The sequence below is a fragment of the Nerophis lumbriciformis genome, linkage group LG26, assembly GCF_033978685.3.
Source record: "Nerophis lumbriciformis linkage group LG26, RoL_Nlum_v2.1, whole genome shotgun sequence".
NCBI classification, from domain to species: Eukaryota; Metazoa; Chordata; class Actinopteri; order Syngnathiformes; family Syngnathidae; genus Nerophis; species Nerophis lumbriciformis.
In genome coordinates, this window is record NC_084573.2 from 11,610,066 (window position 1) to 11,740,000 (window position 129,935).

The window sequence follows — 129,935 nt, forward strand, 5'->3', positions numbered from 1 at the left end:
CAAGTACCTCGGAGTCTTGTTCATGAGTGAGGGAAGAGTGGATCGTGAGATCGACAGGCGGATCGGTGCGGCGTCTTCAGTAATGCGGACGCTGTATCGATCCGTTGTGGTGAAGAAGGAGCTGAGCCGGAAGGCAAAGCTCTCGATTTACCGGTCGATCTACGTTCCCATCCTCACCTATGGTCATGAGCTTTGGGTTATGACTGAAAGGACAAGATCACGGGTACAAGCGGCCAAAATGAGTTTCCTCCGCCGGGTGGCGGGGCTCTCCCTTAGAGATAGGGTGAGAAGCTCTGCCATCCGGGAGGAGCTCAAAGTAAATACGCTGCTCCTCCACATCGAGAGGAGCCAGATGAGGTGGTTCGGGCATCTGGTCAGGATGCCACCCGAACGCCTCCCTAGGGAGGTTTTTAGGGCACGTCCGACCGGTAGGAGGCCGCGGCGAAGACCCAGGACACGTTGGGAAGACTATGTCTCCCGGCTGGCCTGGGAACGCCTCGGGGTCCCACAGGAAGAGCTGGACGAAGTGGCTGGGGAGAGGGAAGTCTGGGCTTCCCTGCTTAGGCTGCTGCCCCCGCGACCCGACCTCGGATAAGCGGAAGAAGATGGATGGATGGATGGTTATTTGTGGATTTTTCTTTGCATCTCGAGCAATTTTCCTGGCAGTTGTGGCTGAAATCTTTGCTGGTCTACCTGAATCCCTCATTTTCCACTTCTTAATCAGCGTTTGAACACTGCTGATTGGCATTCTCAATTCCTTGGTTATCTTTTTATACCCCTTTCCTGTTATATGCAGTTCAATTATCTTTTCTCGCAAATCCTTTGACAATTCTTTTGCCTTCCCCATGACTCAGAATCCAGAAACATCTGTGCAACACTGAATAAAATATGCAATGGTCTGTCAGAAGCCCAGAAACTCATTGACCTTTTATACACACACATTAATTACAAACAAACATGTCACAGGTGAGGATTGGAACCTTGATTAGCCATTCAAACCTGTTTGTGTCAACTTTTGTGCATGTTATCAGGTCAAAGTCACTGGGGTATGTAAACTTTTGATCAGGGTCATTTGGGTACTTTCTTTTGTCATTTTGATTTGAAAAGAATAAACACAGTTGTTTGCCAATAAATAGCTTCACACAACCATTAAGCATGAGTGGAAGAAAGGTTTTTGTGTTATTAGTCATATTCTCTGAAGAACGGCCAAGAAATCATAAATTCTCCCAGGGTATGTAAACTTATGAGCACGACTGTACATCAGGTTCCGGTCTGCAGCACTATAAGCTTTTTAGGTAATGTAGTAGATAAACATTAAGCAACACAGTGGCATCCTCACTTCCTAGTTTTCATGTATTTTATATACAGTACAGCCCAAAAGTTTGGACAGACCCTCTCATTCAATGAGTTTTCTTTATTTTATTGTCTATTTACATTGTAGATTGTCACTGAAGGCATCACAACTATGAATGAACACATGTGGAGTTATGTGCTTAACAAAAAAAGGTGAAATAACTGAAAACGTGTTTTATATTCTAGTTTCTTCAAAATAGCCACCCTTTGCTCTGATTACTGCTTTGCACACTCTTGGCATTCTCTCGATGAGCTTCAAGAGGTAGTCACCTGAAATGGTTTTCACTTCACAGGTGTCATAGTTTTGATGCCTTCAGTAACAATCTGCAATGTAAATAGTCATGGAAATAAAGAAAACGCATTGAAATGAGAAGGTGTGTCCAAACTTTTGGCCTGTACTGTATATTTTATCTACCGTATTTTCCGCACTATAAGGCGCACCTAAAAACCACAAATTTTCTCAAAAGCTAACAGTGCGCCTTATAACCCGGTGCGCTTTATTACGATTAATTTTCATAAAGTTTCGATCTCGCAACTTCGGTAAACAGCCGCCATCTTTTTTCCCGGTAGAACAGGAAGCGCTTCTTCTTCTACGCAAGCAACCGCCAAGGAAAGCACCCGCCCCCATAGAACAGGAAGCGCTTCACCCGCCCCCGGAAGAAGAAGAAAAAACGCGCGGATATCACCGTACGTTTCATTTCCTGTTTACATCTGTAAAGACCACAAAATGGCTCCTACAAAGGACAAGGATCCGGTTCATAAAAAGACGCAATCTCTCCATCCGCACACGGATTACTACCGTATTTCACAGCAACTGATATTCCTGTGAACGCACTGTGGATACAACGGGAGCACGTACGGTGAATATTCGCACCACAGGGAATGAGAAGTCATCCTTCACTGTGGTTCTAGCTTGCCATGCTAACTTCCACCCATTGTGATATTCAAAAGGAAGACCTTGCCAAAAGAGACCTTTCCAGCCGGCGTCATCATAAAAGCTAACTCGAAGGGATGGATGGATGGATGAAGAAAAGATGAGCGAGTGGTTAAGGGAAGTTTACGCGAAGAGGCCGGGTGGCTTTTTTCACACAGCTCCGAAGGCGAACACACCTTCACTAAGACGGGCAGATAGCGCCGGTCGACATACGCCAACATCTGCCAGTGGATCGTAAATGCCTGGGCAGATAGTTTCGGTCACAACTGTGGTCCGAGCTTTCCGGAAGGCAGGATTCACAGAACTGCTGCACAACAACAGCGACACTGAATCCGATGACTTCGACGAGGCGGAGCCGGCCATTTTTGGATCCCACGCTTGCGCAACTTTTCAATTCGGACACCGAAGACGAAGAATTCGAAGGATTTACGAATGAAGAATAACTTCAGAAGGTGAGCGCTATGTTTATTTTGTGTGTTGTGACATTAACGTTCGAGCAACATTATGTTGCTATTTATTGCTCTACACCATTTTGAATTTTACTATGTTTGTGATTGCACATTTGCGTACATTTTGGGACAGAGTTGTTAGAACGCTGGTTTTCAATATATTATTAAAGTTTGACTGAACTATCTGACTGTTTTTTTGACATTCACTTTAGCGCAGCGTTTTTTTGACATTCACTTTAGCGCAGCGTAGGCGCGGCTTATAGTCCGGGGCGGCTTATTGGTGGACAAAATTATGAAATATGTAATTCATAGAAGGTGCGGCTAATAATCCGGTGCGCCTTATAGTGCGGAAAATACGGTATTTATCCAGGGTAAGGCAATTAACATATTTTCATTTGCAACGCTGACCTATCAAAGAGGCAATATTTACATGATAGAGATGTTGATTGTCTCTCATTTATCAAAAAAAATACAAAATACAGGTCGGTCTCAACAATTTACAAATGCGCATAACGTGCGGGGGGAAATAAATCAATGTTTAAGATGTTATAAGGCATTTTAAGCGTAAAACATACACGGAGAATGTCTGCAACTTGTGGACAACAGAGCAGACAATAAGGAAGCCTTTGGGGGTGTCTTTCTCTAATCGCAAATAATTATTAATATCATTAGTTAGAATTTGTTAAAACGGCACAATAATTTGACAATAAACTCAAGAGCATGTGCTTTTACTGCCATGTAGTGTCTACTTTTAAGTCTGTGAGGTATAAAATACCGTATTTTTCGGGGTATAAGTCGCACCTGCCGAAAATGCATAATAAAGAAGGAAAAGAAGATATATAAATCGCACTGGAGCCCGGCCAAACTATGAAAAAAAACTGCGACTAATAGTCCGAAAAATACGGGAAGTAAAACATTAATACAGTATTTTTTTCCCTAATTTTTGTTTAAATCCTGTGCTTTTTGAGGTTGAATATACAGGGAACACTTAACATTTAATGTCTATGAATGTCCAGGTAATTGTCATCTCAGGGCTAAACGTCTTAAGACAAACCAAACAGTCCAGCTGTGATCGATTGAATGCCCTGAGATAAGCAAATTTTATGTTGTCGGAAAAAAATAAGCCTCAAAATATTGCAACTTTATGAAAAAGCTGCCGCAAATTCGGGTACTTTAGGACGCAACAATCTCAAAAAACCCCGCAAACTCCTGGAGGCACTGATTTGTGGCCTGCAGCCCTTTTTTATTGGCCAATAATTGGGGCACCCCTGCATGTGGTGACTGTCAAGTCAGACTTTTCCAAGTGTTGTATCTAAAAATGTCATATTATCGGCCAATAAATGGTTTAAAATGTAATATCGAAAATTATTGTTATCTGTTTCAACCTCCCGATTTCTCCGGGAGACTCCCGAATTTCAGTGCCCGTCCCGAAAATCTCCCGGGGCAACCATTCTACCGAATTTCTCCCGATTTCCACCCGTACAACATTATTGGGGGCGTGCCTTAAAGGCACTGCCTTTAGCGTCCTCTACAACCTGTCGTCACGTCCGCTTTTCCTCCATACAAACAGCGTTCCGGCCCAGTCACATAATATCTACGGCTTTTCACACACAGAAGTGAATGCAATGCATACTTGATTAACAGCCATACAGGTCACACTGAGGGTGGCTGTATGAACAACTTTAACACTGTTACAAATATGCGCCACACTGTGAACCCACACCAAACAAGAATGACAAACACATTTCGGGAGAACAGCCGCACCGTAACACAACATAAACAACAGAACAAATACCCAGAACCCCTTGCAGCACTAACTCTTCCGGGACGCTACAATATACACCCCCCGCTACCACCAAACCCCGCCCACCTAAACGTGGGCGGGGTTGGTGGTACCTCAAAGTATAGTATTTCCCATAGTTGTAAGTGGGTATCAGGATTATCTCAGGGAGAGCATGTCCCAAATTCCAAGCTGCTGTTTTGAGGCATGTTAAAAAAAAAAAGCACTTTGTGACTTCAATAATAAATATGGCAGGGATGTCCGATAATGGCTTTTTGCCGATATCCAATATTCCGATATTGTCCAACTCTTTAATTACCGATACCGATATCAACCGAAACCGATATCAACCGATATATACAGTCGTGGAATTAACACATTATTATGCCTAATTTGGACAACCAGGTATGGTGAAGATAAGGTACTTTTTTTTTTTAATTAATAAAATAAGATAAATAAATTAAAAACATTTTCTTGAATTAAAAAGAAAGTAAAACAATATAAAAACAGTTACTTAGAGACTAGTAATTAATGAAAATTAGTCAAATTAACTGTTAAAGGTTAGTACTATTAGTGGACCAGCAGCACGCACAATCATGTGTGCTTACGGACTGTATCCCTTCACTGTATTGATATATATTGATATATAATGTAGGAACCAGAATATTAATAACAGAAAGAAACAACCCTTTTGTGTGAATGAGTGTAAATGGGGGAGGGAGGTTTTTTGGGTTGGTGCACTAATTGTAAGTGTATCTTGTGTTTTTTATGTTGATTTAATGATAAAAATACCGATAATTTCCGATATTACATTTTAGCGCATTTATCGGCATCTCTAATTTTTTTCCATAACTGGAGTGAAAGTTGTTCTCTTATTTTGGAAAACCGTGTTTTTGATTGATTGATTGAAACTTGTATTAGTAGATTGCACAGTGAAGTACATATTCCGTACAATTGACCACTAAATGGTAACACCCCAATAAGTTCTTCAACTTGTTTAAGTCGGGATCCACGTTAATCAATTCATAGTAAAGTTACATTGTTTAATGCATCCAGCGGGGCATCACAACAAAATTAGGCATAATAATGTGTTAATTCCACGACTGTATATATATTAGGGATGTCCCGATCCGATATTTGGATCGGATCGGCCGCCAATATTTGCCAAAAAATGCGTATCGGCAAGGCATGGGAAAATGCCGATCCAGATCCAGTTTTAAAAAAAACTCCGGTTCGTGTTTTCCAACGCACCTATCTAAATAATACATGCCACTTTTCTGCTGCTCCCTATTTCCGTTCCGCATTTTCCAGCACACCTTCAACACATCCACAGGTCTGTGGATTCTCACGCAGTTGCTTTGAGCTGCTGGCATTACACGACAGGCTCTTCTCACTCTTTCCTGTGTCTCCCTCTCACAGACAGCAAGCGCACCTTCTTACACACGTCACAAACTGTCACGACATACGTCACATACGTATACGCCCTCCCCGAGCAGAGAGGTAGCAGCATGGCTAACGTTAGCTGTGATGCTAGCGCAGCCGTGCTAGCAACGCTCCCTCTAAGGTGCGCGCCTGTGCAATTGCGCACGGCAAATCTATGCCACGCACAAAATCAAATAAAAAAAATAAGCGCATAACAATTTTCGACACACGGACACGACAGAGAAAACAGTTTTCGTCATCATTGTTCAAATATTGTAACGTCTGTCGAGACGCTTATCTCCATTCGGTGCCACACGCCCACACCATCAAAATGCTGAGGCAAACATTTCCACATCAACACCGTATGAAAAAATTAGTGATTTTTTTAGTTGTGATTTCCTTCTCTGCATGAAAGTTTAAAAGTAGCATATATTAATGCAGTATGAATAAGAATGTTTTAATGTAGACACATAGAATCATCATACTGCTGTGATTATATGCATCAAGTGTTCATTCAAGGCTAAGGCAAAATATCCACACATATATGGTGTATCGTGACATGGACTAAACATATCCACATATATATGGTGTATCGTGACATGGCCTTAAAATATCGCAATATTTAAAAAAGGCCAGTTCAATGATGCCATTTCTGTTTGTCATGTATAAATTTGTCTATTTAGTGTTTATCCTTGAATAAACAGGTCAGTTTCTTGTTACCAACCATTGTGTATTATTCAAACTCCCCTAATTCAGCTGGCTAGTTGTTATCAAGAGTACTAAAACCCTTTTCAACATGATTCTGACAACTAAGTAGACTAAATAACTTTAAACTTTAATACATGCTCAGATAGGCCAGTATCGGTACCGGTCAGTATCGGTATCGGATCGGAAGTGCAAAAACAATATCGGTATCAGATTGGAAGTGCAAAAACCTGGATCGGGACATTCCTAATAAATATATATATATATATATATATATATATATATATATATATATATATCGGTTGATATCGGAATCGGTAATTAAGAGTTGGACAATATCGGCAAAAAAAGCCATTATCGGCCATCTCTAGTTGTATCAATTCCCTCACCTTGGAAATGCATCTTTGCTCTTCTGCGTGTTGGTTTTCATCTCTTTGTGTGTCTGCTTTGACTTCTGATTCAATTTAGGCCCGGACAAAGCGGGAGACTTTGGGATGACCTTTCTCACACCGACCTCTCCTGTTGCTTTGTGGGCGATCCGAACCTTGCCTCTACTGCTCCCGTTGGACTCGACTGTGGACGCGGAGCCAAGCGACCGGCTTGTCTCCTTGCTGACTGAGGGGCCAGGGTCGCATACTTGTTTCCCACCAGCAGGGTTGACGGCGTTTCCTTGAGGTGTTTTGACGTTCTTGTTGAAGTTTGACGAGCAATCCTCTGACGGCCGAGCTCCCGACACTGCGGCGCTCTGTTTTCGGGCTTCCCGATCCGCCCTGCACGGCTCCCTTACACCAAGCGCCCGTCTAATTTCCTTTAGCATGCTGTTGACGTCCATGTCCTCTATAGAAACCGGATGGGGCGTGCACTTGGGCGTCACAGAAGCACTTTGCTGCGGTTGAGAAGATCCGCTATGCTCATCTTGGTCGAAGATAAGGCTTCCTACCTCAGGGAGCTGATCACTAGTGAAATCGATGTTGTGCTCAAGCTGGTACACATGATCGTAATATTGGACCATCTGTGGCCCTGGGACCTCGGCGCCCCCGAACTGCCTGCCGTTTTTAAAGTGGTTGCTTCTATCGGCAAAGTGTTCATGCAGTTTATTCTCCTTGTTTTGGACGACAGCAGTATGGTTCCCTTGTTTGAATCGATTAGGACCAGGACCTGCGTGCACCGCGTTGTTTTGTCGACTGGCTTCTTGCAGTGTTTTCGCCCGTTTCTGCCCAGCAATTTGTTTCTGTTTCTTTTTAGTCTTTCGCACTTCTTTTTTCCTGTTGGTGGAACAAGAAATGTTAATTCTTAGTTCTATAAACAAACTGAATAAAAAGGTCTAAATCTTACCCATATTTCGATAGGTTCTTGTTCCTCTCCTTGATCATCTTGATGGTCTCTGGGCTGAGAGTTTTGTTAAGTGAATTGGCCTTGACGTTATGTTTGTATAGCTTGTTCAAATTGGTTTGATGTTGAACGGTGCGCATGTGTATGGCGTATTGACTGATATTCATGGAGGACATATTGCATGCCTGGCAGTCATGACAGTAGACACTGTTTAGGGAAAAGAGCAGAAATGACACAGACCGCCTTCTGTGTAAACTTGTGTGGACTTAACTTACTTGCCCAGCGCTGATTCCAGCTCTCTGTGGTGTTTCATACAATGTATATGCTGCAGTGATTCCTGCAATGTGACACATGCAGCTTTAGGTCAGTGTATGTTTTAGTCCTTTAATAGTTTTTTTCATGAATGGAAATTAAAAACAACAAAACAATTTTATTTGAATTGCATTTTAAAATACAAAAAAAACGACAATACCTTTTTTTTTCTTCCAAATAGCGAGACACCAGAACCAGAAGTTATTTCTAGGCAAAATTGCAGACTGTCTAAACCCGGCCTGCCAGCGTCCAAAATCCGGCCCGCGGGAAGTCTCAAGTTAAAAAAAAGATATCAATTTTTTTTAATTATTATTTTTAAAAATCTGTACTTTCTAATACATTTTCTACCGCTTGTTACTAGGAATGTCGATAAATGCGTTAAAATGTAATATCGGAAATTATCGGTATTGTTTTTTTTTTTTTAATTAAATCAACATAAAAAACCTCCCTCCCCCATTTACACTCATTCACACAAAAGAGTTGTTTCTTTCTGTTATTAATATTCTGGTTCCTACATTATATATCAATAAATATCAATACAGTCTGCAAGGGATACAGTCCATAAGCACACATGATTGTGTATGCTGCTGGTCCACTAATAGTACTAACCTTTAACAGTTCATTTTACTCATTTTCATTAATTACTAGTTTCTATGTAACTGTTTTACTTTCTTTTTTATTCAAGAAAATGTTTTTAATTTATTTATCTTATTTTATAAAAATTTTTTAAAAAGTACCTTATCTTCACCATACCTGGTTGTCCAAATTAGGCATAATAATGTGTTAATTCCACGACTGCATATATTGGTTGATATCAGTATCAGTTGATATCGGTATCGGTAATTAAAGAGTTGGACAATATCGGAATATCGGATATCGGCAAAAAGCCATTATCGGACATCCCTACTTGTTACTCTTGGTGTCTCATAGCCGCTCAGGCAAATCGTATTGTCTAAAAATGCATTTTTTCATCGATAACGTGGTATCATCAGCTGCAAGTGCGCGCTCTTTCAGTCAATTAGTGCACGAGGAATATATATATATATATATATATATATATTAGGGCTGCAACTAACGATTAATTTGATAATCGATTAATCTGTCGATTATTACTTCGATTAATAATCGGATAAAAGAGACAAACTACATTTCTATCCTTTCCAGTATTTTATTGAAAAAAAACAGCATACTGGCGCCATGTTCTTTCAACTTGCCAAATAAAACAAGGAAAATGTTACAAAAATGCACACTTTTGACACACCTGCTATAGATAATAAAAAATTAAATCTGATAAATGTATTGATAAAAAGCAGAGCCTGACGACGCATGCGCGTTTATCATAACTCTCTCGCTCTCTCTGTCTGTCTCACCTTCTCCCTCACCAATGCTGCTGCGCGCACAATTTGTTTTGTTTTTAACCTTCTTAACCCTGAACGTATATTGAAAATACACGCAATCCTAACTCAAAATGCCGGACACTTGAGGCATTTAAGAAACAGCTAGCAGCGACCGGGCTACGATAGACTGACCATACGTCCTCTTTTCACCGGACATGTCCTCTTTTGCGGAGCTGTCGGGTGGTGTTTCATTCTGATTCTGATAAATGCCTCAAATGTCCGGCATTTTGAGTATTGTTTATACAACGTGCAGTACGCTACTTAATATGTCCGTGTGGAAACTCGTTTGGTACACTTCCGCACCGAAACGAAACCCCCGTACCGAAACGGTTCGATACAAATACATTTTGATTATTGTTTCTCAGCTGTCAACTGTTTGTAAATGTTGCAGTTTATAAATAAAAGTTTAAAAAAAACAACAACAAAAACAGTAGCCTCTGTGCATGCGCATAGCATAGATTCAACGAATCAATGACTAAATTAATCGCCAACTATTTTTATAATCGATTTTAATCGATTAGTTGTTGCAGCCCTAATATATACATATATATATATATATCAGTGTTTCCCACACATTCATTTATTTGTGGTGGCCCGCCACGAAAGAATTACGTCCGCCACAAATGGATTTTTCGGCTTTTGACTCGCTCGACCGCTCATAAAAGCAATGGGACTCTGTCTGTGAATGTTGTTTGTAGTTACAACTCCGGTGCAGTAGGTGGCGGTAGCCTACTATGCATTGTAACTCCGCCAATGGCACTTAATTCACCTGGTGGGCCAGAAGAAGAAGAAGAAGAAGAAGACGACGACGAAGTAAAAAAAAAACGGACCGACCGGATCAAAATACGAGGGTAAGACGTCTTGGCAAACAAGTTCAAAAGTGGTCTGAAACTGTGCGCAGTGTGCAGCACCGACTCGGATTTTCTTAATTTTTATTTTCGGGATTTGAATGCATTTATTTTGAAAGGACAGCTGGAGAGAGACGGGAGAGGGGGGATTGACGCGGAGAAAAGCGAATCGAACTGGGTCGCCGCAGCGGGTGCTCTACCAGGTGAGATAGGTTATAGCTGCATCGCTCGCGGCTCGTCATATATTTAATGTTAATCCATGATTTCACCGAGCGTTTCACTGACGGTGAGCAGCCTGACGCTGCTTCATTAACACCGCCGCTGTTTGACTCGGGGGCCGGGGCAGACGCACGCAGTAACAGTCACCTGTTACCATACCGACGAGCTAACGTGTCCAGGTTATAACCCTGTTGTCAATAAACACACGTGGAGACGGTGCTTCAGATACTGCATTAATACTGAAGCTAAATTGTCCACTGTCCACTGCAGCATGTGAATGCAATGAAAAGAATCAAATCTGAGCCAACCAGCTGTTGAAATGTTGTCCAGGTTAATGTTTTGGCCATTAAAGGCCCTTCATTTCAAGATTTCAACTGTGATCGGGCTTTAAACAGGTGGCTGACCTGTTCAGATGGGTGTAACTGCTACTGGTCAAATAATGTGAAATAGCATTTAATTTTACATGTATGCAATGCCATTTAAATGTAATTATAGATAATAATAATAATAATAATAATAAATACTGTGTAGTGTTGTAAATAGTCAACGGGAAGAATTTTAGTAAGATATAAGCCATGAGCACTACACAGCCAGAAAAAAACCTAGGCAGGACAAGTAAAAATATTGGGGCAAGTAGATTTGAGAAGTCAGACAAGTAGAAAAAAACCTTAACATTGAACCCTGCATGTGTTGAGCTGCTGCCGCTTAAGGTTAGACGGCACTGTACATAGAGCGGTTCTGCTCGTTAGTAATAAATTCTAATGTTGGATGTTCACTCCTTCACACAGATGATGTATGCACTAATTAAAGGGGCAGAGCTTTAAGAGACACTTTAGCTTTTATATTTTATAAGATATACGTTTTGTAAGAACCACAATTAATAAATATATTTCAGTGAATAACTAATTGTTCAAATCTGTATATAAATATGTACATATAGTGTTGTAATTATATTCCAACTCTGTGTTCTTCTTGGTCGTTGACGCTGCCGCCGCCACCCCCCATCCCCCGACCACACCACCACAAATAGATGCCTGTCCTGTGGGAAACACTGATGGACCCCCTGCTGTTTTTTGGGGGAATTAATTCATTCTTCCTTCATTCGAATTACCACTCGCACAGCTGCGCTAGCATCACAGCTAACGTTAGCCATGCTGCTACCTCTCTGCTCGGGGAGGGCGTATACGTATGTGACGTATGTCGTGACAGTATGTGACGTGTGTAAAAAGGTGCGCTTGCTGTCTGTGAGAAGGAGAGACAGGAAAGAGGGAGAAGAGCCTGTAGTGTAATGACCGCAGCTAAAAGCAACTGTGTGAGAACGTATACTCGAATATCACCATATAGTCATTTTCTATATCGCACAGAGACAGCTGACATTTTTACGGTAACTTTTAATTCACATGGCCGTCTTAAAGGGGAACATTATCACCAGACCTATGTAAGCGTCAATATATACCTTGATGTTGCAGAAAAAAGACCATATATTTTTTTAACCGATCTCCGAACACTAAATGGGTGAATTTTGGCGGTGTGTTGTCGGAGGGTGTAACAACACGAACAGGGACGGATTCAAGTTGCACCAGTGGCCCAAAGATGCGAAAGTGGCAAGAAATTGGACGAAATGTGTTCAAAATACGAGGGTGTGGGGAAAGCCGACGAAAATGATCAGTCGTTTGTTCCGCACACTTTACCGACGAAAGCTATGCTACGACAGAGATGGCAAGAATGTGTGGATATCCTGCGACACTCAAAGCAGATGCATTTCCAACGATAAAGTCAAAGAAATCTGCCGCCAGACCCCCCCCCATTGAATCTGCCGGAGTGTGTGAGCAATTCAGGGACAAAGGACCTCGGTAGCACGGCAAGCAATGGCGGCAGTTTGTTCCCGCTTCTACCGTCCCTTATGCCACCGAAGATGATCAAGAGAATATCGACCCTAGCTTCCCTGGCCTGCTGACATCAACTCCAAAACTGGACAGATCAGCTTTCAGGAAAAGAGAGCGGATGAGGGTATGTCTACAGAATATATTAATTGATGAAAACTTTATTCATTACTCGCGGTTTTATGTAAATTATTATACATAAACTGTGTTTACCAATAATTTATCTTAAAAACATTACAACACTTAAAAACAAACACATACCAATCGTTGGTTAGAAGGCGATCGCCGAATTCGTCCTCGCTTTCTCCCGTGTCGCTGGCTGTCGTGTCGTTTTCGTCGGTTTCGCTTGCATACGGTTCAAACCGATATGGCTCAATAGCTTCAGTTTCTTCTTCAATTTCGCTTAAGCCACTGAAATCAGAGTCTGAATCCGAGCTAATGTCGCTATACCTTGCTGTTCTATCCGCCATGTTTGTTTGTGTTGGCATCACTGTGTGACGTCACAGGAAAATGGACGGGTGTATATAACGATGGTTAAAATCAGGCACTTTGAAGCTTTTTTTTTTAGGGGTATTGCGTGATGGGTAAAATTTAAAAAAAAACTTCGAAACATAAAATAAGCCACTGGGAACTGATTTTTAAAGGGGAACATTATCACAATTTCAGAATGGTTAAAACCATTAAAAATCAGTTCCCAGTGGCTTATTATATTTTTCGAAGTTTTTTTCAAAATTTTGCCCATCACGCAATATCCCTAAAAAAAGCTTCAAAGTGCCTGATTTTAACCATCGTTATAAACACCCGTCCATTTTCCTGTGACGTCACATAGTGAAGCCAACACAAACAAACATGGCGGAAAGAACAGCAAGCTATAGCGACATTAGCTCGGATTCAGACTCGGATTTCAGCGGCTTAAGCGATTCAACAGATTACGCATGTATTGAAACGGATGGTTGTAGTGAGGAGGCAGGTAGCGAAAACGAAATTGAAGAAGAAACTGAAGCTATTGAGCCATATCGGTTTGAACCGTATGCAAGCGAAACCGACGAAAACGACACGACAGCCAGCGACACGGGAGAAAGCGAGGACGAATTCGGCGATCGCCTTCTAACCAACGATTGGTATGTGTTTGTTTGGCATTAAAGGAAACTAACAACTATGAACTAGGTTTACAGCATATGAAATACATTTGGCAACAACATGCACTTTGAGAGTGCAAACAGCCCAATTTTCATCAATTAATATATTCTGGAGACATACCCTCATCCGCGCTCTTTTCCTGAAAGCTGATCTGTCCAGTTTTGGAGTTGATGTCAGCAGGCCAGGGAAGCTAGGGTCGATAGCTCGCTCGTCTGCGGGAACAAACTGCCGCCATTGCTTGCCGTGCTACCGAGGTCCTTTGTCCCTGAATTGCTCACACACTCCGGCAGATTCAATGGGGGTCTGGCGGCAGATTTCTTTGACTTTATCGTTGGAAATGCATCTGCTTTGAGTGTCGCAGGATATCCACACATTCTTGCCATCTCTGTCGTAGCATAGCTTTCGTCGGTAAAGTGTGCAGAACAAACGTCCAATTTCTTGCCACTTTTGCATCTTTGGGCCACTGGTGCAACTTGAATCCGTCCCTGTTCGTGTTGTTACACCCTCCGACAACACACCGACGAGGCATGATGTCTCCAAGGTACGGAAAACAGTCGAAAAAACGGAAAATAACAGAGCTGATTTGACTCGGTGTTCGAGAAAATGGCGGATTGCTTCCCGATGTGACGTCACAACGTGACGTCATCGCTCCGAGAGCGAATATTAGAAAGGCGTTTAATTCGCCAAAATTCACCCATTTAGAGTTCGGAGATCGGTTAAAAAAATATATGGTCTTTTTTCTGCAACATCAAGGTATATATTGACGCTTACATAGGTCTGGTGATAATGTTCCCCTTTAATGGTTTTAACCCCTCTGAAATTGTGATAATGTTCCCCTTTAACGGTTAGGACACAGACCTGTGGATGTGTTGAAGGTGTGCTGAAAAATGCGGAACGGAAATTAGAGAGCAGCAGAAAAGTGGAATGTATTATTTAAATCAGTGCGTTGGAAAACACGGACCAGAATTTTTATAAAAACTTATTCTGGATCTGCATTTTCCCAAGCCTTGCCGGTACGCATTTTTTGGCAAATATCGGCGGCCGATCCGATCCAAATATCGGATCGGGACAACCCTAGTTGTGACATGTTATTATGCTGTTTGTTACTTATGTATGTTATGTTGCAGCTTTTTTTTTTTTTCGTCCTGGTCGTGGAACTGTGGACCAGCTCTATACTCTCGGCAGGGTCGTTGAGGGTGCATGGGAGTTTGCCCAACCAGTCTACATGTGCTTTGTGGACTTGGAGAAGGCATTCGACCGTGTCCCTCGGGAAGTCCTGTGGGGAGTGCTCAGAGAGTATGGGGTATCGGACTGTCTGATTTTGGCAGTCCGCTCCCTGTATGATCAGTGCCAGAGCTTGGTCCGCATTGCCGGCAGTAAGTCGGACACGTTTCCAGCGAGGGTTGGACTCCGCCAAGGCTGCCCTTTGTCACCGATTCTGTTCATAACTTTTATGGACAGAATTTCTAGGCGCAGTCAAGGCGTTGAGGGGATCCGGTTTGGTGGCTGCAGGATTAGGTCTCTGCTTTTTGCAGATGATGTGGTCCTGATGGCTTCATCTGGCCAGGATCTTCAGCTCTCGCTGGATCGGTTCGCATCCGAGTGTGAAGCAACTGGGATGAGAATCAGCACCTCCAAGTCCGAGTCCATGGTACTCGCCCGGAAAAGGGTGGAGTGCCATCTCCAGGTTGGGGAGGAGACCCTGCCCCAAGTGGAGGAGTTCAAGTACCTCGGAGTCTTGTTCACGAGTGAGGGAAGAGTGGATCGTGAGATCGACAGGCGGATCGGTGCGGCATCTTCAGTAATGCGGACGCTGTATCGATCCGTTGTGGTGAAGGAGGAGCTGAGCCGGAAGGCAAAGCTCTCAATTTACCGGTCGATCTACGTTCCCATCCTCACCTATGGTCATGAGCTTTGGGTTATGACCGAAAGGACAAGATCACGGGTACAAGCGGCCGAAATGAGTTTCCTCCGCTGGGTGGCGGGGCTCTCCCTTAGAGGTAGGGTGAGAAGCTCTGTCATCCGGGGGGAGCTCAAAGTAAAGCCGCTGCTCCTCCACATGGAGAGGAGACAGATGAGGTGGTTCGGGCATCTGGTCAGGATGCCACCCGATCGCCTCCCTCGGGAGGTGTTTAGGGCACGTCCGACCGGTAGGAGGCCACAGGGAAGACCCAGGACACGTTGGGAAGACTATGTCTCCCGGCTGGCCTGGGAACGCCTCGGGATCCCCCGGGAAGAGCTGGACGAAGTGGCTGGGGAGAGGGAAGTCTGGGCTTGCCTGCTTAGGCTGCTGCCCCCGCGACCCGACCTCGGATAAGCGGAAGAAGATGGATGGATGGATGGATGGATGGATGGATGTTGCAGCTATTTAAAATAGTTTTGTCAATTTGTTCTGGTCCAAAATAAATTGGCCCCTTGAAACATATATTTGTCTTTGTGTGTTGTATGTAAACCACATTGCTTTCTAAGTTCAGTGATGCAAATGCATGTCAAGTTGATCAACAGATTGTATTATTCTCCAGTGCAATAACAGTACTGAAATGAAGGCTAAAAGGGCATTAATGGGAGCCTTAAAAAAAATGTTTTAAGCTTTTCAGAGTAACGCATTACTTTTTGGTGTAAGTAACTGAGTTACTTTTGAAATAAAGTAACTAGTAACTGTAACTAGTTACTGGTTTTCATTGACTAACCCAACACTGAAAGGGAGAAGTCCGGAGCTAAATACAGTCGCCCTGCCTTGAACCATAATGAGGATAAGCAGTGTAGAAAGATGATGAAAATGAACTTACAGTTTTGGCATGATAAAAACGACACACCAAGCAAAAAACACGTTTGACCCTCGGAGGGTCGAAACCCTTTATATGCTCCTTTTTTTTCCATCGATGAGATAAAACCGCTGCCATGTCTGGAATGAAGGAAGAATTTGGTAATTATTTCGATCGTCAGAGAAATGTGAAGCATCACATTTGGTGTGAATATTTCTGCAAAAATGACAATAAGCTATCCAAGAATTAGCACTCCCAGCATGCTCGTGTAAACACCAGGCGGTTACTTACTGTAATACGCCCGTTGTGGACCAAACACTCGATGAAACGCGCATGTATCCCAGCTCAAACTAAACGAATATGAATGCGTACATTCTAAATATGTGCTGGTACCAAAGTTACGAACAGAAGAAGGAAACTCTTCAAAGTTCACATGGTGATAAGATTGAACTGCTGCAACGCCGCCATGTTTATTGACGTCATGTTCCCGCCCCCGGAAAGAAGCATCTTTTTTTTTGTTTAGTTAATTTGTATTTATTTTTTTAAAGTGTCGCATTAAAACACTAAATATAGAGTAATTAAATAATCTCATTTGTATTTCAGAGATTATGATAATTTATTTTTTACAAAGACTAGCATGTCCGAGGGCGGAAGTTCGATGGCGGCCATTATTATTATTATTTTTTTTAAATTACATTTTTATTAATTATTTTCCAAAAATAACACCAGCCAAAACATATAACAAACAGAGGAAAAAAAAAACACACAAGACAAAGCAAATAAAACCAAAAAATATATATATATTTTTTTAAAACACCCCACTCACACACACATTCACACATCCATTGAGAGAAGCTTAACTGAACTACAAAAAATCCAAAATGAAAATAATTAAAATAATAACAAAATAATAATAATAATAACAATAATTCATACATTAACCATCTGACCAAACCAGTCTATTGACTTTTGCAGGCAAGATATTTCATCACAGGGCCCGAGGAGTCCTCCCATTTTCTTTGAGTGGATTTTTAGTTCAGTTTAGTATTTTTTTATATTAAAAAATAATGTGTCGCATTAAAACACTGAATATAGAGAAATTAAATCATCTCATTTGTAATTCAGACACGATAGTTTATTTTTTTATAAAGACTACCACGTCCGAGGGCGGACTTTTTTTTTTTAAATATATATTTTTTAATTATTTTCCCAAAATAACACCAGCCAAAACATATAACAAACAAAAATACACAAGACAAAGCAAATAAAACCAAAAAAAAAAAAAAAAAAAAAACCCCCACCCCACTCACACACACATTCACACATCCATTGAGAGAAGTTTAACTGAACTACAAAAAATCCAAAATGAAAATAATTAAAATAATAACACAAAAATAAGAATAATAACAATAATTAATATATTAACCATCTGACCAAACCAGTCTATTGACTTTTGCAGTCAAGATACTTCATCACAGGGCCCCAGGAGTCCTCACATTTTCTTTGTGTGGATTTTTAGTTCAGTTTAGTATTTTTTATATTAAAAAATAATGCGTCGCATTAAAACACTGAATATAGAGAAATTAAATCATCTCATTTGTAATTCAGACACGATCATTTATTTTTTTATAAAGACTACCATGTGCGAGGGCGGACTTTTTTTTAATTTTTATATATTTTTATTAATTATTTTCCAAAAAATAACACCAGCCAAAACATATAACAAACAGAGGAAAAACAAAACACACAAGACAAAGCACCTACTCAGTGGCCTAGTGGTTAGAGTGTCCGTCCTGAGATCGGTAGGTTGGGAGTTCAAATCCCGGCTGAGTCATACCAAAGACTATAAAAATGGGACCCATTACCTCCCTGCTTGGCACTCAGCATCAAGGGTTGGAATTGGGGGTTAAATCACCAAAATGATTCCCGGGCGCAGCCACCGCTGCTGCCCACTGCTCCCCTCACCTCCCAGGGGGTGATCAAGGGTGATGGGTCAAATGCAGAGAATAATTTCGCCACACCTAGTGTGTGTGTGACAATCATTGGTACTTTAACTTTAACTTTAACTTTAACTTTAAATAAATAAAAAAAATAAAAATAAAAATAAACCACCCCACTCACACACACATTCACACATCTATTGAGAGAAACTTACCTGAAGTACAAAAAATCCAAAATGAAAATAATTAAAATAACAACAACAAAATAATAATAATAATTACAATAATTCATATATTAACCATCTGACCAAACCAGTCTATTGACTTTTGCAGTCAAGATATCTCATCACAGGGCCCGAGGAGTCCTCCCATTTTCTTTGAGTGGATTTTTAGTTCAGTTTAGTATTTTTTATATTAAAAAATAATGCGTCGCATTAAAACACTGAATATAGAGGAATTAAATCATCTCATTTGTAATTCAGACATGATAATTTATTTTTTTATAAAGACTACCATGTCCGAGGGCGGACTTTTTTTTAAAAATATATATTTTTTAATTATTTTCCCAAAATAACACCAGCCAAAACATATACAAAACAGAGGAAAAACAAAACACACAAGAAAAAGCAAATAAAATATAACAAAACAAAACACACACACACACACACACATTCACATATCCATTGAGAGAAGCTTACATACCATACCATCACAGATGCTGGCTTTTCAACTTTGCGCCTATAACAATCCGGATTGTTCTTTTCCTCTTTGGTCCGGAGGACACGACGTCCACGGTTTCCAAAAACAATTTGAAATGTGGACTCGTCAGACCACAGAACACTTTTCCACTTTGTATCAGTCCATCTTAGATGAGCTCAGGCCCAGCGAAGCCGACGGCGTTTCTGGGTGTTGTTGATAAACGGTTTTCGCCTTGCATAGGAGAGTTTTAACTTGCACTTACAGATGTAGCGACCAACTGTAGTTACCGACAGTGGGTTTCTGAAGTGTTCCTGAGCCCATGTGGTGATATCCTTTACACGCTGATGTCGCTTGTTGATGCAGTACAGCCTGAGGGATCAAAGGTCACGGGCTTAGCTGCTTACGTGCAGTGATTCCTCCAGATCCTCTGAACCCTTTGATGATATTACGGACCGTAGATGGTGAAATCCCTGAATTCCTTGCAATAGCTGGTTGAGAAAGGTTTTTCTTAAACTGTTCAACAATTTGCTCACGCATTTGTTGACAAAGTGGTGACCCTCGCCCCATCCTTGTTTGTGAATGACTGAGCATTTCATGGAATCTACTTTTATACCCAATCATGGCACCCACCTGTTCCCAATTTGCCTGTTCACCTGTGGGATGTTCCAAATAAGTGTTTGATGAGCATTCCTCAACTTTATCAGTATTTATTGCCACCTTTCCCAACTTCTTTGTCATGTGTTGCTGGCATCAAATTTGCACAAAAAAAATGTTTATCAGTTGAACATCAAATATGTTGTCTTTGTAGCATATTCAACTGGATATGGGTTGAAAATGATTTGCAAATCATTGTATTCCGTTTATATTTACATCTAACACAATTTCCCAACTCATATGGAAACGGGGTTTGTAGTTCCTTACTAAAATCAAGAGTGTCAAAACGGTTATAAAACATTTAAGAGCATTAGCAAAGTTAGAGTCTGAATATAAATGACTTAAAGTGACATGTGCACTAGTGCTTCTGTTAGAATAATTGTATCTAAGTTATCACAAAACTTTGTGTTACATTGAGGACAAAAGCTGTCTTTAATCCTTGTAAAACTCCACTGTGTAGGATGGGAAGCAACATGAAGCTGTTCTGTTTCTTTCATGTATTGTAATCAACAGAAAGATATTGTCGTGACCCAAGAACTACAAAGCGGAGAGGAAGCAGGACCTGACTCCCCTCAAGGCGACCTTTTCTGTGAACTGTTGTAAACAAAGGCGATGGCTGTTTACGACCCTCGTCCCTTGGAAACATCTGTTGCCATGTAATCAGGGAAAGTCCAAATAAAAGAGGTGGCGTACAATCTTTCGCCAGAGCGTGCTGGAGCCAGCCCAGACGTTTCTCCTCGAAATTGAGCCAAATTTAATTCTGTCTCTGTTGAATTCCTTGCTTCTTGTCTCGTTTAAAAAATGTCATCAGTGTTTGAACCTGACAGTTTCGTTCTGGTTTTCTTACAGGACCTTGATGACCCAAGGTTGTTGGCAGCTGAAGTGAATTAACTAACGCATGCTATGTTTTGCATATGGTGAATTTTTATATTTAACTAAAAGAAAGTTTGGGCACTTTACTACTGACATTTGTGTGTGGTTTGGATTAGTTCTCGCGGAAGAAAAGGCAATAAAATTGGACCTTGGTATGCAAAGGTGATGCCCCTATCCGTGAGAAATCAATGAACACTGCTAAACACCGACATTTATTTAATAATACCACCTTAACATTTGACAACCAAACAATTACACAAAGCGAATCAGTAAAGAATCTGGGTATTATCTTCGACCCAACTCTCTCCTTTGAATCACACATTAAGAGTGTTACTAAAACGGCCTTCTTTCATCTCCGTAATATCGCTAAAATCCGTTCTATTTTATCCACTAGCGACGCTGAGATCATTATTCATGCGTTCGTTACGTCTCGTCTCGACTACTGTAACGTATTATTTTCGGGTCTCCCTATGTCTAGCATTAAAAAATTACAGTTGGTACAAAATGCGGCTGCTAGACTTTTGACAAGAACAAGAAAGTTTGATCATATTACGCCTATACTGGCTCACCTGCACTGGCTTCCTGTGCACTTAAGATGTGACTTTAAGGTTTTACTACTTACAGATAAAATACTACACGGTCTAGCTCCGTCCTATCTTGTCGATTGCATTGTACCATATGTCCCGGCAAGAAATCTGCGTTCAAAGAACTCCGGCTTATTAGTGATTCCCAGAGCCCAAAAAAAGTCTGCGGGCTATAGAGCGTTTTCTATTCGGGCTTCAGTACTATGGAATGCCCTCCCGGTAACAATTAGAGATGCTACCTCAGTAGAAGCATTTAAGTCCCATCTTAAAACTCATTTGTATACTCTAGCCTTTAAATAGCCCCCCTGTTAGACCAGTTGATCTGCCGTTTCTTTTCTTTTCTCCTCTGCTCCCCTTTTCCTTGAGGGGGGGGGGGGGGGGGGCACAGGTCCGGTGGCCATGGATGAAGTGCTGGCTGTCCAGAGTCGTGACCCGGGGTGGACCGCTCGCCTGTGCATCGGCTGGGAACATCTCTGCGCTGCTGACCCGTCTCCGCTCGGGATGGTGTCCTGCTGGCCCCACTATGGACTGGACTCTTACTATTATGTTGGATCCACTATGGACTGGACTCTCACAATATTATGTCAGACCCACTCGACATCCATTGCTTTCGGTCTCCCCTAGAGGGGGGGGGTTACCCACATATGCGGTCCTCTCCAAGGTTTCTCATGGTCATTCACATCGACGTCCCACTGGGGTGAGTTTTCCTTGCCCTTATGTGGGCTTTGTACCGAGGATGTCGTTGTGGCTTGTGCAGCCCTTTGAGACACTTGTGATTTAGGGCTATATAAATAAAGATTGATGATGATGATGAATGACAGCATAAGATACCACCTGCATTCGGATTCTGATCGGTTGTCTTTCCAGACACTTACACACAAACATCTCCTTTTATGGTCAGGGTGTGCTGTCCTGACTTAGCACACACCCAGACACAGGAAGGAGGAATATAAAACTGATGGTTTGGCTTCTCCAAATTAGGAGTCCTTCATTTTTGACCTGGCCTCCTCCAGGGACTGCAGTTTTATTTTTTTAAAATTTTTTTTTATAAACCTTTATTTATACATTTCAACATTTACAAAACAGTTGAAAAAAATAATCAAAGTAAATACAAAAACAGTACAAAGCATCGCCAGGGGGTTGTAAATTCAAAGTAACTAAAATAGAATACAATATATATATATATATATATATATATATATATATATATATATATATATACATATACATATATATATATATATATATATATATATATATATATATATATATATATATATATATATAATAAACAAAGTGCAAAGCCATAGGCTTACTCAATTTCAGTAAATAACTTAAATTTGGAACACAGCATCGTCGTTTTCACAGCTTTTTGGTTGTTAGAGGTAGAAAGTGTTTTAATGTTGACGGAGGCAGATAATTACATACATCCATATTTGTGTGTTACTTCTTTATTTTCATAGTCATATTACAAAACAGCCAGTGTTCTTTATTTGTTATCTTTTGGTTGTCTGCAAGTACTGTGTGCCAACTTTTAAGAATGTGAAGGGGGAGATCTTCTCTGCTCCTCGTCTAAAACCGACTTTAGATAATAAACAAAAGGGACCTGGAGTGAGCTGAGAGAGAGGGGGAGTAGCAATAAATCCTTTTTCTTATCTTCTCCTGTGCCCAGCTGCGGAGGAAGGGACAAGGAGGATGGGGGGAAGAGAGATGATATAGAGGAGAAGTTTTCCGTATGTGAGGTTAGACCATTTTAGCTGTGCGAGTGAGCGCTTCTGTACGGGATTTGGTCTCAAGTTTATTTCCAAAGGCTTTGTAGATAAAATTACAAAATACCTATTCTGTCTCTGGTGGTTCTTCTACTCAGCTTTATGTGTCATCAAAAGAGCTTGGGAGTGACCAGTAACTTGAATTCCCTGGGAGGAACAACTGGTCCAAACGCAACAATGTAGAGTTCTAAACATTTTTCGAACAGATGCTGAATCAGTACAAATCAACAACTTATCCTTCTTAGTTAGCTCCACCCACTTCAATGCCACCATTTCCAGCGTGCACACCCCTAGATTGTTCACCCCCATTCCTTACGTTGCCACCGCTACCCCAAACTCCGTCTCTGGTTGCTTTGCTCCATCTGTATATAAACATTTTTTTTATTTTCAATTGGGTTCTGTGTCAGATATTCCGTTGGCTTCCAAGGAGCTGAACATTTAAATTCTGAACGAAAAACAGAGCTAAAAGGTGAGGTGTAATTCTGGTCTTGTCGCCCTCTCCCGGGCAAAAGGACAACACGGCAGTGCGGCGGGATCAAAAGAGACGTTGGAGACGCTTTAGTGAACCAAAAGTTGCTTTTGTCAGAATAATTGTATCTAAGTTATCACAAAACTTTGTGTTTCAATGAGTTCCCGGCGAGCAGACAAAAGCTGGCTTTGATCTTACCAAGCAAAAGGCTTGTAAAACGCCACTGTGTAGGATGGGAAGCGACATAAAGGTGTCGGTTTCTTTGATGTATTGTAAGCCACAGGAAGATTTTGTCTTGACCCGAGAAGAAGCAGGACCTGACTCCCCTCCAGGCACCTTTTCTTTGAACTGTTTTGTAACCAAAGGCAGCGGCTGTTGGCGACCCCCTTCCCTTAGAAGCAGCTGTTGCCATGTAATCAGGGAAAGTTCAAATAAAAGAGGAGGCGTACAATCTTTCGTCAGAGCGTGGTACAAGGGTACAGGTGTACGCGCTCTCCTCATTGAGCCAAATTTAATTCTGTCTGTTTAATTCCTTGCTTCTTTGTCTGTTTAATACAGCGTTTCTCAAAGTGTGGGGCACACCCCACTGGTGGGGAATAGAGACATGACAGGTGGGGCGCGAGGAACGGGAGGAAATTTCACTTTACATTTTTTCTTTTTTTTATTATATTCTTAAATATTTTTTTTTACTCTGCTTTCATTTTCTATACACACTGTAAATCACTTTGTGATTCTGTCTGTGAAATCTGCTATATAAATAAATGTAAATTACTTATTTTTCCTGTAGGCTTTACATTTCTAGGTAGGAGCGAACGTTTGACAGACATAGCAACAGTAACTAATGGGGGCGGGGCTAAGCGGAACAAAGTTTCGCGCGGATGGGTAGCAGGCTAATGTATGGACCACAATTACACAAAATGGATACATTTGTGACTCGCACCTCAAAGGTCGTCGAGCCAGAGCCAGCGCCTGCAGAGAAACAAAAATCTGACGGGCCTAATCAACCAAAAAGCCAACCGAAAAGAAAATATGATGAAGGGTATCTGATTGATTGATTGAGACTTTTATTAGTAGATTGCACAGTGAAGTACATATTCCGTACAATTGACCACTAAATGGTAACACCCCAATACGTTTTTCAACGTGTTTAAGTCGGGGTCCACCATTCATGATACAGATATATACATACTTGCCAACCCTCCCGGATTTTCCGGGAGACTCCCGAAATTCAGCGCCTCTCCCGAAAACCACCCGGGACAAATTTTCTCCCGAAAATCTCCCGAAATTCAGGCGGACTCAGGTCCATGTGTATGGAGAATGATCGAAGGCGAGTTCTTGGTTTCTTATGTGGGTTTATTGTTAGGCAGTTTCTTTAACGTCCTCCCAGCGCGGTAACAACACACAACAACAGCAGTCACGTTTTCGTCTACCGTAAAGAAGTTCGTCTGCCGTAAACAGCAATGTTGTGACACTCTTAAACAGGGCAATACTGCCATCTTCTGTACATGCATATGTGACAATAACATCTACGGCTTTTAAAAAGTGCAGTGCACAACTGCGCACACAACAAGGAGACAAATCAGAATGCATCATCAGAGAGGGTGTTCAGCATGGTTCGAAAAATAGTGACAGAGAATAGAACAAGGATGGACAATTCAACCCTTAACTCAACAATGAGTAGATGAGTGTTATGTGTGTGTATATGAGTAAAGAGAGAGAGAGAGAGAAGAGAGAGATCAGAAAGCATAAGAAAAAGTATCTACAGGAGGGTGTTAGTTTAGGGTTGAAGTTACCTGTAGGTGTACTTTTAGTGCGGTTTTGAAGGAGGATAGAGATGCCCTTTCTTTTACACCTGTTGGGAGCGCATTCCATATTGATGTAGCATAGAAAGAGAATGGGTTAAGACCTTTGTTAGATCGGAATCTGGGTTTAACGTGGTTAGTGGAGCTCCTCCTGGTGTTGTGGTTATGGCGGTTCAGGAAGTAGTTTGACATGTACTTCGGTATCAGGGAGGTGTAGCGGATTTTATAGACTAGGCTCAGTGCAAGTTGTGTTACTCTGTCCTCCACCCTGAGCCAGCCTACTTTGGAGAAGTGGGTAGGAGTGAGGTGGGATCTGGGGTGAAGGTCTAGAAGTAGTCTGACTAGCTTGTTCTGGAATGTTTGGAGTTTAGATTTGAGGGTTTTGAAGGTGCTAGGGTACCAGGAGGTGCATGCGTAATCGAAAAAGGGTTGAACGAGAGTTCCCGCCAGAATCTTCATGGTGCTTTTGTTGACCAGAGAGGAGATTCTATAGAGAAATCTCGTTCGTTGGTTGACCTTTTTATCACAGGAAAGATTAGCCTCTAGAATTGAACCTAGGTAGGAGACCTCATCCTTCCTGGTGATAACAATGTCACCCACTTTTATCAATCAATCAATCAATCAATCAATGTTTATTTATATAGCCCTAAATCACAAGTGTCTCAAAGGGCTGCACAAGCCACAACGACATCCTCGGTATAGCCCACATAAGGGCAAGGAAAAACTCACCCCAGTGGGACGTCGATGTGAATGACTATGAGAAACCTTGGAGAGGACCGCATATGTGGGTAACCCCCCCCCTCTAGGGAGACCGAATGCAATGGATGTCGAGTGGGTCTAACATAATATTGTGAGAGTCCAGTCCATAGTGGATCCAGCATAACAGTAAGAGTCCAGTCCACAGTGGGGTCAGCAGGAAACCATCCCGAGCGGAGACGGGTCAGCAGCGCAGAGATGTTCCCAACCAATATACAGGCGAGCGGTCCACCCCGGGTCCCGACCCCGGACAGCCAGCACCCCATCCATGGCCACCGGATCTGTGTGTCTTCCCCTCCACAAGGGATAGGGGGCAGCAGAGGAGAAAAGAAAAGAAACGGCAGATCAACTGGTCTAAAAAAAGGGGGGCTATTCAAAGGCTAGAGTATACAAATGAGTTTTAAGATGGGACTTAAATGTTTCTACTGAGGTAGCATCTCTAATTGTTACCGGGAGGGCATTCCATAGTGCTGGAGCCCGAATAGAAAACGCTCTACAGCCCGCAGACTTTTTTTGGGCTCTGGGAATCACTAATAAGCCGGAGTTCTTTGAACGCAGATTTCTTGCCGGGACATATGGTACAATACAATCGGTAAGATAGGCTGGAGCTAGACCGTGTAGTATTTTATACGTAAGTAGTAAAACCTTAAAGTCGCATCTTAAGTGCACAGGAAGCCAGTGCAGGTGAGCCAGTATAGGCGTAATATGATCAAACTTTCTTGTTCTTGTCAAAAGTCTAGCAGCCGCATTTTGTACCAACTGTAATTTTTTAATGCTAGACATAGGGAGACCCGAAAATAATACGTTACAGTAATCGAGACGAGACGTAACGAACGCATGAATAATGATCTCAGCGTCGCTAGTGGACAAAATGGAACGAATTTTAGCGATATTACGGAGATGAAAGAAGGCCGTTTTAGTAACACTCTTAATGTGTGACTCAAAGGAGAGAGTTGGGTCGAAGATAATACCCAGATTCTTTACTGAGTCGCTTTGTGTAATTGTTTGGTTGTCAAATGTTTTATAGTGAATTCACTGACTTTCTTAAGGTTGATGTGGGACCCAAATAGGATGGATTCCGTTTTACCCAAGTGTATGGATAGCTTGTTGTCAGCGAGCCAGGTGCAAGTTCTACAGAGTTCAGCACTGAGGATTTTCTCCACCTGTGACTTGTCCTTGTCTGATACCAGCAGGGCCGAGTCATCCGCAAACAAGAACAATTCGATGACATGTCGTTTATGTACATTAGGAACAGTAAAGGCCCCAATACACTGCCTTGGGGGACTCCACAGCTCACCGGGAGGGGGGGGGACACGGTGCCGTTCACCTCTACCACCTGTTCCCTCCCCTCCAAGTAAGATTGCATCCAGCTCGATGAGGTTTTGTCAAATCCGATTGCTCTGAGCTTATCCAACAGTATAGTGTGGTCAACGGTGTCAAAGGCCTTCTGAAGGTCCAGCATGACCACACCGCCGTATTTTCCCGCGTCCACCTCATGTTTGATGTGGTCGGTCAGATAGAGAAGGCCTGTGTCAGTGGAGTGGTTAGTTCTGAAGCCGGATTGGAATTTGTACATGAGTTTATTGGTGGCAAGGTAACTATCGACCTGTTCATAAACTATTTTCTCCATTACTTTCGAAATGGAACTGAGAATAGAAACAGGTCGGTAGTTGCCGGGTTCCAATTTGCTTCCTTTTTTAAAAAGGGGGGTTACTCTTGCTATCTTGAAATCTTTTGATACTTGGCCTTGTGAAATTGAGAGGTTTAATATGTGCGTGATGATCGGGGCAATGATGGAGGCAGAGTCCCTGGGGAATCTGGAGGGGATATTGTCAAGGCCGGTGGCCTTGTTTGGGTGGAGCGCGCTCAATTTTTTAAGCACCTCATCAGCTGTGACCATTTCTAATTTGAAATCATTGTTGGATACTCCTAGCTTTCTGTAGAAGGCTTTAATGTGTTCTACACCAAAGCGACCAGAGTGGTGGGACAGCTTGTTGACAAGAGTTGCGGCTATGCTGGTGAAAAAGGCGTTAAGTCTGCTTGCTACCTCCATTTTGTCTGTAATGAGGGAGTCACCCTCCTTGATGCTGATGTTGGTGAGCATACTTGCCAACCTTGAGACCTCCGATTTGGTGGTCGGGACGGGGGCGTGGTTGGGGGCGTGGCTAGGAGGGGAGGAGTATATTTACAGCTAGAATTCACCAAGTCAAGTATTTCATATATATATATATATATATATATATATATATATATATATATATATATATATATATATATATATAATTCACCCCGAAGGGAATAAGCGGTAGAAAATGGATGGATGGATGGATATATATATATATATATATATATATATATATATATATATATATATATATATATATATATATATACATACAGTATAGCAGTTGTGCACTGCACTTTCTAAAAGCCTTAGATGTTATTGTCACATATGCATGTACAGTAGATGGCAGTATTGTCCTGTTTAAGAGTGTCACAACATTGCTGTTTATGGCAGACGAACTGCTTTACGGTAGACGAAAACGGGACTGCTGTTGTTGTGTGTTGTTACCGGCTGTGAGGACGTTAATTAAACTGCCTAACAATAAACCCACATAAGAAACCAAGAACTCGCCCTCCATCATTCCATAGTTATAACGTGATTGGGCAGGCACGCTGTTTATATTGTGGGAAAGCGGACGTGAGAACAGGCTGGCCGCTGTACAGTCACTCAGGTCCGCATGGAGCTGGAGGGGGCGTGGCCTCCAGCTCCGCCTGAATTTCGGGTGAGACGCTGAATTTCGGGAGTCTCCCGGAAAATCCGGGAGGGTTGGCAAGTATGTTGGTGAGTCTGGTTTTAAGTTTTTGGCTGCAACCAGGAAGCTGGTTGTAGAGGATTTTCCAGAGCTCACGTGGCTTATTTGTGTTTTCCTCTATTTTGTCAATGTAATTTTTTTTAAGGATTTAGTCAGGTTAGTTTACTTATTTCTTAATTTATTGCATTGCTTTTTAAGAGTTGAAAGGAGTGATTTGAGGTTGTTATTATTGGGTTGTTTATCTACTTCTGTTTTACACTTTTGGTATTCGGAGTATTTTCCGTCTCTGTCTTTTCATGGAAAGGAAAAAAAAGGAAAAAAGAAAAAAAATAAATTAAATTGTTATATGTATTTAGTGATTATACTATAAAGTTATTTTCCATTTAACTTCACCAGTTTTAGATTATTTTCATTCAAAATCGCTGAATTTTCACATTTGCCGTTCAAATACTGAGAAGAGACGGTGCGGTGAACAGCAGCCAGTTGAGGCACGTCACTCAGTTGAGCCTCAACATGGATTGCGCAATGACTCGGCTAACTGCTGGTCTGCTGTGCAGTGAGACCGTATTGCTATATGAATTATATTGTACATTTCCATAGTTTAGTTAGCTGAGGTATATAATGTACAGTGTATTTTGTCAACTACTGTATGTGTGTAAGGTATTTCTTGTGCTGAGCAATCATAAAACTGCTGCGAAGACGCACTGTGTGAGGCTCGCAGTAATCCCGCCTCCTGGTGCCGGTTAATGCACCCCCGCCGCAGAATGCACCCCCCTACGGGAGCGCCACATCAACCAAAACCCTCCACGTGGAAGACCGAATCCACACAAAAAAAGTCACTTAAGAAGCCAAAAACTGCAAAAACAATGCTTGCGCCGGAGGAGCCGTGAACGACTGCAGGGACACAACACTAGGTACACCTGCAGACTGCAGCACGGATTTCATATTTTCAAGTAAAGGCAAGACCATAATAACGTTTTTTTAATTAAATGTGCTTTTTTGTGTGCTACAGTTTGTATGTGTAAAGTTAAAGTTAAGTTAAAGTAGCAATGATTGTCACACACACACTAGGTGTGGTGAAATTTGTCCTCTGCATTTGACCCATCACCCTTGATCACCCCCTGGGAGGTGAGGGGAGCAGTGGGCAGCAGTGGCGCCGCGCCCGGGAATCATTTTTGGTTATTTAACCCCCAATTCCAACCCTTGATGCTGAGTGCCAAGCAGGGAAGAATGCTGGTATGAGCTTTTAAACATAACCCGTTAACTGCTGCCAATCAAATGGTGAATAAGATACTCTTTAGGGTTCATATGTTTGTAAATCTGACTGTGATGAAGTCAGTGCCTCACCAGCCATCAACCTCACCGCACGTCACTGTGTTAGATCCACTATGGACTGGACTCTCACTATTATGTTAGATCCACTACGGACTGGACTCTCACTATTATGTTAGATCCACTATGGACTGGACTCTTACTATTATGTTAGATCCACTATGGACTGGACTCTCACTATCATGTTAGATCCACTATGGACTGGACTCTCACTATTATGTTAGATCCACTATGGACTGGACTCTCACTATTATGTTGGATCCACTACGGACTGGACTCTCACTATTATGTTAGATCCACTATGGACTGGACTCTCACTATTATGTTAGATCCACTATGGACTGGACTCTCACTATTATGTTAGATCCACTATGGACTGGACTCTCACTATTATGTTACATCCACTATGGACTGGACTCTCACTATTATGTTAGATCCACTATGGACTGGACTCTCACTATTATGTTAGATCCACTATGGACTGGACTCTCACACTATTATGTTAGATCCACTATGGACTGGACTCTCTCACTATTATGTTAGATCCACTATGGACTGGACTCTCACTATTATGTTAGATCCACTATGGACTGGACTCTCACTATTATGTTAGATCCACTATGGACTGGACTCTCACTATTATGTTAGATCCACTACGGACTGGACTCTCACTATTATGTTAGATCCACTACGGACTGGACTCTCACACTATTATGTTAGATCCACTATGGACTGGACTCGCACACTATTATGTTAGATCCACTATGGACTGGACTCTTACTATTATGTTAGATCCACTATGGACTGGACTCTCACTATCATGTTAGATCCACTATGGACTGGACTCTCACTATTATGTTAGATCCACTATGGACTGGACTCTCACTATTATGTTGGATCCACTACGGACTGGACTCTCACTATTATGTTAGATCCACTATGGACTGGACTCTCACTATTATGTTAGATCCACTATGGACTGGACTCTCACTATTATGTTAGATCCACTATGGACTGGACTCTCACTATTATGTTACATCCACTATGGACTGGACTCTCACTATTATGTTAGATCCACTATGGACTGGACTCTCACTATTATGTTAGATCCACTATGGACTGGACTCTCACACTATTATGTTAGATCCACTATGGACTGGACTCTCTCACTATTATGTTAGATCCACTATGGACTGGACTCTCACTATTATGTTAGATCCACTATGGACTGGACTCTCACTATTATGTTAGATCCACTATGGACTGGACTCTCACTATTATGTTAGATCCACTACGGACTGGACTCTCACTATTATGTTAGATCCACTACGGACTGGACTCTCACACTATTATGTTAGATCCACTATGGACTGGACTCGCACACTATTATGTTAGATCCACTATGGACTGGACTCTTACTATTATGTTAGATCCACTATGGACTGGACTCTCACTATCATGTTAGATCCACTATGGACTGGACTCTCACTATTATGTTAGATCCACTACGGACTGGACTCTCACTATTATGTTAGATCCACTATGGACTGGACTCTTACTATTATGTTAGATCCACTATGGACTGGACTCTCACTATCATGTTAGATCCACTATGGACTGGACTCTCACTATTATGTTAGATCCACTATGGACTGGACTCTCACTATTATGTTGGATCCACTACGGACTGGACTCTCACTATTATGTTAGATCCACTATGGACTGGACTCTCACTATTATGTTAGATCCACTATGGACTGGACTCTCACTATTATGTTAGATCCACTATGGACTGGACTCTCACTATTATGTTACATCCACTATGGACTGGACTCTCACTATTATGTTACATCCACTATGGACTGGACTCTCACTATTATGTTAGATCCACTATGGACTGGACTCTCACACTATTATGTTAGATCCACTATGGACTGGACTCTCTTACTATTATGTTAGATCCACTATGGACTGGACTCTCACTATTATGTTAGATCCACTATGGACTGGACTCTCACTATTATGTTAGATCCACTATGGACTGGACTCTCACTATTATGTTAGATCCACTACGGACTGGACTCTCACTATTATGTTAGATCCACTACGGACTGGACTCGCACACTATTATGTTAGATCCACTATGGACTGGACTCGCACACTATTATGTTAGATCCACTATGGACTGGACTCTTACTATTATGTTAGATCCACTATGGACTGGACTCTCACTATCATGTTAGATCCACTATGGACTGGACTCTCACTATTATGTTAGATCCACTATGGACTGGACTCTCACTATTATGTTGGATCCACTACGGACTGGACTCTCACTATTATGTTAGATCCACTATGGACTGGACTCTCACTATTATGTTAGATCCACTATGGACTGGACTCTCACTATTATGTTAGATCCACTATGGACTGGACTCTCACTATTATGTTACATCCACTATGGACTGGACTCTCACTATTATGTTAGATCCACTATGGACTGGACTCTCACTATTATGTTAGATCCACTATGGACTGGACTCTCACACTATTATGTTAGATCCACTATGGACTGGACTCTCTCACTATTATGTTAGATCCACTATGGACTGGACTCTCACTATTATGTTAGATCCACTATGGACTGGACTCTCACTATTATGTTAGATCCACAATGGACTGGACTCTCACTATTATGTTAGATCCACTACGGACTGGACTCTCACTATTATGTTAGATCCACTACGGACTGGACTCTCACACTATTATGTTAGATCCACTATGGACTGGACTCGCACACTATTATGTTAGATCCACTATGGACTGGACTCTTACTATTATGTTAGATCCACTATGGACTGGACTCTCACTATCATGTTAGATCCACTATGGACTGGACTCTCACTATTATGTTAGATCCACTATGGACTGGACTCTCACTATTATGTTGGATCCACTACGGACTGGACTCTCACTATTATGTTAGATCCACTATGGACTGGACTCTCACTATTATGTTAGATCCACTATGGACTGGACTCTCACTATTATGTTAGATCCACTATGGACTGGACTCTCACTATTATGTTACATCCACTATGGACTGGACTCTCACTATTATGTTAGATCCACTATGGACTGGACTCTCACTATTATGTTAGATCCACTATGGACTGGACTCTCACACTATTATGTTAGATCCACTATGGACTGGACTCTCTCACTATTATGTTAGATCCACTATGGACTGGACTCTCACTATTATGTTAGATCCACTATGGACTGGACTCTCACTATTATGTTAGATCCACTACGGACTGGACTCTCACTATTATGTTAGATCCACTATGGACTGGACTCTTACTATTATGTTAGATCCACTATGGACTGGACTCTACATATCATGTTAGATCCATATGGACTGGACTCTCACTATTATGTTAGATCCACTATGGACTGGACTCTCACTATTATGTTGGATCCACTACGGACTGGACTCTCACTATTATGTTAGATCCACTATGGACTGGACTCTCACTATTATGTTAGATCCACTATGGACTGGACTCTCACTATTATGTTAGATCCACTATGGACTGGACTCTCACTATTATGTTACATCCACTATGGACTGGACTCTCACTATTATGTTAGATCCACTATGGACTGGACTCTCACTATTATGTTAGATCCACTATGGACTGGACTCTCACACTATTATGTTAGATCCACTATGGACTGGACTCTCTCACTATTATGTTAGATCCACTATGGACTGGACTCTCACTATTATGTTAGATCCACTATGGACTGGACTCTCACTATTATGTTAGATCCACTATGGACTGGACTCTCACTATTATGTTAGATCCACTACGGACTGGACTCTCACTATTATGTTAGATCCACTACGGACTGGACTCTCACACTATTATGTTAGATCCACTATGGACTGGACTCTCACACTATTATGTTAGATCCACTATGGACTGGACTCTCACTATTATGTTAGATCCACTATGGACTGGACTCTCACTATTATGTTAGATCCACTATGGACTGGACTCTCACTATTATGTTAGATCCACTATGGACTGGACTTTCACAATATTATGTTAGATCCACTATGGACTGGACTCTCACTATTATGTTAGATCCACTATGGACTGGACTCTCACTATTATGTTAGATCCACTATGGACTGGACTCTCACTATTATGTTAGATCCACTATGGACTGGACTCTCACTATTATGTTACATCCACTATGGACTGGACTCTCACTATTATGTTAGATCCACTATGGACTGGACTCTCACTATTATGTTAGATCCACTATGGACTGGACTCTCACTATTATGTTAGATCCACTATGGACTGGACTCTCACTATTATGTTGGATCCACTATAGACTGGACTCTCACTATTATGTTAGATCCACTATGGACTGGACTCTCACTATTATGTTAGATCCACTATGGACTGGACTCTCACTATTATGTTACATCCACTATGGACTGGACTCTCACTATTATGTTAGATCCACTATGGACTGGACTCTCACTATTATGTTACATCCACTATGGACTGGACTCTCACTATTATGTTACATCCACTATGGACTGGACTCTCACTATTATGTTAGATCCACTATGGACTGGACTCTCACTATTATGTTGGATCCACTATAGACTGGACTCTCACTATTATGTTAGATCCACTATGGACTGGACTCTCACTATTATGTTAGATCCACTATGGACTGGACTCTCACTATTATGTTACATCCACTATGGACTGGACTCTCACTATTATGTTAGATCCACTATGGACTGGACTCTCACTATTATGTTACATCCACTATGGACTGGACTCTCACTATTATGTTACATCCACTATGGACTGGACTCTCACTATTATGTTAGATCCACTATGGACTGGACTCTCACTATTATGTTAGATCCACTATAGACTGGACTCTCACTATTATGTTAGATCCACTATGGACTGGACTCTCACTATTATGTTAGATCCACTATGGACTGGACTCTCACTATTATGTTACATCCACTATGGACTGGACTCTCACTATTATGTTAGATCCACTATGGACTGGACTCTCACTATTATGTTAGATCCACTATGGACTGGACTCTCACTATTATGTTAGATCCACTATGGACTGGACTCTCACTATTATGTTGGATCCACTATAGACTGGACTCTCACTATTATGTTAGATCCACTATGGACTGGACTCTCACTATTATGTTAGATCCACTATGGACTGGACTCTCACTATTATGTTACATCCACTATGGACTGGACTCTCACTATTATGTTACATCCACTATGGACTGGACTCTCACTATTATGTTAGATCCACTATGGACTGGACTCTCACTATTATGTTACATCCACTATGGACTGGACTCTCACTATTATGTGACATCCACTATGGACTGGACTCTCACTATTATGTTAGATCCACTATGGACTGGACTCTCACTATTATGTTGGATCCACTATAGACTGGACTCTCACTATTATGTTAGATCCACTATGGACTGGACTCTCACTATTATGTTAGATCCACTACGGACTGGACTCTCACTATTATGTTAGATCCACTATGGACTGGACTCTTACTATTATGTTAGATCCACTATGGACTGGACTCTCACTATCATGTTAGATCCACTATGGACTGGACTCTCACTATTATGTTAGATCCACTATGGACTGGACTCTCACTATTATGTTGGATCCACTACGGACTGGACTCTCACTATTATGTTAGATCCACTATGGACTGGACTCTCACTATTATGTTAGATCCACTATGGACTGGACTCTCACTATTATGTTAGATCCACTATGGACTGGACTCTCACTATTATGTTACATCCACTATGGACTGGACTCTCACTATTATGTTAGATCCACTATGGACTGGACTCTCACTATTATGTTAGATCCACTATGGACTGGACTCTCACACTATTATGTTAGATCCACTATGGACTGGACTCTCTCACTATTATGTTAGATCCACTATGGACTGGACTCTCACTATTATGTTAGATCCACTATGGACTGGACTCTCACTATTATGTTAGATCCACTATGGACTGGACTCTCACTATTATGTTAGATCCACTACGGACTGGACTCTCACTATTATGTTAGATCCACTACGGACTGGACTCTCACACTATTATGTTAGATCCACTATGGACTGGACTCGCACACTATTATGTTAGATCCACTATGGACTGGACTCTTACTATTATGTTAGATCCACTATGGACTGGACTCTCACTATCATGTTAGATCCACTATGGACTGGACTCTCACTATTATGTTAGATCCACTATGGACTGGACTCTCACTATTATGTTGGATCCACTACGGACTGGACTCTCACTATTATGTTAGATCCACTATGGACTGGACTCTCACTATTATGTTAGATCCACTATGGACTGGACTCTCACTATTATGTTAGATCCACTATGGACTGGACTCTCACTATTATGTTACATCCACTATGGACTGGACTCTCACTATTATGTTAGATCCACTATGGACTGGACTCTCACTATTATGTTAGATCCACTATGGACTGGACTCTCACACTATTATGTTAGATCCACTATGGACTGGACTCTCTCACTATTATGTTAGATCCACTATGGACTGGACTCTCACTATTATGTTAGATCCACTATGGACTGGACTCTCACTATTATGTTAGATCCACTACGGACTGGACTCTCACTATTATGTTAGATCCACTATGGACTGGACTCTTACTATTATGTTAGATCCACTATGGACTGGACTCTCACTATCATGTTAGATCCATATGGACTGGACTCTCACTATTATGTTAGATCCACTATGGACTGGACTCTCACTATTATGTTGGATCCACTACGGACTGGACTCTCACTATTATGTTAGATCCACTATGGACTGGACTCTCACTATTATGTTAGATCCACTATGGACTGGACTCTCACTATTATGTTAGATCCACTATGGACTGGACTCTCACTATTATGTTACATCCACTATGGACTGGACTCTCACTATTATGTTAGATCCACTATGGACTGGACTCTCACTATTATGTTAGATCCACTATGGACTGGACTCTCACACTATTATGTTAGATCCACTATGGACTGGACTCTCTCACTATTATGTTAGATCCACTATGGACTGGACTCTCACTATTATGTTAGATCCACTATGGACTGGACTCTCACTATTATGTTAGATCCACTATGGACTGGACTCTCACTATTATGTTAGATCCACTACGGACTGGACTCTCACTATTATGTTAGATCCACTACGGACTGGACTCTCACACTATTATGTTAGATCCACTATGGACTGGACTCTCACACTATTATGTTAGATCCACTATGGACTGGACTCTCACTATTATGTTAGATCCACTATGGACTGGACTCTCACTATTATGTTAGATCCACTATGGACTGGACTCTCACTATTATGTTAGATCCACTATGGACTGGACTTTCACAATATTATGTTAGATCCACTATGGACTGGACTCTCACTATTATGTTAGATCCACTATGGACTGGACTCTCACTATTATGTTAGATCCACTATGGACTGGACTCTCACTATTATGTTAGATCCACTATGGACTGGACTCTCACTATTATGTTACATCCACTATGGACTGGACTCTCACTATTATGTTAGATCCACTATGGACTGGACTCTCACTATTATGTTAGATCCACTATGGACTGGACTCTCACTATTATGTTAGATCCACTATGGACTGGACTCTCACTATTATGTTGGATCCACTATAGACTGGACTCTCACTATTATGTTAGATCCACTATGGACTGGACTCTCACTATTATGTTAGATCCACTATGGACTGGACTCTCACTATTATGTTACATCCACTATGGACTGGACTCTCACTATTATGTTAGATCCACTATGGACTGGACTCTCACTATTATGTTACATCCACTATGGACTGGACTCTCACTATTATGTTACATCCACTATGGACTGGACTCTCACTATTATGTTAGATCCACTATGGACTGGACTCTCACTATTATGTTGGATCCACTATAGACTGGACTCTCACTATTATGTTAGATCCACTATGGACTGGACTCTCACTATTATGTTAGATCCACTATGGACTGGACTCTCACTATTATGTTACATCCACTATGGACTGGACTCTCACTATTATGTTAGATCCACTATGGACTGGACTCTCACTATTATGTTACATCCACTATGGACTGGACTCTCACTATTATGTTACATCCACTATGGACTGGACTCTCACTATTATGTTAGATCCACTATGGACTGGACTCTCACTATTATGTTAGATCCACTATAGACTGGACTCTCACTATTATGTTAGATCCACTATGGACTGGACTCTCACTATTATGTTAGATCCACTATGGACTGGACTCTCACTATTATGTTACATCCACTATGGACTGGACTCTCACTATTATGTTAGATCCACTATGGACTGGACTCTCACTATTATGTTAGATCCACTATGGACTGGACTCTCACTATTATGTTAGATCCACTATGGACTGGACTCTCACTATTATGTTGGATCCACTATAGACTGGACTCTCACTATTATGTTAGATCCACTATGGACTGGACTCTCACTATTATGTTAGATCCACTATGGACTGGACTCTCACTATTATGTTACATCCACTATGGACTGGACTCTCACTATTATGTTACATCCACTATGGACTGGACTCTCACTATTATGTTAGATCCACTATGGACTGGACTCTCACTATTATGTTACATCCACTATGGACTGGACTCTCACTATTATGTGACATCCACTATGGACTGGACTCTCACTATTATGTTAGATCCACTATGGACTGGACTCTCACTATTATGTTGGATCCACTATAGACTGGACTCTCACTATTATGTTAGATCCACTATGGACTGGACTCTCACTATTATGTTAGATCCACTATGGACTGGACTCTCACTATTATGTTACATCCACTATGGACTGGACTCTCACTATTATGTTAGATCCACTATGGACTGGACTCTCACTATTATGTTACATCCACTATGGACTGGACTCTCACTATTATGTTACATCCACTATGGACTGGACTCTCACTATTATGTTAGATCCACTATGGACTGGACTCTCACTATTATGTTAGATCCACTATAGTCTGGACTCTCACTATTATGTTAGATCCACTATGGACTGGACTCTCACTATTATGTTAGATCCACTATGGACTGGACTCTCACTATTATGTTACATCCACTATGGACTGGACTCTCACTATTATGTTAGATCCACTATGGACTGGACTCTCACTATTATGTTAGATCCACTATGGACTGGACTCTCACTATTATGTTAGATCCACTATGGACTGGACTCTCACTATTATGTTGGATCCACTATAGACTGGACTCTCACTATTATGTTAGATCCACTATGGACTGGACTCTCACTATTATGTTAGATCCACTATGGACTGGACTCTCACTATTATGTTACATCCACTATGGACTGGACTCTCACTATTATGTTAGATCCACTATGGACTGGACTCTCACTATTATGTTACATCCACTATGGACTGGACTCTCACTATTATGTTACATCCACTATGGACTGGACTCTCACTATTATGTTAGATCCACTATGGACTGGACTCTCACTATTATGTTAGATCCACTATGGACTGGACTCTCACTATTATGTTACATCCACTATGGACTGGACTCTCACTATTATGTTAGATCCACTATGGACTGGACTCTCACTATTATGTTACATCCACTATGGACTGGACTCTCACTATTATGTTAGATCCACTATGGACTGGACTCTCACTATTATGTTAGATCCACTATGGACTGGACTCTCACTATTATGTTAGATCCACTATGGACTGGACTCTCACTATAATGTTGGATCCACTATAGACTGGACTCTCACTATTATGTTACATCCACTATGGACTGGATTCTCACTATTATGTTACATCCACTATGGACTGGACTCTCACTATTATGTTAGATCCACTATGGACTGGACTCTCACCATTATGTTACATCCACTATGGACTGGACTCTCACTATTATGTTAGATCCACTATGGACTGGACTCTCACTATTATGTTAGATCCACTATGGACTGGACTCTCACTATTATGTTAGATCCACTATGGACTGGACTCTCACTATTATGTTAGATCCACTATGGACTGGACTCTCACTATTATGTTAGATCCACTATGGACTGGACTCTCACTATTATGTTACATCCACTATGGACTGGACTCTCACTATTATGTTAGATCCACTATGGACTGGACTCTCACTATTATGTTAGATCCACTATGGACTGGACTCTCACTATTATGTTAGATCCACTATGGACTGGACTCTCACTATTATGTTGGATCCACTATAGACTGGACTCTCACTATTATGTTAGATCCACTATGGACTGGACTCTCACTATTATGTTACACCCACTATGGACTGGATTCTCACTATTATGTTACATCCACTATGGACTGGACTCTCACTATTATGTTAGATCCACTATGGACTGGACTCTCACCATTATGTTACATCCACTATGGACTGGACTCTCACTATTATGTTACATCCACTATGGACTGGACTCTCACTATTATGTTAGATCCACTATGGACTGGACTCTCACTATTATGTTAGATCCACTATGGACTGGACTCTCACTATTATGTTAGATCCACTATGGACTGGACTCTCACTATTATGTTACATCCACTATGGACTGGACTCTCACTATTATGTTAGATCCACTATGGACTGGACTCTCACTATTATGTTAGATCCACTATGGACTGGACTCTCACTATTATGTTAGATCCACTATGGACTGGACTCTCACTATTATGTTAGATCCACTATGGACTGGACTCTCACTATTATGTTGGATCCACTATAGACTGGACTCTCACTATTATGTTAGATCCACTATGGACTGGACTCTCACTATTATGTTAGATCCACTATGGACTGGACTCTCACTATTATGTTACATCCACTATGGACTGGACTCTCACTATTATGTTAGATCCACTATGGACTGGACTCTCACTATTATGTTACATCCACTATGGACTGGACTCTCACTATTATGTTACATCCACTATGGACTGGACTCTCACTATTATGTTAGATCCACTATGGACTGGACTCTCACTATTATGTTGGATCCACTATAGACTGGACTCTCACTATTATGTTAGATCCACTATGGACTGGACTCTCACTATTATGTTACATCCACTATGGACTGGACTCTCACTATTATGTTAGATCCACTATGGACTGGACTCTCACTATTATGTTAGATCCACTATGGACTGGACTCTCACTATTATGTTAGATCCACTATGGACTTGACTCTCACTATTATGTTAGATCCACTATGGACTGGACTCTCACTATTATGTTAGATCCACTATGGACTGGACTCTCACGTTACATCCACTATGGACTGGACTCTCACTATTATGTTAGATCCACTATGGACTGGACTCTCACTATTATGTTACATCCACTATGGACTGGACTCTCACTATTATGTTACATCCACTATGGACTGGACTCTCACTATTATGTTAGATCCACTATGGACTGGACTCTCACTATTATGTTGGATCCACTATAGACTGGACTCTCACTATTATGTTAGATCCACTATGGACTGGACTCTCACTATTATGTTACATCCACTATGGACTGGACTCTCACTATTATGTTAGATCCACTATGGACTGGACTCTCACTATTATGTTACATCCACTATGGACTGGACTCTCACTATTATGTTACATCCACTACGGACTGGACTCTCACACTATTATGTTAGATCCACTATGGACTGGACTCTCACACTATTATGTTAGATCCACTATGGACTGGACTCTCACTATTATGTTAGATCCACTACGGACTGGACTCTCACTATTATGTTAGATCCACTATGGACTGGACTTTTACTATTATGTTAGATCCACTATGGACTGGACTCTCACTATCATGTTACATCCACTATGGACTGGACTCTCACTATTATGTTAGATCCACTATGGACTGGACTCTCACCATTATGTTACATCAACTATGGACTGGACTCTCACTATTATGTTACATCCACTATGGACTGGACTCTCACTATTATGTTAGATCCACTATGGACTGGACTCTCACTATTATGTTACATCCACTATGGACTGGACTCTCACTATTATGTTAGATCCACTATGGACTGGACTCTCACTATTATGTTACATCCACTATGGACTGGACTCTCACTATTATGTTAGATCCACTATGGACTGGACTCTCACTATTATGTTAGATCCACTATGGACTGGACTCTCACTATTATGTTAGATCCACTATGGACTGGACTCTCACTATTATGTTGGATCCACTATAGACTGGACTCTCACTATTATGTTAGATCCACTATGGACTGGACTCTCACTATTATGTTAGATCCACTATGGACTGGACTCTCACTATTATGTTACATCCACTATGGACTGGACTCTCACTATTATGTTAGATCCACTATGGACTGGACTCTCACTATTATGTTACATCCACTATGGACTGGACTCTCACTATTATGTTACATCCACTATGGACTGGACTCTCACTATTATGTTAGATCCACTATGGACTGGACTCTCACTATTATGTTGGATCCACTATAGACTGGACTCTCACTATTATGTTAGATCCACTATGGACTGGACTCTCACTATTATGTTACATCCACTATGGACTGGACTCTCACTATTATGTTACATCCACTATGGACTGGACTCTCACTATTATGTTAGATCCACTATGGACTGGACTCTCACCATTATGTTACATCCACTATGGACTGGACTCTCACTATTATGTTACATCCACTATGGACTGGACTCTCACTATTATGTTAGATCCACTATGGACTGGACTCTCACTATTATGTTGGATCCACTATAGACTGGACTCTCACTATTATGTTAGATCCACTATGGACTGGATTCTCACTATTATGTTAGATCCACTATGGACTGGACTCTCACTATTATGTTACATCCACTATGGACTGGACTCTCACTATTATGTTAGATCCACTATGGACTGGACTCTCACTATTATGTTAGATCCACTATGGACTGGACTCTCACTATTATGTTAGATCCACTATGGACTGGACTCTCACTATTATGTTGGATCCACTATAGACTGGACTCTCACTATTATGTTAGATCCACTATGGACTGGACTCTCACTATTATGTTAGATCCACTATGGACTGGACTCTCACTATTATGTTACATCCACTATGGACTGGACTCTCACTATTATGTTAGATCCACTATGGACTGGACTCTCACTATTATGTTACATCCACTATGGACTGGACTCTCACTATTATGTTACATCCACTATGGACTGGACTCTCACTATTATGTTAGATCCACTATGGACTGGACTCTCACTATTATGTTGGATCCACTATAGACTGGACTCTAACTATTATGTTAGATCCACTATGGACTGGACTCTCACTATTATGTTAGATCCACTATGGACTGGACTCTCACTATTATGTTGGATCCACTATAGACTGGACTCTCACTATTATGTTAGATCCACTATGGACTGGACTCTCACTATTATGTTAGATCCACTATGGACTGGACTCTCACTATTATGTTAGATCCACTATGGACTGGACTCTCACTATTATGTTAGATCCACTATGGACTGGACTCTCACTATTATGTTAGATCCACTATGGACTGGACTCTCACTATTATGTTAGATCCACTATGGACTGGACTCTCACTATTATGTTGGATCCACTATAGACTGGACTCTCACTATTATGTTAGATCCACTATGGACTGGACTCTCACTATTATGTTAGATCCACTATGGACTGGACTCTCACTATTATGTTAGATCCACTATGGACTGGACTCTCACTATTATGTTACATCCACTATGGACTGGACTCTCACTATTATGTTACATCCACTATGGACTGGACTCTCACTATTATGTTAGATCCACTATGGACTGGACTCTCACTATTATGTTGGATCCACTATAGACTGGACTCTCACTATTATGTTAGATCCACTATGGACTGGACTCTCACTATTATGTTGGATCCACTATAGACTGGACTCTCACTATTATGTTAGATCCACTATGGACTGGACTCTCACTATTATGTTAGATCCACTATGGACTGGACTCTCACGTTACATCCACTATGGACTGGACTCTCACTATTATGTTAGATCCACTATGGACTGGACTCTCACTATTATGTTACATCCACTATGGACTGGACTCTCACTATTATGTTACATCCACTATGGACTGGACTCTCACTATTATGTTAGATCCACTATGGACTGGACTCTCACTATTATGTTACATCCACTATGGACTGGACTCTCACTATTATGTTACATCCACTATGGACTGGACTCTCACTATTATGTTAGATCCACTATGGACTGGACTCTCACTATTATGTTAGATCCACTATAGTCTGGACTCTCACTATTATGTTAGATCCACTATGGACTGGACTCTCACTATTATGTTAGATCCACTATGGACTGGACTCTCACTATTATGTTACATCCACTATGGACTGGACTCTCACTATTATGTTAGATCCACTATGGACTGGACTCTCACTATTATGTTAGATCCACTATGGACTGGACTCTCACTATTATGTTAGATCCACTATGGACTGGACTCTCACTATTATGTTGGATCCACTATAGACTGGACTCTCACTATTATGTTAGATCCACTATGGACTGGACTCTCACTATTATGTTAGATCCACTATGGACTGGACTCTCACTATTATGTTACATCCACTATGGACTGGACTCTCACTATTATGTTAGATCCACTATGGACTGGACTCTCACTATTATGTTACATCCACTATGGACTGGACTCTCACTATTATGTTACATCCACTATGGACTGGACTCTCACTATTATGTTAGATCCACTATGGACTGGACTCTCACTATTATGTTAGATCCACTATGGACTGGACTCTCACTATTATGTTACATCCACTATGGACTGGACTCTCACTATTATGTTAGATCCACTATGGACTGGACTCTCACTATTATGTTACATCCACTATGGACTGGACTCTCACTATTATGTTAGATCCACTATGGACTGGACTCTCACTATTATGTTAGATCCACTATGGACTGGACTCTCACTATTATGTTAGATCCACTATGGACTGGACTCTCACTATAATGTTGGATCCACTATAGACTGGACTCTCACTATTATGTTACATCCACTATGGACTGGATTCTCACTATTATGTTACATCCACTATGGACTGGACTCTCACTATTATGTTAGATCCACTATGGACTGGACTCTCACCATTATGTTACATCCACTATGGACTGGACTCTCACTATTATGTTAGATCCACTATGGACTGGACTCTCACTATTATGTTAGATCCACTATGGACTGGACTCTCACTATTATGTTAGATCCACTATGGACTGGACTCTCACTATTATGTTAGATCCACTATGGACTGGACTCTCACTATTATGTTAGATCCACTATGGACTGGACTCTCACTATTATGTTACATCCACTATGGACTGGACTCTCACTATTATGTTAGATCCACTATGGACTGGACTCTCACTATTATGTTAGATCCACTATGGACTGGACTCTCACTATTATGTTAGATCCACTATGGACTGGACTCTCACTATTATGTTGGATCCACTATAGACTGGACTCTCACTATTATGTTAGATCCACTATGGACTGGACTCTCACTATTATGTTACACCCACTATGGACTGGATTCTCACTATTATGTTACATCCACTATGGACTGGACTCTCACTATTATGTTAGATCCACTATGGACTGGACTCTCACCATTATGTTACATCCACTATGGACTGGACTCTCACTATTATGTTACATCCACTATGGACTGGACTCTCACTATTATGTTAGATCCACTATGGACTGGACTCTCACTATTATGTTAGATCCACTATGGACTGGACTCTCACTATTATGTTAGATCCACTATGGACTGGACTCTCACTATTATGTTACATCCACTATGGACTGGACTCTCACTATTATGTTAGATCCACTATGGACTGGACTCTCACTATTATGTTAGATCCACTATGGACTGGACTCTCACTATTATGTTAGATCCACTATGGACTGGACTCTCACTATTATGTTAGATCCACTATGGACTGGACTCTCACTATTATGTTGGATCCACTATAGACTGGACTCTCACTATTATGTTAGATCCACTATGGACTGGACTCTCACTATTATGTTAGATCCACTATGGACTGGACTCTCACTATTATGTTACATCCACTATGGACTGGACTCTCACTATTATGTTAGATCCACTATGGACTGGACTCTCACTATTATGTTACATCCACTATGGACTGGACTCTCACTATTATGTTACATCCACTATGGACTGGACTCTCACTATTATGTTAGATCCACTATGGACTGGACTCTCACTATTATGTTGGATCCACTATAGACTGGACTCTCACTATTATGTTGGATCCACTATGGACTGGACTCTCACTATTATGTTAGATCCACTATGGACTGGACTCTCACTATTATGTTAGATCCACTATGGACTGGACTCTCACTATTATGTTAGATCCACTATGGACTGGACTCTCACTATTATGTTAGATCCACTATGGACTGGACTCTCACTATTATGTTAGATCCACTATGGACTGGACTCTCACTATTATGTTAGATCCACTATGGACTGGACTCTCACGTTACATCCACTATGGACTGGACTCTCACTATTATGTTAGATCCACTATGGACTGGACTCTCACTATTATGTTACATCCACTATGGACTGGACTCTCACTATTATGTTACATCCACTATGGACTGGACTCTCACTATTATGTTAGATCCACTATGGACTGGACTCTCACTATTATGTTGGATCCACTATAGACTGGACTCTCACTATTATGTTAGATCCACTATGGACTGGACTCTCACTATTATGTTAGATCCACTATGGACTGGACTCTCACTATTATGTTACATCCACTATGGACTGGACTCTCACTATTATGTTAGATCCACTATGGACTGGACTCTCACTATTATGTTACATCCACTATGGACTGGACTCTCACTATTATGTTACATCCACTACGGACTGGACTCTCACACTATTATGTTAGATCCACTATGGACTGGACTCTCACACTATTATGTTAGATCCACTATGGACTGGACTCTCACTATTATGTTAGATCCACTACGGACTGGACTCTCACTATTATGTTAGATCCACTATGGACTGGACTTTTACTATTATGTTAGATCCACTATGGACTGGACTCTCACTATCATGTTACATCCACTATGGACTGGACTCTCACTATTATGTTAGATCCACTATGGACTGGACTCTCACCATTATGTTACATCAACTATGGACTGGACTCTCACTATTATGTTACATCCACTATGGACTGGACTCTCACTATTATGTTAGATCCACTATGGACTGGACTCTCACTATTATGTTACATCCACTATGGACTGGACTCTCACTATTATGTTAGATCCACTATGGACTGGACTCTCACTATTATGTTACATCCACTATGGACTGGACTCTCACTATTATGTTAGATCCACTATGGACTGGACTCTCACTATTATGTTAGATCCACTATGGACTGGACTCTCACTATTATGTTAGATCCACTATGGACTGGACTCTCACTATTATGTTGGATCCACTATAGACTGGACTCTCACTATTATGTTAGATCCACTATGGACTGGACTCTCACTATTATGTTAGATCCACTATGGACTGGACTCTCACTATTATGTTACATCCACTATGGACTGGACTCTCACTATTATGTTAGATCCACTATGGACTGGACTCTCACTATTATGTTACATCCACTATGGACTGGACTCTCACTATTATGTTACATCCACTATGGACTGGACTCTCACTATTATGTTAGATCCACTATGGACTGGACTCTCACTATTATGTTGGATCCACTATAGACTGGACTCTCACTATTATGTTAGATCCACTATGGACTGGACTCTCACTATTATGTTACATCCACTATGGACTGGACTCTCACTATTATGTTACATCCACTATGGACTGGACTCTCACTATTATGTTAGATCCACTATGGACTGGACTCTCACCATTATGTTACATCCACTATGGACTGGACTCTCACTATTATGTTACATCCACTATGGACTGGACTCTCACTATTATGTTAGATCCACTATGGACTGGACTCTCACTATTATGTTGGATCCACTATAGACTGGACTCTCACTATTATGTTAGATCCACTATGGACTGGATTCTCACTATTATGTTAGATCCACTATGGACTGGACTCTCACTATTATGTTACATCCACTATGGACTGGACTCTCACTATTATGTTAGATCCACTATGGACTGGACTCTCACTATTATGTTAGATCCACTATGGACTGGACTCTCACTATTATGTTAGATCCACTATGGACTGGACTCTCACTATTATGTTGGATCCACTATAGACTGGACTCTCACTATTATGTTAGATCCACTATGGACTGGACTCTCACTATTATGTTAGATCCACTATGGACTGGACTCTCACTATTATGTTACATCCACTATGGACTGGACTCTCACTATTATGTTAGATCCACTATGGACTGGACTCTCACTATTATGTTACATCCACTATGGACTGGACTCTCACTATTATGTTACATCCACTATGGACTGGACTCTCACTATTATGTTAGATCCACTATGGACTGGACTCTCACTATTATGTTGGATCCACTATAGACTGGACTCTAACTATTATGTTAGATCCACTATGGACTGGACTCTCACTATTATGTTAGATCCACTATGGACTGGACTCTCACTATTATGTTGGATCCACTATAGACTGGACTCTCACTATTATGTTAGATCCACTATGGACTGGACTCTCACTATTATGTTAGATCCACTATGGACTGGACTCTCACTATTATGTTAGATCCACTATGGACTGGACTCTCACTATTATGTTAGATCCACTATGGACTGGACTCTCACTATTATGTTAGATCCACTATGGACTGGACTCTCACTATTATGTTAGATCCACTATGGACTGGACTCTCACTATTATGTTGGATCCACTATAGACTGGACTCTCACTATTATGTTAGATCCACTATGGACTGGACTCTCACTATTATGTTAGATCCACTATGGACTGGACTCTCACTATTATGTTAGATCCACTATGGACTGTACTCTCACTATTATGTTACATCCACTATGGACTGGACTCTCACTATTATGTTACATCCACTATGGACTGGACTCTCACTATTATGTTAGATCCACTATGGACTGGACTCTCACTATTATGTTGGATCCACTATAGACTGGACTCTCACTATTATGTTAGATCCACTATGGACTGGACTCTCACTATTATGTTGGATCCACTATAGACTGGACTCTCACTATTATGTTAGATCCACTATGGACTGGACTCTCACTATTATGTTAGATCCACTATGGACTGGACTCTCACGTTACATCCACTATGGACTGGACTCTCACTATTATGTTAGATCCACTATGGACTGGACTCTCACTATTATGTTACATCCACTATGGACTGGACTCTCACTATTATGTTACATCCACTATGGACTGGACTCTCACTATTATGTTAGATCCACTATGGACTGGACTCTCACTATTATGTTGGATCCACTATAGACTGGACTCTCACTATTATGTTAGATCCACTATGGACTGGACTCTCACTATTATGTTAGATCCACTATGGACTGGACTCTCACTATTATGTTAGATCCACTATGGACTGGACTCTCACTATTATGTTAGATCCACTATAGACTGGACTCTCACTATTATGTTAGATCCACTATGGACTGGACTCTCACTATTATGTTAGATCCACTATGGACTGGACTCTCACTATTATGTTACATCCACTATGGACTGGACTCTCACTATTATGTTAGATCCACTATGGACTGGACTCTCACTATTATGTTACATCCACTATGGACTGGACTCTCACTATTATGTTACATCCACTATGGACTGGACTCTCACTATTATGTTACATCCACTATGGACTGGACTCTCACTATTATGTTACATCCACTATGGACTGGACTCTCACTATTATGTTACATCCACTATGGACTGGACTCTCACTATTATGTTACATCCACTATGGACTGGACTCTCACTATTATGTTACATCCACTATGGACTGGACTCTCACTATTAGTGTTGACGGTCCCTGACACAAGGCTGAAGCTTAGAGGTGACAGAGCTTTCGCCGTTGCTGCTCCCAAGCTCTGGAACGACCTACCCCTGAGTGTTAGACAAGCCTCCTCTCTTCCTGTTTTTAAATCTCTCTTAAAAACATACTTTTATTCCATGGCTTTTAACACTGAGTGATATCCATCCTGCAATGGCGCCCCATAATACACCTGCTGTGATCCTGTTTTTATGTTTTTATGTTTTTATTAATTCTATTTTAATTATTTATTTTTTATCATGTTCTGTTTGTGTTGTGTTGTGTTTGCTCGGTACTCGTTTTATCTTTTAACCTGCTCATTGTACAGCACTTTGGCTACCCCTGTGGTAAATTTTAAATGTGCTTTATAAATAAAGTTGATTTGATTTGATTTGATTTATTATGTTAGATCCACTATGGACTGGACTCTCACTATTATGTTGGATCCACTATAGACTGGACTCTAACTATTATGTTAGATCCACTATGGACTGGACTCTCACTATTATGTTAGATCCACTATGGACTGGACTCTCACTATTATGTTGGATCCACTATAGACTGGACTCTCACTATTATGTTAGATCCACTATGGACTGGACTCTCACTATTATGTTAGATCCACTATGGACTGGACTCTCACTATTATGTTAGATCCACTATGGACTGGACTCTCACTATTATGTTAGATCCACTATGGACTGGACTCTCACTATTATGTTAGATCCACTATGGACTGGACTCTCACTATTATGTTAGATCCACTATGGACTGGACTCTCACTATTATGTTGGATCCACTATAGACTGGACTCTCACTATTATGTTAGATCCACTATGGACTGGACTCTCACTATTATGTTAGATCCACTATGGACTGGACTCTCACTATTATGTTAGATCCACTATGGACTGGACTCTCACTATTATGTTACATCCACTATGGACTGGACTCTCACTATTATGTTACATCCACTATGGACTGGACTCTCACTATTATGTTAGATCCACTATGGACTGGACTCTCACTATTATGTTGGATCCACTATAGACTGGACTCTCACTATTATGTTAGATCCACTATGGACTGGACTCTCACTATTATGTTGGATCCACTATAGACTGGACTCTCACTATTATGTTAGATCCACTATGGACTGGACTCTCACTATTATGTTAGATCCACTATGGACTGGACTCTCACGTTACATCCACTATGGACTGGACTCTCACTATTATGTTAGATCCACTATGGACTGGACTCTCACTATTATGTTACATCCACTATGGACTGGACTCTCACTATTATGTTACATCCACTATGGACTGGACTCTCACTATTATGTTAGATCCACTATGGACTGGACTCTCACTATTATGTTGGATCCACTATAGACTGGACTCTCACTATTATGTTAGATCCACTATGGACTGGACTCTCACTATTATGTTAGATCCACTATGGACTGGACTCTCACTATTATGTTAGATCCACTATGGACTGGACTCTCACTATTATGTTAGATCCACTATAGACTGGACTCTCACCATTATGTTAGATCCACTATGGACTGGACTCTCACTATTATGTTAGATCCACTATGGACTGGACTCTCACTATTATGTTACATCCACTATGGACTGGACTCTCACTATTATGTTAGATCCACTATGGACTGGACTCTCACTATTATGTTACATCCACTATGGACTGGACTCTCACTATTATGTTACATCCACTATGGACTGGACTCTCACTATTATGTTACATCCACTATGGACTGGACTCTCACTATTATGTTACATCCACTATGGACTGGACTCTCACTATTATGTTACATCCACTATGGACTGGACTCTCACTATTATGTTACATCCACTATGGACTGGACTCTCACTATTATGTTACATCCACTATGGACTGGACTCTCACTATTATGTTACATCCACTATGGACTGGACTCTCACTATTATGTTACATCCACTATGGACTGGACTCTCACTATTATGTTACATCCACTATGGACTGGACTCTCACTATTATGTTAGATCCACTATGGACTGGACTCTCACTATTATGTTACATCCACTATGGACTGGACTCTCACTATTATGTTACATCCACTATGGACTGGACTCTCACTATTATGTTACATCCACTATGGACTGGACTCTCACTATTATGTTACATCCACTATGGACTGGACTCTCACTATTATGTTACATCCACTATGGACTGGACTCTCACTATTATGTTACATCCACTATGGACTGGACTCTCACTATTATGTTACATCCACTATGGACTGGACTCTCACTATTATGTTAGATCCACTATGGACTGGACTCTCACTATTATGTTACATCCACTATGGACTGGACTCTCACTATTATGTTACATCCACTATGGACTGGACTCTCACTATTATGTTACATCCACTATATAAATAAACATTGATTGATTGATTGAAGTCGGACATCACAGAAGGCCTAGGTGGGAAACGCACGGCCCGCCACTGGATTTAAGGGTACTGGGTGTTAGGAGGTAGAGCAAGTGGGTGTGGGTAAAGAGTTAGATAGGTATTTAATTGTATTTATTTCAAGTTTTATGTGAAACGGGGATTGAGATTGTGCACTATTAGTGTCTGATTGACACTCCGGAGCACAAGGTGGCGGTAATGCGCCATTAAGTTGGATGTAAAAGGCGAAGAAGAAGAAGATATATCCGACTACTTTTGTGTTTACTTCCGTGGTGTTTGGGTCAAAAATGCTTTAAAGATCTATAGTTAGCTGATGAATATTAACATATCCACATTGTAGTGGTTTCCAAAAACTGTATAAAATCTAGTTGTTTATTTTTGTGACAATGTGCAACGGCTGCGTGCAAAAAGAATTCCCCGATCGGGTAGGTAAACACTTTATGCAACCATTAATGACATTTCCTAACAACTGACTTTGGAATAGAAAAAAAAAACCGTCCTACCTTGTTTATTAGGGCCACACTTGTTTGGAGGATGGCTCCTATCTGATGAACTACCTGGGCTGTGCCAGCTGCAACCACAGGGACTTCGTGTTGGTCGCCAATAAAGTCGGGGAGGATTACGACGGAGAGGAGATCGTCACCTATGACCGTAAGTCTTTAATAGCAGGGCAATTACATTTGAACACACTGGGGTCCAAAATGGGATTTACATAAGTGAAGCGTTCCTCAAGGCACCCTTACTGTAAGTCTGTGATTTATGCAACTAAAACATTTCAAAACACGACTATAAATACAAACCCCGTTTCCATATGAGTTGGGAAATTGTGTTAGATGTAAATATAAACGGAATACAATGATTTGCAAATCATTTTCAACCCATATTCAGTTGAATATGCTACAAAGACAACATATTTGATGTTTTTTGTTGTTGTTGCAAATAATCATTAACTTTAGAATTTGATGCCAGCAACACGTGACAAAGAAGTTGGGAAAGGTGGCAATAAATACTGATAAAGTTGAGGAATGCTCATCAAACACTTATTTGGAACATCCCACAGGTGTGCAGGCAAATTGGGAACAGGTGGGTGCCATGATTGGTTATAAAAGTAGATTCCATGAAATGCTCAGTCATTCACAAACAAGGATGGGGCGAGGGTCACCACTTTGTCAACAAATGCGTGAGCAAATTGTTGAACAGTTTAAGAAAAACCTTTCTCAACCAGCTATTGCAAAGAATTTAGGGATTTCACCATCTACGGTCCGTAATATCATCAAAGGGTTCAGAGAATCTGGAGAAATCACTGCACGTAAGCAGCTAAGCCCGTGACCTTCGATCCCTCAGGCTGTACTGCATCAACAAGCGACATCAGTGTGTAAAGGATATCATCACATGGGCTCAGGAACACTTCAGAAACCCACTGTCAGTAACTACAGTTGGTCGCTACATCTGTAAGTGCAAGTTAAAACTCTCCTATACAAGGTGAAAACAGTTTATCAACAACACCCAGAAATGCCGTCAGCTTCGCTGGGCCTGAGCTCATCTAAGATGGACTGATACAAAGTGGAAAAGTGTTCTGTGGTCTGACGAGTCCACATTTCAAATTGTTTTTGGAAACTGTGGACGTCGTGTCCTCCGGACCAAAGAGGAAAAGAACCATCCGGATTGTTCTAGGCGCAAAGTGTAAAAGCCAGCATCTGTGATGGTATGGGGGTGTATTAGTGCCCAAGACATGGGTAACTTACACATCTGTGAAGGCGCCATTAATGCTGAAAGGTACATACAGGTTTTGGAGCAACATATGTTGCCATCCAAGCAACGTTACCATGGACGCCCCTGCTTATTTCAGCAAGACAATGCCAAGCCACGTGTTACATCAACGTGGCTTCATAGTAAAAGAGTGCGGGTACTAGACTGGCCTGCCTGTAGTCCAGACTTGTCTCCCATTGGAAATGTGTGGCGCATTATGAAGCCTAAAATACCACAACGGAGACCCCCGGACTGTTGAACCACTTAAGCTGTACATCAAGCAAGAATGGGAAAGAATTCCACCTGAGAAGCTTCAAAAATGTCTCCTCAGTTCCCAAACGTTTACTGAGTGTTGTTAAAAGGAAAGGCCATGTAACACAGTGGTGAACATGCCCTTTCCCAACTACTTTGGCACGTGTTGCAGCCATGAAATTCGAAGTTAATTATTATTTGCAACAAAAAAAAAAAAAAAGTTTGAGTTTGAACATCAAATATGTTGTCTTTGTAGTGTATTCAATTGAATATGGGTTGAAAAGGATTTGCAAATCATTGTATTCCGTTTATATTTATATCTAACACAATTTCCCAACTCATATGTAAACGGGGTTTATAGTATAATTTTGCCATAAAGTTGAAAATTGTTGTAAGTACACCTCCGCATAACACTATCTTCATTCATATTTAGGACAATAAAAGAAACAATATGTTGTCTGTCTATCTGTGTTGGCCCTGTGATGAGGTAGGGACTTGTCCAGGGTGTACGCCGCCTTCCGCCCGATTGCAGCTGAGATAGGCTCCAGCACACCCCCGCGACCCCGAATGGGACAAGCGGTAGGAAATGGATGGATGGATGTAAATACAAACTTACAACAAAGAATTACTGTTTTTTTAGTCAGTAAGAGAAAATATATAAGGTTGCTCAATTTGCCTGAAATTCAAAAATAAATAATTTGGTAACACTTTAGTATGGGGAGCAGTGTTGGGTTAGTTACTGAAAACCAGTAACTAGTTAGTTACTTTATTTCAAAAGTAACTCAGTTACTTACACCAAATAGTAATGTGTTACTGTAAAAAGTAACTATTTAGTTACATATATATTTTTATTTTATTTTTTTTAAAGCCCCCTTTTAGTCTTCATTTCAGTACTGTTATTGCACTGGAGAATAATACAATCTGTTGATCAACTTGACATGCATTTGCATCACTCAACTCTGCTAAGCAATGTGGTCTACATACAACACACAAAGACAAAGATATGTTTCAAAGGGCCAATTTGTTTCAGGCCAGAACAAATTGACAAAACTATTTTAAATAGCTGCAACAAAACATACAGAAGTAACAAACAGCATAATAACAACATAGCTGTAAACCAAGGAAGGCACACATGACATACACAAAGCCTAACCAGGCATTTTTTTCTCTCAAGGAATTGTGAAATAAAATCATGTCTGAAGCCCAGAACACTCTACACATTTCCCCAGTTTTAGTTTAGAGAAAAGGAAAGATTGGCCTGGCCCACTAGCATCCCTCTTTATGTTTGTGAACTTTATAGTCTATACATTTAGTGATGTGATAATCAAACACTCTAGAAGTCTAGAATGAAAAAGTATACAAGAGAATTGACAGAGTGTGTGTACCTTCAGTGCGCAGTGCCTCGTTAAAGTCCAGCCGCTGTTGCTTAGGAGGTGAAGTGTCTCTCTCTTTACTAGCTTCGCTGAAGCTTGTTGCTTTTGTAGCTGTTTCAGCAGATTGGAATTGCTAGGATAGGCTCTTTCAAGACACAACTTACATTTAACTAAAATGTTTTTTTCTTTGTGGTCGACAAAAGAAAAGTAGTGAGAATATCTCCATGTTAAGAAATTCGGCTTTTCTTGTTAGTAAACACAGACACGTGCGCCTCTTCCGCAGCGCTCCAATAAAACACACTCAGATCTTCTCAGTTTCTAGCCGATACTACATAAAAAATAACGTAAAATAACGCAGTAACGCATCATGTAGTAACAGTTACTGTATATAAAAAAATAACGCGTTAAATTACTATTTACCGCCGAAAGTAACGACGTTACAAAGTAACGCGTTAGTCCCAACACTGATGGGGAACATATTCACCACTAATTAGTTGCTTATTAAAGTAACAAAGACTTAATTTAGAGTTATTTGGACACTAGAGGAACATAAGGGTTAGGGTTACTAATAAGCAATAATTCTGAGGTTATTGAGGGAAGACTCTTAGTTAATGGCTTACTGCTTGTATAATAAGGCATTAATAAGTACTTAATAATGACTAATTAAGAGCCAGTATGTTACTAATTTGCATGTTAATAAGCAACTAATTTATAGTGAATATGTTCCCCACACTAAAGTGTTACCAATTATTTAAACTGAACATTTTTTGACCGACTTGAACCATTTGATACTAAAAATGAAATAAAAATAAACAGAAAATAATATGAATTGATCAGCAACATAAACTCAGGAGCACAATATTTAAAGTTAAAGTACCGCTGAAGCGTTCCTCAAGGCACCCTTAAGTCTGTGATTCATGGAACCAAAACATTTCAAAACACGCCTATAAAATAGTATAATTTGGCCATAAAGTTGAACATTGTTGTAAGTACACCTCTGCATAAAACTATCTTCATTCATATTTAGGAAAATAAAAAACATGTAAATGTAAACTTACTTTACCTTAATAAGGCCATGCAGAATAAGGCAATAATAAGTACTTAATAATGACTAATTAAGAGCCAATATGTTACTAATTTGCATGTTAATAAGCAACTAATTAATGGTGAATATGTTCCCCGCACTAAAGTGTTACCAATTATTTAAACTCTACATTTTTTTGACCGACTTGAACCAAAATAAAAAACAATATGTAAATATAAACTTACAACCAAGAATAACTGCTTTTTTAGTCAGTAAGAGAAAATATATAAGGTTGATCAATGTGCCTGAAATTAAAAAATAAATTATTTGGTAACACTTTAGTATGGAGAACATATTCACCATTAATTAGTTGCTTATTAAAGTAAAGACTTAATTTAGAGTTATTTAGGGTTATTAATAAGCAATAATTCTGAGGTTATTGAGGGAAGACTCTTAGTTAATGGCTTACTGCTTGTATAATAAGGCCATGCAGAATAAGGCATTAATAAGTACTTAATAATGACGAATTAAGAGCCAATATGTTACTATTTTGCATGTTAATAAGCAACTAATTAATGGTGAATATGTTCCCCACACTAAAGTGTTATCAATTATTTAAACTGAACATTTTTTGACCGACTTGAACCATTTGATACTGAAAATGAAATAAAAATAATATGAATTGATCAGCAACATAAACTCAGGAGCACAATATTTAAAGTTAAAGTACCACTGAAGCGTTCCTCAAGGCACCCTTAAGTCTGTGATTTATGCAACTAAAACATTTCAAAACACGACTATAGTGTAATTTGGTCGTAAAGTTGAAAATTGTTGTAAGTACACCTCTGCATAACACTATCTTCATATTTAGGAAAATAAAAAACATGTAAATATAAACTTACAATGAAGAATAACTGTTTTTTTAGTCAGTAAGGGGAAAATGTATAAGGTTGATCAATTTGCTTGAAATTCAAAAATAAATTATTTGATACTGAAAATGAAATAAATATAAACACGGAAAATCATATTAATTGATCAGCAACATAAACTCAGGAGCACAATATTTAAAGTTAAAGTACCACTGATAGTCACACACACACTAGGTGTGGTGAAATTACCCCCTCTGCATTTGACCCATCCCCTTGATCACCCCCTGGGAGGTGAGGGGAGCAGTGAGCAGCAGCGGTGGCAACGCTCGGGAATCATTTTTGGTGATTTAACCCCCAATTCCAACCCTTGATGCTGACTGTCAAGCAGGGAGGTAATGTGGTATGACTCGGCCGGGGTTTGAACTCACAACCTACCGATCTCAGGGCGGACACTAACCACTAGGCCACTGAGTACGTTAATTAAATGAATTTAAAACACTTTAACCGACAAAACAAACAAATAAATGATAGGCTCCAGCACGCCCTGCGATCCTGAAAGGGACAAGCGGTAGAAAATGGATAGAATTTGTGCCTTTTTTCTTTTTTTTTTATTAAAATGGGGAAGTCAGGATTAATGGCTTCAATGGGCATGTTTAGTAGTGCATATTCCTGATATACAGTTTTCTACTTTCTATATGTCAAAATCCCATGTGTTTAATCTACATTAAAGACATCACAATTACATTCTAATAGGAGTTACTGATGTATAAACAAAGATGTGATGTTTTGTAGAGCTTTATAATATATTTACTACCATTTACAATTTTTTCCCTCACAGATCTTTGTAAAAACTGCAACCACGTCATCGCCAGACATGAATATACATTTGCTGTTGTTGATGAATATCAGGTAAGGACAAACACTTGATAGAAAAGACCCCCTCCCCTATGTGCTGCTTTAATACACTCCTGACTTCAAATGTAACCCCTTGTACAAGTTGGCAAGTTGTGTAAATACAATGATTTGCAAATCCTTTTCAACTTATATTTAATTGAATAGACTGCAAAGACAAGATACTTAACGTTCCAACTGGAAAACTTTTATTTTTTGCAAATATTAGCTCATTTGGAATTTGATGCCTGCAACTTGTTTCAAAAAAGCTGGCACAAGTGGCAAAAAAGACAGAGGAAGTTGAGGAATGCTCATCAGAGACTTATTTGGAACATCCCACAGGTGAACAGGCTAATTGGGAACAGGTGGGTGCCATGATTGGGTATAAAAGCAGCTTTCATTGACAAACAAGGATGGGGCGAGGGTCACCACTTTGTCAACAAATGCGTGAGCAAATTGTCCAACAGTTTAAGAACAACATTTCTCAACCAGCTATTGCAAGGAATTTCACCATCTACGGTCCATAATATCATCAAAAGGTTCAGAGAATCTGGAGAAGTCACTGCACGTAAGCGATGATATTACGCACCTTGGATCCCTCAGGCAGTACTGCATCAAAAAGCGACATCAGTGTGTAAAGGATATCACCACATGGCCTCAGGAACACTTCAGAAAACCACCGTCAGTAACTACAGTTCGTCGCTACATCTGTGAGTGCAAGTTAAAACTCTACTATGCAAAGCAAAAGCCATTTATCAACAACACCCAGAACCGGCTTCGCTAGGCTCGAGCTCATCTAAGATGGACTGATGCAAAGTGGAAAAGTGTTCTGTGGTCTGACGAGTCCACATTTCAAATTGTTTTTGGAAACTGTGGACGTCGTGTCCTCCGGACCAAAGAGGAAAAGAACCATCCGGATTGTTATAGCCGCAAAGTTGAAAAGCCAGCATCTGTGATGGTATGGGGGTGTATTAGTGCCCAAGACATGGGTAACTTACACATCTGTGAAGGCACCATTAATGCTGAAAGGTACATACAGGTTTTGGAGCAACATATGTTGCAATCCAAGCAAACACTGGACGCTCCTGCTTATTTCAGCAAGACAATGCCAAGCCACGTGTTACAACAGCGTGGCTTCATAGTAAAAGAGTGCGGGTACTAGACTGGCCTGCCTGTAGTCCAGACCTGTCTCCCATTGAAAATGTGTGGTGCATTATGAAGCCTAAAATACCACAACGGAGACCCCCGGACTGTTGAACAACTTAAGCTGTACATCAAGCAAGAATGGGAAAGAATTCCACCTGAGAAGCTTCAAAATGTGTCTCCTCAGTTCCCAAACGTTTACTGAGTGTTGTTAAAAGAAAAGGCCATGTAACACAGTGGTGTGCCAATGTGTTGCTGCACTTAAATTCTAAGTTAGTGATTATTTGCCAAAAAAAATGGAAGTTTCTCAGTGTGAACATTAAATAGTTTGTCTTTGCAGTCTATTCAATTGAATATAAGTTGAAAAGGATTTGCAAATCATTGTATTCTGTTTTTATTTCCGAATTACACGACGTGCCAACTTCACTGGTTTTGGGTTTTGTAAATCTGCATTTGTTTTGTGACGCTCTCTCACTCGTGCGTTTACGTTGCATCCTTTAGGAGTACACAATGCTTTGCATGCTGTGTGGTAAAGCAGAGGACTCCATTAGCGTGTTGCCAAATGACCCTGGACAGAACACCCCGCTCTTCTAGACCAGACAATACACCAAAAGTGTAGATAACCATTTCTGTCAGAATAATTGTATCGAAGTTATCACAAAACTTTGCGTTGCCATGAGTTCCCGGCGAGAAGACTAAAGCTGTCTTTGATCCTACCAAGAAGAAGGCTTGTAAAACTCCACTGTGTAGGATGGGGAGCGACATGAGGGTTATGTTTCTTTGATGTATTGTAATCCACAAAAAGATTTTGTCTTGACCCGAGAACTACAAAGCGGAGAGGAAGCAGGACCAGACTCCCCTCCAGGCGACCTCTTCTTTGAACTGTTTTACAACCTTTTCTTTCAACTGTTTGACCTTGTCTTTGAACTGTTTGACCTTGTCTTTGAACTGTTTTAATCAAAGGCGATGGCTGTTTACGACCCCCCCTCCCTTAAAAAAAGCTGTTACAATGTAATCAGGGAAAGTCCAAATAAAAGAGGAGGCGTACAACGTGGAACACTGTACAAGGGTACAGGTCTACGCGTTTCTCCTCATTGAGCCAAATTTAATTCTGTCTCTGTTTAATTCCTTGCTTCTTGTTTAATAAATGTCATCAGTGTTTGAACCTGACAAATTTCTGCAGGCTGCAACCCCTTTTTAAAATCTACTATGCTTACTCTAATCACTTCATACACGTGTTTTTAGTACAGTATGTCTCCTTTTAAACAAGAAAAATGGACCAGTCCAGTCACGTATGAATGATAGTCCTATATTGTTGACATATGCACTGTAAACAAACTTGGCCTCCCTGCATGTGCAGGAAATAAAGTGAGTGAAAATAAATCTTCTGTCTGATTATTTAATACCAAGAGTCATATTTGAAGTTACAAAACAAGTGTCAGATGGGCGGTGTGGCCTGTTTCCTCCCATCAAACCACGTTAAGAGTGATCAGTGGATATGCAAAACATCAAAAGCAAAATCGAAAATATTTTTGCTTGACATGTATTTTCATGACGAAAAGCAGTTTGATAGAAATGCAAACGTTGTACAAATGAATAATAAAAGGACACGATGATGCTGCTGGCTTGCTTGCATGCGATACTGAACGAGTGCACTTTTCAATACATTCTAATACGCAACTATTCATTGTTACTATTGAGCATGGTCGATATATATACAGTGGATTCTGGTCTCATAATGGCATGATGTGGCGTGTCAGTTACTGAAAGACACATTGATGACATGGCAACTCAAAAACCACAAACATCCCTTTTTTTTAGGCCACAGCAGCATATTCTTTTGCCATTGTACCTAAAAATGAAAGGAAACATTCTAAAAATGTTTTCTCAGGTTGACGCTCTCTTACTGTATTTTTAAGTGTCAGAATCTGTATGCATTTCCATTAGTTTAGCATAATTGTTCGCATTGAGCCGTGATATAAACATACAACTGCGCAATAATTTGACGACCTATGTACATGAACAATACGTGCAAATATTCACACATGAACTTTGCAGTTTGGTTTCGACCATTTTCATTCCTGAAGTGTATCAATCTCCTTGAAGGTATTCTACAATGTACGCTAATGTAGCAAATAAATACATTTCTTATACATACAGTATACATTCCCTTGAAGTGAATACCGTATTTACACATACTATCTAGTTCAGTCTTTCCTGTTTATCACCGAGTCACCTTCCCTGAGCCTTTACCTTCCTTGCTTAATCCCCTCCCCATCGAGCGAGGACCCCACTGACCCTGCCCGATGGACCTGGCTTGCAGGGCGCCGTGGCGAGGAGGCGGGGGAGGCATCAGCGGCGTCGGAGAGGAGGACCCGGAGAAGCTGGACGGGGAGCAGCTGCGTCCCTGAGGCGCCCGGCCCTCGCGGGGTTCCTGGCGGGACGGCGAGCAGCTGAGCGAACGCTGCAGGACGGAGGAGGACGAGCTGCAAGGGCGGGGAGCGGGTGTGTTGACGAGCACGCCGCCGCGGTCCTGCACCAGCTGGCTCAGACTGGACAGGGAGTCGGCGTCGCTGGTGCTGCTGGCGCGTACCCTCATGCGTCGCCGCCTGGAGAAATGAAGGATGACAATATGATACCAGATGGGCCTGCTATCTGTGCCCTGGACCTATGGCCGCCGTACTTTTAAGATGGTGTCTGAATCCCAAAGTTTTAGTTGGAACCTTACAAAATGAGCTACACAGCTAGCCTAAAAGGTTAGCATGCTTACATTAAAATGCTAACATTTAGCATGTGTGCAAACGCTAGCATGTTTCATATACCAAGTTATATGACTGTAAGGTGTATAGCAGAGGAATTAGACAAAAAAAAAAAGCGTAAAATTTGCAAAAAGTTAGCACTTTGATGTTAGCGTGCTAGCATGCTTACATTAAAATGCTAACATTTAGCATGTTTCATATACCAAGTTATATGACTGTAAGGTGTATGGCAGCGGAATTAGACAAAAAAAGCGTAAAATTTGCAAAAAATAGCAATTTGATGTTAGCGTGCTAGCATGCTTACATTACAATGCTAACATTTAGCATGTTTCATATACCAAGTTATATGACTGTAAGGTGTATGGCAGCGGAAATAGACAAAAAAAAAAGCGTAAAATTTGCAAAAAGTTAGCACTTGGATGTTAGCGTGCTAGCATGCTTACATTAAAATGCTAACATTTAGCATGTTTCATATACCAAGTTATATGACTAAGGTATATGGCAGCGGAATTAGACAAAAAAAAAGCGTAAAATTTGCAAAAAGTTAGCACTTGGATGTTAGCGTGCTGGCATGCTTACATTAAAATGCTAACAGTTAGCATGTGTGCAAACGTTAGCATGTTTCATATACCAAGTTATATGACTGTAAGATGTATGGCAGCGGAATTAGACAAAAAAAGCGTAAAATTTGCAAAAAGTTAGCACTTGGATGTTAGCGTGCTGGCATGCTTACATTAAAATGCTAACAGTTAGCATGTGTGCAAACGTTAGCATGTTTCATATACCAAGTTATATGACTGTAAGGTGTATGGCAGCGGAATTAGACAAAAAAGCGTAAAATTTGCAAAAAAGTTAGCACTTAATGTTAGCGTGCTAGCATGCTTACATTAAAATGATAACAGTTAGCATGTGTGCAAACGTTAGCATGTTTCATATACCAAGTTATATGACTGTAAGGTGTATGGCAGCGGAATTAGACAAAAAAGCGTAACATTTGCAAAAAAGTTAGCACTTAATGTTAGCGTGCTGGCATGCTTACATTAAAATGCTAACAGTTAGCATGTGTGCAAACGTTAGCATGTTTCATATACCAAGTTATATGACTGTAAGGTGTATGGCAGCGGAATTAGACAAAAGAAGCGTATAATTTGCAAAAAGCTAGCACTTTGATGTTAGCGTGCTGGCATGCTTACATTAAAATGCAAACATTTAGCATGTGTGCAAACGTTAGCATGTTTCATATACCAAGTTATATGACTGTAAGGTGTATGGCAGCGGAATTAGACAAAAAAGCGTAAAATTTGCAAAAAAGTAGCACTTTGATATTAGCGTGCTAGCATGCTTACATTAAAATGCTAACATTTAGCATGTTTCATATACCAAGTTATATGACTGTAAGGTGCATGGCAGCGTAATTAGACAAAAAAAAATCTTAAAATTAGCAAAAAATTAGCACTTTGATGTTAGCGTGCTAGCATGCTTGCATTAAAATGCTAACAGTTAGCATGTGTGCAAACGTTAGCAAGTTTCATATACCAAGTTATATGACTGTAAGGTATATGGCAGCGGAATTAGACAAAAAAAAAAGTGTAAAATTTGCAAAAAGTTAGCACTTTGATGTTAGCGTGCTAGCATGCTTACATTAAAATGCTAACATTTAGCATGTGTGCAAACGTTAGCATGTTTCATATACCAAGTTATATGACTGTAAGGTGTATGGCAGCGGAATTAGACAAAAAAAAGCATAACATTTGCAAAAAGTAAGCACTTTGATGTTAGCGTGCTGGCATGCTTACATTAAAATGCTATAATTTAGCATGGGTGCAAATGTTAGCATGTTTCACATACGAAGTTATATGACTGTAAGGTGTATGGCAGCGGAATTAGACAAAAAAAAGCGTAACATTTGCAAAAAGTTAGCACTTTGATGTGGTCGTGCTAGCATGCTTACATTAAAATGCTAACATTTAGCATGTTTCATATACCAAGTTATATGACTGTAAGGTGTATGGCTGCAGAATTAGACCAAAAAAAGCGTAAAATTTGCAAAAAGTTAGCACTTTGATGTTAGCGTGCTGGCATGCTTACATTAAAATGCTAACATTTAGCATGTGTGCAAACGTTAGCATGTTTCATGTACCAAGTTATATGACTAAGGTGTATGGCAGCGGAATTAGACAAAAAAAGCGTAAAATTTGCAAAAAGTTAGCACTTTGATATTAGCGTGCTAGCATGCTTACATTAAAATGCTAACATTTAGCATGTTTCATATACCAAGTTATATGACTGTAAGGTGCATGGCAGCGTAATTAGACAAAAAAAAGAATCTTAAAATTAGCAAAAAATTAGCACTTTGATGTTAGCGTGCTAGCATGCTTGCATTAAAATGCTAACATTTAGCATGTGTGCAAACATTAGCATGTTTCATATACCAAGTTATATGACTGTAAGGTGTATGGCAGCGGAATTAGACAAAAAAAGCGTAACATTTGCAAAAAGTTAGCATTTTGATGTTAGCGTGCTAGCATACTTACATTAAAATGCTAACATTTAGCATGTTTCATATACCAAGTTATATGACTGTAAGGATTAGACCAAAAAAAAAGCGTAAAATTTATAAAAAGTTAGCACTTTGATGTTAGGGTGCTAGCATGCTTACATTAAAATGCTAACATTTAGCATGTGTGCAAACGTTAGCATGTTTCACATACCAAGTTATATGACTGTAAGGTGTATGGCACTGGAATTAGACAAAAAAAAGCGTAAAATTTGCAAAAAGTTAGCACTTTGATGTTAGCGTGCTGGCATGCTTACAAGCATGTGTGCAAACGTTAGTATTATTTCATATACCAAGTTAAATGACTGTAAGGTGTATGGCAGCGGAATTAGACAAAAAAGCGTAACATTTGTAAAAAGTTAGCACTTTGATGTTAGGGTGCTAGCATGCTTACATTAAAATGCTAACATTTAGCATTTGTGCAAACGTTACCATGTTTCACATACCAAGTTATATGACTAAGGTGTATGGCACTGGAATTAGACAAAAAAAAGCGTAAAATTTGCAAAAAGTTAGCACTTTGATGTTAGCGTGCTGGCATGCTTACATTAAAATGCTAACATTTAGCATGTGTGCAAACGTTAGCATGTTTCATATACCAAGTTATATGACTAAGGTGTATGCAGCGGAATTAGACAAAAAAAAGCATAACATTTGCAAAAAGTTAGCACTTTGATGTTAGCGTGCTAGCATGCTTACATTAAAATGCTAACATTTAGCATGTTTCATATACCAAGTTATATGACTGTAAGGTGTATGGCAGCGTGATTAGACAAAAAAAAATCTTAAAATTAGCAAAAAATTAGCACTTTGATGTTAGCGTGCTAGCATTAAAATGCTAACATTTAGCATTTGTGCAAACATTAGCATGTTTCATATACCAAGTTATATGACTGTAAGGTGTATGCAGCGGAATTAGACAAAAAAAGCATACAATTTGCAAAAAGTTAGCACTTTGATGTTAGCGTGCTAGCATGCTTACATTAAAATGCCAACATTTAGCATGTTTCATATACCAAGTTATATGACTGTAAGGTGTATGGCAGCGGAATTCGACCAAAAAAAAGCGTAAAATTAGCAAAAAGTTAGCACTTTGATGTTAGCGTGCTAGCATGCTTACATTAAAATGCTAACATTTAGCATGTGTGCAAACGTTTTAGCATGTTTCATACACCAAGTTATATGACTAAGGTGTATGGCTGCGGAATTAGACAAAAAAAAAGCGTAAAATTTACAAAAAGTTAACTTTGATGTTAGCGTGCTAGTATGCTTACAAGCATGTGTGCAAACGTTAGCATGTTTCATATACCAAGTTATATGACTGTAAGGTGCATGGCAGCGGAATTAGACAAAAAAGCGTAAAATTTGTAAAAAATTTGCACTTTGATGTTAGCGTGCTAGCATTAAATGCTAACTTTTAGCAATTGTGCAAACATTAGCATGTTTCATATACCAAGTTATATGACTGTAAGGTGTATGCAGCGGAATTAGACAAAAAAAGCATAAAATTTGCAAAAAGTTAGCACTTTGATGTTAGCGTGCTAGCATGCTTACATTAAAATGCCAACATTTAGCATGTTTCATATACCAAGTTATATGACTGTAAGGTGTATGGCAGTGGAATTAGACAAAAAAAAAAGTGTAACATTTGCAAAAAGTTAGCACTTTGATGTTAGCGTGCTAGCATGCTTACATTAAAATGCTAACATTTAGCATGTGTGCAAACGTTAGCATGTTTCATATACCAAGTTATATGACTGTAAGGTGTATGGCAGCGAAACTAGACAAAAAAAGCGTAAAATTTGCAAAATATTAGCACTTTTATGTTAGCGTGCTAGCATGCTTACATTAAAATGCTAACATTTAACATGTTTCATATACCAAGTTATATGACTGTAAGGTGTATGGCAGCGGAATTCGACCAAAAAAAAGCGTAAAATTAGCAAAAAGTTAGCACTTTGATGTTAGCGTGCTAGCATGCTTACATTAAAATGCTAACATTTAGCATGTGTGCAAACGTTTTAGCATGTTTCATACACCAAGTTATATGACTAAGGTGTATGGCTGCGGAATTAGACAAAAAAAAAAGCGTAAAATTTGCAAAAAGTTAAAACTTTGATGTTAGCGTGCTAGTATGCTTACAAGCATGTGTGCAAACGTTAGCATGTTTCATATACCAAGTTATATGACTGTAAGGTGTATGGCAGCGGAATTAGACAAAAAAGCGTAAAAATTGTAAAAAATTAGCACTTTGATGTTAGCGTGCTAGCATGCTAGCATTAAAATGCTAACTTTTAGCAATTGTGCAAACATTAGCATGTTTCATATACCAAGTTATATGACTGTAAGGTGTATGCAGCGGAATTAGACAAAAAAAGCATAAAATTTGCAAAAAGTTAGCACTTTGATGTTAGCGTGCTAGCATGCTTACATTAAAATGCCAACATTTAGCATGTTTCATATACCAAGTTATATGACTGTAAGGTGTATGGCAGTGGAATTAGACAAAAAAAAAAGTGTAAAATTTGCAAAAAGTTAGCACTTTGATGTTAGCGTGCTAGCATGCTTACATTAAAATGCTAACATTTAGCATGTGTGCAAACGTTAGCATGTTTCATATACCAAGTTATATGACTGTAAGGTGTATGGCAGCGGAACTAGACAAAAAAAGCGTAAAATTTGCAAAAAATTAGCACTTTTATGTTAGCGTGCTAGCATGCTTACATTAAAATGCTAACATTTAACATGTTTCATATACCAAGTTATATGACTGTAAGGTGTATGGCAGCGGAATTCGACCAAAAAAAAGCGTAAAATTAGCAAAAAGTTAGCACTTTGATGTTAGCGTGCTAGCATGCTTACATTAAAATGCTAACATTTAGCATGTGTGCAAACGTTTTAGCATGTTTCATACACCAAGTTATATGACTAAGGTGTATGGCTGCGGAATTAGACAAAAAAAAAGCGTACAATTTGCAAAAAGTTAAAACTTTGATGTTAGCGTGCTAGTATGCTTACAAGCATGTGTGCAAACTTTAGCATGTTTCATATACCAAGTTATATGACTGTAAGGTGTATGGCAGCGGAATTAGACAAAAAAGCGTAAAAATTGTAAAAAATTAGCACTTTGATGTTAGCGTGCTAGCATGCTAGCATTAAAATGCTAACTTTTAGCAATTGTGCAAACATTAGCATGTTTCATATACCAAGTTATATGACTGTAAGGTGTATGCAGCGGAATTAGACAAAAAAAGCATAACATTTGCAAAAAGTTAGCACTTTGATGTTAGCGTGCTAGCATGCTTACATTAAAATGCCAACATTTAGCATGTTTCATATACCAAGTTATATGACTGTAAGGTGTATGGCAGTGGAATTAGACAAAAAAAAAGTGTAACATTTGCAAAAAGTTAGCACTTTGATGTTAGCGTGCTAGCATGCTTACATTAAAATGCTAACATTTAGCATGTGTGCAAACGTTAGCATGTTTCATATACCAAGTTATATGACTGTAAGGTGTATGGCAGCGGAATTAGACAAAAAAGCGTAAAAATTGTAAAAAATTAGCACTTTGATGTTAGCGTGCTAGCATGCTAGCATTAAAATGCTAACTTTTAGCAATTGTGCAAACATTAGCATGTTTCATATACCAAGTTATATGACTGTAAGGTGTATGCAGCGGAATTAGACAAAAAAAAGCATACAATTTGCAAAAAGTTAGCACTTTGATGTTAGCGTGCTAGCATGCTTACATTAAAATGCCAACATTTAGCATGTTTCATATACCAAGTTATTTGACTGTAAGGTGTATGGCAGTGGAATTAGACAAAAAAAAAAGTGTAAAATTTGCAAAAAGTTAGCACTTTGATGTTAGCGTGCTAGCATGCTTACATTAAAATGCTAACATTTAGCATGTGTGCAAACGTTAGCATGTTTCATATACCAAGTTATATGACTGTAAGGTGTATGGCAGCGGAATTAGACAAAAAAAGCGTAAAATTTGCAAAAAGTTAGCACTTTGATGTTAGCGTGCTAGCATGCTTACATTAAAATGCTAACATTTAGCATGTTTCATATACCAAGTTATATGACTAAGGTGTATGGCTGCAGAATTAGACCAAAAAAAGCGTAAAATTTGCAAAAAGTTAGCACTTTGATGTTAGCGTGCTGGCATGCTTACATTAAAATGCTAACATTTAGCATGTGTGCAAACGTTAGCATGTTTCATATACCAAGTTATATGACTGTAAGGTGTATGGCAGCGGAATTAGACAAAAAAAAGCGTAACATTTGCAAAAAGTAAGCACTTTTGTCTAGAGCTCGGCAGAGTAACTGTGTAATACTCTTCCATATCAGTAGGTGGCAGCAGGTAGCTAATTGCTTTGTAGATGTCAAAAACAGCGGGAGGCAGGGTGCAGGTAAAAAGGTATCTAATGCTTAAACCAAAAATTAACAAAAGGTGAGTGCCGCTAAGAAAAGGCATTGAAGCTTAGGGAAGGCTATGCAGAACGAAACTAAAACTGAACTGGCTACAAAGTAAACAAAAACAGAATGCTGGACAACAGCAAAGACTTACTGCGGAGCAAAGACAATGTCCATCCGAACATGACATGACAATCTGCAATGTCCCCACAAAGAAGGATAAAAACTGAAATATTCTTGATTGCTAAAACAAAGTAGATGCGGGAAATATCGCTCAAAGGAAGACATGAAACTGCTACAGTAAAATACCAAAAAAAAGAGAAAAAGACACCAAAATAAGAGCAAGACAAGAACTAAAACACTACACACAGGAAAACAACAAAAAACTCAAAATAAGTCAGGGCGTGATGTGACAGTACACCTACTTTGAGACAAGAGCTATAGTGATGCATGCTTGGTTATGGTTTAAAGTCATATCCAACAATTGCGACAACGACTTTTTACTGTCAACTGAGTTTCGTTTTTTTAACGATGTCTGCTGGTGGTGTGCCTTTGCATTTTTTCAACGCAAAAAATGTGCCTTGGCTGAAAAAAGGTTGAAAAACACTGCTCCAAAGCTTTCACATTTGTTTTTTTCAACTTCTTCTTCTCCAGATTTTGGCGCGCTCTACCTTCCACATTTTTCACTCAATTCAAACCGTTCCAACTCCAGCCTATTCTGGATTCGCGGGCTTTTTCCCCTTGACAAATTCCCCAAATTCCCAGATTTCCGGGATATTTTTCCCCATTCAAAATGAATTGGCCATTTTTCAAACTCCCAACATTTCCACATTTTTCAACCTATTCAAACGACTCCACCTTCAACGCATTCTACCATTCTGGAATTGTCAACTACCCTTTTTCGAAGTTAAAACAAAATCTAAGATTTTCCAGAATTCCCTGTTTTCCAAAGCCCAATTTCCACCATTTTTTCTGGCGACTACTCGTCCCAAATTTTTCGACCCACTTCAACCGTTCCATCGTCAAATCATTCCTCTTGATCAGGACAAAAAACTAAATTGTTTTTTGAACTGGAAAAATTCCCGGGTTTTCCCGAAATTCCGTAATATTCAACGACACCTGGAAGTCGAACTTTGCTTGCATTGCATGCAGAACGGCCCCGGGCCTATGGACACAACACCACTACACCCAAAGACAATGGGCATATACACAAACACACTCCCCACCCCACGCCTTCACCACCGCTTGATTCCCCTTCGGGGTTATGGACGGCTGAGTAGCGCTTTATAGCAGCAGGCCGGCCTCCAGGGCCCCAACTCCCCCCGCCCCCCTCTGTTGCGAGTTGTTGTGATTATATGTAACATGTTTATGTGTGCTGTAGACTGCAATATGACTCAAGTAAAAAACACCAACATTTTATATAAAGTTAAAGTTAAAGTACCAATGATTGTCATGTAACATGTTGATGTGTACTATGGCAAATGAGGTTTTTTCCCTTGGACGCAGTTTGGACCCCTTCCCGAGGGTCCAGCCTTTGAATGATATTTTTTACTCTTCCCCCCTTTCCCAATATCACCTTTTTCACAAAGGAGCGCCGTAAGTGGCTGATCCGTCGGCTGTCCCGTCTTGTCTCCCTGTAACGTATGTCTGCTCTTAGTGGGACTGTGCCCAAAATCTAATTTCAGTTCTTATGTGTCTTGTACATGTTAAAGAATGGACAATAATAAAGCATCCTGAATCCTGAATCCTGAATACGATTTCTCAATTCAACATGTTACTACTTCAACATTTCTCGACCGATTTGAAAAATGTCAACACCAACCATTTCAACTCATTCAGACCTTTCAGGTCTTTCACCATTTTCAAAAAAATTGCAGCTTTTCCCGAAATGCCCACATTTTTTTGGGATATTCCCATTGAAATGCATTGGACATTCTTCAAAGTTCCACAACTTCCACCATTTTCATTTGATTCAAACTGTTCCAACTTCAAAATATTCAGCCTGTTTGGGAATTGAGTGCTACCTTTCAACAATTAAAAAAAAAAATTCCAGGATTTCAGTTCAACTTCAGCATTGGAACATTCCCACGCAATTCCTTCAGGAATTGCCTCTTCTAGTTGCATGTTGAAGCTCTACTTAAAGGCCTACTGAAACCCACTACTACCGACCACGCAGTCTGATAGTTTATATATCAATGATGAAATCTTAATATTGCAACACATGCCAATACGACCGGGTTAGCTTACTAAAGTGCAATTTTAAATTTTGCGCGAAATATCCTGCTGAAAACGTCTCGGTATGATGACGTCAGCGCGTGACGTCACGGATTGTAGAGGACATTTTGGGACAGCATGGTGGCCAGCTATTAAGTCATCTGTTTTCATCGCAAAATTCCACAGTATTCTGGACATCTGTGTTGGTGAATCTTTTGCAATTTGTTCAATGAACAATGGAGACAGCAAAGAAGAAAGCTGTAGGTGGGAAGCGGTGTATTGCGGCCGACTGCAGCAACACAAACACAGCTGGTGTTTCATTGTTTACATTCCCAGAAGATGACAGTCAAGCTTTACCATTGGCCTGTGGAGAACTGGGACAACAGAGACTCCTACCAGGAGGACTTTGAGTTGGATGCGCAGACGCGGTACCGTGAGTACGCATGCAGCTGCGGCTTCCAAACATTTGATCGCTTGCCCGAACGTGCGTGCCGCTATGTGCATGTCACGTACGTAACTTTGGGGAAATATATGTGCTGTATGAACTTTGGGGAGGTGAACGGTACTTTGGGCTGTGGGATTGAGTGTGTTGTGCAGGTGTTTGAGTTGTATTGGCGGGTTATATGGACGGGGAGGGGGGAGGTGTTTGTTATGCGGGATTAATTTGTGGCATATTAAATATAAGCCTGGTTGTGTTGTGGATAATAGAGTATATATATGTCTTGTGTTTGTTTACTGTTTTAGTCATTCCCAGCTGAATATCAGGTCCCACCCGCCTCTCACAGCATCTTCCCTATCTGAATCGCTCCCACTGCCCTCTAGTCCTTCACTCTCACTTTCCTCATCCACAAATCTTTCATCCTCGCTCAAATTAATGGGGAAATCGTTGCTTTCTCGGTCCGAATCGCTCTCGCTGCTGGTGGCCATGATTGTAAACAATGTGCAGATGTGAGGAGCTCCACAACCTGTGACGTCACGCTACTCGTCTGCTACTTCCGGTACAGGCAAGGCTTTTTTATCAGCGACCAAAAGTTGCGAACTTTATCGTCGATGTTCTCTACTAAATCCTTTCAGCAAAAATATGGCAATATCGCGAAATGATCAAGTATGACACATAGAATGGACCTGCTATCCCCGTTTAAATAAGAAAATCGCATTTCAGTAGGCCTTTAATGGCTTCTTAAGATCCAACAGCGCAAAATGTAAATATTGCAATTTTTCAAGTGGTCTTAAAGTGTATAGCGGCGGGTTATAATATCATACCTGTGGTCAGCACAAGGGCCGGTGGTCGGTTTTCCAGGAGGCGGGTGAGGCGCAAACCTGCTGGTGACCTGCTCAGGAACAAAGGTGACGCTCATGGGCCGTGGGATTTTACTTTTACTGCCTGATGAGGAAGACAGGGAAAGAGGGTCTTCTCCTCCACAGTCCGACCTGGAGCCTCGCTCCGAGGAGAGCCGTTCTCGGGGCAAAGTGGCTGGCAGGTTTTCACAGGACAGCGACGGAGAAGGGGAGTGAGTGGGGGATCCAGGGACCGGGCTGCTCCAGCGGTGTCGTCTGTCCCCGTGAAGGTTCCTACTCGGAGAGTCCGGAGGGGTGGTGACGTCTCGGATTGGGATGCGGCTCAGTCTCGGCGAGGAAGGAGAGTCTTTGGGCCGTAAGGAAGTGATGGCTGGAAAGACCGCTTGAGGCTGCTGGTTTAGTTCTGAGGAGCAGTCGGGCAGACCAGAATCACTCTCCGGGTCCTTTGTCAGGAGCGCGGTGGATCCTTTAAGAGGGCTTGATGGTGGAGCAATTTCAGTCTTTCCTCCATCTTTTCGGAGTTCGTCAGATTTATTGGACTGGGCTTCCTGAGGCGTCGTATCGCTCTTCTCAAGGATAGGAAATGGTGATGTGCAGCTGAGGGACTGAAAACAACAGAATGATTAGAGGAGCAGCGTTTCCTATACTTCTATGTCGCCACAAATAGATACATGTTCCAAATTTAACGGTGCAGTAGATTGTATCGTAACTCTACTTCTGAACACATCTCGTATGCACCTGGGGCCTCATGCAATACAAAAACCTGGCGTACAAACTTTTTCGCAGCAAAGTTGAAATGTATCAAGAATGAACTGAACGTGGAAAATGTGCGGTGCCTCAAGCCATTTTCACGGCCGGCGTGTGCACATTTCTACATGCTGTAAATACTTTGGCGACACGCAGAGGTGACGCCGGCTAACTGTTTCAAATAAAGACACATACAACTAGAGATGTCTGATAATGTCGGACTGCCAATATTATCAGCCGACAAATGCTTTAAAATGTAATATCGGAATTTATCGGTATCGGTTTCAAAAAGTAAAATGTATGACTTTTTAAAACGCCGCTGTGTACACGGACGTAGGGAGAAGTACAGAGCGCCAATAAACCTTAAAGGCACTGCCTTTGCGTGCCGGCCCAATCACATACTATCTACGTCTTTTCACAACAGCCATACAGGTCACACTGAGGGTGGCCGTATAAACAACTTTAACACTGTTACAAATATGCGCCACACTGTGAACCCACACCAAACAAGAATGACAAACACATTTCGGGAGAACATCCGCACCGTAACACAACATAAACACAACAGAACAAATACCCAGAACCCCTTGCAGCACTAACTCTTCCGGGACGCTACAATATAACCCCCCCCCCAACCCCGCCCACCTCAACCTTCTCATGCTCTCTCAGGGAGAGCATGTCCAAAATTCCAAGCTGCTATTTTGAGGCATGTTAAAAAAAAATAACGCACTTTGTGACTTCAATAATAAATATGGCAGTGCCATGTTGGCATTTTTTTTCCATAACTTGAGTTGATTTATTTTGGAAAACCTTGTTACATTGTTTAATGCATCCAGCGGGGCATCACAACAAAATGAGGCATAATAATGTGTTAATTCCACGACTGTATATATCGGTGTCGGTTGATATCGGAATCGGTAGTTAAGAGTTGGACAATATCGAAATATCGTCAAAAAAGCCATTATCGGACATCTCTACATACAACAACTACTTTATAGATGGTAAATGGATTATACTTGTAAAGAGCTTTTCTACTTTCAAGGTAGTCAAAGCTCTTTGACACTATTTCCACATTCACCCATTCATACACACATTCACACACTGATGCAGGGCGCTAACCATGACCCATCAGGAGCAAGGGTGAAGTGTCTTGCTTAAGGACACAACGAATGTGACTGGGATGGCGGAAGCTGGAACCCTCAAGTTGCTGGCATGGCCGCTCTATCACCCGAGCCACGCCGGACATATGAATAAAAACCAGCCCAGCGTGTGCAAGTACCGTATTTTTCGGACTATAAGTCAACGTTTTATGACTTATAGTCAACGACTTATGTGTGAAACTATCAACACATTACTGTAAAATATCAAATATTATCATTTATCTCATTCACGTAAGCGACGAGGAAAATGTCCGCAATTGTCACACACACGCCAACCAATAAGAATTCGGCGGGGGCGGGTCATGGCAGAAGTGCATTGTGGGTCATGATATGCTAACTGCTATATGCTAATGCCGGAGCTATTAAAATGGATCACATCAACATTGGCAGTAACTTATAAAAACTGAGAAGGGCTGAACTAAAATGGCACCGAAAAGGAAATTATATACTGCAGATTACAAGCTGGACGTAGTGAAATATGCAGCAGAGAACAGCAATCGAGCAGCAGAAAGAAAGAACGCTAGCGGGGTGCATACCAGAGGCGACACCGAGGAAGAAGATTTCATGGGATTTAGCGATTAGGAGTGACAGATTGTTTGGTAAACGTATAGCATGTTCTATATGTTATAGTTATTTGAATGACTCTTACCATAATGTTACGTTAACACAGTGTTTTTCAACCTTTTTTGAGCCAAGGCACATTTTTTGCGTAGAAAAAATCCGGAGGCACACCACCAGCAGAAATCGTTAAAAAACGAAACTCAGTTGACAGTAAAAAGTCGTTGTCGCAATTGTTGGATATGACTTTAAAGCATAACTAAGCATGCATCAATATAGCTCTTGTCTCAAAGTAGGTGTACTGTCACCACCTGTCACATCACACCCTGACTTATTTGGACTTTTTTGAGGTTTTCCAGTGTGTAGGGTTTTACTTCTTGTCTTGCGCTCCTATTTTGGTGGCTTTTTCTCTTTTTTTGGTATTTTCCTGTAGCAGTTTCATGTCTTCCTTTGAGCGATATTTCCCACATCTACTTTGTTTTAGCAATCAAGAATATTTCCGTTGTTTTTATCCTTCTTTGTGGGGACTAGAGATGCGCGGATAGGCAATTATTTCATCCGCAACCGCATCACAAAAGTCGTCAACCATCCGCATCCACCCGAACTAACATTTAATCAAAACCGCACCCGCCCGTTGTTATATATCTAATATAGACGATGCAAGGCATTAGTGAGGTTATAAAGCTTTTGCCTGTTAAAGAAAGGAGACTGCTCCAATGTAGCAGAGACATTCAATGCGTGCCACGCTGTCACGGCCCAGATGCACACCAGTGCGCAATCATCTGGGAGCCGCGCTGAGCCCACCTCCAAGCGCGCTCGCGCCACTCAAACTGCTGCAGGCAGCTGCGTTCTATCTTGTTTTAACATCCTGTGGCACTCTTCTGGGATCACGGCGGACGAAACTGCTCATGCTCAGGGTGTTTGCGGAGATTCGGGGTTTTGCACAAATGTGATGCACCATGTTAGATGTCCCGGTTTTGTGACTGTCGTAGACATAAACAGCGTCGCAGCTCTTGCAAATCATGTAGCAAGCATTACTATCATCCTGATTTACAACCTCATAAAAACGAGTCCACGCTGAACTTTTCTGGCCTTTTTTTCCCCTGGTCTTTAGTATTCCTTTTTTAGTTTGTCGCGTACCACGTTTTCTGCCGGCGTTGCCATCTCTTTTTTTTTTCTTCTTCTGTTGTGGCATATGCTGCAGGTGCCTGCTCGTTTTTCCTATGTGGGTAACAACATTTAACTATGTATATATATTTCTGAATTGGTTTAACTGCCACCCGCCTGAATCTATTTAAAATCTAATTTTTTTTTATTTCAACCGCCCGACCCGACCCGCGGATAAAATCTAATTTTTTTTAAAATTTCAACCGCCCGACCCGCGGATAATCCGCGGACTCCGCGGTTGTGTCCGCAAACCGCGCATCTCTAGTGGGGACATTGTTGATTGTTATGTCATGTTCGGATGTACTTTGTGGACGCCGTCTTTGCTCCACAGTAAGTCTTTGCTGTCGTCCAGCATTCTGTTTTTGTTTACTTTGTAGCCAGTTCAGTTTTAGTTTCGTTCTGCATAGCCTTCCCTAAGCTTGCCTTTTTTAGGGACACTCACCTTTTGTTTATTTTTGGTTTAAGCATTAAACACCTTTTTACCTGCATGCTGCCTCCTGCTGTTTTCGACATCTACAAAGCAAATAGCTACCTGCTGCCACCTACTGATATGGAAGAGTATTACACGGTTACTCTGCCGAGCTCTAGACAGCACCGACACTCAACAACAACACATTATTTGCAGGCTATAATTACTGGTTTGCAAATAATATTTTTAACCCAAATAGGTGAAACTAGATAATCTCCCACGGCACACCAGACTGTATGTCACGGCACACTAGTGTGCCGCGGCACAGTGGTTGAAAAACACTGCGTTAACATACCAGGCACGTTCTCAGTTGGTTATTTATGCCTCATATAACGTACACTTATTCAGCCTGTTGTTCACTATTCTTTATTTATATTAAATTGCCTTTCAAATGTCTATTCTTGGTGTTGGCTTTTATCAAATACATTTCCCCAAAAAATGCGACTTATACTCCAGTGCGACGTATATGTTTTTTTCCTTCTTCATTGTGCATTTTCGGCCGGTGCGACTTTTACTCCGGAGCGACTTATAGTCCGAAAAATACGGTACACGAATAGCTATAAAAGCATAGGCAAAGGGGTGCTAAAAACCCCACAATGGTGCTGTGATCACATTGAGGTTCCTCGCAACTGGGGTCTGGCTAAAAAAACAGGACTGTGCCAGTCGGCCTTGAACTGAGCCATGCCAGCCGCGTGGGACGGAATTATCGGCATGTTAGCCTGGTATATAAAATTCCCATACGACGCAGCTGAACAGGCCAACATTTAATTTGCAGCAATACAGTTTCCGAAGGTAATCGGTAGTATCGACTGCACTCTCATTGATATAGAAACCGTCATCACATGATGAATATGTTTATGTAAACAGGAAACATTTTCATCAGATTATATCCATCCATTCATTTTCTACCGCTTATTCCCTTCGGGGTCGCGGGGGGCGCTGGAGCCTATCCCCATCTCAGCAACAATCGGGCGGAAGGCGCGGTACACCCTGGACAACTCGCCACCTCATCACAGGGCCAACACAGATAGACAGACAACATATATATGTGCTGCGTAAATACAATTTACCAACATTGTAGCAACTCTCTGGTCAAACGGGGTGGGCGCTTTATCTCCGGTTTTGGACACACATTAAACCTTGATGTCGGATCACTTTTTCTTTTTTATTTCTGCCTTTGTGCGGTTCTCTGATCCCACACCATTAACCCTTTTGTTTGCTGCTAATGCCGGAAGACAGCGTGCCTTCACCCCAGCAAGTGGCACCGAAAATTTGCAGGGCTGATTTAAACCTACTAAGTGGCCTAATGGTTAGAGTGTCCGCCCTGAGATCGGTAGGTTGAGAGTCATAACAAAGACTATAAAAATGGGACCCATTACCTCCCTGCTTGGCACTCCGCATCAAGGGTTGGAATTGGGGGTTAAATCACCAAAATCATTCCCGGGCGCGGCCACCGCTGCTGCTCACTGCTCCCCTCACCTCCCAGGGGGTGAACAAGGGGATGGGTCAAATGCAGAGGATAATTTCACCACACCTAGTGTGTGTGTGTGTGTGTGTGTGACAATCACTTTAACTTTAACTTAAATGTGATTTTGCTCATGGGATGTACAAAATAAATGTTTTTTGTGCGTACAACATTTTCTGGATTTAAGCATACACCAATTTTTGGGGGGGAAATCTTATTAATGCATGAGGCCCCAGGTCCGCCAGAGAATGATACGACGTAACAGGAGGGATCAGTGTTGCCAATTTAGTGACTGTGTCACTATAATTACTAAGTATTTGAAGTATTCAGATCCCTCTAGTTCAGTGGTTCTTAACCTGGGTTCGATGGAACCCTAGGGGTTCGGTGAGTCGGGCTCAGGTCAAGACACACTCGACTCATCGTGTAAATAAAAACTTCTCCCTATCGGCGTATTACAGATACGGCAACATCAGAAGTCAGACTGATTTGCAGGTGTGTAATTTGTTGTGAGTTTATGCACTGTGTTGGTTTTGTTGTTTGAACAAGGTGATGTTCATTCATGGTTCATTTTGTGCACTAGTAATAAAACATGGCAACACTTTAGTATGGGGAACATATTCACCATTAATTAGTTGCTTATAAACATGCAAATTAGTAACATATTGGCTCTTAACTAGTCATTATTAAGTACTTATTAATGCCTTATTCGGCATGGCCTTATTATAACGCTAACCTTCTAACACTAACCCTAACCAAATAACTCTAAATTAAGTCTTTATTACTTAGAATGTTCCCCTAGTGTCCAAAAAACTCTAAATTAAGTCTTTGTTACTTAGAATATGTTCCCCTAGTGTCCAAAAAACTCTAAATTAAGTCTTTGTTACTGAGAATATGTTCCCCATACTAAAGTGTTACCAAAAACATATAACTTTGTCTTGAATATGAAAAAGAAAAAACATTTTATTTTTCACTAAAGAAGTGTTCGGTGAATGCGCATATGAAACTGGTGGGGTTCGGTACCTCCAACAAGGTTAAGAACCACTGCTCTAGTTTCTCTTTTTCTAACAAGTGACAAGCAAAACATTTAGTGACTTTTGCAGCTCGCCAATTACGGTTTTACCAGATCTGGCAAAAATGTCACATATTTTGCATGGTGATACCATTTTGGTACACACTTAGCTCAGAATAACTACAAATGGTTAGAGATGTCCGATAATGGCTTTTTTCCCGATATTGTCCAACTCTTAATTACCGATTCCGATATCAACCGATACCGATATATACAGTCGTGAAATTAACACATTATTATGCCTAATTTTGTTGTGATGCCCCGCTGGATGCATTAAACAATGTAACAAGGTTTTCCAAAATAAATCAACTCAAGTTATGGAAAAAAAATGCCAACATGGCACGGCCATATTTATTATTGAAGTCACAAAGTGCATTATTTTTTTTTAACATGCCTTTAAACAGCAGCTTGGTATTTGGGACATGCTCTCCCTGAGAGAGCATGAGGAGGTTGAGGTGGGCGGGGGTTGTATATTGTAGTGTCCCGGAAGAGTTAGTGCTGCAAGGGGTTCCGGGTATTTGTTCTGTTGTGTTTATGTTGTGTTACGGTGCGGATGTTCTCCCGAAATGTGTTTGTCATTCTTGTTTGGTGCGGGTTCACAGTGTGGCGCATATTTGTAACAGTGTTCAAGTTGTTTATACGGCCACCCTCAGTGTGACCTGTATGGCTGTTGACCAAGTATGAGTGCATTCACTTGTGTGTGTGAAAAGCCGTAGATATTATGTGATTGGGCCGGCACACAAAGGCAGTGCCTTTAAGGTTTATTGGCGCTCTGTACTTCTCCCTACGTCCGTGTACACAGCGGCGTTTTAAAAAGTCATTAATTTTACTTTTTGAAACCGATACTGATAATTACCGATATTACATTTAAAAGCATTTATCGGCCGATAATATCGGCAGCCCGATATTATCGGATATCTCTACAAATGGTGGTAAATATCAACAGCGTACCTCACCAGGCATGTTTCGAGGTTTGAGATACTGTATATGTGCTGTGAAAATTGTTCAGCTAATACCGTATAGACCAGGGGTCGGCAACCTTTACCAGTCAAAGAGCCATTTTGACCAGTTTCACAAATTATAGAAAACAATGGGAGCCGCAATAATTTTTGAAATTTTAAATGAAATAACACTGCATACAACATTTTTTTTTGCTTTGTGCTATGTATAAACCAGGTGTCTGACACGCTGCCCACACCTTTATATGGAATTTTTAAGCTGGTGCGGTACGCGGGTTTTTAATGAATAGCGCTTGTCAGCGTCATGCGTGCCGTGATGGTACAGCATATAGCGCCCACTACAACCAGCGTGCCTGTTCAGCCACATGTTGAATGGAGCTTCCGCTTGCTCACGTAGGTGACAGCAAGGCATACTTGCTCAACAACCACACAGGTTACACTGACGGTGGCGGTATAAAAAAAACTTTAACACTCTTACTAATAATGCGCCACACTGTGAACCCACACCAAACAAGAATGACAAACACATTTCGGGAGAACATCTGCACCGTAACACAACATAAACACAACAGGACAAATACCCAGAATCCCATGCAGCCCTAACTCTTCCGGGATACATTATACACCCCCGCTACCAAACCCCGCCCACCTCAACCGACGCACAGAGAGAGGGAGGGGGGGGGGGTTGATGTGTGAGGGAGCAGGGTTGGGGTGGGGGCGGGGTTTGGTGGTAGCAGGGGTGTATAATGTAGCCCGGAAGAGTCAGGGCTGCATGGGATTCTGGGTGTTTGTTCTGTTGTGTTTATGTTGTGTTAAGGTGCAGATGTTCTCCCGAAATGTGTTTGTCATTCTTGTTTGGTTTTGGTTCAAAGTGTGGCGCATTATTAGTAAGAGTGTTAAAGTTGTTTTATATGGTCACCGTCAGTGTAACCTGTGTGGCTGTTGACCAAGTATGCCTTGCTGTCACGTACGTGTGCAAGCAGAAGATGTATATTGTATAACAAGTGTTGGGCTGGCACGCTGTCAATACAGATTGTAGAGGGCGCCAAATGTTGTACCATCATGGCACGCCCTTATTATAGCTGTAAGGGTGAAAATCGGTGAATATTAATCCCGGGAGTTTTCTGCGAAAGGCACTGAAATCCGGAAGTCTCACGGGAAAATTGGGGGGTTCAGCAAGTAAGCTGCTGAGCCGCATCAGAGTGATCAAAGAGCCGCATGCGGCTCCGGAGCTGCGGGTTGCCGACCCCTGGTATAGACTGTATACAATGACCCTGAAAATGACCACTGATTTTTCAAGACCCGTTTCAATGTACTATTCCAAAATAAAAATAAAACTACTATATAACTACTAAGTACAAACCGACCTGATCCATGTGGGGTCTTCCCATTAAGACTGAGGGCATCTGTCCCAGCATCCCTGGCAACCTCTTGTGGCCAAGTAACCATGAACCTACAGAGCGGTGTGACAGAAGGGGACTGCCCAGCACAGCCGGACTATCCTGCGGGCCAGAGGGGTGCTTCTCTGTCTCAGCCGTGCTGCAAATCCCAGCTGGCTTGTCCTCACGTTGGGCTTCAGCTGAAGGCTTGACGGCTCCGGAACTAGTGCCTTGGTCCAGCTCGAGCATCACCCACTCTTGGGAGTCTCCCTCTTGGACCACAGGACTAACGTTGACTGCAACAAAGCCCCCGCTGACGCCGCTTTCCTCGGCAGTCCCGGTGCCGGAGTGTTCATCAGGCAAGGATTTCTCCCCAGGTTGAGCAAGGACAGGTGGTTTGCTTCGACTGGAGAAAGAGAAAAAAGAAAGTTAGGGAGGTGTTGGAGGGAATGATACATCACATTTATTACCTTGCATTGTCTGTAGTTTAGTATATAAGCAAACCTCAACACTAGATGAGGAAATACGGCATCATAGCATTACAATATATTATGTTGGTATTACGAACCAGGACTCAAGGAAGCGTTCAATAGTAGGCTTGGGTTCAGGTGCGACCCTCCTTTCAAACGCCAAGCTCTGGCTCTGTCGCATCTTCCGGAGCAGAGGCACAGCCCGGCCCAGGTACATGGTCTCAGATCGCACTCGTCTCGGAGAGCTCGGAATAGACCCGGCGGGGCTCTGGTTCGGCTGGTTCTGACTGTGCTCATCCTCAGTTGCCACCTAAACAAGATTGGGGACAAGAATGGTTAAAAACTGGAAGAGAAAGTAAATCAAATACCGTAATTTCTGGACTATAAGCCGCTACTTTTTTCCCTCGTTCTGGTCCCTGCGGCTTATACAACGGTGCGGCTTACGGTAACCAGGGGCGCGCTCTACCGAGGATGCGCGAGACTGAGGCAGACATCTGGCGCCAGGTATCGAGAGCAATACAAAGAGTAGGAGAGCGTCAGCGACAGTTTGCGCGAAGGAAGTGTTCATGCAAACACCCTCAATATGGAAAACAAACGGAGAAGTGCATATGATGCTGCTTTTAAGTTAAAGGCAACCGATCTGGCTGTCAAAGAAGGAAATAGAGCTGCTGCACGTACCCTCGATATCAATGAATCAATGGTGAGACGTTGGAGACGGCAGCATGAAGAACTGATTCAATGCAAAAAGACAAAAAAATCCTTCAGAGGTAATAAAAGCAGATGGCCGGAACTTGAAAACTTTCTTGAGGACTGGGTGAACACACAGAGAGCAGTGTGTTTCCACCGTGCAGATCCGACTGAAAGCCCAAACAACCGCCAAAGAAATGAATATTGAAGATTTTAGAGGAGGACCATCATGGTGTCTCAGATTTATGAGACGAAAAGGACTGTCCATTAGGGCACGGGACGACTCTGAGTCAGCAACTCCCTCCCGACCACAAGGAGAAAATAACAAACTTCCGCGAATTCACACAAAGAAAGATAGACAAATATTCCATCGGACCGGACGAGATAATAAACATGGATGAAGTGCCTCTGTCCTTTGACTTGCCTCTCACAAGGACTGTTAACAAAAAAGGTGAATCGTCCATCACACTGAGAACAACTGGCCATGAGAGAACACATTTCACTTGTGTTCTGGGCTGCACAGCATCCGGACTAAAGCTTCCACCGATGGTGATTTTTAAACGGATTACTATGCCAAATGAAAAATTCCCGAAAGACATCTCCGTAAAAGTCAACCAGAAAGGGTGGATGATGGAAAGCGTTATGAAGGAATGGCTGAATGAGTGCTATGGCAAGCGACCTGGGGGATTTTTTCGCAAAAAAAAAAGCACTGCTCGTTTTTGTCATGTCTGTGTAATCGTGTTTTGTTTTAGTCATGTTTTGTTTAGTTATTGACTCTTTAGTTTCTGGCTTTTCACTCCCTTGTCTTGTTTCCATGGTTACCCATTAGTTTCACCTGTTCCACGTTTGGACTCATTATGCACTCTTGTTTGTCACCATAGCAACCCATTAGTTTTCACCTGTCATGTCACGCACCTGTTTTGAGTCACGCACCTGTTGTTAATCATGTCTGTGTTATTTAAGCTTTTCATTTTCTGTTGTTCGTCCTGGTGTCATATCCTTTCTAACCCTGCTATCCTCTCGTTTCAAGCCCTGTTCACGGTCCCATGCCACAGTAAGTGTTTTGTTATTTCGTGTTCAGTTTCTGCCTTTGTGCAAGTTTTGTTTTCATTCGCCAAGTTTTTTTTTACCTCCGCCATTGTGCGCGCTTTTCGTTTGTTCCTTTTTGATATTAATAAATAAATCATGTACCCACCTTCAAGCCATGTCCGATCCAAATTCACTTGCATCTTGGGAAAACATAAACTCCATAGTCCAAGTCTTGACAGTTTTGGACAGCATGAGGGCCCATATAACAGATTCTGTGAAAGCAGCCATCAAGAGCACAAACTCTATTCCAGCTGTGATTCCTGGGGGCACAACGAAGCATTTGCAGCCACTGGACATCAGTGTGAATCGTGCTTTTAAAGTGGCACTACGAGTTCAGTGGGAGGCATGGATGACTAACGGTGAGAAATCATTCACCAAAACTGGTCGCATGCGAAAAGCAACTTTTGCTCAAGTCTGCCAGTGGATCCTGACGGCATGGAAAAGTGTGAAAACATCCACGATCAACGGCTTTCGAAAAGCTGGACTGCTGCGTCGTGATGATGAAGAGGACGGCGTAACGGCTGACGAAGCCGGAGCCGTTGATTCCACTGACGAAGAGGAAGGTTTTGAGAGCGAGAACAAAGGAGAGAGAGTGGCTGACGACGCCATTTTGGACCTGTTCTTCTCCGACACAGACAAAGAGGATTTCGGTGGTTTTAGTACGCAGGAGGAAGACGATGACACAATGATTAAAGACTGACTTTTCATAGACCGGTAGTAGGCTGGTTATTTTGATAACATAAACGGCCGCGGGACTGCACTTTTACTGCCGTGTTACAGGCGAGCACTTTGTATTACTTTGCACCGTTGTATTATTTGTACTCTGCACGAATGCTGTTCGCCATGTCAAAGATGTGAAAGTTTGATTGAATGATTGAAAGATTTATTGTTAATAAATAAACAGTCATTTCTGTCCCGACAATCCCCTCCGTGGTAGCAGGAACCCCTATATACTACGGTAATTACACATCAAAACGCCTGCGGCTTATAGTCGGGTGCGGCTTATATATGGAGCAATATGTATTTTCCCCTAAATTTAGCTGGTGCGGCTTATAGTCAGGTGCGCCTTATAGTCCGGAAATTACGGTAACTTATCTAGTGCAGACCTGGGCATTTTGCGGCCCGTTGTGCGCCTCTGTCCGGCCCGCGTGAGCCAATCATAAATTACAAAATACATTTTAAAAAGTATCTATGTGCAATACAACTATGCTGCTTTTGTTTTGAAAAGCGTTATTTGTATTACTTCCGTGTGGACGTATGCGCGTGTGTGATTGTGAGTGAATGTGAACAGCAGCAATCATAAATTACAAAATACATTTAAAAAAGTATCTATGTCGTGCGTGCAATACAACTGTGCTGCTTTTATTTTGAAAAGTGTTATTTATGGACGTATGTCCGTGTGTAACCTGAGAGTGAAGGCGCACAGCAACAAGTGATGCCCGGTTACACCCGAGATGTCAGCTCACGCTAAAAGACGAAAAGTTGATGACAAATGGCGTGTTTTCAACAAGACATGGACTGCCAAGTATTTCTTTACAGAAATTGAAGGTAAAGCCGTGTGCTTAATTTGTGGTCCACAGGTTGCTGGGTTTAAAGAATATAATTTGAATCGCCACTACATGACGAAGCACGAGGAAAAATACCGGAATCTGTCCGATGAAGAGCGCGCAAGGGAGGCTGATGCATTGATGGTAAAACTGCAAACCCAACAAGGACTTTTTGCCAAATTTCACACCCCCAGTTTCATCATTTCTCACAAAATCGCCAGAAAAAGTAAGGCGTTTTCTGACGGAGAGTTTATTAAGGAGTGCTTATTGGACTCTGTTGCGCTGATATGCCCGGAAAGGAGGGGCGCATTTGAGAACGTGTCACTCTCCCGACGCACTGTAAACGAGGCGGGTTGAGACCATCGCTGGAAACTTGGAGCTTCAGCTGAAGAACAGAACGGCCGACTTTGACTGTTTTTCGCTGGCTTTGGGTGAGAGCTGCGATGTACGTGACACCCCCCAGCTGCTCATCTTCTTACGTGGGATAACTGCAGACTTTCAATCACGGAGGAGCTGGCAGCCATGCAGTCAATTAAAAGGGACAACCACAGGTAATGACTTGTTCACATAGGTAAATGCGTGTTAGGACTGAAATGGGACAAGCTGGCAGGTGTGACAACAGATGGTTGTCCAAATCTGACGGGGGAAAATGTTGGACCTTTATAGAGGATGCAGGATAAAGTGGCAGAAATTGACATTTTTGCATTGTATTATACATCAGGAAGTGTTGTGTAAGACAGTGTTAAAAATAAAACCATCAAAAGCAATCTGCTTTTGTATAAAGTTAAGTTAGGTTAAATTAAATTATTATTATTTATCTTACAGTATATCAAAAATAATATTGAGCACAATTTAATTGAAATATTGTCGATGTGGCCCTCCAGCAGTGCTCGGGTTGCTCATGCGGCCCCCGATAAAAATGAATTGCCCACCCCTGATCTAGTGTAAAAGTGTGTGGTTGTAAATGGTCACAAGTTAATGTACCCCACTGGGGATTCTTCAATTGTGTATAATGCTGAAAATGTATATCAGGAATATTCAACTAAATTGTCTTAGAGCGCGCATTTCCAGAAAGCTAGGACAAGGGGGCCAAAAATACATCCTCTTGATTTTGGTCGATTTTTTTTGTCTGAGTTACAGGAGCGCTCTCTGTTGTTTTTAAGGATCTTCTGTAAAAAAAAAAAGCTAGTCAAAAATAATCTCTTTGACCTTGTGTTTTTAAGAATCTGCTGCAAAAATTTTAAGTCTCTCACAAGTTTTGTGAACTGAACTAGCCCAAATAATGAAAAAGAGAGGACCTAAAATGGAACCATGAGGAACACCACTGGTATGTATAACTAAAGAAGTTGAACATATAACAACTGACTGCATCTGAAGTTAACAAGTTATCGCAACACCTACCGGTACTTACATTAATCACATTTCATGTAACTACAAAACCCCAAACCAGTGAAGTTGGCACATTGTGTAAATGGTAAATAAAAACAGAATACAATGATTTGCAAATGATTTTCAACCTATATTCAATTGAATAGACTGCAAAGACAAGATACTTAACGTTCGAACTGGAAAACTTTGTTATTTTTTGCAATTAGCTCATTTGGAATTTGATGCCTGCAACATGTTCAAAAAAAGCTGGCACGAGTGGCAAAAAAGACTGAGATAGTTGAGGAATGCTCATCAAACACTTATTTGGAACATCCCACAGGTGAACAGGCTAATTGGGAACAGGTGGGTGCCATGATTGGGTATAAAAGCAGCTTCCATGAAATTCACAGACAAGGATGGGACGAGGGTCACCACTTTGTGAACAAATGCGTGAGCAAATTGTCGAACAGTTTAAAAACAAAATTTCTCAACGAGCTATTGCAAGGAATTTATGGATTTCACCATCTACGGTCCGTAATATCATCGAGAGGTTCAGAGAATCTGGAGAGATCACTGCACGTAAGGGATGATATAAAGTATTTTGTACAATTGACTGCATCTGAAGTAAACAAGTTATAGCAACACCTAGTTACATTACCTCTAAAGGCCTTAGTTGGCCACATGTGTGGACAGCACCTTTTAGCTCTTATTTCCAAAATTGTGTACACTATTGAATTGGGGTCTTATGGCCACTTATGTGGACACTTATATTGCCATCTGGTGGTGTCAGAATGGAATTTGTAGAAGAAAACAAAAGTGTAAAAATAAGAATTAGCATGTCACTAAACATGAAGTACACGTTTGTTACTTATGGACTAAGTACATCATATCAAAAGATGATTCTTAGTTTTTATTCTAATTAGGGTCCAATAAGCCCAAATAGCGAAGAGAAATAAAAAAAAAAGCATGTAAACAAACACTTTGGGACTTATCACATTACAAAAAATGTGTAACTGCCAAAAAGAAGAGAACTTAAAGGGGTGCCTTGAGGAACACCTTCATTGTAAATCACATATTTGGACCGCTGTGTTCTATATTTGCTAGCTGGATTTGGCCCCCGAGCCACCAGTTGAATAGCACTGATTTAAAACATCAAACGTATTAACTAGAGATGTCCGATAACGGCTTTTTTGCCGATATCCGATATTGTCCAACTCTTAATTACCGATTCCGATATCAACCGATACCGATATATCCAGTCGTGGAATTAACACGATATTATGCCTCATTTTGTTGTGATGCCCCGCTGGATGCATTAAACAATGTAACAAGGTTTTCCGAAATAAATCAACTCAAGTTATGGAAAAAAAATGCCAACATGGCACTGCCATATTTATTATTGAAGTCACAAAGTGCATTATTTCTTTTAACATGCCTCAAAACAGCAGCTTGGAATTTTGAACATGCTCTCCCTGAGAGAGCATGAGGAGGTTGAGGTGCGGGGGTAGGGGGTACCAGAGGGTGTATAATGTAGCGTCCCGGGAAGAGTTAGTGCTGCAAGGGGTTCTGGGTATTTGTTCTGTTGTGTTTATGTTGTGTTACGGTGCGGATGTTCTCCCGAAATGTGTTTGTCATTCTTGTTTGGTGTGGGTTCAAAGTGTGGCGCATATTTGTAACAGTGTTAAAGTTGTTTTTCCGGCCACCCTCAGTGTGACCTATATGGCTGTTGACCAAGTATGCTTGGCATTCACTTGTGTGTGTGAAAAGCCGTAGATATTATGTGACTGGGCCGGCACGCAAAGGCAGTGCCTTTAAGGTTTATTGGCGCTCTGTACTTCTCCCTACGTCCGTGTACACAGCGGCGTTTTAAAAACTCGTAAATTTTATTTTTTGAAACCGATACCGATCATTTTTAAACAGATACCGATAATTTCCGATATTACATTTTAAAGCATTTATCGGCCGATAATATTGGCAGTCCGATATTATCGGACATCCCTAGTATTGACATTTTGAAAAACTATTTTCTGACAAACTCACCCTCTTTATCACTGGCTCCACATGTTGCTGGGTTTGTATGCGGTCCATTTCTTCCCATACATCTCTCACAGGCCTGGACCCAGTGGGCACAGGCGGGCAGTTGTCAGCGTCACTGAAGCGCTCCCCGAGCATGAGAACATCCTCAGTGTTCTCCCTTTGCAGCTCCACTGGCAGCACTGAAGCATTGGCCATGCTGAGGAGGAAGAGACAAGAGAAGGTTATTTAAAGCCGATAGATCATGGGTGTCAAACTCTGGCCCGCGGGCCAAATTTGTCCCGCCGTGTAATTTCACTTGGCCCTTGAGGAGATATCAAATTAACAGTAGAGCTGGCCCGCCGATTATATATACAGCGGCGGTGCCGCGGTACACCGCATTCACCGCTAATTGTCATACTTGCCAACTCTCCCGGGAGACTCCCATATTTCAGTGCATTGTCACGTCCCCTTTTCCTCCAGTCCAACAAGTGCTGGCACAGCCATTACAAAATGTGCGGCTCTAGCACGCACCCTCAAGTGAATGCAACGCATACTTGATCTTCATTGATACAGGTTACACTGAGAGTGCCCGTATAAAAAACTTTAACACTGTTAGAAATATACGCCACAATGTGTAGCGTCCCGGAAGAGTTAGTGCTGCAAAGGGTTCTGGGTATTTGTTCTGTTGTGTTTATGTTGTGTTAAGGTACGGATGTTCTCCCAAAATGTGTTTGTCATTCTTGTTTGGTGTGGGTTCACATTGTGGCGTATATTTCTAACAATGTTAAAGTTGTCTATACGGGCACCCTCAGTGTAACCTGTATTGCTGTTGATGACGTATGCCTTGCATTCACGTGTGTGTGTGCGTACAGAAGCCGCTCATATCTTGTGACTGGGCGGGCACGTTGGTAGAAGGGATTAAAAGCGGACGTGACGATAGCTTGTAGAGGACGTTTAAAGCAGTGCCTTACGCCCCCAAGACTGTGGACTACGAGATATAATGACTGATGAACACCTTCGTTCGATAATGAAGGTTGCCTCAGCTCAAAGCCTGAGCCCCGACATTAATGAACTAGCATCCAAGAAAAGATGTCAGGTATCTGGCTTGGGCACATCAGATTAGATCAGTGTGTTGCAAACTGAGCAGTTTAAAGTCCTGAATGGTTGGTTTATTCATTATTTTATTTTCAAATTTATTAGCCTGTGGAAAAAGTTAATGTTGATATTTACCTCAGAAGGCTGAAAATAGAAAAGAGGCATTAAATGTGTATTTAAATTGTATTTGATATGCCATTGACATTTTTTAATTATTATTATTGTTATTATTTGAAACTCGATTTTGCATGTCACTATAAAGTTATATAAGCCTTGCTTGTTCAATATTTAATGCAAAACTTGTTTGGGTCCCTATTAAAAAGTTAATTTGTTCAACCTTGGCCCACGGCTTTGTTTAGTTTTAAATTTTGGCCTATTCTGTATTTGAGTTTGACACCACTGCTATAGATAGATCATTTATAACTTTTTAAGCGCTTCGGTAAAATGGTGACAAGTACCCCAAATGCGCTGGCGTGAGGCGGGTGAGCTCCTGGCCGGTTGGCACCGCCGCAGCAACGGTCAGCATGTCCTCGGGGTCGCATCTCTCCCAGTCGTAGGGGTCGTTTGCCCGCACATTGTGGCTTTCCATAGCGCTCTCAATCAGTGACATCAAGAGCTGTCACAGGGGAAACGCGCGTGTCAACAGAAACAAAAAACATATACAAAAGTAAGAGATGGCTAACCTTGTAGTCTGGAATTGTGTTATAGTCCAAGCTGAGAATGTGATCCAGGTAAGCACTGAATTCAGATGGTAGGTGATTAAGCATCAGGCGATGGTCATATGCTTCTTTTAGATTTCCTACTTGTTCCTGTGGGGAGGAACAGACTGTATTATACAGTATCTCAAAAAGTGAGTGCACGCCATACATACAAAAAGTGGATGGGCCATTCCAACAAAAATCAGTGTCATTAAGAGTGTTACTAAAGCGGACTTCTTTCATCTCCGTAATATCGCTAAAATTCGTTCCATTTTGTCCACTAGCGACGCTGAGATCATTATTCATGCGTTTGTTACGTCTCGATTACTGTAACGTATCATTTTCAGGTCTCCCTATGTCTAGCATTAAAAGATTACAAATGGTACAAAATGCGGACAAGAACAAGAAAGTTTGATCATATTACGCCTATACTGGCTCACCTGCACTGGCTTCCTGTGCACTTAAGATGCGACTTTAAGGTTTTACTACTTACATATAAAATACTACACGGTCTAGCTCCATCCTATCTTGCTGATTGTATTGTACCATATGTCCCGGCAAGACATCTGCCTTCAAAGAACTCAGGCTTATTAATGATTCCCAGAGCCCAAAAAAAGTCTGCGGGTTATAGAGCGTTTTCTATTGGGGCTCCAGTACTATGGAATGCCCTCCTGGTAACAGTTAGAGATGCTACCTCAGTAGAAGCATTTAAGCCCCATCTTAAAACTCATTTGTATACTCTAGCCTTTAAATAGACCCCCTTTTTAGACCAGTTGATGTGCCGTTTCTTTTCTTTTCTCCTCTGCCCCCCTCTCCCTTGTGGTCCGGTTGCCATGGATGAAGTGCTGGCTGTCCAGAGTCGGGACCCGGGGTGGACCGCTCGCCTGTGCATCGGTTGGGGACATCTCTGCGCTGCTGACCCGTCTCCGCTCGGGATGGTTTCCTACTGGCCCCACTATGGACTGGACTCTCACTATTATGTTGGAACCACTGTGGACTGGACTTTCGCTGATATGTTGGATCCACTATGGACTGGACTTTCACAATATTATGATTATGTCAGACTCACTCGACATCCATTGCTTTCGGTCTCCCCTAGAGGGGGGGGGGGGGGGGGGCTACCCACATATGCGGTCCTCTCCAAGGTTTCTCATAGTCATTCACATCGACGTCCCACTGGGGTGAGTTTTTCCTTGCCCTTATGTGGGCTCTGTACCGAGGATGTCGTTGTGGCTTTTGCAGCCCTTTGAGACACTTGTGATTTAGGGCTATATAAATAAACATTGATTGACTGATTGATTGATTGATTTGCATTGCCAAAACATTTTAATGTATAACTGCAACAAAAAATTAAAGTAACTGTAAATGTATTTATTAAAAACTGATCAGATTGCATACTTATTAAGCAAAATTTAAATAAGTTAAAAGGCCACATGGCCAACAGGAAATTGAAAATCAAATCTCAGCACAGTCCTTTGACCTTAATTATTTTTTTGGTAATGTTTGTTTATTTACATTTATTTTTTTGTTGAGTCCCTGTAATGTGCTTAGTGTCAACATGCTATAAGCATAAATGCCATGTGGCACCCAGTAGACCAGGGGTCACCAACCTTTTTGAAACCAAGAGCTACTTCTTGGGTACTGATTAATGCAAAGGGCTACCAGTTTCCATCCATCCATTTTCTACCGCTTATTCCCTTTGGGGTCGCGGGGGGTGCTGGAGCCTATCTCAGCTACAATCGGGCGGAAGGCGAGGTACACCCTGGACAAGTCGCCACCTCATCGCAGGGGCTACCAGTTTGATACACACTTAAATAAATTGCCAGAAATAGCCAATTTGCTCAATTTACCTTTAACTATGTTATTATTAATAATTAATGCTATTTATCTTTGTGGAAACACTGATCATCTTAATGATTTCTCACAATAAATATATATAGAAACAGATAAATATCAAAATGCAACACTTTATTTTTATATTTTCTCTAAATGCACATTTTTCAAATTGAACATTTTCAAATGATCACTTCTAAGACAGTCTTGTAAAATCACAATACCCCATTTTAACTAGCTAGCCACTAACATTTTTTAACAAATCATGAATTACTTTGCACCATGTTTGTACAAATAATAACTCATGTAAAATACAAAAGTCAACTCTCAAATTTTTAAATAAATCATGTCACACTTTGAACTGGACACCAAATCTGTTATCTGTTTCTTTGTCAGTTAGTGAAGACCAAGTCTTTAAAATATTTTCTTGGATTTTCAAATTCTATTTGAGTTTTGTCTCTCCTAGAATTAAAAATGTTGAGCAAAGCGAGACCAGCTTGCTAGTAAATAAATAAAATTTAAAAAATAGAGGCAGCTCACTGGTAAGTGCTGCTATTTGAGCTATTTTTAGAACAGGCCAGCGGGCTACTCATCTGGTCCTTACGGGCTACCTGGTGCCCGCGGTCACCGCGTTGGTGACCCCTGCAGTAGACACTGTTTCAATTAAACATTTTTTAAAATTTTTTGTTAGGAAAATCATTCTTAATTGTGCTGGAGGATGGTGATGCTATTGTCTTATTGTAGAAGGCTAAGCTACCTACACAACAACGCGAGCTAACATTCCTAAAGTATCATTCACACATTTCTAATGTACTGTTATTGCCGTTTCATTGTCACCTCCATTGCCATGAATAGTTTTTTTGTTTTTTTTATCTTGGCACACACTCAAAGCAAATTTTTCACAGTTGCAGGCACTTTGCTAAAAATAAGGCACTTTTTTTTACTTCAGATGAGGCTGAATGTTTGTGTAGTGACGAGTGCTAGTTAAAGCAACCAAACAACAGAGCATTTTACTTCATTGGGTTTAATCGTGGACATGATGTTGTGGCACAGCCAGTTTTACATAAATTAAAATCGACTGCCTCACGCAAGGGGGGGGGGGGGGGGGGGGGTGAATTGCTACCATATATGGATAATCCGCTTACGTCACACTTGAACAAAATTCCAAACGGATCGTTTAGAGGAAGTTTGAAGGAAAGCAAGATTGTTTTATAAATATCTACAATTATTTTTTCATTATTAGTTATCATTACGTATATGTACTGTTGCATTTGAACAACTGTATTGTTGATAATAGAGGTAAATTATTGGTATTGTTCATTATCAATAGCGCTATTTCTATTGGTATTTGTAATGCTCCATTTGTAGTGTAAAAATGCTCATTGTCATTTCTGTATTATTATTTATTTCGCTAACTGCTTCTTTGCTGTCACTTTTACCATCATATTTGTACATATCGTATGTGCTGATGCTGTTCTATTGTTGTTGTTATTGTTGTGTTTGCTGTTGTTGTTTTTGTCTCTGTCTCATCCCCCTCTTGTCCCCACAATTTCCTCTTCTGTCTTCCTTTTTTCCCTCTTTCTATCCCCTCCTGCTACGGCCCGGCTGCACCAAATGATAATATAAATGCATTTAATTAAGTCAAATACAAATAAGGCAACAAGAGAAGTATCCTACACTTCTCTTTTGTAAAGTAAATCTGAACAGCCGATATGGGCATCTACATCAACTATATGATTTGCCTGAGAAGCTGGACAGCACACACAAAAAATAAATAAAAAAAAAAACAATAAAAAAAAAATTAAAATTAAAATTAAAACAAATATCTACAATGCCTCCACGATTTGATTTCAAAGTTTTGGGACTTATGCAGATCCCAAACACACCTAAGCAGGTGCCAATAGGTAAGAAAAAGTACCTTATCTTTAAATCTCTTCCATGGCAGCGTACCAGACATGAATTCAACCAACATGTAGAAGAAGGACCACAGATCGTCATGGCGACCCATTTCCTGCACAGTCACAATCACACAAATAAGATGACTGCCTATCAATGCGTACCAATTGTTACAAACACAAATATACCAATGATACCAAAAACAAAGGCATAATTGCATCTAATGCATGCAAAATTGGCTGTCGTGGATAAAAGTAACAGGAATGGGTCATGGATGATAATAAAAAATGCATCAAGCCACCTTATTTCTATGAGTATTGATCGAAGCGTATCGCACAGTTCCCCTGAAGCCTGCCACATCTCGAGGCTGGAAAACAACAAGACAACATAGTTTACACACGAAAATAACATCTTTTGGGGATCTCTGAGAAAGCTTACTGGACGCAGGCCTTGCAGGGTCATATATTGACGAGCCAAACCAAAGTCCAGCATATAGCAGCATTGACTGTTACTGGCTTGTCTTCCTATTGCAAAGTTAGCCTGCGATTGACAGAACAATGAAGAAAAAGTTCAGGCTGGTCATTAATCATGGTCGTGAAGACAGTCACAAGTAGTCGAGGCAACGGTTCTCTTACCGGTTTAATGTCTCGGTGCAGGAAGCCCACTGAGTGGATGCTTTCAATGGCTTGTAAAATCTGCTTGCCGAGTCTCAGTGTAGTTGAGACGGAAAATGTTGCACGGCCTGTGCTTCTGCGCAGATCCGCCAGGTTCTTTCCCTTTGGACAGTTACGGTTTAGAATACAAGCGTTTATGGTGCAAAATGGATCAATCTTCTAACAAATCGACAAGACTTCAGAAAAGCTTGTGATACTTCAGCAAATAAATAATCTTGAGCAGGGGTGTCCAAACTTTTTCCACTAAGTGCCGTACCTTGAAAAATCAAAGTTTGTGGAGATATACATTTTATATTTTTCTTTTTTAAAACCACTACAATATATACACTGTTTTTAACCATTACAGGTCCCCTGAAGTTTGGTACCGGGCACCCGGAAAGGTCTGTCATTAAAATGTTAAAAATAAGGTGTTTTTTTTGTCCAGTCTTAAATCTCTAGATTAAATTCAGATTGAAAAAAATATTTCATGCCCTTTTTGTTAAAGAAGACAGTGTTTTTTATGGAAAAAAAACACAAAATATGCCCCTACTAAAATGTTTAAGTCATACTTGCCAACCTTGAGACCTCCAATTCCGGGAGGTGGGTGGCGGTCGGTGGGTGGGTGGGGGTGGGGGGTGCGTTGAGAGGGGAGGAGTCTATTTACAGCTAGAATTCACCAAGTCAATTATTTCATATATATATATATATATATAAAAAAAATAAATAAATAAAAAAAAAAAAAAAATATATATATATATATATATATAAAATAAATACTTGACGAAATACTAAGTCAAGTATTTCATATATATAATATATATATATACACACATATTACTTGACTTTCAGTGAATTCTAGCTATAAATATATATTTATTTTATTATATATATATATATATATATATATATATATATATATATATATATGAAATACTTGACAAAATACTAAGTCAAGTATTTCATATATATATATATATATATATATATATATATATATATATACACACACACATACATATATAAGAAATACTTGACTTTCAGTGAATTCTAGCTATAAATATATATTTATTTTATTATATTTATATATATATATATATATATATATATAAAATAAATACTTGAATTTCAGTGTTCATTTATTTACACATATACACACACAACACTCATCTACGCATTGTTGAGTTAAGGGTTGAATTGTCCATCCTTGTTCTATTCTCTGTCACTATTTTTCGAACCATGCTGAACATCTTCTCTGATGATGCATTGCTGTGTGGCACGCACAAAAGTGCTTTCATCAAATGCACTAGATGGCAGTATTGTCCTGTTTAAGAGTGTCACAACATTGCTGTTTACGGCAGACGGACTGCTTTACGGTAGACAAAAACGTGACTGCTGTTGTGTGTTGTTACCGCACTGGGAGGACGTTAATGAAACTGCCTAACAATAAACCCACATAAGAAACCAAGAACTCGCCCTCCATCATTCTACAATTATAACGTGATTGGGCAGGTACGCTGTTTATATTGTGGGAAAGCGAACTCAGGTACGCATGGACCTGAGTCCGCCTGAATTTCGGGAGATTTTCGGGAGAAAATTTGTCCCGGGAGGTTTTCGGGAGAGCCGCTGAATTTCGGGAGTCTCCCGGAAAATCCGGGAGGGTTGGCAAGTATGGTTTAAGTGGTACAGTTGATGTGAAGTCATTGGAGCTTTAAATAGGTAAAAAAAAATCCTCACAATATTTATTTAGATTTATTGTTATTTTTCAGGCAAATAATGTTTTTAAAAATAAATATAAAATCCCCCCAAAAATGATCAGCGAAACAAAAGGGCTCTACTCATAAAAGTATTAAAAATAATTCCAATGAAGCTTGTAGCAGAGCTTGTAAACATCTATTATTTACGAGTGTTCAAAGTTTTTACTTTCAAAACTTAAATCGCAACTTCAGATCTGTCGAATATACGTTTAAAAAAAAAAAGTTTATGTTTTTTTCTTTATTTTAATTGATTTTCGTCAAGGAAAACTTTTGTTTTTTACGGCAAACACAAAATACGCAATATTTTCCCCTAAAAATGTTTCAAAGTGGAATATTTGACGTAAAGTAATTGGAGCCTTCAGTTGGTCACTATTTCATAACAACATTGATTTTGATTCATTATTTTTTTTTGAGCAATGACAGTTTTAAAGAAAAAACAGCCTGCATGGCAGCTTTGTTATGAGAGTCAATATTGCAACTTTTTCTTATTACATTTCACCTGTCTGCTCTTTTATTCCATTTAGTGTTTTTTTGGCAATGGTATTTTTAGAATGTGTCACAGGCCGTTAAAAAATTAGCTGCGGGCCACAAATGGCCCCTGAGCTGCACTTTGGATACCTCTGATCTGAAGGGTTATGCTTCTGCATTGTCTCTTTGATGCCGTCTTGTTTCTTTTATAAAGTGGTACCCCAACTTAAGACTGTTTTGAGATAAAAGCTGTCTCTCGGCTAATTGTTAGACTTCAAGTTGCAAACCAGAATGAGTGACAAGCATTCCCGCGATTAGTTGGCATAGCGTATGTCACAGTGAACCCTGCAAGATCCGCCTAAATCTGGACTTACTTGCTACACTGCAAAAAGTCAGTGTTCAAAAACAAGAAAAAAAAATACTAAAATGAGGGGTATTTTATTTGAACTAAGCAAAATTATCTGCCAATGGAACAAGAAAATTCAGCTGGTCAAGACTTTCCAAAACAAGTAAAATTAGCTAAGCTCAATGAACCCAAAAATACCTTAAAATAAGTAAATTCTCACTAATAACAAGTGCACTTTTCTTGGTAGAAAAAAAATACCTTTTTGCTCAATATGTTGGAAAATATTCTTAAATTAAGTAAATGCTAGTGTCATTATCTTGACATAATGATATGCGCTCGGCATTATGATTTTTTTTTTTCATGCTTGAAGTAAGAAATGATTACTTTAAAAAAGTACTTTTATACTTGTGAGTGTTGATGACACAGCTTTGCAACAGTTGATATTCTAGTTTCAAGCATGTGTTACTCAATATAGGTCATCAAATCTCAGCAACAAGCTGTAATATCTTACTGAAATCATTTAGGAGCAAAACCCCTAAAACAAGTAAAACACTAACATAAAATCTGCTTAGTGAGAAGAATTATCTTATCAGACAGAAAATAAGCAAATATAAGTGAAGTGAAGTGAAGTGAATTATATTTATATAGCGCTTTTTCTCTAGTGACTCAAAGCGCTTTACATAGTGAAACCCAATATCTAAGTTACATTTAAACCAGTGTGGGTGGCACTGGGAGCAGGTGGGTTAAGTGTCTTGCCCAAGGACACAACGGCAGTGACTAGGATGGCGGAAGCGGGAATCGAACCTGCAACCCTCAAGTTGCTGGCACGGCCGCTCTACCAACCGAGCTATGCCGCCACATAACCCTTATTTGAGATATTTAATCTTACTTAGATTTCAGTTTTTGCAGTGTAGCATTAGCTTATAGCAAGAGATTGCTATAACTTCCAGGGAAATGTGAGCGTGTGAAAGACAGTGCTGAGGAGTCATTAAATAAAATAAAAAAATAATCAAAAACATGAAAAAGCTTGTCGCAAACTCTGCAAAGCAGTTGGAAGCTTATCACTGCAAGTCAGCCAAGAATGTTAAAATAATGTCCAAACGTCAGACATTTATTGCTGAACATATGGAGACGTTAACAGAGAAACAGCTAAAAGGAGATACCACAGAAGTCCACTCTCCAAGGTAAATGCTATACATTATTATTACATTACTTCATACATTCTATTGTATTTTTTATCCAATATTTCTTATGTAAAAGTTATTTTGGTCCTTTTTAAATGGCATGTTACATGTTAAAATGGTGCTGTTTTAGGAGGTGTGGCAAATACCAATTCAATTGATTTCCATTCATTTCAAATCGGATATGTTGATTTGAGATACAAAATACAAGTGTCTCGAGTTAAGAGCTAGTAAGTTGAGGTGTTACTGTCGTTTCTGCCAAAGCGCTAGGGCCGGTGTTTCCCGTGTCAACTCAGTGAGCTAACAAAACATTTGTCAACCATTTGGATGGTAGATAATTATTGCAAGAAAACAATGGAAAGTAAAGAGGGATGAGGATTGATACTGCGTTATGTCACTTTTATTGACAACCTTGATCCGAAATCAGAGAAGGCGTTAAAAAAATGTGGGCTGTAATTAGGGCTGGGTGATATATCGATATAGTCGATATATCGCGGGTCTGTCTCTGTGCGATATAGAAAATGACTATCGTGATATTCGAGTATACGTTCTCACGCAGTTGCTTTTAGCTGCGGGCATTACACTGCATGCGTTTCTCCCTCTCTTGTCTCTCCTTCTCACAGAGACATAAAACAAGCGTATGGCGTCACATTAGTGCCAAAAATCTAAGCGCATAAAAACTGTTATCGCGCGCTGATTCTCCACTTCGTGCGCGACACCTTTTTGTGCGCGTGTGATGCCTTTTTGCGCGCGCCGTCTCGGTCTGTGCGCTCTCTGTGTACTCCTGGCATCTCTCCTCGCGCTGTGATGTTTCTTTTTGGCACTTTGGGGGCGGGTTTGCTTAGACGGCCCCTCCTTTCTGATTGGCTCTGAGCATTTTTCATATGATCAATAATTCTCCAGCGTAGCAACGTTGTAGCCATCTTACCTCGGACAGCTAGCCTCAATCATTACATTGATGTCAATGGTACATGTACTAATTAAATTACCATAAGTTGCTCGATTTTCGACCAATTTACAAACGGTTTGCCTTGTTACAAATCTTACATGTAGATATGACATAGGATGCTGTACCTGTTGAAATTACCTCTTTCGCTTTAAAAAAAAAAATGACTTAATTGTGCAACATAGTTGTGTAGGGTCAGTGTTAGTCAGTTCTCTGATTATTTTAAACTGTTTCAGAATACATTATTAAAAGGCTATTTTTAACATTTTAAAAACAAAATTCAAAGATTTTTTCATTAATTTTATGGCTGAATCAAAAGAAATTCCATAAATTAGAAAACAAATGTTCAAGAAGAAGTGAAAATATAAAATAATGTTATGGTTGGATGTTATTGCTGGTGGACCAGTTCTGGCTGAAAGATGTGATTATGGTGTTTGTTGTCTTATTATTTATTTGGGTCACATTTTGTATTACCCTGGATTGTGTTTATGTGGTATGAAATAACCTTCATCAGCGCGCGACATTTTTTTATCCACTTCTTCCTCCGTAAATCTTCATACATATTGACGATGACCCGCCCTGCTATACTTCTGATTGGCTCTGAGCATTTTTCGCCTGACCAATCAGAAAGAAGGGGCCGTCTAAGCATACCCGGCCCCAAAGTGCCAAAACGAAACATGACAGCGCACAGACCGAGACGGCGCGCGCACAAAAAGGCACCACGCGCGCGCAAAAGGGTGTCGCGCGCGCGCAAAAGGGTGTCGCGCGCGCGCACGAAGTGGAGAATCAGCGCGCAATAACAGTTTTTATAAGCTCGGATTTTTGGCACTAATGTGACGCCATACAAGCGCACCTTCTTACATACGTCACGTGTGCAACGTCACACGCTCCCGCGGAGCAGAGAGGTAGCGACAGGGTAACGTTAGCTGTGATGCTAAAGGTGCGGTGGGGGTGGTAATACGAGAGAGAGAAGGTGCGAATCTGGTAACAAATGAAGGAAGAATTAATTCCCCCAAAAAACAGCAGGGGGTCCATCGTCTGGCGGTGGTTTGGCTTCAAGTGGGAAGATGTTCAACATTTATGCGGTAAAAGCGTTGCTACAAAAAGTAGCAGCACTGCTAATACGTAGCATAATTTGAAAAGTCACCCGCTAGAGAATGAAGAGTGCTTGAAACTCCGCATGTCAACATCTCCGTTCGGTGCCACACCAACAAAATGCCGAGGCAACCATTTCCACATCAACACCGTATGAAAAAACTAGTCCACAACAGAAGGAGATAACGTCCGCAGGAACCTACCACATAGTGAAGGACATACACTATTTGATTTCCTATTATGCAGCTCATTTTTAATTGACAGTTATTGAAATATTTTGTGTGACATCATGCACAAAAGTGCACTTTATTTGTTTTAAACTATTGTAGTGGCATTTTGTACAAAAAGTGCACTTTAATTAAGTGTTGTTTTGATATGTCATCTTAGTGACATCATGCACAAAAGTGCACTAATAGCTTGTTTTAAAATGTCTCTGACAATCTTGCACTTTCTGTTTTGAAATGACATGAATGTTTGTGCCACTGCTTAATAACAGTTTAATAAATACACTTTTGCTCAATTGACTTAGTTGTGATTTCCCTCTCTGCATGAAAGTTTAAAAGTAGCATATATTAATGCAGTATGAAGAAGAATGTTTTAATGTAGACACATAGAATCATCATACTGCTGTGATTATATGCATCAAGTGTTCATTCAAAGGCTAAGGCAAAATATCCAGATATATATCGTGTATCGTGACATGGCCTAAAAATATCCAGATATTAATAAAAGGCCATATCGCCCAGCCCTAGCTGTAATGTGAAAAAGCCGACATGTAATGTCCTCTGGCTCCTGGACACAGGCCCGTAATTCAGTCTTAACTCCACATGTAGTTTGTTTTTTCTTTGGATTGACCACAGAAGTCTACCAACACACAAAAACTACATTACCAAATATTTTACTCTTGTTTACATTTTGGCCTAGGAAGAAGTGCGCAATGCATGTGCCTCCGTCCTGTCTGCTCAGATCAATATGGCTAAAACATTTTTTGAATAGATTATTTTAATGTGTTTAAAAAAAACCAAATGGAACAGGGGTGGGCAATTAATTTTTACCGGGGGCCGCATGAGCAACCCGAGCACTGCTGGAGGGCCACATCGACAATATTTCAATTAAAATTTGCTCAATGTTATTTTTGATATATACCGTAAGATAAATAATAATAATAATAATAATAATAATACCGTATTTTTCGGACTATAAGTCGCAGTTTTTTTTCATAGTTTGGCCGGGCTCCAGTGCAATTTATGTATGTTTTTTTCCTTCTTTATTATGCATTTTCGGCAGGTGCGACTTATACTCCGGTGCGACTTATACTCCGAAAAATACGGTAATAATAATAATACTTTCATTTAACCTAATTTAACTTTATACCAAAAGCACTGCTTTGGAAATCCGGTGCGACTTATACTCCAAAAAATACGGTAATAATAATAATACTTTCATTTAACCTAATTTAACTTTATACCAAAAGCACTGCTTTGGAAATCATTTGTACCCCTTTCAGAGATCACATTTAGTTGCCCTTAAACATCCTCATGTTGCACAATGAAATGTAAGCATAGGATGAAGTGTGCATTCCTGTAACTTTCTCTAGTATCAGCATTCCATGATTAATATAAATAAATTAACATTAATAATAAATGACAGTAAAATAAGCACACGTATAACTGAGGAGTCATAGTGTAACTTTGTGTGGTGTTTTGAGTTGTCCGACTTTTTGTGTGGCCATAAACGCACCAGTGGCTTAGTGGTATGCGTGTTGGTGACAGATGACAAGTTGGTTTGTACGGCAGAAAATGACTAGCTTTTCGAGATAGAAGTGTTTTACTCATGTTTTTGGTGTGGTTATGGCTGAATATAAACAGTTTTGCTCAATAAAGTGATCGATATAATTCCTGTCCTCGAAGCATCTCCATAGACGTTACAATAATTGAATGGTGTTCAATTGAACACCGTTAGGGCGGCTTGTTGTCACTGTCACTCAGAGTTGCATTGCAAAATTACACAGAATAAATGTGTTTATTTTGTTTAGAATTCAGATGGGATTTGATTTGGTGCGCGGCATATATTTGCTGTGCGCAGAGGACGCTTGAGCAGTGCGCAATTGCGCAGGCGCGCACCTTAGAGGGAACGTTGCTTGGCAGTCCATGTCTTGTTGAAAACACGCCATTCGTCATCAACTTTTCTCTTTTTAGCGTCTCGGGAGTAACCGTGCATCACTTGTCGCTGTGCACCTTCACTCACAGGTTACACACGGACATACGTCCATAAATAACACTTTTCAAAATAAAAGCAGCACAGTTGTATTGCGCGCACGACAGATGTTTTTTCAACTTTATTGATTGCAGCTGTTCACATTCACTCACAATCATGCACGCGCATACGTCCACATGGAAGTAATACAAATAACGCTTTTCAAAACAAAAGCAGCACCGTTGTATTGCACACTCGACATAGATACTTTTTTAAATTTATTTTGTAATTTATGATTGGCCTAACGCGGGCCGGACAGGGACGCACAAAGGGCCGGATGTGGCCCGCGGGCCGCAGAATGCCCAGGTCTGACATGGAAGGTTGTAGGGGTGTGGGAAAAAAATAGATTCGAATTCAAATTGCGATTCTCATCTTGTGCGATTCAGAATCGATTCTGATTTTTAAAAAATCGATTTTTTTTTTTTGTGATTTTTTTTTTCTTCATCTTTAAATTTTTTTTTTTTTTTTAATTAATCAATCCAACAAAACAATACACAGCAATACCATGACAATGCAATCCAATTCCAAAACCAAACACGACCCAGCAACACTCAGAACTGCAATAAACAGAGCAATTGAGAGGAGACACAAACACGACACAGAACAAACCAAAAGTAGTGAAACAAAAATGATTATCAACAACAGTATCAATATTAGTTACAATTTCAACATAGCAGTGATTAAAAATCCCTCATTGACATTATCATTAGACATTTATAAAAAAAAAAAAAAGAACAATAGTGGCTTACACTTGCATCGCATCTCATAAGCTTGACAACATACTGTGTCCAATATTTTCACAAAGATAAAATAAGTCATATTTTTGGTTCAAAATAAGTCATATTTTTGGTTCATTTAATAGTTAAAACAAATGTACATTATTGCAATCAGTTGATAAAACATTGTCCTTTACAATTATAAAAGCTTTTTACAAAAATCTACTCCTCTGCTTGCATGTCAGCAGACTGGGGTAGAACCTGCTGAAATCCTATGTATTGAATGAATAGAGAATCCTTTTGAATCGGGAAAATATCGTTTTTGAATCGAGAATCGCGTTGAATCGAAAAAAATCGATTTTGAGTCGAATCGTGACCCCAAGAATCAATATTGAATCGAATCGTGGGACACCCAAAGATTCACAGCCCTAGAAGGTTGACTAGTATCTTAATCATACTTGCCAACCTTGAGACCTCCAATTTCGGGAGGTGTGGGGGAGGGGGCTTTGTCCGGGGGTGTGGTTGGGGGCGTGGTTAAGAGGGGAGGAATCAAGTATTTCATATATATATATATATATATATATATATATACATATATATATACACATATATATATATACATATATATATATACATATATATATATATATATAAGAGAAATACTTGAATTTCAGTGTTCATTTATTTACACATATACACACACATAACACTCATCTACTCATTGTTGAGTTAAGGGTTGAATTGTCCATCCTTGTTTTATTCTCTGTCACTATTTTTCTAACCATGCTAAACACCCTCTCTGATGATACATTCTGCTTCGTCTCCCTGTGTGCGCAGTTGTGCACTGCACTCTCTAAAAGCCGTAGATGTTATTGTCACATATGCATGTACAGTAGATGGCAGTATTGTCCTGTTTAAGAGTGTCACAACATTGCTGTTTACGGCAGACGAACTGCTTTACGGTAGACGAAAACGTGTCTGCTGTTGTTGTGTGTTGTTACCGCGCTGGGAGGACGTTAATGAAACTGCCTAACAATAAACCCACATAAGAAACCAAGAACTCGCCTTCGATCATTCTACAGTTATAACGAGATTGGGTAGGCACGCTGTTTATATTGTGGGAAAGCGGACGTGAAAACAGGCTGTCGACACGTCACTCAGGTCCGCCTGAATTTCAGGAGATTTTCGGGAGAAAATTTGTCCCGGGAGGTTTTCGGGAGAGGCGCTGAATTTCAAGAGTCTCCCGGAAAATCCGGGAGGGTTGGCAAGTATGATCTTAATATGGATTGTACTCAGGTTGTAAATACGCATGTCAATATACAAAAAGGGCACTAAGTTACTAAACACAAAAAGTACATTACCAAATATTTTACTCTTGTTCACATTTTGGCCTAGGAAGAAGTGTGCTAGAGAGATTAACACATAGTTTGTGCACATTTCTTTGAGTTTATCCGTCAAATAAGGTCACTATGTCTTTTTTTTAGATTTTTCTTTAAAAAAAAATACAATGCCTACCTGTAGTTCCATCACCACATAGTTGTATCGCTCAGTTCGTCCAGCGCCAACAAACCTACACACGTGATCTTTACCTATTAAAAGACAAGAACCAGTCAAGACACTCGCATAGAGATTTGGACACATTGTCTACAAATGCATTTTCATTTTTGCTACAAGTTCCATTTTAAATGCGACATGATGTTTGTGAAAATGGAGCCATGTTATACAGTACAGTATAAATAAAAATGGATCAATGGAATTCAATCACTGTGAGGCAGCTCTATGTAAACTAATATCCTTATACAATACTATATTTATATATCGATCCAAGTATCGCATGTGCAATTGACCCATACTTGCCAACCTTGAGACCTCCGATTTCGGAAGGTGGGGGTTGGGGGGCGGGGCGTGGTTGGGGGCGTGGTTAAGAGGGGAGGAGTATATTTACAGCTAGAATTCACCAAGTCAAGTATATATATATATATATATATATATATATGTATATATAAGAAATACTTGACTTTCAGTGAATTCTAGCTATAAATATATATTTATTTTATTTTATATATATATATATATATATATATATATATATATATATATATATATATATATAAATAAGAGAAATACTTGAATTTCAGTGTTCATTTATTTACACATATACACACACATAACACTCATCTACTCATTGTTGAGTTAAGGGTTGAATTGTCCATCCTTGTTCTATTCTCTGTCACTATTTTTCGAACCATGCTGAACACCCTCTCTGATGATGCATTGCTGTGTGGCACGCACAAAAGTGCCTTCATCAAATGCACTAAAAGTGTCACAACATTGCTGTTTACGGCAGACAAACTGCTTTACGGTAGAGGGAAACGTGACTGCTGTTGTGTGTTTTTACCGCGCTGGGAAGACGTTAATGAAACTGCCTAACAATAAACCCACATAAGAAACCAAGAACTCGCCTTCGATCATTCTACAGTTATAACGTCATTGGGGAGGTACGCTGTTTATATTGTGGGAAAGCGAACTCATGTCCGCATGGACCTGAGTCCGCCCGAATTTCGGGAGAAAATTTGTCCCGGGATGTTTTCGGGAGAGGCGCTGAATTTCGGGAGTCTCCCGGAAAATCCGGGAGTGTTGGCAAGTATGAATTGACCAAAGCCATTTAAAACATTTAAAACAGTTTCTTGCTCCCTAGTCCAGAGTCAACGTTTGCTTGAATCAACTGCACGTTTCTACATCTGTCTATCCTATGGATGTTCCCATCAGGGTGTTATTTTGCCGATTTTGATACCAATCACCCATGAGTGAGATCGGCCGATACCATTGGCGTTGTTAGGCATATTTTAGGGGGGCTCAAGCCCCCCTAAAATATTCTTAAGCCCCCCTAAATAATTTGGTGTTATATATATATATTTTTTTTTTACAAATACATATTCATTATAAAGTGGCCCGAATATGAGTTTAAATAAATAATCATATAACCTGTTATTATTCACTCAGTTTCCCCTCACCGGGCGGTATAGCTCGGTTGGTAGAGCGGCCGTGCCAGCAACTTGAGGGTTGCAGGTTCGATCCCCGCTTCCGCCATCCTAGTCACTGCCGTTGTGTCCTTGGGCAAGACACTTTACCCACCTGCTCCCAGTGCCACCCACACTGGTTTAAATGTAACTTAGATATTGGGTTTCACTATGTAAAGCGCTTTGAGTCACTTGAGAAAAAGCGCTATATAAATGTAATTCACTTCACTTCACTTCATTTCGTAGCGTAAGGTAGAGAGCCCCTTTAGTGCGTCGGTATCCAATCCATTCCACTTGTTCATATAGAAAATGCCCACATCACTCAAATTCCAGTCCGCATTTTTTCTGCGACCTTGCTTGCGGTCCTGCAGGTGTACGAAGCACATTATCTTCCTTTACAATGAGTGAAGCTGCACAAAACCTTGTGTGTGCAATTGTAAATAATTTAGTGTTTAATTTTTGTGTTTCTTGTAGAATCTATATAAATATACATTAGCCTATTTTTAAAATAATGAAAAAACATCATTAAATATATTTGTTTTATTGTATTGTTACATTAATAGCTGTTGTATTATCATAGGATGGCTTGTTAAACATTTCATAGGATTTTCAGAGAGAGGAAAAACCAAGACATTTAATATAAAATGTAAAATGAATAAATACATAAAAAGAAAAGGAAAAAAAAATGGTTAAAAGCCATCGTCCCGGGGAGCATTTCATTTCGTCCCGTGCATTTTTTCTAAATAATAATAATAACAATGAATAATTTCTAAATCTTTGTTAGCCGTTTGTGAAGTTTTGTGCTTGCGCGTAACGTTCGCTCGCATCCTGTGCATCTCCTGGGGGCTAAGCCCCCCCTGTCCTTAAAAGCTAGTGACGCCCCTGGCCGATACCAATACCGATCACATGTATAAACTTTTTTTTTTTTTATCATTAGTGAGTGCTATTGACAGTTTAACAATATTAACACAATGAATAATTGTGAGTTATTGTGTAGAAATATGGGGAAATAACTACAAAAGTACACTTTATTCATTAACGGTGTTACAAAAAAGACCAGTCTGAATACATAATGTTGGATATAGAGAACATACAAACCCTTTATTCCATCCATCCATCCATTTTTTACCGCTTGTCTCTGTCATTGAATCAAAAATACTGAAATTCCACAACATAGTGAATTTGCAAACAGCTAAAATTATACACAAAGCAAACTATAATCTGCTACCCAAGAATATACAACAATTCTTCTCAACAAAAGAGGAGGAATATAATCTTAGAGAACACTTAAGACCTTCAGTATATCAGTATGTGGAATTAAATGATGGAATGGATTAAGCAAAGAAATCAAATAATGTACTAATATGATCCACTTCAAGAAACTCTTCAAACTTAAAGTGTTTACAAAGTACAAAGAAGAAGAACCAAGATAAACATTTTGAATTTATTTCATCCATCCATTCATTTTCAAGATAATCTTAACTCATTTCACCATATGAAATATAACTTACTTAACCAATTATTATTGATTTATTTTTATTGTTATTACTTACGGAGTATATTGTGAATACATTTCGAACAGGAAGTGAACAAAACTTGTAGCAACTGCTATGTAAAGAAAAGGGGGTAGGACTAAATAAGCTCTGCTTCTTCCTACTCCCTTTCGAACATGTTGAATAGAGAAACTGGAAATTGTGATGTATCATGTTGTATGCATGCATGTTCAAAATAGGCTCAAACTCAACTCAATATTTAAACTTATTCTGTTTTTAAAACAAACTCAATAGCACAAAAAAACTAAAAAGTATATGTAAGCATAATGTAGCATTATCGCTAGCGGCTAACGTCCCTACACAGTGCTAAGCCACTTCTAAGTCAGCAATCCTCGCCTCCGTGGCAGCAAAAAAAATATGTTTCTTATAAATATCATTATCAGTGCAGGGCGAGGAATAGCTAAACATGCTACAGCACACCGTAGGAGGATATGCAAACCACAAGCTGGAGCTCTTAAATATAAACAAAAGGTGGGCAGCGCGATACAAATATTGATAGTAACGATATCAAGTATAGTATCAGAGTATGATCGATACTTGTTATTATTACAAATATTCTGTCGTTTTTGTTATTGTTTACAAACTCACTAAATAAGTTGCTGGAGAAAGGAGGGCTTTAAGTGCAACCAAAAGACTTAAATCAGAACCGATAGTAGGACATAATTTTAATATTTAATTAATATTGTTGCACCACCATCCTTTATTTAATCATTCGGTGATATTGAAAATGTGAAGGCTGTGTATCAGTCAGCATTGGTATGATTAATATTGCCCCTGGAACTGTTTTGTATTGAATCAATACCCAAATGTGTAGTATCGCCCAAAACTAATGTAAAGTATCCAAACAACAGAAGAATTTGTGTTTATTACATTTTGTGTAGATAGAACCAAGTTCCAACAGAAAGTAACCCGCTATAAACAGCAAGTTATTAGCAATTAGCAAGTAGATTAATAATAGTTTTGAGAAAATGATACACTCGGAATTGTTGTAATATGTTACTGCATACTTTTGAAATACTTCTATTATCATTTACATGTCAAATAATATATTGTGAGTAAGTCATTACTGCAGATGGCTGTAAAATATGTCGCTATATTGATTCCAGGCCATAGTGCTTATCTCTACTACTCTTTTAAATCCTATGGTTTCGTCCTCAAAGTCCTCCTGTGCCCAGGAAATTTTCCCCAAGTTTGTAAATGTGAATAAAAACAACAAAAAAATTGAGAAAATGAAAATATTGATTAAATCACTTTAGTATCAATCATATACTGATAGATACAGTGCTAGCCTTGGTATAAGCGCCACCAATTTAACAAGTCGCCCTCCTCTTATATGTTGTGTACTTCTGGCTGCGACATTATTTTAACTTAGTAAATTACTAAATCCAAATATTGACTTACTAAGTCATAATAATGACATACTTAGTATCTCAGGTGTCATGTCTGTGTGATCATGTTTTGTTTTAGTCATGTTCGGTTTTGTTTTTGGACTCTTTGTGCACTTTTGTTTGTTTTGTCACCATAGCAACCTATTAGTTTTCACCTGTCATGTCAAGCACCTGTTTTTACTGGTCATGTCACTGCAGTTTTGCAGTGCATTGTTACACCGTCTTCTCTCTATTATTTGATTAATTTACTTGCTAATTACCTGTTAATACCTGCTTATTTTCTGCTGTAACATGGAACCCTCTTAAGAGTTTTTAAAGCATGTTTTTCCTTGGTGTTGTTTAAAGCTAGATTAGTGGATATCTTAGTTATTAGTGGTTTGAGTGTCCGCCCTGAGATCAGTGGGTCGTGAGTTCAATACCAAAGTCATACCAAAGACTATAAAAATGGGACCCATTACCTCCCTGCTTGGCATTCAGCATCAAGGGTTGGAATTGGGGGGTTAAATCACCAAAAATGATGCCCACTGCTCCCCTCACCTCCCAGGGTGTGATTAAGGGTGATGGGTCAAATGCAGAGAATAATTTCGCCACACCTAGTGTGTGTGTGACAATCATTGGTACTTTAACTTTCAACTTATTATCATGCCTGCTCCTGGCTTGGTCTCGGTTTGTATAATGTTTAGCCCCGTCCTTTAGTGATAATTATACTTAATGATACTCAAAGGGGTCTTTTTTTTTTAAATTCTCCATTTAAAACACTTCCTTGTGGTTGACATAACATGCAATGGTGGCTATTTGGTCTACATTTTGCATAGATTATGTTTTACAGACTATCTCTTCAGGATGCGCCGTTTTGTGGGGGTTCTTATTCACGTGCCTCCACTTCGACAGCGTCTTCTCGCCATGAGCTGTGTTGTAGTTTTAGCACTTCCATATGGAGTCTACTGACAGATATAACTTAGAACTACATTGTATTAGAAATGGCAACAGACGAGGATGCATGTGCATGTACCAACCAGTTTACCCCACAAGAGAATAGAGAAAAAGAACAAGCTTATTGATTACAGCGTCAGACTACAATGGCAGACTCGCGCAAAGCTCTTCGGGTAAAACTTGACCATATATGGAGATATCCGCTGACGTCACCAAATTGGGCAAATTCCAAACGACTCGTTTGGAGCAATTATGAAGGACGGCAGGATTGCTTTATTAATATATTTGCAATGCCTTCATGGTTTGAGTTAAAATGTTTAGGACTTATGCAGATCCCAAATACACAAAAACAGGAACCATCAATCCATCCATCCATTTTCTACCGTTTGTCCCTTTCAGGGTCGCGGGGGGTGCTGGAGTCTATAGGTAAAAAAGTTAGTTTTGCATAATAGGTTTCCTTTATTTGCCCTAATTAGACTTAGACTTCGACAAACTTTATTGATCCACAAGGGAAATTGTTCCACACAGTAGCTCAGTTACAAAGGATGGGAAGGGTAAGGATGGAAAGGATAATGCAGGTATAAAGTAGACAAAAAATGTATCATAGTAGCAATATAAAATATATATTATAATATATACTGATATATCATTATATTATATTTCCATATAATATATACAATATATACTAATCCCAATTACCATGTACAATATACAGTATATGTAACAGCTGCAGCAAAAAAGGGCAGCATAAAATAGAGTAGTAAAGAAGGTGATTATTATTATTATAATCTTAGTAGAGCGGCTCCACACTGTGAATAGCGATGCATAAATAGCTGCTAGACTAAAAATAAATAAATGCTAAACTAAAATTATAAAAATGAATAACGGCATTAATCGGCAATGGTGATCACATACTTTTTCAATGAAAATCGTCCGATACTGATCGGTGGCCAAACGATCGGCACATGCCTAGTCTAGCCATTATCCATTTTTTATTGCGCTAGAGTCTATCCCAGCTGACATAAGGAGAAAGGCGAAGTACATCCTGCAGTGATTCTAGAACAGGTTTTGCATCAAAAGTGTCACTCACCCTGCAACTTCCTCAACACAGCCACCTCTGTCCTGTGCACCGGTCTGGGGTGGGTGGCAGACTCCACCTTCATAGCGACAATGCTGTTTCCATCCTGCAGGTCCACGACCTCGTAGACCTCCCCGAAGCCGCCTCCGCCTATCTTTCTCACCTGAAAGACAGTTCGGTATTATATAGCTGCCAGGTAAGCCGGATGGATGGGAAGTAAAAGTATATTTGGTAGAGGGCTGCACGATTAATCGATATCAAATCGACATTGAGGCTTTATTTAGTGCGATATCGTAACAGCAAGAGGCAGAGGGGGGTTTTCTCCGCCGTCACTGGCATTTGAGTGGCAGACATGTTCACTAATCAGAATACAGAAAACATGCAGGTACCAATCCAACGTTGTTTTAAAAGGAAATCGATCAATGTTATCGATACTAGAAGAAGGAAAACATGGGATTTTAGAATGGCAAAATTTATATGAAGTTTAGCACTTTTAATGTTAAGGACGCTAAATGTCATTCAAGTGTAAGTAAGTACCGTATTTTTCGGAGTATAAGTCGCACCGGCCGAAAATGCATAATAAAGAAGGAAAAAAACATATATAAGTCGCACTTTTTGGAGAAATTTATTTGATAAAAGCCAACACCAAGAATAGACATTTGAAAGGCAATTTAAAATAAATAAAAAATAGTGAACAACAGGCTGAATAAGTGTACGTTATATGAGGCATAAATAACCAACTGAGAACGTGCCTGGTATGTTAACGTAACATATTATGGTAAGAGTCATTCAAATAACTATAACATATAGAACATGCTATACGTTTACCAAACAATCTGTCACTCCTAATCGCTAAATCCCATGAAATCTTATACGTCTAGTCTCTTATGTGAATGAGCTAAATTATATTATTTGATATTTTACGGTAATGTGTTAATAATTTCACACATAAGTCGCTCCTGAGTATAAGTCGACTATGAAAAAAACTGCGACTAATAGTCCGAAAAATACGGTAAGTAAATTCTATTTATAAAGCGATTTTCACAGATAAAAATCTAAGTTCTGTACAAAACATAGGTGAAATAAAACCATTAAATTAAAACAAAAGGGGCAAATTAAAAATCCATTAAACAGAAGCTTTTCTGAAAAGGAAAGTCTTCAAATGTTTTTTAAAGAGTCAACACAGTTAAGCTCACCGAGGGACGGGTGCAAGTCCTTGCAGAGTAAGGGGTCTACAGTCTGGAATGTGAGGTCTTCCTGGCTTTTAAAATGAATTTTAGGGATCTTTAGGAAACCCTAAAAGTTTGTCTGCCCGTCTGTGGCGTCATCGCAATCAGTCGGCAAAATGAGAAAGATCACAACAAATGCAAACGCTACAAGACAACGTCATGAAGCCACATTACAACAACTTTCAGCTACAGTACTATTGCAAAAGCCAAAATAAATACAAACGCCACAAGAATAGAATAGAAGAATAGAATAGAATGGACTTTGTCATTATATTTGCATATAACGAGATTAAGGACTCCAATTTAAGGTGCGGTAGTGGGAACAAATATGGGATACAAATAAATGACACAAGAGGTAATAAAGATAAAACTAAGAATTGAAATAAACATACTACTATCCAATAAAAATAATAAGCAATCCTGTACAATATACAAAACATTATACAAATACAAAAAACTGTACAATATACAGAACAAGACAAGAGTACCGGAGTAATAAATAACAATGCATAATAAAAAATATAAAAGTCGCACTGGAGTATAAGTCGCATTTTTGGAGGAAATTTATTTGATAAAAGCCAACACCAAGAATAGACATTTGAAAGGCAATTTAAAATAAATAAAGAATAGTGAACAACAGGCTGAATAAGTGTACGTTATATGAGGCATAAATAACCAAATGAGAACGTGCCTGGTATGTTAACGTAACATATTATGGTAAGAGTCATTCAAATAACTATAACATATAGAACATGCTATACGTTTACCAAACAATCTGTCACTCCTAATCGCTAAATCCCATGAAATCTTATACGTCTAGTCTCTTACGTGAATGAGCTAAATAATATTATTTGATATTTTACGCTAATGTGTTAATAACTTCATACATAAGTCGCTCCTGAGTATAAGTCGCACCCCCGGCCAAACTATGAAAAAAACTGCGACTTATAGTCGGAAAAATACGGCAACTGTCTCCTTTTCAGGTGAGAGACGACGCTAAAGGCAGTGCCTTTAAAGGCCTACTGAAACCCACTACTACCGACCACGCAGTCTGATAGTTTATATATCAATGATGAAATCTTAACATTGCAACACATGCCAATACGGCCGGGTTAGCTTACTAAAGTGCAATTTTAAATTTTGCGCGAAATATCCTGCTGAAAACGTCTCGGTATGATGACGTCAGCGCGTGACGTCACGGATTGTAGAGGACATTTTGGGACAGCATGGTGGCCAGCTATTAAGTCGTCTGTTTTCATCGCAAAATTCCACAGTATTCTGGACATCTGTGTTGGTGAATCTTTTGCAATTTGTTCAATGAACAATGGAGACAGCAAAGAAGAAAGCTGTAGGTGGGAAGCGGTGTATTGCGGGCGGCTGCAGCAACACAAACACAGCCGGTGTTTCATTGTTTACATTCCCGGAAGATGACAGTCAAGCTTTACCATTGGCCTGTGGAGAACTGGGACAAGAGACTCTTACCAGGAGGACTTTGAGTTGGATACGGAGACGTGGTACCGTGAGTACGCATGCAGCTGCGGCTTCCAAACATTTGATCGCTTGCCCGTACATGCGTGCCGCTATGTGCATGTCACGTACGTAACTTTGGGGACTTTGGGGAAATATATGTGCTGTATGAACTTTGGGGAAGTGAACGGTACTTTGGGCTGTGGGATTGAGTGTGTTGTGCAGGTGTTTGAGTTGTATTGGCGGGTTATATGGACGGGAGGGGGGAGGTGTTTGTTATGCGGGATTAATTTGTGGCATATTAAATATAAGCCTGGTTGTGTTGTGGCAAATAGAGTATATATATATATGTCTTGTGTTTATTTACTGTTTTAGTAATTCCCAGCTGAATATCAGGTCCCACCCGCCTCTCACAGCATCTTCCCTATCTGAATCGCTCCCACTGCCCTCTAGTCCTTCACTCTCACTTTCCTCATCCACAAATCTTTCATCCTCGCTCAAATTAACGGGGAAATGGTCGCTTTCTCGGTCCGAATCGCTCTCGCTGCTGGTGGCCATGATTGTAAACAATGTGCAGATGTGAGGAGCTCCACAACCTGTGACGTCACGCTACTCGTCTGCTACTTCCGGTACAGGCAAGGCTTTCTTTTATCAGCGACCAAAAGTTGCGAACTTTATCGTCGATGTTCTCTACTAAATCCTTTCAGCAAAAATATGGCAATATCGCGAAATGATCAAGTATGACACATAGAATGGACCTGCTATACCCGTTTAAATAAGAAAATCGCATTTCAGTAGGCCTTTAAAGGGGAACATTATCACAATTTCAGAAGGGTTAAAACCATTAAAAATCAGTTCCCAGTGGCTTATTATATTTTTCGAAGTTTTTTTCAAAATTTTACCCATCACGCAATACCCCTAAAAAAAGCTTCAAAGTGCCTGATTTTAACCATCGTTATAAACACCCGTCCATTTTCCTGTGACGTCACATAGTGAAACCAACACAAACAAACACGGCGGAAAGAACAGCAAGCTATAGCGACATTAGCTCGGATTCAGACTCGGATTTCAGCGGCTTAAGCGATTCAACAGATTACGCATGTATTGAAACGGATGGTTGTAGTGAGGAGGCAGGTTGCGAAAACGAAATTGAAGAAAAAACTGAAGCTATTGAGCCATATCGGTTTGAACCGTATGCAAGCAAAACCGACGAAAACGACACGACAGCCAACGACACGGGAGAAAGCGAGGACGAATTCGGCGATCGCCTTCTAACCAACGATTGGTATGTGTTTGTTTGGCATTAAAGGAAACTAACAACTATGAACTAGGTTTACAGCATATGAAATACATTTGGCAACAACATGCACTTTGAGAGTGCAGACAGCCCAATTTTCATCAATTAATACATTCTGTAGACATACCCTCATCCGCGCTCTTTTCCTGAAAGCTGATCTGTCCAGTTTTGGAGTTGATGTCAGCAGGCCAGGGAAGCTAGGGTCGATATTCTTCTCTTGATCATCTTCGGTGGCATAAGGGACGGTGTGAGCCAAGACATCCAGGGGGTTTAGCTCGCTCGTCTGCGGGAACAAACTACCGCCATTGCTTGCCGTGCTACCGAGGTCTTTAGTCCCTGAATTGCTCACACACTCCGGCAGATTCAATGGGGGTCTGGCGGCAGATTTCTTTGACTTTATCGTTGGAAATGCATCTGCTTTGAGTGTCGCAGGATATCCACACATTCTTGCCATCTCTGTCGTAGCATATAGCTTTCGTCGGTAAAGTGTGCGGAACAAACGTCCAATTTCTTGCCACTTTCGCATCTTTGGGCCACTGGTGCAACTTGAATCCGTCCCTGTTCGTGTTGTTACACCCTCCGACGAGGCATGATGTCTCCAAGGTACGGAAAACAGTCGAAAAAAACGGAAAATAACAGAGCTGATTTGACTCGGTGTTTGAGAAAATGGCGGATTGCTTCCCGATGTGACGTCATCGCTCCGAGAGCGAATATTAGAAAGGCGTTTAATTCGCCAAAATTCACCCATTTAGAGTTCGGAAATCGGTTAAAAAAATATATGGTCTTTTTTTCTGCAACATCAAGGTATATATTGACGCTTACATAGGTCTGGTGATAATGTTCCCCTTTAAGGCACGCCCCCGATATAGTTGCCCGGCTGGAAATCGGGAGAATGGTTGTCCCGGGAGATTTTCGGGAGAGGCACTGAAATTCGGGAGTCTCCCGGAAAATTCGGGAGGGTTGGCAAGTATGCCATTTAGTGGTCAATTGTACGGAATATGTACTGTAATGTGCAATCTACTAATACAAGTTTCAATCAATCAATCAATCAAAACATGTTAAAAAATGGCAAATCGAGATTTTCCAGGGAAAAACCCCGCAAATACGTTTTGTCTCAAAAATCGTGCAGCCCTACTTTGGTGCATTTTAAGAAGCAGCAGCTTGCTCATCAATCTTACAACTCTCCATCGGCCTCTGACCACATCTCTCGGTGACAGGATGTCTGTGTGCTCTCCATTCATGGTGAGTGCTCTCCGCTGCAGTCACAAGCTGACATCAGTGGCACCAACCCGTCACTGGAAGAAAAGAAAAAAACAAATATATGGACATGTTTCCGATCTTAAACCGCGCTGCTCGGCCACGTTCGGTACCTTTCTTCAGGTCATAAGTGATTCGATTCGGGCGCTAGCTCGATGCTCTGATAGCCGCTAGCAGCTAGCTTCGGCTAATTAAAACCAGCTGCACACGGCGGCATAAAAAGTGTGCCAATAATGTGGCGTCAGAGGGCCACGTTTGGTTACTAACACTAACTAAAAAAGGGGCGGCTTATCCCGGGGAAGCCAACGAGCATGTTTACTATCCCCCACCCCCCAGCCCGTGACCTCGTCCCCGCGTTACCTCGCTCCGGCACACCGGTGGGACCCGGAGAGAGAGTCGCCATGGTTCCCGTCTCTGCTGCTGCCGCTGCGTCATTCCAACGGATGTTTTATCCTGCGGATGAAAGGACGGCGACGAGGCATGCCCTTAAAAAAACAAAACAACGTGAGCTGAGCTAACCAGCTGGTCGTGCCAAGCGCGGTGCTGTAAGCGGCGAGAGTGACGTCATAAAAGCTCCAGAATGAGCCGCAGGATCACCATGGCAACGCCCCGCCCTCACTCACCCCCCCCCCCCCCCCCCCCGCAAACAACACACAACGATGCAAACATGACTGTAAAATTTTGTCCAAACTACAGATATTTAACAAAATACATTCCCCAATCGTGTGGATTTGAATACACAATTAGATCTTCATATTAAAAGGTGTCGAGAAGTCATAGTCTAAACAAACATGACGTAAATGGCATCACTTTTGTCATTTTTTATGCAGGAACAAAAAGGGGGGGATTCATGGAACAAACATGGCAATATAATTAAGCATAACTACAACCTATGTAAGATTGTCTTATTTTTTGTATATAATAGCCCACTACCTGAAATGTTTCATTTTTGTGAGTGAGGGAGGGACAGTCTGCATTTAGGTTGCTGTAGCTATATAAAAATATTTATAGATTATCCTGTACATACATACATATATATATATATTATATATATATATATATGTGTGTGCATATGTATATGTATGTGTATATATATATATATATATATATATATATATATATATATATATATATATATATATGTATATATATATACATATGTACATGTGTATATATATATGTATATATATGTATATATATATATATATGTATGTACATACATACATATGTACATGTGTATATATATATGCATACATATATATGTGTACATACATACATACATACATATATATATATATATATATAAATGGGTTGTACTTAGTATAGCGCTTTTCTACCTTTTTAAGGAACTCAAAGCGCTTTGACACTATTTCCACATTCATCCATTCACACACACATTCACAAACTGATGGCAGGAGCTGCCATGCAAGGGTGAAGTGTCTTGCTCAAGGACACAACGGACGTGACTAGGATGGTAGAAGGTGGGGATTGAACCAGTAACCCTCAGATTGCTGGCACGGCCACTCTCCCAACTTCGCCACGCCGTCCCATATATATATATATATATATATATATATATATATATATATATATATATATATATATATATATATATATATATATATATATATATATATATATATATATATATATATATATATATATATATATGTATATATATATATATGTATATATATATATATATATATATATATATATATATATATATATATATATATGTATGTGTGTGTATTTATATATGTGTATATATATATATATATACATATATATGTATATATACATATATATACACACATATGTACTGTACATATACATATTGTATATGCATGTGTATTTATATCTGTGTATATATATGTATGTATACATATATGTGTGTGTATATATATGTGTGTGTATATATATATATATATATATATATATATATATATATATATATATATATATATATATATATCGATCTCTAGATAGATACACACATATATAAATACACACACATCTATCTATTTTCTACCGCTTGTCCCGTTCGGGGTGGCGGGGTGCGCTGGAGCCTATCTCAGCTGCATTCGGGCGGAAGGCGGGGTGCACCCTGGACAAGTTGCCACCTCATCACAGGGCCAACACAGATAGACAGACAACATTCACACTCACATTCACACACTCGGGCCAATTTAGTGTTGCCAATCAACCTATCCCCAGGTGCATGTCTTTGGAGGTGGGAGGAAGCCGGAGTACCCGGAGGGAACCCACGCAGTCACGGGGAGAACATGCAAACTCCACACAGAAAGATCCCAAACCCAGGACCTTCGTATCGTGAGGTACATGCAGTAACCCCTGTATCACCGTGCTGCCATATATATATATATATATATATATATCGTTGTATGTATGTTTATTTATCATAAGTCCTGTACTACTTTATCAATTATACAATGTTTCCAACAGTTATTACTATTTATCATTGTGTATTACTGAGTAATATATCTACTAACTGTCTTTCAACTTTGCTAATACACATTTTTTATTATATTTTATATTTATATTTTATTTCATGTTGAATTGTAAAATGTAAACATGTTATATCCAATAAATAGATAGATAAATAGATACATATTTGATTAATATCTAAGAGAAATTTACATTTTAATAAAACACTGCTCGGGATGTTCAAAATAAACCAAATCATACCATTACTATGTAAAATGTCTACCAGTTTAAATAACTCTATTTTAGTATACTTATTTAGTTTTATGATATGGAGCCAGAGTACTGCCACTAAGTTTTGGCATTGACCAAACATTGGAGTGGAAAATATAATTTGCTGGCACTGAAATGTAAAAAAAATACATGTTTAAAAAAAGAAAAAAAAATCAAATAGAATAATACATTCTCACCCAAAAAAATATGTACAATACTGACACATCTTAATATGTATGTCTGTATTTATTTAAATTGCATCTTTTTCAACGTCAAAATGTATAGTCGGTTCAATCATTTGGATATACAACATGGAGGCATTGAATAAAAAGGTGGCCATGAAGGTAGAATCTGACATTGGAAGAACATTATAGCATAAAAAATATCCAAATACAAGTCTGTGTCTGCTTTTCAGTGCCATTGTTTCAGTGTAGTTCATTATAACTTGCCACCAGAGGGCGCTGTCTCTCAAACGGGATATGGAAATATACGGCATTATGGCAACACTAAATTGGCCCTAGTGTGTGAATGTGAGTGTGAATGTTGTCTGTCTATCTGTGTTGGCCCTGCGATGAGGTGGCGACTTGTCCAGGGTGTACCCCGCCTTCCGCCCGATTGTAGCTGAGATAGGCTCCAGCACCCCCCGCGACCCCAAAAGGGATAAGCGGTAGAAAATGGATGGATGGATGGATGATCAGAGCTCACCTACATAGTCTTCTCTAGAGCAGTGTTTTTCAACCATTGTGCCGTGGGAGATTATGTAGTTTCACCTATTTGGGTAAAAACATTTTTTTTGCAAACCAGTAATTATAATCCGCAAATAAAGAGCTCGGCAGAGTAACTATGTTTATTCTCTTCAATATCAGTAGGTGGAAGCAGGTAGCTAATTGCTTTGTAGATGTCGGGGACATGTCGTGTGAGACGACGATGGTATGGTACGTGATCACAATATGCAGGCGACAGCGGGAGGCAGCATGCAGGTAAAAAGGTATCTAATGCTTAAACCAAAAATAAACAAAAGGTGAGTGCCCCTAAGAAAAGGCATTGAAGCTTAGGGATGGCTATGTAGAACGAAACAAAAACTGAACTGGCTACAAAGTAAACAAAAACAGAATGCTGGACGACAGCAAAAACTTAAGAGGGTGGAGCAGAGACGGCGTCCACAAAGTACAAACCCTGTTTCCATATGAGTTGGGAAATTGTGTTAGATGTAAATATAAACGGAATACAATGATTTGCAAATCATTTTCAGCCCATATTAAATTGAATGCACTACAAAGACAAGATATTTGATGTTCAAACTCAAACTTTTTTTTTTTTTTTTTGCAAATAATAATTAACTTACAATTTCATGGCTGCAACACGTGCCAAAGTAGTTGGGAAAGGGCATGTTCACCACTGTGTTACATGGCCTTTCCTTTTAACAACACTCAGTAAACGTTTGGGAACTGAGGAGACACATTTTTTAAGCTTCTCAGGTGGCATTCTTTCCCATTCTTGCTTGATGTACAGCTTAAGTTGTTCAACAGTCCGGGGTTCTCCGTTGTGGTATTTTAGGCTTCATAATGCGCCACACATTTTCAATGGGAGACAGGTCTGGACTACAGGCAGGCCAGTCGAGTACCCGCACTCTTTTACTATGAAGCCATGTTGATGTAACACGTGGCTTGGCATTGTCTTGCTGAAATAAGCAGGGGCGTCCATGGTAACGTTGCTTGGATGGCAACATATGTTGCTCCAAAACCTGTATGTACCTTTTCAGCATTAATGGCACCTTCACAAATGTGTAAGTTACCCATGTCTTGGGCACTAATACACCTCCATACCATCACAGATATATATAACAATCCGGATGGTTCTCTTCCTCTTTGTTCCGGAGGACACGACGTCTACAGTTTCCAAAAGCAATTTGAAATGTGGACTCGTCAGACCACAGAACAGTTTTCCACTTTGCATCAGTCCATCTTAGATGAGCTCAGGCCCAGCAAAGACGACAGCGTTTCTGGGTGTTGTTGATAAACGGTTTTCGCCTTGCATAGGAGAGTTTTAACTTGCACTTACAGATGTAGCGACCAACTGTAGTTACTGACAGTGGGTTTCTGAAGTGTTCCTGAGCCCATGTGGTGATATCCTTTACACACTGATGTCGCTTGTTGATGCAGTACAGCCTGAGGGATCGAAGGTCACGGGCTTAGCTGCTTACGTGCAGTGATTTCTCCAGATTCTCTGAACCCTTTGATGATATTACGGACCGTAGATGGTGAAATCCCTAAATTCCTTGCAATAGCTGCTTGAGAAAGGTTTTTCTTAAACTGTTCAACAATTTGCTCACGCATTTGTTGACAAAGTGGTGACCCTCGCCCCATCCTTGTTTGTGAATGACTGAGCATTTCATGGAATCTACTTTTATACCCGATCATGGCACCCACCTGTTCCCAATTAGCCTGCACACCTGTGGGATGTTCCAAATAAGTGTTTGATGAGCATTCCTCAACTTTATCAGTATTTATTGCCACCTTTCCCAACTTCTTTGTCACGTGTTGCTGGCATCAAATTCTAAAGTTAATGATTATCTGCAACAAAAAAAAAATGTTTATGAGTTTGAACATCAAATATGTTGTCTTTGTAGCATATTCAACTGAATATGGGTTGAAAAGGATTTGCAAATCATTGTATTCCGTTTATATTTACATCTAACACAATTTCCCAACTCATATGGAAACGGGGTTTGTAAATCTATTCTACATATACTCTACATTTAAGTGCAGCCAAGAAGGAACATATGCATTATACAGTCTAATAATATTTGTTGCATTATTAGATAATGTTAAAGTTTAAAGGACTTGTAATTGCAATATATATTTTTCTGTAAAAATGGAAAGAAACCATTCATTTAGTAAGAGAAGATAAATAAATTCCTTGTTAAATATTATCTCCTGGGCTTTGAGTTTGACACCTGTGGTTAATAACCTTTTTAGGAAGGAATACTGAAAAATATTCTGATTAGCAATGGAATAAAAACGTGTGACAACCAATTCCGTTCTCCCCTGCTTTTCTGTCTAATGCCAAGATGTATTTTCAATTATGATTGATTATTTATTAATTACAGAGTGAGAACAGGAAGTGAACAAACATGTTATTAATTTCTATGAAGTAGACAAAGGGTAGGATTAAATACGCTCTGCTTTTTCCTACTCCTTTTTGGACATGTGAAGAAAAAATGGAAATATGTGTATCGTGTTGTGACTGTTTGCATGTTCAAAATAAACTTAAATAACAACAATGCCAACATTTCATATGAGTTCTGTCTCCATATTTGTTCATTTTATTTTAATAACGATGAAACAATATGATTATTAGCATTTAATTTTACATGTAATAGGTTATCTATTACAAAACACAAAACCAGTGAAGTTGGCACGTTGTGTAAATGGTAAATAAAAACAGAATACAATGATTTGTAAATCATTTTCAACTTATATTCAATTGAATAGACTGCAAAGACAAGATACTTAAATGTGATTTTCTTACTTAAACGGGGATAGCAGGTCCATTCTATGTGTCATACTTGATCATTTCGCGATATTGCCATATTTTTGCTGAAAGGATTTAGTAGAGAACATCGACGATAAAGTTTGCAACTTTTGGTCGCTGATAAAAAAGCCTCGCCTGTACCGGAAGTAGCAGACGAGTAGCGTGACGTCACAGGTTGTGGAGCTCCTCACATCCGCACATTGTTTACAATCATGGCCACCAGTAGCGAGAGCGATTCGGACCGAGAAAGCGACGATTTCCCCATTAATTTGAGCGAGGATGAAAGATTTGTGGATGAGGAAAGTGAGAGTGAAGGACTAGAGGGCAGTGGGAGCGATTCAGATAGGGAAGATGCTGTGAGAGGCGGGTGGGACCTGATATTCAGCTGGGAATGACTAACATAGTAAATAAACACAAGACATATATATACTCTATTAGCCACAACACAACCAGGCTTATATTTAATATGCCACAAATTAATCCCGCATAACAAACACCTCCCCCCTCCCGTCCATATAACCCGCCAATACAACTCAAACACCTGCACGACACACTCAATCCCACAGCCCAAAGTACCGTTCACCTCCCCAAAGTTCATACAGCACATATATTTCCCCAAAGTCCCCAAAGTTACGTACGTGACATGCACATAGCGGCACGCACGCACGGGCAAGCGATCAAATGTTTGGAAGCCGCAGCTGCATGCGTACTCACGGTACCGCGTCTGCGCATCCAACTCAAAGTCCTCCTGGTAAGAGTCTCTGTTGTCCCAGTCCTCCACAGGCCAATGGTAAAGCTTGACTGTCATCTTCCAGGAATGTAAACAATGAAACACCGGCTGTGTTTGTGTTGCTGCAGCCGCCCGCAATACACCGCTTCCCACCTACAGCTTTCTTCTTTGCTGTCTCCATTGTTCATTGAACAAATTGCAAAAGATTCACCAACACAGATGTCCAGAATACTGTGGAATTTTGCGATGAAAACAGACGACTTAATAGCTGGCCACCATGCTGTCCCAAAATAACTTCTACAATCCGTGACGTCACGCGCAGGCGTCATCATACCGAGACGTTTTCAGCAGGATATTTCGCGCGAAATTTAAAATTGCACTTTAGTAAGCTAACCCGGCCGTATTGGCATGTGTTGCAATGTTAAGATTTCATCATTGATATATAAACTATCAGACTGCGTGGTCGGTAGTAGTGGGTTTCAGTAGGCCTTTAATGTTCCAACTGAGAAATGATTTCTTTTTTTGCAAATAATCATTAAGTTAGAATTTAATGGCAGTAACACATTGCAAAAAAAGTTGGCACAGGGGCATTTTTACCACTGTGTTACATGGCCTTTCCTTTTAACAACACTCAGTAAACGTTTGGGAACTTTTCAGGTGGAATTCTTTCCCATTCTTGCTTGATGTACAGCTTAAGTTGTCTTGAGGTCTGCTTTGTGCTATTTTAGGCTTCATATTGCACCACACATTTTCAATGGGAGACAGGTCTGGACTACAGGCAGGCCAGTCTAGTACCCGCACTCTTTTACTATGAAGCCACGCTGTTGTAACACGTGGCTTGGCATTGTTTAGCTGAAATAAGCAGGGGCGTCCCTGATCATGTTGCTCCAAAACCTGTATGTACCTTTCAGCATTAATGGCGCCTTCACAGATGTGTAAGTTACCCACTAAAAAGTTGTGTTGACTCTAATGACACAAAGATGCCATGCAGGCAGTTTTTTTCTTTAAAACATTCATAATTAATTTTTTAATGCATCCATCCATCCATTTTCTACCGCTTGTCCCTTTTGGGGTCGCTGGAGCCTATCTCAGCTGCATTCGGGCGGAAGGCGGTGTACACCCTGGACAAGTCGCCACCAATGTTGTTATTATTTACCTATTGAAGGCTCCAATTACTTGACATCAAATATTCCACTTAGAATTGTTTTTAAGTTTTCTATGACAAAAAGGGCATTAAACAAGCAAATGAAAAAAACAAATGCGAATTAAAAAAACAAACTATAATCATTGGCTGGATCGTGAAGTTGGTCGAGTGGCCGCGCCAGCAACCTGAGGGTTCCTGGTTCGATCCCCAGCTTCTACCAACCTAGTCACGTCCATTGTGGCCTTGAGCAAGACACTTCACCCTTGCTCCTGATGGGTGGTGGTTAGCGCCTTGCATGGCAGCTCCCTCCATCAGTGTGTGAATGTGTGTGTGAATGGGTGAATGTGGAAATAGTGTCAAAGCGCTTTGAGTACCTTGAAGGTAGAAAGGCGCTATACAAGTATAACCCATTTTACCATCTAGCGATAAAAACAAATATGTATTACCTATTAGTAACGTTTTTGGATATCCATGAGAATTTTAGTGGGATTTATAAAAAAAATATGTAATTGCTCGTTATAATAATAAATCAAAATCAATGGTGTAATGAATTATTGTCATATTTAAGGCTCCAAATATTTCACTTTGAATGTTGTTGTTTATATATATATATATATATATATATATATATATATATATATATATATATATATATATATATATATATTGTGGTTAACCATAAAAAACTGGGGCTTTTTAACCAAACTCGAGGAGAGCCCAGATTTTAAATTGAGTTGTTTTTGAAAATCCATCCATCCATTTTCTACCGCTTGTCCCTTTCGGGGTGACACACTAGGACCAATTTAGTGTTGCCAATCAACCACTAAACCACTGAGTAGGCCTAGTGGTTAAAGTGTCCGCCCTGAGATCGGTAGGTTGTGAGTTCAAACCCCGGCCGAGTCATACCAAAGACTATAAAAATGCAACCCATTACCTCTCTGCTTGGCACTCAGCAGCAAGGGGTTGGAATTGGGGGTTAAATCACCAAAAATGATTCCCGGGCGCGGCCACCGCTGCTGCTCACTGCTCCCCTCACCTCCCAGGGGTTGAACAAGGGGATGGGACAAATGCAGAGGACACATTTCACCTAGTGTGTGTTTGACAATCATTGGTGTCCTGGGCATGACGTTAAAGTGCATCCGGCAGTGGAGGCTCCTCTATGGGAGTCTTGGGGCACTACACTGCAAAAAGTCAGTGTTCAAAAACAAGAAAAAAAAAAAAAAATTAGGGGTATTTTATTTGAATTAAGCAAAATTATCTGCCAATAGAACAAGAAAATTCGGCTTGTCAAGACTTTCCAAAACAAGTAAAATTAAAGCTGCAAGCAGCGTTGGACGGGACCGACTTTTGCTGGTGTTTCCCGCCTTTACCCATTCAACAAGGTATTGTGTGTAGAATTTAGAGGACAGAAATGAATTGATTCCATTTCACATTGTCATTATAGTGTATTGTGTGTAGAATTTTGAGGACAAAAAATAAATAATTCCATTTCAGGTTGTCATTATAGAGTATTGTGTGTAGAATTTTGAGGACAAAAATGAATTAATTCCATTTCACATTGTCATTGTCTACTGTTAGTCCTAAGTGTCCCAATACTTTTGCCTAGTGTTAGCCCTAAGTGTCCCAATACTTTTGTCTATTGTTAGTCCTAAGTGTCCAAATAGTTTTATCCAGTGTTAGTCCTAAGTGTTCCAATACTTTTGCCTAGTATTAGTCCTAAGTGTCCCAATACTTTTGTCTAGTGTTAGTTCTAAGTGTCCAAATACTTTTGTCCAGTGTTAGTCCTAAGTGTCCCAATACTTTTGCCTAGTGTTAGTCCAAAAGTGTCCCAATACTTTTGTCTACTTTTAGTCCATAGGTGTCCCAATACTTTTGCCTAGTGTTAGTCCTAAGTGTCCCAATACTTTTGTCTACTTGTAGTCCATAAGTGTCCCAATACTTTTGCTTAGTGTTCGTCCTAAGTGCCCCAATACTTTTGTCTACTTGTAGTCCATAAGTGTCCCAATACTTTTGCCTAGTGTTAGTCCTAAGTGTCCCAATACTTTTGTCCAGTGTTAGTCCTAAGTGTCCCAATACTTTTGTCCAGTGTTAGTCCTAAGTGTCCCAATACTTTTGTCCAGTGTTAGTCCTAAGTGTCCCAATACTTTTGTCCAGTGTTAGTCCTAAGTGTCCCAATACTTTTGTCCAGTGTTAGTCCTAAGTGTCCCAATACTTTTGTCCGGTGTTAGTCCTAAGTGTCCCAATACTTTTGTCCAATGTTAGTCCTAAGTGTCCCAATACTTTTGTCCGGTGTTAGTCCTAAGTGTCCCAATACACAGTACCTACCTTCTAACATAAAATCTGCTTAGTGAGAAGAATTATCTTATCAGACAGAAAATAAGCAAATATAACCCTTATTTGAGATATTTAATCTTACTAAGATTTCAGTTTTTGCAGTGTAGGAGGTTAACCCCTTTACTACTGTTACCCCAGGTGGCCCTTGGCAAAAACCTAGTACCTGACTGCCCCCTAGCCAGGGATACGGTGAAGACCTCAACGGCGGAGCAGGCGGAAGACGGTAGATTTTAAGAACTACTGGATGGCAGAAGAAGGCTGCAGCAGAAAAGGGTCCCCCCGGTCGTCTTGGACTCCATGCCATTGGACCCTGACCCGATTCTGTCAAGGATCGTGTGGCGACTGTTTGTGCACCAGTCTCCCCACTAGGGCTGGGAGATATATCGATATACTCGACATATCGCGGGTTTGTCTCTGTGCGATATAGAAAATTACTATATCGTGATATTGGAGTATACGTCCTCACGCAGTTGCTTTTAGCTGCGGGCACTACACTACCGGCCGGCTCTTCTCACTCTTTCCTGTCTCTCCTTCTCACAGAGACTTAAAACAAGCTCACCTTCTTACATACGTCACATACGTTTCCGCCCTCGCGGAGCAGAGAGGTAGCGGCATGGGTAACGTTAGCTGTGGTGCGAGTGGTAATACGAGAGAAAGAAGGTGCGAATCTGGTAACAAATGAAGGAAGAATTAATCCCAAGAAAAACAGCAGGGGGTCCATCGTCTGGCGGTGGTTTGGCTTCAAGTGGGAATATGTCGAACAGACAACCGTAATATGTCGAGTGTGCTACAAAAAGTAGCATTACTGCTAATATGTAGCATCATTTGAAAAGTCACCTGCTAGAGAATGAAGAGTGCTTGAAACTCCGCATGTCAACATCTCCGTTCGGTGCCACACCAACAAAATGCAGAGGCAACCATTTCCACATCAACACCGTATGAAACAAATAGTCAACAACAGAAGGAGATAACGTCCGCAGGAACCTACCACATAGCCAAGGACATACACTATTTGATTTCCTATTATGCAGCTCATTTTTATTTGACACTTATTGAAATATCTTGTGTGACATCATGCACAAAAGTGCACTTTATTTGTTTTAAACTATTGTAGTGGCATTCTGTACAAAAAGTGCACTTTAATTTAGTGTTGTTTTGATATGTCATTTTAGTGACATCATGCACAAAAGTGCACTAAAAGCTTGTTTTAAAATGTCTCTGACAATCTTGCACTTTCTGTTTTGGAAATGACATGAATGTTTGTGCCACAGCTTAACTGTTTAATAAATACACTTTTGCTAAATTGACTTAGTTGTGATTTCCC

The 129,935-nt window shown here is 40.2% G+C and overlaps 3 protein-coding genes across 4 annotated transcripts in view; 1 reads left to right on the forward strand and 2 right to left on the reverse strand.

The window, feature by feature from the left end:
- The window catches only part of LOC133623907 (zinc finger protein 106-like), a 62,384-nt gene extending 45,367 nt beyond the window's left edge, over positions 1–17,017 (reverse strand). The window contains exons 1-5 of the mRNA XM_061987388.2: positions 16,831–17,017; positions 16,564–16,679; positions 8,251–8,312; positions 7,979–8,182; positions 7,033–7,908 (exon numbers count right to left, since the gene is read on the reverse strand). Of these exons, the coding sequence (XP_061843372.2) occupies positions 7,033–7,908; positions 7,979–8,182; positions 8,251–8,312; positions 16,564–16,677 (1,256 nt within the window). The 5' untranslated portion in view covers positions 16,678–16,679; positions 16,831–17,017. The remainder of the gene's footprint in view (positions 1–7,032; positions 7,909–7,978; positions 8,183–8,250; positions 8,313–16,563; positions 16,680–16,830) is intronic.
- A 36,510-nt stretch (positions 17,018–53,527) lies between these two features.
- Positions 53,528–61,521, forward strand: churc1 (churchill domain containing 1). The gene is made up of 4 exons (XM_061987383.2): positions 53,528–53,718; positions 53,809–53,944; positions 59,399–59,469; positions 61,096–61,521. The coding sequence occupies exons 1-4, from the start codon at positions 53,680–53,682 to the stop codon at positions 61,186–61,188; spliced, it is 339 nt and encodes a 112-aa protein (XP_061843367.1). The 5' UTR covers positions 53,528–53,679; the 3' UTR covers positions 61,189–61,521.
- A 220-nt stretch (positions 61,522–61,741) lies between these two features.
- Positions 61,742–118,697, reverse strand: ttbk2b (tau tubulin kinase 2b). Of its 2 annotated transcripts, none has more exons than XM_061987374.2 (15): positions 118,515–118,697; positions 118,076–118,192; positions 112,917–113,067; positions 106,448–106,521; positions 96,153–96,293; positions 95,956–96,057; positions 95,819–95,884; positions 95,540–95,632; positions 91,774–91,899; positions 91,549–91,706; positions 90,020–90,212; positions 83,387–83,598; positions 82,807–83,224; positions 73,810–74,450; positions 61,742–63,203 (listed from the first exon to the last, which is right to left on the reverse strand). In XM_061987374.2, the coding sequence occupies exons 2-15, from the start codon at positions 118,136–118,138 to the stop codon at positions 62,819–62,821; spliced, it is 2,823 nt and encodes a 940-aa protein (XP_061843358.2). In that variant the 5' UTR covers positions 118,139–118,192; positions 118,515–118,697; the 3' UTR covers positions 61,742–62,818. The 2 variants fall into 2 exon arrangements, with proteins under 2 accessions (XP_061843358.2, XP_061843359.2); XM_061987375.2 differs by lacking the exon at positions 118,515–118,697 and adding an exon at positions 118,268–118,388.
- Positions 118,698–129,935: the final 11,238 nt, after the last annotated feature.

What these genes read in the sequence shown, in the direction of transcription:
- churc1 (XM_061987383.2), top strand. Translation starts at nt 53,680, where the DNA reads ATGTGCAACGGCTGCGTGCAAAAAGAATTCCCCGATCGG. An exon ending in AAAAAGAATTCCCCGATCGG is followed by an intron (nt 53,719 to 53,808) that starts GTAGGTAAACAC and finishes CTTGTTTATTAG; the next exon opens with GGCCACACTTGTTTGGAGGA. An exon ending in CTGTTGTTGATGAATATCAG is followed by an intron (nt 59,470 to 61,095) that starts GTAAGGACAAAC and finishes TGCATCCTTTAG; the next exon opens with GAGTACACAATGCTTTGCAT.
- ttbk2b (XM_061987374.2), bottom strand. Translation starts at nt 118,138, where the DNA reads ATGAATGGAGAGCACACAGACATCCTGTCACCGAGAGATGTGGTCAGA. An exon ending in TCAGAGGCCGATGGAGAGTT is followed by an intron (nt 113,068 to 118,075) that starts GTAAGATTGATG and finishes ACTGTCTTTCAG; the next exon opens with GTGAGAAAGATAGGCGGAGG. An exon ending in GAACGCTTCCTTGAGTCCTG is followed by an intron (nt 83,225 to 83,386) that starts GTTCGTAATACC and finishes CTCTTTCTCCAG; the next exon opens with TCGAAGCAAACCACCTGTCC.